Below are 101252 nucleotides of genomic sequence, written 5' to 3'. Positions count from 1 at the left end.
GGGGCGAGGGCTCCTACAGCGGCCCCGGGGCGCCCAGCTCCTGCCACGGGGATGGGGCTGCCCCCAGAAAGCGAGGGGGGAGCAGGGCCAGAGCCACCCCCTCCCCTGGCCAGCTCCCGGCCCCAGGGTGCGGGAAGCAGGGGGGGGGGAGAGGCCGGGGAGGGGACGAGCACCGCTGCTGCTGCTGCTGCTGCTGCTGCTGCTGCTGCTGCTGCTGCTCGAGGGTTGGCTCTGTATTGGAGGCTGCCGCCGCGCCGCCGGGGCTAGGTGCGGGGCAGGCTGCACATCTCACAGTGGTCCGTGCCCGGCTGGTTCATGAAGGTGCAGTGCTGGCAGGCCCACATGGCCGCCGAGACGGCGTGCGTCGAGCCGCCCATGGCACCGTACTCGTGCAGTCCGGGGAGCTGGACGCCGACTGTGCCTGCAGGAGAAAGAACCCGGTCAGAGCAGGGGAGAGGGGCTGGGAGCAGCTCGGGGGCTGCCTTCACCCCCGAGGCTGGCACCGGGGGGCTGCTCCCAGGTGGGCACAGGGCTCACCACCCCGCGCTGAGCACCAAAGACCCCACGCTAAGCCCAGCCCAGGCCCTCAGCCCCACTCGGAGCAGCGCCCTGGCAGAGATGCTGGCCCACGGCCCCTTCCCACCACTCTCCGTGTGGCCAGGCAGCGCGGGCGGCACAGGATCAGCTTTCCTCGTGCCCGAGGCTCCGCAGGCAGCTGGAGAGCAGCACTGAGCCCTCACCGACCTGCTGAGCCCAGCCCCTGGCCCGACGGACGAGGGAGCGCGGCCCCGAGCCCCCCTCTTACTGCAGAGCTGCTCGATGGTGGCCCACTGCTCCGATTTCTTCCAGGTCTGCGCGAGCTCCTCGTTCTTGGTTCTCACGGCTTCCAGCAACAAGCTGATGCTGTCCTGGAAGCCACAAAAGGGGAAAATCAGCACCGGGCACTCCTCCGGCGATCAGATTGGAGCCAGGCAAGAGCCTCCCTGCCCTCCTCCACCACTCACACCAAGCCAGAGCTGCGAGGGAGCCGTCGCCCTTTCCTAAAAGGTCTCTGGAGTTGCACGAGTGATGTTTCTTGGCAGGGAGTAAGATGGAGATTTTCCTCTCTGCTCCCCACAGCGTGCAGACATCCCCCTACAACCCGAATCCTTCACTTCCCTCCGCTGGGAGGCTGCGGGCTGAGCCCAGTCCCCAGCAGGGTGAAAACTTTTCCAAACCAGCCGCCCCGGAGAGCTCCGTGCCCGGCCCCAGCCCCGCTCGCAGCCCCAGCCTGATCTCCAGCCGCCCAGGGTCAGCCCAGCTGCCCCGCACATGCTCGGTCCCCGGCGCCCACGAGGCCTCTGGCAAACACGCGGCCCGTTTCCCTGGCGCGCCGCTCCAAACGGGAAGGTTTGGAGGGTGCAGATGTGAACCAGGGGCCTGGGCAGGCGCCCAGCCACCGGTGCCAGGCCGAGGGAGCAGAGCTGCACGGAGAGGAAGCTGCGGGCCTCGCAGAGATGTGGGGGCTCTGATCTCGTTACCGTTACAACAGGGATTTCTGATTCTGAGATTTTTTTTTTTTAAATTATTATTATTTTTTAAACGTTTCCAGCTCTCTGAGCCGCGGCCAAGTTGGCTCTGTCCAGCCTGTGACCGTGCGAACAGCCACCACCCCCTCGCTGCTCTGAGCGGTGCTCGGAGAGCTCTCGGGCCAGCCGGGGGCTTCGGTTTCACTTTTTAAACACTCCGCTGAAAGGTCACAGCCTGGAAGAACAGGCATCGGGCCAGCTGCACGTCCTGCGTGGCTGCAGGCACCCGGCCTGGGGCTGTGCCCGGGGCTGCAGCGGTGTCCTCAGAGCACTGAGGGACACCGAGGGACACGGAGGGCAGGGACGGCGGCGCTGACACGGCCGTTTCCTCCCATTACGTACCCGCAGAGGCATGACCTCGTTCGTGACCAGGAAGAGGAGCAGATGGAAATCAGAAATGATGTCTAGGAAAACGGAGGAAGTGTTCTGGGACAGGTACGTGGCCAAGCTGTGGAAGTCCTACGGAGACAGGAAAGTAATAAAAAAGTCACTTTCCCCCCACGTCATAACTCTGTTTTCCGATTCAGACCCACCAACAGACACTGCAGCATTCCTCTTCTGAGCACCATCTGCAATGTGCAGACCATCCCCAAGTCACATCCCGGGCTGGCTGGCTGGCTTTCAGCTAAGAGCTTCCAAGGAAGAGGACCTTTGGGTCCGCGCTGCCTCTCCGACCCAAGCACCGAACAACCCCAGCACACGAAGGGCTGACCCCAGCCCCAGGAAGCGCCGGGCAGAGGCTCTCAGCTCAACGCAAAGCCCAGTCCCCGAGGGAAAAAAGAGGCGGATGGGGGCAAAGCAGCCCCTTCTTCCCCAGCCTCCTCCTCTCTGCTGTCGAACACGGGCCACCCTCAAACGAGGGCGATGAACAGCCGACCTCTCCCAGCCTGTCAGCGCCGCGACGGGCAGTGGCCCTCCTTCTGTGATTACTTTCGGAGGAAGTCTTTGACATCTTTGGCACGGGCTCTTAAGAGAAACTAGCTGTTGCTGCTTTAAAGCAACTCAGGCCTTCTGTGCGCTGGCAAAACCTCGCGCACGCCTCGGGCTGTCCAGCAGCTGCCTCTGCTCAACGCTACGGGCCTCCTTCGGAAAAAGGTCGCTGCGTTTTCAGCAGCGGTGCAGGAAGGGAAGACAGCTCTGTCGGAGCTGCAGCAGCAGCCCCTTGTCCCGCTCCTGTCACCAGCGGGTCCTATCCTGCCCGTGGGGCTGGAGCCCAGCCGGATGGCCCCCTACACCTCCCCGGGTTATCTGGCAGAGCACAGGCAGGCCTGGAGCTCGTCACCGGGCAGGCGGGGAGCAGCGCGCCCAGCCCCTCATCTGCACGCAGCCGCTGCGCAGCGCAGGAAGGTGTTTGGCAAGCGCCGGGCTGAGGCATCGAGGGGTGATCTCAGGGCACGACTGCAGCTGTCCTTTTGGAGCCGTTAGGAAGGGAAAGGGGAACAGATGACGCCTCTGCGTGAGACGGCTTTGGCGTCAAGCGCTTACCTGAGTTTCTCCCAGCACATCGCGGTTCTCGATGGGAAATGGGTTTTGAGAAATAGAAAAAGTGTAGACTGGATCCTTGGGGAAGGTCGTGGTAATCTGAAAATCCAAGAAAGGACGATCAGAGCACTGACAGCAGGAGAGGCAAAAGGGACACGGGAAGAAAGGCTGCTGAGAGCTGGGAGCAGCCACGGCTCAGCCGGGAAGGCAATCACAGCACGGATCTTCTGACGGCTTTTAACATGTAAAGCAGTATTCCAACCAGCACAACCCCGGCTCCTGGCAGTCGCTTTTAATGGAGCTGAGGGAAATGCACCGAGCTCCAAACAGCACGAAATGGTGCTGCAGAGAGCGTCCCCTTTGCGAAGGTCCCGGGGACGCAGCAGCTCCCACCGCAGCTCTGCCCCGCGCCAGGGAGCCGCTGCTTGGGGTCACCCCGGGGGTCTCCATAGCACCTGGGGGCGGGCACGGCGTGGCCCCTGCCCTGACCGGGACGGGGAGCCAGGGCTGGGCTCTGCTCTGGGCTGGACTGGGTGCTCAGAGAGCAGCCCTGTGCTTCATTTAACAGGCTGTGCCCCTGCTCAGGGTGCACCGATCCTGCCTCCTGTCAGCACCCTGTGCCCAGCGCTTACACCACCTCGCGCCCTCCTTCCTCCAGAGGTGCCTGGGCGCAGCAGCCAGCGACTGACATTTACACCGGTCCTCATTCTGGGGGCTTCAAAGCTCTGCTGTCAGTTACTCTGCCCTGACAGAGGCTCTCTGTAGGCAGAAATACCTGCCAGTGCAGTATTACCTTGAATAATGCCTTTTTTTTTTTTTTTTTTTTTTTAAAAAAGGACAAAACAAGATGCTTCAGAAATGCAGCTTTCCAGACTGCTCCTAACTGCATGTTCCGTCAATCTGTTTTCGTCTTAATTACACCCCAGGTAGCCCGGAAGCAGATGCCTTTACTACTTGAGCAATATACACGTTCCAGCGCTGCCGACTGGCACGGGGCGCTGGGGGGCCCCGCACAACGGGCCCCTTGTCCTGAACACGGCGTTTCCCCAAGCGAGGGGCACATCGCCGTGCCAGCCCGAGGGCCGATAAGCGGCTCGCACACCGGGCACTTTGTGTGCTCGAAGCAAGGGCAAGAGGAAGCCTCTGGGCTGCCAGCTTCCCCGTGCCGCGGGGCAGCTGGACCAGACCAGTTGCTTCGGGAGGATTTAATCGTTATTGGCACCGCCTCCAGCTCCGGCAGTATCATCTGTCATCTGAATTATTTGCTTTCCTGCCTTCCACACACCGTAACAGTTCCCTTTCAAGCCAAAGGGCAGAGCCGTGCCGCAGTGCCTGGCAGGGCTTGCCCGCGGGCAGGCGGTGGCCCTGCTCCAGCCAAGCCCCGTGCTCTGTCTTGTCCTCCCTCCCCCAGGAAAAGGCATTTTTGGAGCACCAACCCAGTCTGCTGAGTCACTACAAGGAGCTGGATTCTTAATTGCTGCTAAGACAGACAATGGGAGCTTTCTAATGAGCTCCCCGTCAGGTGGTGCCCAGCACACGTATCCGTGGGGCTGGCTGCTTCCCCTGCCGTATGGCTCCGTGCCACCTCCGCGCGGCGATAAGACACCAGGCAGGGCCTTCCCAGGAAGCAAACGTGTGCCCTGGCACCGCCGCACGCTGCTCCCCCCCCACCGGGAGCACTGCAATCACCCCGGGGCACACCGCCTCCTGCGCCTCTGTGCTAGGAATGCCTGCGCGCAGAGGCGAAAGAGGAGAGGAACAGAGCCCGTCCCACGAATCGGCTCCGGTGTGAATTCCAGAGGCGGGTTAGGATCCTCACTTTGCCCCGACCACCTCTGCTGGCTGCCATCGAAGTGCAACAACCACTTACATCTATGATCAGGTACTCGACTGGGAGCGGGCGAGCCAGCTGGGTGATCTCGTTGCCGAACTTGTCTATGTCCTGGAAGGAGAAGAAGATCGTTAACCCCTGGTGCAGAACGGTGTGAAACAGGAGGACGCTGCCCTGGGACACTCGTGTTGGAGCTCGGGGATTTCTCCGCTCTGGCAGATTGCTCAGGGTGCAGGGAAGAACCCGCTGGCACGACACCGGGTGCTGGGGCCAGGGCAGAGCTGCCCAAATCCCCGCAGCTCCCCGAGGTTCGAGCCCTCTGCAGCTCTAAGCCACCCACCCGTTCCCTTGCGAGCCAAGGGAGTGTTTTGCGACAATCACAGCACCTTGGTCTTGTTTGCCTCTGTCATCACCACCAGAGAGATGGCCAGCATTATCTGAGCAGAGTAAAGGCCGCTTAAGACGCAGAGTTGTCTTAAAAGGGAGGGATAGCTCCACATCTGCGTTCTCAGCCAAGGCAAGCCCGACTTTGTGCAGGTCTGGCCACGAGTCCCTGCTCTGACCACTCGTTTCTGCTCAGGAACTGGAAACCCAGGCGTTCCCTCATACGCAGACCTGAAGAGCCAGCATATCACAGCGCGTAAACTTGTTTTGCTTTGCCAGGCGAACTGAACATAAAGTTTAATTATGGAGAAAAATGGCCAGCATATGTTCATTAATCATAAAATGACAATTAGACGTGATTTATGTCAAACATGCCGAGTTCAAACACAGCTTCAGAAATAAATTCATAAGAAGTGACACTTTTCATTAAAGATTCTGTAAGAGGGGGTTGTATTTTCTCCCTAAATCATCACTTAACATGTTATAAATCATTCATTGAGCCCCATGTAAATTACACGCCCATAATTCCCAATCGGAGACCCTACATAAAAGTTTGCGTTGAGCGAGCGGAGTCCCAGCGGCCGGAGGCAGACCCGAGGCTGCTGCACACGGACACCCCGGCACCCCGACGCCTCGGGGGCTTTTGGGGAGCCCTGCGAGAGGCCGCGAGCTGCGGATTTCGGGCAGTGCTCCTCGGGCTGAGCCGGCGAGCCACGGAGCCGCGCGCTTTGGGACGAGCTGCCCGTGGCTGACAGCCCCCCCCCCCCCCGCGAGCCGTGTTTTTCCCCGTGAGCGCGCCACTCCCCCGCTACCAGCATCTCTCAGCTCCGCTGGTATTTACGCGGCTCAAGCGTGCACTGCAGCAGCCAGCGCCCCGCTCTCACGCCCCGCTCTCCCGGTGCACCCGGACAGACATCGCCCGAGCAGGCTCCGGCTCGCTGCCCTGCCCCAGGCGACAGCCCCCCTTCCGCGAGCCCCCTCCCCACCTCCACCCCGAGCACCCCCTGTCCCCAGGAACGGCTCCCTTTGTAAGAATCTACCTTCCAGTCTTTGAAGCTCCTTTTAAAAGCAATCCCGATAAGGATCTCTTCTCCTTGAACATGACAGGTTGTTGGCCCCGTGGTTATTTCAGCAACAAGCCTGGTGGCTTGTGGCCTCAGATCTCTCTGGCTCTGACAGGAGCAGCAGGAGACGTGGAGCCTTTTCAGAGAGATCACAGGGCCTGAAAGCTAACCTGCCTCTAGATCGCAGCGATACCGCAAGAGTCAGGAATCAAATCCAATCAAACCAAATCAGCTTCCCCAACACAATCCTGCCCCTGCAAGAAAGAACCTGCAACAACTCACACATAATTAGCCCATCTGGAATTCATTTTCAAATCTAATTAAGTTCTAATATGCAGAAACATTTTTCCAGCACCTGTTCTCTTTAATCTCCGCCTCTGGGGATTTCCATGTTAAATGCCTCCTTTTTAATGTCACGCTGCCGAGGCCTTCACGACATGCATGGCACAGTCAGCACCACGCTGGAACCTCGCTGCACCCGGGTCAGAGGACGTGTCCAGACCCTGCAGCTCCCCAGCCACAAACCGCCCCCCCTGCCCACGCCGGCACTCTCCTGCAGCCCCCATGCACCGTTTTATTAGGCAATTACATTTTAGAAGCCCTAACAAATGTCAAGCTGGGAGAATCGCTCGGAGGAAGACATCCTCATCCCGCACTTGGCCGCGGAGCACGAGGTGCTGTGCTGCCGAGGCCTCGCAGCCCCCGGCCCCCCCAGCCACAAACGTGCTCCGTGCGGCGTCGGCAGCCCCGAGCGGAGGGCAGGAAGCGGTTAACGGAGGCACAGCTATTTGGCACCTGGACAGAAATCAGGCAGCACGGCCCCCGGAGGATCTGGACAATGAATCATCCCGAAGACAGGAGCAAACTGCAGATTGCATCAGGCGCTGCGATGGGAGCCTTCGAAACCACTGTTCGGAGGCAGAAGCTGCGAAGCCGTGAGGTCAAGGAGAAAACGACGGGATCGGGCGGAGGTGGTCCCGGGGGGCTTCTGCATCTCCAAGAGGAGGGCGATGGCAGCCGGCACGGAGACGAGCAGCCCTGGCTCTGGGTGCTAAGGGAGCCCGGAGCCACCTTTCCCTCTGCTGCTGTCCGGGAGCTGCACCGGGCTCACCCTCACCCAGACAGGCAGCCGACGTACAGAAACAAAGCGACTTTTCCACGAGTAAGCAACAGGTCAGGGAGAGTTGAAGCCCTTCTCAGGAGACTCCCCGTGAGCTAATCGAGCATCCTCCTCCCCGGAGCAGCTGGGACGTTTAAGGCTAGGGAGGTTTTTCCAGCCCAGCACAAGCGCTGGGCCGAGGCCAGGCAGGGGAAGTCCATTGCTGCTGGTGAGAGCTCCCTGCAGAAGTCTCCGCACAGCCTGGCTATCGAGTCCTGCCTGGGAAGAGGATTTCAAAGTGCAGGGGCAGAAGCAACGCGTGCCACGGGGGGAACAGCGTGGCTGAGAGCAGCTGGGCGTCCGTGTCCCAGCCGGTCTCTGCCCGGGCCAGACGGGAGCACATTTGTTCAAGAAGATGTCTCGTCGGACACAGGCTCAACTGTTGTAAAGCAAAATGCTCTTGCCGGACCCTGTGGGGGCAAAGGGCTCTTTCACAACACTGGTGCCATTGTGAAGGGTTCCTGTCTTACACCATCCCGAAGAAACGCTGGGGAATAGCGAGGCAGCTGTAAAATGCAACTCACTGCATGGATGTCATCTTCGTGTTTGCACTACTAAGCTGAGGTAAACAGCTGCGGGAAGAGCCAAAGCCACCCAGTCCCCAAATCCGATTGTTGAGACGTTTCAAAGGGTCTGTAAAACACAGCAATCCTCCCCCCTGCGCTGCTTGGGCTGTGGGGAGCAGAGTTTGGCCCTGCTGCAGCTGTGGACCCGGCAGAGTGGGAGCTGGGAGCACGCGGGCAGCGTGCTGCTGGGCGCAGGCTGCCTGAGGGGAAGGATCAGACCCGACTGAGGCACTGAGCAACCAATTTCAGCTCTGGATAATCATCCCTCAGTTTGGAAGTTACATTCCTAGCAAAATCGAAATCAATATGGCTATTTTTTAGAAGCAGGTAGACGAAGGAGGTAACTGCTCAAGGGCAGAAGGCACAGAAAACATCCGTCTGTCACATTCAGCTGGGCTCTCCCTCACCCAGCTGGGGAACAAGGTGAAGTGGTCACTGCAACATCGTCGTCTTCGCCTGCAAGCAGAGGGCTGCCCCAGCTTCTGCGCCTGTGTCTTGACAACAGCGGCTCCTTCGTGAGTCTCCTCGCGCTGAGCTCGCCCGACAGCACGTGCTGCTTGTGCAACGTTCAGACTGGGAACAGCGCTGCACCGTGACGCTTCGCAGACAACCTGGGAGGCGAGGGGGATGTTTTCTTCCTTCTGGCTAATCTTACCTGGAGAGGCATCTCAGAGGGAAGCAACTTGTACTCGCGGCCCCCAAAGCCCTCGACTTTCACGCTAGAGCAGAGCTCCAGCCTTCACAAGCCAGGAAAGCAAAGGCTGCGTGCAGAAAGCACACGCTGCCAGTTCCACTGGGGTGGTTCCTCCGAGCAGCAGGGCTAGTGGCCAACGTAAAGAGAATGGTAAAGACATACAGAAATCACAAGGCTAGAGGCTCAGGAAAAATGCCTCATCCTGGCAGGACAAAGCTGGTGCCATCAGTTTTCCCGTTTCCATGGGAGAAAAGCCCACCTCTGCTACCAGGCCGCCGAGTCACATTCAGCAGGAACGGCTGCAGCCCCGGGGTCGTGGAAGCCCCCGCTTCCACTCCACCCACAGAAAGTGGTGCAAAACATGCAAGAATGGCTTTCTGCCTGAAGATCGATGTCCTTCTCTTTCCAGGCAGCTGTGTGCGTGCACTGAAGTGGGTCCTCACCCCCTTCCTGCGCCCGCAGCATTACCCATCGGGGTGCGTTTCCTAGCACTCATTGCTCGAGTAACAACACCTACTGCAAGCGGAGGCACGAGACATCTCTGAGCAGCGTGACCGAGGCACTGTTGTTAGCGTGCACTTCACTGTACAGACATCAGCACCTCTGCTATCTGCAGGAGTGGAGGTGAATCTACTCCCTTACCCTGCTGTACACGAGTTCAATAGATTTTTCTTCTTGCATCTGGATGCAAAGTTGTTCTATAAATACACCCGTGCTAGACCAGCGCTGACCTTCTGGTTTGCATCCAATTATAATAAATTTGTACAGCCCCTTTCATCCTAAAAGGCTTTTCAAATGAATACTTGCACGTTACATAGAAATGTATCTGTGGATTTTTCTCTCTACCAGCGGTAGCTTCTCAGCCCGAGACAAAACGCAGCAACTAAGCAAAAGCGCAGCTTTCTGCCCAAAGCCAGATGTGGGGAGACAGCACAAGGGGGAACCCCCACATCAAGGACTGGGGAGAAAGCTGCTCAGCTCCTGCAGTTTTGACAGAGAAAAGGGAAGAAAGGTGCTGCACCACGAACCAGATCTCCGTAACCTCGCGGCCAAGCACTGGACTCGGGCTCCTCGTCCTGTATTTAACCAGTGCTTTGACACCATCGCTGTCACCAACCCAGTAACTATGAGGTAGTGTCTCTGACCTCAAGCCTTGTACATTTAATGAGACCCCAAAGGTTTTCAAAGCCAGGAGTGACTAAGCTTTCCATTGATTTAAGAACATTCCAAAAAAAAAAAAAAAAATTAAGAGATCCTACAGCCAAACACGTTTAAGGCTGGAGGACAATCCCACCCGCCAGAGCAGTCCTCAGGCCTTCCTCGAGCACATCATGAAAGAGGCAATTACGGAGAGAAGTTATAAAACACATGAAATAAGCTGCAGCCCGACCCAGTGAATCAGTGGTTCATGGAAATTTCCAGAGAAGGCTGGAGCCATCAGTTAGCGTTTTGTTTATCTCCCTGCTTCAGATTACGAATCGGAGGGAAGACCTTGCGGGAACACCCACCGGCTTCCTGCTGCTCCCAACACCCGGGGTGGCCCACATGTGGGACCCAGACCTACGGGACCTCCTGCGGGGCTGCACCCCGATGTGGCACGGCGCGGGCTCCTGCAGAGCGGGACCACGGCACGCCAGGAGGTGAAGTCATCTCCGTGCTCGAGGCCAACCATTGCACAACCGAGCTCCGCTGTATCTCAAACGGACCTGGCTTATCAGCTCCTAATAGCAAGCTGTCTGCGTGCTAAGGGAAAAGGTGAGGATTTTAGCTGCTTTTCCCCAGAGTACAGATTGCTCTCCAACGCTGAATTTAGCCAAAAGGTCTCCCTCGTTTTCAGGCGGAGTTAAAACAACCCAACAGCACAGCATCGAGGGGTAGAGGGGGTAGAGTCTCATGGGCTAATTCACCCAGGCTGGCATTTATCAGTCTCGGGTTCGGGCAGTGCAAGAGCATCCTGACAAGCTCCTTTTCTGTTGCTGGCGTACAGCGTGCTCGTTTCAGTTGTCTCGAACAATGGTAGCTCTGCATATCCTGTACTCCTCAGCAGACAGCTTTAATACAGATGGCAGGAGTGCTGCAGGCTGAGCAGGCTTTGAATATCAGACACAGACAAGAATGAGATAACTAACTGGGGTGATGGATGGCTAATTAGCTGGCAAGCAGTGCCATTAATTAATTCCCCTGTCCTTGCTCACAGGGCACCAACATACACAAGTTTGAGAAGCGGTGCCATTAGCCTCCACAGAGATCCTGTCCCCAAGTTTCTAACTCAGCCCCGCAGATACTGGAGGTCTGAAGATCTGCAGAAGCAACTGCCAAGTGAATAATGACAGTCCATTCATCACGAAAACTGTACTGAGAACTGCAGCAGGCCAGATACCAGCAGGGCTCTAGCATGACACTTCAATAAGAGCGTTCTGGATCCACACTGGATGCAGGTATCCCTCCCTGCTCCTCGGGACCACTTCTTGGAGTTTGTGGTCTGACTCGAGCACAAGACCCGGGCGCAGGCAGGAGCCCCAGTGCTAGGGAGGAATACCAGGGACGCCCTCCTGCCCTGCCACTGCTCTGAAAGCCTTCGAACCCTCCTTTTGTTGCAGAGAAGCACGCACAAGGCTCTCTCTCCTCTTGCTGCATGAGCTACACTAACTTTTGTTGCATCTGTTACCCAGTCGGTGCCTGTCAGCGTGTCACACACGAGCAAATCCCCAGCACTGCATAAGGAACCCGCTGCTTTCACTGCACCGTTTGTGCTAGCGCACATCACACAACTGTGGAGGAAGGTGAACTCAGCTGGGGATTAAAATCAGAGAGCCATGGCAGATTCAGCCAACAAATACAGAAGAGGTGAATTCAGAGCACTTGCTGTGGGCTCTCAGCGGATCGCTGCAGACCTTATTTAGAAGCTGGATAGCCAATGGCCACTGCAGCACTGGAAACCCTAACAGCACTTTTACGAGGGGGAAATGGAGCTTATGCAATTACTTTGCAGACATGTGGTGAACGGTTACTACTGAAAATAGTTCAGACCTCAAAGACATCCTTTCCTGAGCTGGCCACGCCGATTTCCAGGCACGCAGCAGAGCTGTTTTCGCAGCTCCCCCACCCACAAGCACGCAGTGCTTACCTTATAGAACACATCAGGCACATACTGCTCGCTGCTGGACTCCTTAGCGTAGCCCAGCTCCGGTGCATCTCGGCAGGGCAGCAGACACTCATCCCGAACCAGCGCCATGCACTGGTTGGAGACCTGGTACCCCTCGAAGTGAACCTGGTTGTCGGGACCACCTGCAAGAGAAGAGCCCGGGTCAGAGCTACACAGGAGAGAGATTCACCTGCCGCAGCTCAGAGAGGCACGGCTCAAAGGGCACTGTAAGACACAGAGGTCCTTCCAGCAGTGAAGAATGGTGAGAAGACAGTGCCTGTGCCGCAGCACAGGGAGCATTTCTAGTCAAGAGTCCCCCTCCAAGGTCTCCATTTAGTTAGCAACGTGCACTTCTCAGCACTATTTTCACACCTAGCCTAACGGGACAGAGTCCTGGAGTGACAGCGAGAGCACTTTGCCAGGAGCTTAAACGAAGCCAAGCTGCCCTTTTGGAAGGCTCCCGACAGCGTCCACCCCAGCACCCCGCAGGTATCCTCTCTCTTCCAAAACATAAACCAGGCACAAATCTCCTGCAAGTCTGTTTTATTTCCAGTGTACCGCGAGCTGCGGATTCGGGGTTTGTCACCTAGTAATGTCAGGCATAAGAAGAAAAAGTGTTTTCTCAGCCCATAATGGATGGCTCGGTGGAAATCTGACATGGAAAGTGGAAATTAAGACCCTGGCTCACTGATAGATCACATGTTTGGCGCTTTAATTTGGATAATGTAAGCAACATCGGGTCGTATGTCATTAGAATACAACTGGAAAGAGAAGATACAGACAGATGGTAGGAAAACATTACTATTTCCAAACCTAGGAATTCAGGAGGGGAGAGGAATTAATCCATGTAGAGGATTTAAAGGCAAAGTTGATGCAAACTATCCAATTATATTTATACTGCACAAAAGGAAGGAATCAAGTGTTTAAATAGAAACCTGATGGGCTGATATAACAGAAGAGAATGAAATTATCTGGAACAGAAAAGAGGAAATATTCGTTTTCTTCCCTTTGATCTCTAACCTCAATCACTCACTGCTCCAGAACAAACACTCCTAGAAATTAAACATAGACCAAGACATGGGGGAAGGCCTAAACAAAGCTAGCCATCATTTTCTCAGTAAAACACCCTTGTTTAAAATTTAAAAAAATAAAATTAAATTAAAAAGAGTGAGCGAGACGCACATTTATTTATAATGAAAGATTGATGTGTTTAGCACTCTGGAATGCAGGGGCAGCTGTCTGATTGCACGAGCTTGTTAACTGAAAGAGAGCGTTTTCGCTGAAAAACGCTCCAAGAACACTTACAAAACCTGGGCTCAGAAAGGCAACACAATATCACACTTTCAGTTTTTATATTGGATGCTATTTGGAAGTCATGGTTGTTTTTTTTTTATTGTGCTAAATAGACCCAGAACCCAGCGTATCTGCTCCAGGGAAATTTTAAATGAATACACGTGTCATCCCATGAAGAACAGCAGATTGAACTCCTAATGCTACAACTCTCCCAGCATGTGCCAGCATCGCCCCTCGCGGCCCAGGCAGCACAAACTATTCCACAGTGCCTCTGGAGACTTGCTGTGAAAATGGCTAAAATCAGAGGTGACAAAGCAAAGCATTGTGCAGGCTTCTCTGTTTTATTCAGGCAAACAAAAAAGGCTTCCATGCACGGCAGAGCAGAGGATCCTCCGTGAGGGTTTCCCTGACAGCAGCACAAGGCAGATAAAGGACCCTCCTTTATGCTGAACCAGCCAGAGTAACTTTCAGGATCTGGATCGCCGTGGTTCTGCGCTGCCACTTTCAGGAAACAGAATTTGGAACTTAAAGATTTGAAACAGAAAAGCAATCTACAGCTATTCCCCTGGCTGCAGGCAAAAAATACTTTCTGTATCAGAGAGGTGGGTGCTCCAGGTATGAACGTCAACTAAATTTCCTGCAGGGGACAGGGTAAATAGTTGAAGAGGAGACTTCACAAGGAACGGAACAAAAAAAAAGTATTTTACTTGATGGAACAAGGCAAAACCCTCATTAAATAGGACAGATGGGGACCAGGACGTTCAACTTCCTCTAGCAGAGCTGCGTATTCTCCTTCTATTAACAAAAGATAATTCGAGTGTAATCAAGAGACCCGGGCGAGCTGAGGCCAGTTTATACCTGTAGCCACAACTGTGACAAACTTGGATCCAAAATGACCATCTGGAGAAAGGCGACAGATGTTGGGCTGCTGGTTCTGAAAGTTTCCAGCTGTGATGCACTCTTCTGCACTCAGATAATACGTGTCCTGAGGGAAGAGCAGAAATGTCAATAGAAAGGACAACACGATGTAGCCGAGACCTATTTCCCTGGTCTGCGGCCAAAGAAAACTACCAACACCCCAGTAAAACATGCTTTCGTAGAAAGCTGCTGCAGAGACCGGGAAAAGAATGTGACTTATCAGTCCTCCAGCCCCGAGCGTGGCTTTCGCCAGAAGGACTGTCCCGCTTTCAGTTCCACCCACCTTCACACACTCGCTTTGTTACAGGGTTTCGTCTTCTAAAGGGACGCCACCAATTTTAGAATTACAGGAAACTGCGAGGAGGTCAAAGCCTGAGCACCCAAACCACGCACCTCGCAAAACCCAGCCCACAGGAACATCCTCTTACTGAATCACTTTTGCTCGCTGAATTTGCATCTCACACAAACCCATTCTCACCACTCTACTAACTTTTCTTAAACCTTGAGCACAATTTTCTTAAAAGCAGAGTGGGTGAAGGGCTGCAGGCAGCTTTGCCTGCTATCCAAACAGCTTCAAGCCCCCTAACAGTGCTCTTGGAGCTCCAGCTCCTTTTCCTTCGACAGCTTCTAAAATTCACATTTCACAAAAATTCCGGTCCCAGTGTCACCTCCAGCCCTGTGCTGCCCTGGCTCGCTCAGTGCCCCGTTTGGTAGAATCAGCATTTAGGTGATTACACAAACCCTCAGTATCAGCAGCAGCAACTGGGGACACACTTGAGTCTCACCTTGTTCCTGCTGTATCGAACAGTCCCTTTCCGTGTGTCTTCAGAGACCAGATCAGTAAATATCCAGCCAACCTATAAAGCAGTGTTATGGAGAAAGTTGCTTTAAGAAAAAAAAAAAAAAAAAAAGAAAAAAAAAAAGAAAAACCCCAAACCCACAGAAGAGAGCTTATACATTTTCTCCTAGCAGGACAAGATGTTCTTGGCTCCTCGCACAGCCCTGCGAGGGCCTGCTGCATGCTGCCTGAAGGAAATGGCTCTCCCAGCTGTGCCGGGCTCATTTGAATACGATTTCCAGGAGCAGCATGCCAGCTGGCCGGCCGGGGGCACCTGCAGCTTTATGTTTCACTATGGAATATTTTTTCATGGAAAGATCTGGAGGCTGCAAGAGGCCTCTCAGCCGCTACTCCTCCCACCCACAGCAAAAAGCATTTCCTATTGAGCATTCAGAGCAAAGCGGCATCCGAAGCGCCAGCAGATGACAAAGCACCTCACATGATCTCATTTTGAAGCTCGCAGTCACTAGCTAAGATAAAGCTCGTGTGCTCCCACTGGAGTATGATTCATTCCAAATCAGTCTGCTCCGTTCCAAAAAACACATTCCTGCTTTTTGCATTGTTTGCACATATGAGCAGAGATGTGTACTCACACATACACACACACCGCTGCATGAACCCTTCTCCACACACGTGCTAAAAACAGCTCTCATCAGCCTCCTCGTGACCAGCTCCCGGAGCATTAACCCTTCAGAGGGAGAACTGCTGATTCAGGTTCCTAGTGGAGCCCAGAAAGACAAAAATCTGCAACCAGCAGTCAGCTGCACGTTAAATCACTCTGATGAAAAATGTCTGATGTGAGAAGCAAAGGGAAAGCGTGGAAATAAATAACACACACAGAAGCTTTGCTCCAGACACTGGCAAAAGGCTGAAGATCTTATCTTCAGAGAACAAAAGATCTCACCACAGATGTTTATAGTCTACTGTACCAAGTCTTTTCTGATTTGTGTTTTCTCTAGCAAGTCAATTCTTGTTTGTGTACGTCTCATTCCTGGCATTCACATGATACCAGAAGATTTCCCAAACCAGAAAACATCAGTACAGGTTTGAGAGACGTCAGCAAACCGAGATCCCAGTGCCCATACATCCTGATTGGGCTACTGACAGGCTGCGGGCACAAGGAGAACGGAGGAATGAAGCTCAGCTGCTGGGGGACCTGCACCTCTAATCGAGGTACAAATCACTCCCCACCGCCTGCCTGAGCAGCAACACGAGGCGGGACCCACAGACGGGAATAAAAATCAAGCAGGAGCCTCTGCTCCTGGAAGTGGAGCACAGATTCTGTCAAAAGGAAGAACAAACTCAGAAGGCAACTTCAGCTACATCTGTGCCCAATTAGCACTCCCTGGGAAGATGCTACCAGGAATGGCTCCTATCAGAGGAGAAATAAAGGGAAAATTGTGTTTCTATTTCTTTGCTATTCCCTTTGATGTCATTCATGACAGAGGACTGCTGACTGCAGCTGAACAGCTCTGCTGTATGCTCATGCTCAGTAAAATGCTCTTTTATTTTTTTTAATACCCGAAAGCATACGAGCTACTGACACTTATGCTAGATTTCAAATGTGCCCAAACGATCTCGAATAACCCTGTGGAGCTGAAGAGAACTGCCAGTGACTTTCTTCATATGCAAAAACGTGTGACACCCAACAGCATCCTAACCTTTCTCAGTCCAAGCTTGGCAGCAATCTCATCCACAACCTCTGCTTTTGGATCTTCCAGGATCTCCAGGCTGTTCTGTGTACCAATCTGCAGAAAAAAAAATAAAATCTTGCTAGTAAAACAGAACAGGAAAAGCCACAGCACCCTTAGCCATCATCAGGAGTGAGGCAGAGGATGGAAGCAGGGTTACGGGTTTTCCCTTCAGCACTAGCACTGACTTTCACCCCAGAGACCTCCTTTATTCACAGACCCATCCTGCAGGAGCTCTTCAGATAAGTCTGCAAACGGTGCTGGGGTTTATGAATGAAAGACCCTTGCTCAGCACTTACAAACAGGCTAGCGCTGTTTCTGAGCACTTTGGAAAAGGCGAGAGATTATATAATGTTCCAAAGCTCTGTTCAACCTGCCAGCTCTGTACTCCTGCTTCGTTTGTTTGAGTCTTTGAGCCGCACCGAGGCAGAAGTCCAGTGAATCCGAGAGCCCACACCCAGGCCTTCCCCCCACGTTCTGGAAAACACGACTCCATCTGGGTGCGTTTCAGAGGCAAGCTTTCTTGTGTGGGGAGATGCTCTGCCAAGAAGCACAGCAGAGACTGCTTGCCAGGAGAGCAAAAGCTTCCTTGCTTTTACTGTGCGCAACGAAAACATACAAACTTCCAAAGCACGGGCTTAACAGAGATACTGAAACACAGAGGGCATGGCTGTGCTGATATTTGAAATAAATGGAAGAGTCTATAAAAGGTTTGCAGTTCTGCTCTCAAAGACACAGCCCTGTGGATCCACGTATTGTTTCTATGGACAAATTTTTGCGATTTACTCTAGCAACCTTGCAGAAACCAAGAGGAAGGAAACACATAATCCACAGAATCCCCCCCACCACAATACATTCACATACCGAGGGTCTGCACTTCCTAAAGTGACTCTGCTCAGCAGAGAAGCCAATAGGCAAACTCAGACTCAAACCAAGCCCTGAGTTATGGGCAGAGCAGCTTTTCACGTTTCCCAGCTCCATTTTCAGCTCCGTAACTCTGAGTTCAGCTTTTGGGCTTGCTGCGAGGCCAGGCACCAGGGGACCAGCTCTCGCTGGAGCCCACGGGACGGGCTTGGCAGAGCCTGAGCGCGGCGCCGAGCGGTGCCTTGCACCATCTAGCGGGGACTCGAGGCCGCTCCTGCCCGCCCTGGAGCCAGGAGCAGACAGCTCTGAGGTCTCCGATCCTATCCTCCACCCCTCAATCAAGGTGGCAGACTTTATTTGTCTAATTAAGCCGCTTTAAGTATTCCCGGACAGCTGATAAGAAATCAAAGCAAGGGCCAACAATTTTTTTTTTCCTATTGTAGAATTTGTTTTAAGGACTGTTCTGTACCATAACCTTGGAAACCCAGTAATCAAGGAAAACATAACAAGTGAAACCCACTGTTTTCAAGTCTCCCGAGCTTTAAATCATCTGACCACAGAGTAACGTAAAAGAAAATATAAGAGTAATAAAAAGCTAATCTGGGTTTTAAAACTCTTTCAGAGGCAATAACCAACAGTGACGACAGCGCACAGCAAGACGTAAATCACAACGTCTTTTTCATGGGACTGTTTTCCTTACGGAGCTGCAGTTGGAAATAACTCAAGAGGTTTCCCAAACAGAAAAGTGTTTCTGTGTTCCCTGATTATGAGTCGACAGTGAGGCCAGGGCACACGGCTTGTATTACCTGCGGGGGTTCGTAGATGGCAGCAACCTCCGCCCGGATCCCCAGAGGGATGTCTTTGTGCTCTGTGTACCGGCCATACAAATACCCAAGATGTTGGTTTCCTGTCTTCCTCCAGAAGTCTAGGAAGCGATCTGCAATTGTGTGGTTCTCAAACATGATGTTGTCAACATGCCTGTATTTCTGTTTGACAAAGTTCAAGCGTCAGGCCATCCTCAACTAGGTCGGGTTCCTTTGCCTACCAGCAAACCCTTCCCCCAAGGCCCCCAGCAGCATAGGATGCTCGCCACCCCTCACAGCTGAACCCTGCCACCGCAGGAACAGGGAACGCTGGCTCCCTCCCTGTCCCGCACCACTCTGCTTCAGCTTCCCCGTCCAGCACCAGCCCCTGCCCAACAGGCAGAACTCAGCGCAGGCTGGGCTGTGGGGAAGCGCTGCGCATCCCCAGAACCCCCTGAGCTTGGCGTCCTTACTAGGGCCCTTATCCCACGAGCTTTTGCAGCTAGAAGGGACAGGGAAATTTGAGAGGAAACAAGAAGAAACAGCGGGTGGGCCTTTGGATCCCATGAGGAACGAGAGTGGAGGTTCTTTGCTAGTGGTGCCAGCTCAGATGTCCTCCCCATTAAGAGGAAACTGCTGAACCAGATAGATTCTGGAGTCCTTTTCTGCAAGGACTGAAGACCTTAACAGCCATTTCCCCAACAACTGCCAATACGCAAAGGCTTCCCGCTCCAAGTTGGCTGTTCTTGAAGTCATCTCTCCAAAAATTAAAGTCAAGACTCTTCCCAGCTTTAAGCTCAAGGGCCCCTGCGAGCACTGTCTCACCTGTCTATTGAGAGTGATGGCACTTGGCTGACACTTCGTACAAATGCCTTCTGGCCAAGGAGGGTGCCCTTCACAGCCCGATTTGATCTTGCAGCTGATGTTTTCCAGGGCAACAAATTTCCCCCTGCAAGAAGGAAAAGAGAAGGCTGCTGTTACTATGGTAAATGCTTCTGGGTCTCAAAAAAAGAAAATAAAGAGGCTAGTGGCCAGAAAAATCATTGAGGAAGCCGGGCAGAGGAGACACAGTGACACCGATGCTTTGCGTCTTTAGAGGATCTCAGAGTGCCCCTGCAAACTCCTTGGGGATGCAGGAATTCTGCAAGTCCCCAGGTAACCTCTGCTGCCCACTTAGTGAGGCAGGTCAAGAGGCCGACACGTGCTCCCCAGCCCACCTCCTAATCAGGTACTCAAGCAAGAGAAGACAAAGAAAACTCATGGGATCCAGCTTAAATAATTGATGCAGCGCATGGCAAGTAATAGATTATATCGCTAGGGCAAATTAAAGCTCCTTTCATGTGCACAAAGCTTCCTGTAAAGGGAAGTTCCTTTCAAATCAAAGTATTATGGGCTTGAGCTACATCTCATGAAAACATTAAAAAATTCCCAACAGCATTTAGGAATGGGAGGGAGAAGGTTACATCCCCACATAATTTATTTAAAGGAGCTGCATTTCAGAAAAGGGTGGGTTCACCAATATCACCAAAGGAGACTTCAGATCCTTCACAGAACACGTGTGCCACATTGAGGCGTCAGAGGCTGAAACAAATACTTGTTTCTGTGCCTCCTCTTTGTTCAGTGCTTCACCACAGCATCCTCAACCCCATTAAGAGGCAGGGATGCCTTCTTTTCCCATTAGGAGGTGGTGATCCATGGCACCACAAGAAAGGGTTTCTGAGAGCACGTGGAGCATGGTACAGAACAGAATCAGGCCCTGAGGAACGTTAGGCTCGTCCTGCTGCCCTACTCGTATTTGAAGATATGAAAAGTGGTTGGTGAATAAAAGCTGCCCAGCTCCAGCAGTCTCAATGCCTCTCCACAAGGTTGAGACCCAGGCTTGGAGCTTGGTGTAATTAGGGAACCTCTTACCTTCCATCTGGCCTTCCCTCCCCATCTGTAGTGTTCCTGGAAACAATTAGTTTGCCACACACACAAACAATATCCACAACCAAAAAACTTATTTAAAAAAAGAAAAAAAAAGTGTTTTCTCTTCAGTTTGACATTCATAAGCTGTGTCCAACATTACTCCAGTGAGAACTGTGTGGGATTTATTTTTTTAGCAAACAAACAAAAAAACCCTACAACTAGATTCCCTTAAACACTGAGATTTTCTTACTTGTCTGCCCCTCCGGTCAGCTTCCTGATGTAGGCATGGAACGACATATGCTTCACAGGAGGTTCCAGATGGTTTAAATAATCCTCATCAAAAGGCTGCCAAAAACACCACACAAAGAAAAGCCAGGTCAGACACCTGTCTGATAATACATTGATCGCTAAACAAATGGATGTTCTAGATTCAACCCCACCGGCTCTCAATGTGGAAACAATCAAGAAAATTTAGGCTCTTTTTCAAGGCAGCTACTACTGTGACAGGAACAGTGGGACTTTACAACAGCGAGTTTTATTATCGCCTCCTACTTCTGTAACAGATTGGCTCCACAAATCAGAGTGAGCCTCAAAGGCAAAACGTTTTTTCCTTTCAATATGTAACAACAAACAAAAAGCCCAGCTGCTCAAATAAGGCCAAAGAACTTCCAGAGCACACGGCAGGGAAGCAGGGGAACAGCCATCCTGACTCGCAGAGGCTTTTCAGGGATCACTGCTTCATGCCATAAATTACACAGCTTAGCACGTTTGTAGGCGTCGCTGAAGCTGCCTTCAGCCTGAATAATGTGTGGTTAAACTGGGAAGTGCTGGGCTGCGTGAAGAGAGGGGCTGAAACAAGAAGACCCAGGCAAGAGCGAAGAGGGAGGAAAATTGGAGCTCTGCGAAAGCACCTTCTGTTAAAACCATTACCGCAGAAAAACAGAGCGTTAGCCAGGACAGACCCAGGGTCACGAAGGCCTGGAGCTTCAGCTGTCCTGGACGTGAGCCGGCACCTTTGCCTGCACACGGCAGGACTCTGACTCAGAGCTGCCACCTCCGTGTGGGCAGCGCCATGAGGAAAAGCGTTCAGAGTGAGAGCTTCGGGTGACACGCTCCCGCACGCCTTTCTGGGGGACCTTCTCGGGGCTCTTACCTCTAGCGGTACACAATGCACGCATTTACCCAGGGGGCCGTGGCGACACCTACGCAAAGAGAAACAGAATTAGCACAAGTCTCATCTGAGAATGGAAAAGTTAGTCTGCGTGACCTCTACAGTTTAACAGTTTTGGCGTAGAAGCTCTGTAAAATCACATTACCCTGAACAACCCCCCCACCTATTAGGGGACATCACCGAGCGGTCATCACAAAATAATTTCGTGCAAGGAGACAGCAATGGCTTGAGTTTAAATGTGAGAGTCCCAGGTCAAGATCAAACCCTCCCGAGGTCTGTGCCACTGGCAAACAACTCTGCTCTGAACAGCCACGTGAACCAGGGGCAGATCACAGCTTCTCAAGTTTTACAACCCCACGTTGAGGTTGTATTTCAATTCAAAGCATTTTAAAGGCGTGTCACAGGGCCGGCCTGTGTAAATTCAACAAAAAGGCAACCAAAACATTCATCCTTTATCAGTCACTGAGGATGGTCTGGAACAAACAGGGGAGCATGTGCTTATCAGACAGATAAAGACCTGCTGGGTGAAGTTACAAAACAGCGGGGAAAACATCTCCTCCTGAGGCAATCAATTTAAAACCAAAAAAAAAACAAACCAAACAGCCACCATGAAACCGTGCACCTCTGCCCCAGCGCTAGGAACAGGTCAGTGCTAGTTTTCCAAAGAAGGCCTCTAGAGAGCAGTATGGATGTTGGCTCTTCTGAAGACGAAATGGATGGGATCCAGTTGCAGCGTTGCTTTTAACAAAGTACTGTGGCAGATAATGTACATAAAGGACCACTAAAGGCTGCTAATGCACTGCGCCGAACGCCAGCATCCCTTCACGTTTAGATTGATATGCACTCACAAATACAGGAACAAGCCCAGACACACACTTTTTATCATAAATATCCGCCACTGGGCTTTGGCTCCCTGCTAAGAACAATACCTTCACTTATTCTTTTGAAAAATGTGGTCAAGTTAAAGACGATGTTTTTGCCACGGAGTGGTGGGTTTCGCCTTTATTGTTTCAATAACGTGACGTTTCCCTCATTTATCATCAGCCTGAAAAGGTTAGATAGGATTTTCCCCGTAAAGGCTACGTCCCTCCAAACTTCCTTGCTGCTGCAGCACCAAAGATAAACCATATGGAAGACGACACAATGGGGAAGGGTGAGCTCTTCTGTCTTAGAAAGAATTCCTGGTTGCCTTTAAAATTTTTACGCAAGCCCTTTCAGGAGCTACTTTGCAGAGGGGCCTAGCCCCAAGCCAACAACCAGCACAGCCGTCAGGCCAGGAGCCAACTGGGACGTTGTTAACAATGAGCCACAAAAAGCAACCATCCAGACAGAGGACATTTTAGCAGCATCGGTGCAGATTTATGGGGGTATTAAGTCACCATTGTATTATTGCTTGCACAAAAATACAAGCTGCTTTGTTTATCTAAGCCTCTCGCAGCGAAGTTTTGGCAAAGTTAAACTTTGCTGCGTTTCTGCGAGCAAAATGGACTCCCCGGTTTCACGGAAAGGTTAAGAAAGGCACGTGACGGAGAGGAAGCCAAAAACCAAGCGGAGGCAGGGACCCGAGTCCAAATTCCACATCTCTGACACTGGATGAGGCTTCCACTCATTCCCCTCACTTCTTTAGTTTTTCCTTTATAGGGAGTGGCTGGGTCTGAAGACACAGAAGGGCCCCCGCTCCGGACACCCTCGGCGACGTGCCTCACGCACAGCTCAGCGCTGCGCGGGGCCGCGTCGGCTGCCCCAGCAGGGAGAGGTGCAGGGCAGCCGGGGAAGGCACGAGAGCTCCGAGCCCTGCTCTGGCAGAGGAGCTGCCGGCGATTCACAAACCAAACCCAGCCTCGATGCTTTATCACCTCTCATGCGAGGCGGGGACCTGGCCCTGCTGCTCCACACGCCTGCCACCTCGGGACCAGCTAGCGGGGAGCCGCATGTTGGGACCAGATGGGACAGAAGCTACCAGGGCCTTGCGAAGCAGCGTGCCACACACACAGCACGAGCCAGCACTTCCCCACGGCACCAGCTGCCAGGACATCCCGGGGAAGAATTCAAAGTATTCCTTTTAATCTGGAGCTCCAAATGTTTCAAGAGCACAAAATGCACGATCGCAAGTCCCCTAACAGGGGCCACCTTGATCAAAACAATAGATGCTCTGAATGAGTCCTTCCTGGCAAAGACCCTGGAATTTCGGTATCTGCTTCCTTCCTCAGCTCGCCAGAGCCTCAGTTTAACCTTGCAGGACAATGGCGAGAGCTGTTTTCCCTTGTGAACGTTTCAAAGGCAGCGAGGGATAAAGCAATGGCTCGGGCGGCAGTTCCCAGAGCGCGCTTCCTGGTGAGATGTCACCGCCTGGGGAGGCGCAGATGCGCCGGCAGAAAAACAGCCCGCAGTACTTACAGCTGCTGGTCTCGATTTCGGTAAATCTTCCCGTCCTGTTTGATCAGATACTGGTCGATGTCATCTTCCACCACCTGGGGGGCCCCCACAGGCCGCAGGCTTTGCGAGACAGAGGTGTCCATGGTCTCTGAGGAAGAGCCCGCTGGGCTCGAGGGGTAGAGAAACAGCATATCGCCATGCCTGTGGGTGCGCAAGAACAACACGCGGGCGTCAGTTGAGCACAAGCCTTGCCCCCAGCCAGGCTGGGGTGGGAACCCAGGCGAGAAGCCACGCGCTGTGCTCTGGCAGCTGGAAAGGCTCACGCTCCGCCCTCTCCACCATCCCCTTTCACCAGGGACTGAGCTACGCCAGATCTTCACCCTGACCACCTGAAGGAATCGGCTCCTTTGCGCTACGCAGCGCAGGAAACGCTGTGTGCTTGGCTTGCTGCACGTTACAAACCACATCCGTGTCCACGCGCGCCCTCAGCGCCTGCTTCTGGGCAGCAAACCCCCCGAACCATGGAGCAGCGCGTGATTTATTGCGGGCTGCAGGCTAGCAAATGTGGCTCTCCTAAGCCCTTCCATTAGCTACCTCTTTCTCCCGCTTCAGGCATTTGCACGACGACAACTTTTCATCAGCAAAGGCCAAGAGAAAAGGATGAAGGAAAAAGTGGAAGGAGCCCACGGAGAGAGGCAACAGCTCCACCAGGGAAAGGGGCTAACGCGGATCCTGCGCACGTCGTCGCGGCCCTCCCAGGGCAGCTGCCAGTGCCGACACACTCAAGTGAGAAGCTGCACACAGCAGTAACAGCTCTGATATTTTAAGTCGGTTTGACATCTTTCTTGGTATTAACAGAACAAAGGCATTCCCAACCAAACACAAGGGGCGTGCACCATGTGGCCCCTCTGACCTCCCTAGGGACCTGGCTACGACAGGAACAGGAGAACGGGAACCCTGGCTTCTGCGCAGGGGGTTATCAGACTGGCACTGAGGCAGGAAAAACACCCCAAAGCGTAGCGTGAGCGAGGGCAGGGATGAGGGAGCTCGCTGCAGGCTGCGAAAGAGCAAACAGGAGGCCTGGTGCTGCCTCCCCACCGGCAAACAGAAGGCAAGAAGAGAGCTAAGAAACGGCTGCCACAGCCCAACGCCTCGTCAGTTTGCTCACCCCCCGTTTCCGCACGTCAGCCAAGCTCGCCTCTTCGAGTAGCTGCTGGGTGACTTCTGAAAGCTGAGGCCTGCTGTAACGTGATAGCGCCTGCTGCTGCCCAGCTCGGGGCGGGGGAGTTGAGCCAGGCTTAGAGCAGAGGCACCCTGTTGCACAAAGCTCCCCCTTCACCCCCAGCACTCCCTGTCAGGACTCACTTGATTTTCAGTAAGTTGAGGGATTTGTTTTGTGATGCTGTGATCTCTCCTGTCCTGTTTCTATTGGTGTAGACAGAAAACCCGTTATTCCTGAAACCAAATTCTTTTGCAACCTGAAAGAGAAAGAATGGCAAATTTAAGATACCTCACACCCCAGGTCAGATGCTGAAAGCTGCTCAGAGCAAGCGCTAAGTCCGGGGAACTTCTATTGCAAAAGCTTAGCTGAATTCATCCTCATTTCTGAAGAGCACAGGGAAACGGAGAAAAACAGAAACACTTAGTAACACAAGCGACTCGTTAAAAAAGCAACTTAAACAGAAAGTCCATCTCGCTCCTACGACGCGAATACAGTGTAATACCTAAATCTGGGCAAGCGCTGTAACGACCTGGGGGGGAACCATCCTCTCTGTTACCCCAGTGCTCTCGCTCCAGCCTTGCCAGCACGCACCGCACTCTGCTCTCATCTTCCTACGACCAGGATTTCTTGGCCCAGACCTTTGTCTCCGACGAGATGACAGACTTCACCGATGCTTTTGGAGGAGACGAATCTCACAGTGCTTTAACAAAAGGCTCCAGCTCCCAGCTCGACACTAACCATGGTGTACCTGAGAGTTTACACTTTTATTATCCAATAGGACGTGCTCCAAAAGACAAAGAACCACGATCAAGGAGCCCCTTAGTTTGAAATGTGCCTTTCTGCACACTTCAACAACATCAGGAAAGCTGTACAGCAAGAGGACAGCGGGCTCCAGGACTAAAGCTCTGCCAAAGATTAGCAAATGTCGCACTGCGAGGAAAGCTGCACTCGCAGAAGGACCCACCCGAGCCACCCTCCCACCACCGGAATGTGTCTGTGAGTTTCCCTGCAGTCATCCAGGAGGAGATCCGAGCCGACTGCAAGCACAGAAGCAGCAATGTAATGCCTCTTTAATTGCAGCTATCCAGCTAAAAGTGAAATCCACCGTATCGATTCATATTTCAGCGTTAAAATCCACGGCTATTCATGTGCACAGACCTTATGGGATGAAAGAGAAAAGCTGCAAACCCTGTATCAGGAAAGAAACCCAAGCGTTTCTTTTATTCAGCTCTGCACGAGGACGCACTTCTCCCCGGATCAGCAGACAATTTTAGTGAGGGCCGATGCTTTTGTTCCAACGGTCGCTGCAAGCACAACTGTTCCCTGCTCCCTCCGGTAACAGGAGCCCCTGAAACCGAGCAGCGTGTTCTGTGCGGGTTCCAGAGGATTTGAAAGCAAAAAAACTTTCTCCTGGGGTGGGACTGTTGAGAGAGTGCAGCGGGTATCGCTGACCCAGCCCCAAAATCCGTCAGGATTTTGCTTGGTGAGGACGGGATGGCTGCTGTGGTCTGGGCCCAAGCGTCAAACAAATCAAGCGACCCAAAAACAGAACGTCTCAGTCTGCTCCCCTTCCTCCTTGCAGGGGGAAAGGAAACCCAGCTGACCAGAGCGGCCCTTCTCTTACGAAGGAAAGAAATCCCCACCTGGATTTCCCAGGAGGGGAGGAAACGGAGAGCTGCTCACTCCCAAACAGCAAACCTTACGCAGCGAGCAGCCGCATCGAACCAAAGAGCGAGCTGCGGCCACCTCCCAGTCCGACAGCCCCAACACTCGCCGTGCTCCTCGCTCCTCGGGGTGGAAACCTTCCCCAGAAGGTCCCGGAGGCCCTCAGATCGCTTTACAAACTCGCCTTAATCACCTGCCTGCTCTCTCCAGATCGATAATGGAACCCCAGCGGCACGCAGAACACACCCGGATGGCACTCAAAGCACAAACGACGCAGCTGAATTGCAACTGGATCACGCTGAAGAGGCCGACCCCTCGCAGCAGGCTTTGGTTATCAAATAGCTTCCCTGTGCTGCTCTCAGCCTGGGCTCCCCCAGCCGTCGTGCCTCTGGGGGAACGCGAAACGCCCGTCCTGCCCCAGGGAAGCTCCTACCCCAAGGGTCCCAACTGAAAAGCTGAACATGCTTCCTTCTTTAAATTGGTTATTTATCCCTCTGGATACGCTCCGAGGAATCCAGTTTCAGCTGTATCAATAAAAACAGCTTTTTTTCCCCCAGCCTGGCCGGAACGCGGCGAGGGCTCGGCTACCTTCTTGAGGAACGTGGCCACGGTCTCGCGCTTGGTGGCCGTGATGCGCTTCACCCCGTCTGGCGACTGCACGCGGATGATCTGCGGGGAGAAGAGGACAGCCCCCGTTAGCTGCGGGGACACGGAGCCCGCCCCGTGCTCGCAGCTCGCTCCAGCGCGATGAATTCCCCCCCCCGCGCGGGCTTCTAACGCCGCTCCTCATCAGAGCGCAACCGCACAGGGACGTAATTCCTTCCTGGGTGGCACTGCACGGCCGGTGTCTGCACGCCGAAGGATTAATTACCCTAATGGACGAGGTCCAGCGAGAAGCTGGCAGGGAAAAAAAAAAACGCTAACGCTGCTTTTTTTTTTGGTCAAAGCTCTGCCCTCAGACGCGGAACTGAACTTTCAGAACAAAGGTGAATCAGAGCTTCCCCGGGAGGGACTTATCCAGCGCCACACACACCGGCCGGACCGGTGCTGACGGGCGCCTGCGAGGTCGTTACGCCTCAGCCCTCGTTACTGGTGTGCAAATTGCACGGCTAACGAAGGGACGCAGAGAGTAGCATCTTATATTGTCTTTTAACGAAGAGACACAAAGCCAGGGAACATTCTGCGTTGCTTTTGGTGAAGCGTTAAGTCGGAAGTGGGGAAAAACGGCAACTTTGGGGGGTAAAAAATAGAAATATAAACAAAAATCGGGCACGGGAATGGTAAAAAGGGCCGGGGAAGCAGCGAACGTAAACACCGCTGTCCTCACGCTCCCTCCTGCAGTCTTAAGTCAGAAGTGGGGGGAAACTGGCAACTTGGGAGGGGAGAAATATAAAAACATAAACAAAAACTGGGCATGGAAGGTGGTTAAAAAAAAAAAAAAAAAAAAAAAAGCCCGGGGAAGCAGCGAACGTAAACGCCGTCTCCCTGGGACCGGGCGAGGGCCCGAAGGAGCAGCGAGGCGTGCCGACGTCCTGCCAAAAGCCCCCACCCCGGGGGTGCTGACAGGAGGCAGAGGAAGGCCTGAGGTGCCGGGGGGGGGGGAGGGGGGGGGGCTGACAAACCAACACCCAACACTTTGGGGGGGGGGGGGGGAAGCAGGGGGAAGGCGTCCAAAGCACCGCTCCGCGGTGCTTTGGACGCCTTCCCCCTGCTTCCCCCCCCCCCCCAGCAGACCGTGTGCTGCCCCCCCCCCCCCCCCACCCCATCCCGGGCCTTCCCCGCCGCCCCCCCCCCCCGGATTCTGCTGCCTCATCGCCCCTCCCCCGCCGCCGCCGGGCCCCACTCACGATCGTCTCCGCCATCTCGCCGCCCTCCGGGCCCCTTCAGCGCTGCCCGGTGCTGCCCAAACGTCCCCTCCCCCCCCCTCCCCCCTCGTTGAGGCCCAGCTCGGTTCCGTTCCCCCTCCCCTTCCCCCTCCGGTGCCGCCGCCGCCGCCGCCCCCAGGCCCCGGTCCCGGCCCCGCCGCCGCTGCCCGAGCGCTTCAAGCCGCCGGGTGGGCCCCGGAACCCGGCCCTCGCGTTCCTGTGCACAAAGGTTCCTAGGCGGGGCGGTCCGCCGCGGCACCGTTCCCCCAGGGAGGTGCGGTGCAACGGCGTAACCCGCCCCCCCTCAACCGCAGCGCTTGTTTTTTTGTTCCGGATACAAACAGTCCCCCCTTCCTCCTCCTCTTCTTCCTCCTCCTCCTCCTCCTCCTCCTCCTCCTCCTCCTCCTCCTCCTCCTCTTCCCTCTTCCTCCCCCCACACGTGGGGGGAGCCCCCACGAGGCTCAGAAAACCATGGGGTGGGCTCAGCTGGGGCGTGGGTCCTTGTCCCCTGCTCACCCCCACTGCCCCTCTAATGGTGGCTCCGGATCCATCCTGCCAAGCCTTCATCACCCGTCACTGTGGGGGCTGCATGGGGGGGGTCTTGAGTGGGCCCAGCTGTGGTGCTGGGAGCCGCGGCCCTATTTAAGGCCCGGCTGCAGCCTCTCACATGATGGGAGTGTGACTGCAGCAGCCCCGGGGAGCAGGATGGCGCCGCTCAGGGAACGGCTGTCCCGGCTCCTCGGCCCCCGCGGGGCGGTGGGCAGCGGGGAGAGCAGCCGGCTGCTGCCCCAGGTAACCTGCGGGACCCCCCTGCTGACCCCTGTAGGGTCCTTGGGGTGGCTCCGTGTCCTGGCCCTGGGCGGGGCTGGATGCTTTCTGGGCACCTCTGGGTCTCCATAGGGATGAGCTGGGGGTCCCTATAAGAGGTAGGGTCTCTGGCAGAGCTCCCCCCATGGCTCCCCATATGCACAGACCCCAGGGGGGTGGACGCAGGGTGCCCCATGCCCAGCTCACTCACATCACATTGGGGCATGGAGTGGCTCTGGGAGCCCCCAGCTGCCTTGTGCTGGTGTACATGGGGGGTGTGAGGGCTGGGGGCCATTAGGGGGGTGTTTCTGGGGGTCCGCAGGCCATGCAGCTGCCATGGGGGCTGTGGCTTCTCTGTCCCACACAGGCATCCAAGCTGGCGGAGCTGCCCTACCCCTCTGATGATGACGATGACGAAGGCTTGCTGGTGGAGGACACGCACCTTCCTGTGGCCGAGCAGCATCCCGAGGAGTGGTGCCCCGTGCCTCACAAGCTGGGCGCCTTCAGCCACTGCGTGCGGTACCTGGCCTTCCTCTGGAACCTCCTCTTCCTCCTGCTGGGCCTGCTGGCCCTAGGAGTCGGGGTGTGGGGGCTGCTGGCCAAGGGCTCGCTGCAGGACGAGCGCCTGGCCCTCCTGGGCTCCGACCCCATGCTGCTCTTCGTGCTGGTGGGGCTGGGGGCCAGCGCCGTGTCCCTGGCCGGCTGCCTGGGGGCCCTCCGCTCCAGCGCCTGCCTCCTGCGCTTCTTCGTGGGGGCCGTGCTGGCCTTCGTGGGGCTGGAGGTGCTGGGGGGGCTGCTGCTGTTCGCGGCGCGGCGCCGGCTGCGCGACGCCCTGCGTGCCGCCCTGCTGCTCTGCCTGCTGCGCTACCAGCAGGAGCCCGACCTGCGGCTCCTGGTGGACGAGGTGCAGCGCGCCCTGAGCTGCTGCGGGCTCGGCTCCTACCGAGACTGGGAGAGCAACCCGTGAGTCGGGGCTTGGGGGGGCACGCGGGGGTGTCCCCGCTGCAGGAGGGCGGCGGGGACTCAGTGATTTCTCCTGGTTCCTCCCGCAGGTACTTCAACTGCAGCGCCCCGGGGGTGCAAGCCTGCAGCGTGCCTGCCTCCTGCTGCCTGGACCCGCTGCAGAACGGCTCCGTCACCAATGACCAGTGCGCCCTGGGGGTCCTGCGCCTCGGGGACATGGAGGCGGCCGGTGTTGTGCACCTGGGGGGCTGCGTGGTGCAGCTCGGAGCCTGGCTCCGCGGCCAGGCCGGCAGCATCGCGACCGGCGCGGCCGTGCTGGTGCTGCTGGAGGCTGCTGGGCTGCTCATGGCGCTGAAGGTGCTCGCGGACATCGCGCCCGGTGGGGTGCGGGGCTGAGGGGGGGCTGGCTGCCACCGCGGGTGGGGGACACTGTGGGGTTGGGGGTGATGCTGAGCATGGCTGGGGCGCCCTGTGCTCTCCATCCTTTGTTGCAGGCCAGGCTGACGCTGCCCAGAATAAACCTCCGCAGAAGCTGAGCCCCAACTGTGTCTGTATCCCATCACTACATCCCCTCCCGCTGGCTCCCTGCACCCGTGGCATGAGGAGACGCCTTCCAGCCCCGTCCCTGCCAACCCCAGACCATGACACCAGGCTCCTGCACTCATTTTGGGTTTTAATGAGTATTTTTCCGGGCTGTGCCCTGCTACGCAAATAGGGCAGCTCCTAAACAAGCAGCGCTACGGGGCGGGTGGGCTGCGGTGGCCGTGGCCGGCCTAGATGATGCCGTACTGAGCCAGCTCGTGCAGCTCCAGGTGGCTGAAGGCTTCCCAAGGGCAGATCACGGTGATATCTGTGGAGAAGAGAGGCTGCGTCAGCACAACCCCCAGCCCGGCTGCGGCGGCTGTCCCCACAGGGCACCCTGCTGCCGCAGCAGATTTGGGATAGGGACCCCGTACCTGTTCCCAGCCCTTCCATTCCCGGGATGTCATCGCCAAACCTGCAAGGAAAGCGAGGGTCTGTCCTCACCGCACGGCAGCCTGACCTGTGCCACGCTGGCACCCCCGTCTGTGTCCCCGCATGGGATCCAGCTGCTCGGCCCCACTCACCCCTGCACCCCCTTCTTGGGTGGCTTGCTCTTGAACTGCCTCGTCTGCCTCTGCTTGAATTTCGGTGGCCCTTTCCGGGGGGTGGCGGGTCCCCCGGTCACCCTCGTGGCCGACTTGATCTCCGGTTTGTGGGGCTCCAGGCTCATGGCTGTGCCGGGGCCAGCAGCCTGCCCCGGGTGGCGGCTGTCCCTGCGGCTCCGGCGCGGGGCGGCTCCTCGGACCTGCCGGAGGGGAGATGTGGGGTATGGGGGGACTCCGGCTGCAGCCCCCTTACCCAGCCCAACCAGCGTGGGGACGGGCCGTGCCCACCTGGTGCTGGGTGCCCCCACTCCCACCCTGCCCTGAGCCCCCCAGCCGCTGCTGATCGGCTTTCAGTGCTGCCCTGGGGGAGAGCCCCCTCCGTCCCCGCAACCTGGAATTAGCCCAGCTCAGAGCCCGCTAATCCCCTTACCCCAAAGGCAACGAAGGGCAGGCCGAGCCCCTCTGCTCGCTGGGCAGTGCCCGCGGTCCCTGCCCTCACCCCAGGGTGGATGTGGCACCCCGGGACCCCTCGCTGCCACCACCCCTGGGGTCTGTGCCAAGCCAGGTGTTTAAGGTGCCACCGAGAGCTGACGATGGCGCAGCCACCCACAGGGACCGAGGTGTCCCTCGGGGCTTGCGTGCAGCAGGCCGGCGTTCAAGGACGGCACAGACCCTGGAATGGCCATGGGGCGTTGGGCAGCCGTGGTTGCGGGGCGGGGGGCTGCAGCCGAGCCAGAAATCCCAGGGCAGCTCCGTCCCACGCCGTGCCTCCTGCGGGCACGGCAACCCCGAGACGTGCCGAGTGCCGGAGATTTTCAGCACCACGACCGCTCCAGCTGCGGGCTTGATGGGACCCAGCACGGAGCTGCGGGGTTTGGCTGCAAATTCCGAGCACGGGAGGCAAATGCAGGCTCTGTCTGAGCACCGAGCGATGCAGCCCGAGTGCCAGCACGTCCGGGTGCCCCAGGCAGCAGAGCCGTCACTTACGCAGGGGTTGAAGTCCCCAAGGCCAGCGCTGCTCCGCAGGACTCCCTCCGCCCGCTGCCGCGCGTCCTACGGGTGCTCTGCGTGGCGGCTGGGGGCCGGCAGATTTTATCCTGCCCTGGGGTAATAGGATTAAGTCCCTTCTCCTCAAAGGGGTAATCTGCTGTCCTCCCCCCTGCTCTGTGCCGGGGGGGCTGGCAGCGTGCGTGTGGGGAGGGGGTGCCGGGATTACCGGTGTGGGGACGGGCCGTGTGTCGGCACGGCTGCTCCGGCACGACCCCGGCCCCGCGGTTTGGGGCAGGGAATGGCAGCAAAGAGCCCACGGCGGGGGGGTCCTGCCTCTGCCTTGTGAGCCACCCACGCCTTGAGCCATGGGGACGGTGGCTCAGTCCTGCAGAGCATGCTTGGGATGGCACTTGGGGACATGGGCACCAAATGCAAGGCCACGGTGCAGCTGCAGAACCCTGTGGCCAAAACCCATCCAGCACGGTGCTGGCACCGAGCACAGCGTGCCCACGACAGCAGGGGCTGCGGGGTGCTGCTGGGAGGCTCCCGCCATCCCCATGCCATCCCCGTCCCCATCCCGTCAGCTGCACGAAACGCGAGGGCCACCAGCTAATCCCAGGTGTCGCCGCGGACGTCTTGAGCGTGGGGACAGCCCGAGCACCGCCCGGCCGCGGGCACCCCAGGACAACCGCTCTGTTCCTGAGCCCAAAACCCAGGGGGAAGAGGGGCCGGGAGCCCCTGCCCACCCGGCCCTGCAGCTGGGGAGTATCACTCCAAAGCCTGCCGTAATCCCAGCACTAAAGCAATTACAAAAAGGTATAATCTCAGCACACTTTAATTGAACGCCAGCCCCTTCCACCGCTGGCAATTAGCTAGACTTCACCAAATAGGATTACACGGATCCAGGAGCGTTTCACACGGAGCCGGCGGAACCAGCTACCTCTCCAGCAAAGGCCAGGGCCCTGCTGGTAATTACCGCTTCCAGACCGAGCTTCGTTAGCGCTGAGCCGCTCTCGGGGGCAGGCAGTGCCCTTGGCGAGCTCGTCCGGGCGGGACGGGGCCAGATCCTGCCCGGCTCCTGCCGAGGCCCACGCGTCAGCGGGCTGAGTCCCTGCTCATCCCGGTGGGATTTAGGGAGGTGACGCCTCAAGGTGAAGTTTAAGGGGTTTTAAGGCAGGGACGAGCGAGGAGGAAGAGGCACCGATACGCACCACGGAGCCGGGCGCGCTGCCCTTGCGGGGCCCACGTGCCCGGGCCGCACGCTGCAAAATCCCACGGCGGGGGGGAGACGGGCACGGAGAGGCCCCCGGGGGGGGAACGCCTGCCCCCAGCCCTCGGTGCCGAGAAGCCCCTAAGAGGCTTAGCGGGGCGGTGTGACACCGCGCCATGGCCATCACCGCGCTCCTCTCACGCCACCCGAGGCGCTTACGGTTCCTTCCGCCGCAAGGACGAGGCAAGGGGAAAATCCCTGCCCTCGGCGTGGGGGAAGTGAAGTCCGGTGGCTTTTTTTTTTTTATTTTTTTAAATAAATTTGGTTGGAAACAGAAGTGCTGAGCTGCTAACGGGTCATCTTCTGTTCCTACCCCTGCCGTCAGGGCGGTTCCAGAGTGTTTTATCAATATGGTGACAGGCGCTTTATATATAAATATAAATGCACACACACACATATACATATAAATATATATATAAGTATATATAAGTGTGTACGTATATATATATTTATATATATATATAAAAGGCTTGAGGGAGCAAAAGCAGCTGGCCCCAGGGGGCACCACGCAGCGTCCCCCCCCCTGCCTCAGCCCCCACAAGTGAGCACCCCGAAGAAACCGGGCCCCGACCCCACAAACCGGGCACCCCAAAGCGGCTCCCGGAGCACAGCGGGGAGGTTCCGCCGGGCGACCGTTGAGGCAGGGCTCAGTCCTTCTTCGCGCGCAGCCTGATCTCCGTCCGCAGGATCATTTTGATGCTCTCGTCCTGCACGTGCCTCTCGACGGCCGCCAGCGCCCGCTCGCCCCCGTCCCCGTAGTGCTGCAGCAGCCGCTCCACGTGCTCGATCCAGACGCAGTTGGCGCAGCCGCTCATGCAGCAGTTCGTGGGCGGTTCGAGGTCGGGGGGGTGGGAAAAGGGGGGCTCTGCCCCCTCGTCCCCTGGGGTCTCTGCCCGGTGGTCGCTTTCCGGGGGGTCCGAGCCCCCCCTGCTGCCACTGTCCGTTCCCGGGGTGTCCGAGCGCTTCCGACGGCTGCAGGCGGTGGCGGTGCCCGGGTCGGGGGCTCCGGGGTGCTCCTGTGGGGGGCAGCCCCATGGTGGTGGTGGCAGAGGCCGGGGGCTGCCCCCCAAAATCCCCCCAGCACCCCCTGACTCAACCAGTAAGCCCTCCTTGGTGCCCCCAGCCCCACCACCAAACCCCCCTCACCCCCAGACCATCACTGCCTTCACACATGGGGTCCTCCTCAGAGCCCCCAGACCCCTGGTGTAGGCGCAGCAACCCCAGTGCAACCCCCAGACCTCCACGTACAGCCCCCAGAGCCCCCAGCGCCCCATGTGCAGCCCTCAGGGGCCTCTGATGCAGCCCCGCGACCCCATGTACAGCCCCCAGACCCTCTTGTGGTACCCCCTGAACCCCATGCGCAGCCCCCAGACCCCATGTGCTGCACCCAGGCCCCATGTGCAGCCCCCAGAGCCCCCAATGAGGCTACTAATGCCCCCAGAGCCCCCAGACCTGCGTATGCAGCCCCCAGACCCCCGTGTACAACCCTCAGGGGCCTCTGATACAGCCCCCAGACCCCATGTGCAGCCCCCTGACCCCCACATGCAACCCCCAGACCTCATGTGGAGCCCCCAGACCTCCCCTGTACAGCCCCCAGACCCTCATGTACAGCCCCAAGCTCCCCCTATGGAGCCCCCAGACCCCACGTGGAGCCCCCAGACCCCCCAGTGCAGCTCCCAAAGCCCCCATTGCTCCCCCAGACCCCCCGGTGCAGCGCCCTGACCCCCATATGCAACCCCCAGACCCCCATATGGAGCCCCCTGACCCTGTATAGAACCCTCAGACCCCCACGTACAGCCCCCAGAGCCCCCAATGCAGCTCCCAAGCCCCTCGTTGCTCCCCCAGACCGCCATATGCAGCCCCCAGACCCCATACAGAGCCCCCAGACCCCCCCGTTCAGCCCCCAGACCCCCCAGTACAGCCCCCAGACCCCCATATGCAGCCCCCTGACCCCCATATGCAGCCCCCAGAGCCCCACATGCAGCCCCCAGAGCCCATACAGAGCCCCAAGCCCCCCATATGCAGCCCCATATGCAGCCCCCAGAGCCCCCGTTGCTCCCCCCCGCAGTCCCCTTATGCCCCCCCGGCGCAGCCTCCGCCCAAGCCCCGCCCCTTTAAACATCGCCCTCTTAAGCCCCGCCCCCTTTAAGCCCCGCCCCCGCTCACCCCCCGGCGTCCCCCCGCCAGGCCGCGCGCCCCCCGCGCCCCCCGCAGCCACATCCCGCCGCCGCTCCCCGGCAACGGCCCCGCCCCCTCCCGGAGCGGCAGCTCTCGCGCCCAATGGCAGCTCGGCCTCCAAGAGCGGCCGGCCAATGGGATGCGCGGCGGCTGGGCGCGGCCAATGGGGAGCGGGGGGCGGGACCGGGGCGGGAGGGCACCGGGAAGTGGCGGCGGGGCCCGGCCGCGTGCGGGCCGCCATGGGACGGCGACCGGGAGCGGGACCGGGAGCGGGACGGGGGCGCGGAACGGAGAGCGGGGCCGGGACCGGGACCGGGGCCGGGGCCGGGACCCGGACCGGGACCGGGACCGGGAAGGGACGGGGACACAGACCGGCACCGGCCCCGGTCCCGGCCGCCGGCCCGCCCCGCGGCAGGTCAGTGCGGGCGGGGCTGGATGGATGCGGGGCGGGGCCCGGGGCCGGCCAGGGTCTGGATGTGGCCGCGCGTCCCGGTGTCCCCGTGTCCCCATGTCTCGGTGTGCCGGTGCCCTGCCGTCCCGGTGTCCCCTTGTCCCGGTGTCCCGGCGTGCCGGTGTCCCCTTGTCCCGGTGCCCTGCCATCCCGGTGTCCCCACGTCCCGGTGTCCCAGCGCCCTCTTGTCCCAGTGTCCCTGTGTCCCGGTGCCCCCCCAAGTCCCGGTGTCCCGGGGTGACAGTGTCCCCATGTCCCGGTGACCCCGTGTCCCAGTGCCCACATGTCCCGGTGCGACAGGGTGTGCCGGTGCCCTGCCATCCCAGTGTCCCCATGTCCCGGGGTGCCGGTGCCCTGGTGTACCTGCGTGTGCCGGTGTCCCCATGTCCCGGTGTCCCTGTGCCCACATGTCCTGGTGCGACAGGGTGTGCCACCGTCCCGGTGTGCCGGTGTCCTGCCGTCTGGGTGTCCCCACGTCCCGGGGTGCCGGTGCCCCGATGTCCCGGTGTCCCAGTGTGCCGGTGTCCCCCTACCCCCGTGTCCCGGGGTGCCGGTGACCCCATGTCCCAGTGTCCCCATATCCTGGTGCGCCGGTGTCCCCCTCTCCCAGGGTGCTGGTGCCCCCCCATGTCCCGGGGTGCCAGTGCCCAGACGTCCCCGTGTCCTGCCGTCCCGGTATCCCCATGTCCTGGTGCCCCCCCGTGCCCACCTCTCCGCCCACCCCACGGTGCCCCCTGCCCTGGTTTCGCTGCTCCCCCACGCCCCACCATCACGGGGCTCCGTTGCCCCGGGGCCGTTCTCTCCCAGGAAGCAGAAGGCGGGGGCCGACATGAAGCCCAAGCACCCCGACGAGCAGGAGATCCCCTTCCGCCTGCGGGAGCTCATCCGGAGCCGCGAGGCCATGAAGCACCCCAAAGCCAGGAAGAGGCGGGCGGCAGGTGGGGCGCGGGGAGCTCCAGGCCACGGAACGGCGCAGGGTCTGCCCCCCCGGGGTCCCCCATCCCCGTCCCGGCCTGCCCTAACCCCCCCGCCCGTCTCTCGCAGGGAAGCAGCAGCAGCGCAAGGCGCAGGCGCGCGGAGACATCGCGGTGCCCAAGTTCAGGCGGGGGAAGGGGGAGTCGGAGCACTCCTACATCTGCCGCATGGAGCAGGAGGTGCAGCGCATCCTCTTCCTCACCAAGAACCAGGTGCAGCGGGAGCCCGAGAAGGAGGCGGCGGCGCCGCAGAAGTCCAGGAGAAAGAAAGAGTGAGAGCACGGCCACACGGCACGGCGGGGGCAGCGGGGACGAGCCCCGGCCCGGTGCATTGCCAGGGCCGTGCCGAGTGCCTGGGGGTGGTGCTGCGGGAGGGTGTGGAGGGCTCTGAGGTCTCGGCTCCGCGGGCTGAGCCTCTGAAAGCAGCCCTCGGGCCTGCTTCACCCTCCTGCTGCTGGGCTGCGGGGAGCCTGGTGCCAGGGCAGGGAGGGGAGAGCTGCGGGGCCCCGGCTTTTGGGGAGATCCGGTGGGGTACGAGGTCCCTTACCTGCTCCGCTGTCCGCTCGCGAGCCCGGGTCGTAACGCGGCTCTCCAGGTTTCAGAACAAGAAGCTGGACAAAGCCCGCAAGAAGAAGGAGGAGAAGAAAGAGGCTTTGCTGGAGAAGAGCCTGTTCCGAGGTGGGGCTGGGGGTGGCACTGGAGGCACGGGGGGAGGTGGGAGCGGGCGGCAGCGGCGTTCCCCCTGCCTGACGCCGGGCCCTGCTTCTCCCTCAGACACGGTGGCGTTCGGCGAGGTGGTGACGGAGCCGCCCACCCTCACCTCGCGGCCCCGGCGCGGGGGCCCCGCAGAGCAGGTGAGCTGCGGGCTGTGGCGCCGAATGCGGCCGGGGCTCCTGCCCCGCGGCCGTGCCCTCGCACCGCTCCGTTCCCTTCGGCCTCCCTGACCTGCCCCGTCTCTGCCCGCAGGCTGGACGCAAGCGGCTCCTGCTGACGCCTCGCCTGGGCCGGGTGCCCCCGGCAGCGCCGGTGTCGTTGGCTCGCCAGCGCATCGTGCAGGAGGAGAGGGCACGCGTCGTCCAGGCCTATCGCGACATCCAGAGGCGCAAACAGCAGCGGAGGGAGGCCCAGGCAGCCCGTGGGGTGCCCGGCTGAGCCCTCCCTGTCCTCCTCCGTCCCGGCGAGGGGGCACGAGAGCCCCCTGGACCCTCGTGTGGAGCAGCGGTGGGGTGACAGCCAGCTGGGTGTGCAGCACGGGGGACACGGAAGCCCAGGACTTGAGGGGGGCGGTTGTCTCAACCCCGTGCTGCTGCCCCGACAGCACCCTGGGGCTCACAAGAGCCGTGCAACCTTTCTGGCACCTGGTGCCACGGACCTGTTTGTAGTAAAATGCCATTTTCTGATGGTGCGAGCACGCCTCTGCTTCCCAAACCTTCCTGGCACCGGGGTCCCAGCTGCGCTTCCTTCCTGCGCGGTGGCCGGGAAGGGACGGCGCTGTGCCTGCTGCGTGCCGTGCCGGCAGATGGCAGTCCCAGTGTGTGTCACTGCCGTCACCGCGGGCTGGCAGCGCTGGCACCGTGCGCCCTCTGCTTGGGGCAGGGCCCTCGGCTGGGGCCGTTGTGCCTGGACGTTGCCCATCTGCCTCCCTCCCTGGTGCCAGGGAGCGAGCCGAGCCCGGGGACGTGAAGCATCCCGTAGGCCGAGGCCAGGCTCACCTGCACGGTGTCACCGTCCCCCGCTGTCACCCCCCGGGGACACAGCTGAGCCCTCAGTCCTCAGCCACGCTCCCCCTGCCCTCGGCATCACCACCCCACCCCACATCCCCGCCGTTCCCTGGGCAGGATCGCTTCCACAGCCCCGGCTCCGCACCCAAACCGACCCCACACCGGGGCTGACGGCCCCCCCCCCGGTGCCCCCCGCTCCCACCCTGAGGACCGGGGACGGCTCCCGGCACGGCGCAGCCCACGTGCGCCTGCGGCCGCTTCACCTGCGCGACACAAAGGCAGCGCTGTTCGGCCGCCCCGCGCCGCAGCCCAGGCACAAAGCGCTGCCTGTTGCAGCGGGGCCGCCCTGGGCCCTGCGGCTGGCGGCGGCCGGGGGCTCCCGTGGTGCCAGAGGGGCCGGGGGCACCGGTGGCACCGGGGACAGCACGGCTCAAACCAGCCCCGGTGTCCTTGCGCAGGGCTGAATGGGGGCAGCGTCCGTGCGCCCTGGTTTTGGGGTGGCTGCTGCCCCCAGGGCTGTCTCCTCTGCGTCCCCCTAGCAAGGCGGTGCTGTACCACTGCTGGGTGCGTGCTGGGGACGCCGGTGTCCCGTGTGGGTGACCCAGGGGAGGGCTGCTGCGTGCCCAGCCTGGCTCCAAGCCCTGCTTGCAGGTGGCCGTGCCCCACGGGGGACACGCCGCGTGCCGCGCGGTGCCGGCGGCAGGGAGGAGGGCACGCTGCGGCGGTGACGGCCCTGGGGACCTTGAGCGCCTGGCGCTGCCTGGAGACGTCCCCGCTGCCTGCTGGCGCCAGGTAAACACGGGTGACGCAGCACGGCCCCGGGGGCGCCGGCAGCTCCCGCAGCAGGGCTGGGCGCCTGCTCCGGCTGCGCACCCCGGTAGCGCCCATGGATGTCCCCAGCCTTTGGGTCCCGACCCCTGCCGGGGCTGTGCCACGTCCCCGCAGCTGGTGGCGTTCCCAGTAGCAGGAGGGAAGGCGCTGGCAGGGCCGGGACACGGCGTGTGTGCGCCAAACTCCCGCGCGGGGCACGGTGCTCTCAAGGAGAGCGGGTCACCCGCCTCCCCCAGCCACCGCCACGGAGCCATTTGAGGCCCTGAATAATTCATGGCGCTGCCGCTTGCTCGGCCACAGGCTTCCTGCCTGGCAGGAGAAATTGCTGCGGAGGGGAAAGGCAATCTGAGCAGGAGAAACCGCCCCCGACCTTGGCACGTCCTCCGCGCCGTGCCGCTTCCCGCCGGGCAGCCCATCTGCCCGCGGGCTGCCGGTCCGTGCCGCCCGCCCCGCGCGGTGCCGAGCCTGCCAGCTCCTGGCACGGCCGCCCCGTCTGCAGCCTGGCCCCGGCGCAGGCTCCTGGGGGTGCCTGGGGAACACGATCCTGGCTGGGGCCTTGCCTTATCCCCCTGGGGGCCGCGGGGCTGAGCGCGATGGCACAAAGGTGGAAGCCCTTGGCCGTGGCGCAGCCGGTGATGGAGCAGCGCAGCCGGGCACCCCTCGTCCCCATCGTGTGCCACCTGCTACAGCACCGCGTAGGAAAACTCAACTTTAATGGGTCTGACCTGAAAAAAGGGGAGAGGAAGAACCAACGAGGGAGCCAGGAGAAGGGAGGGGGCCCAGCTCCATCGATGCCCCCCCGAGGGTGATCCCCGAGCCCGGCGCGGGGAGAGGGGCGGAGGGGGAAGGCACCGAGAAGGCGGCCGGAGCCGCGGGGGGAGGCCACCGGGTGCCGGGACCCAGAGCGTCCCCCCCATCCCCTGGTGAAGGGGAAACTGAGGCACAGCGGGGTCAGCACTGGGAGAGCTCGGGGACGGCTCGAGGTCCAGCACGAAGGGGCGCAGCGCCCAGTCCGTGCCGTGGGCTCGCCCGCACTTGGCTCAGCGCCTGGCGAGGCTCGTGGGGGGCAGCGAGAAACCAGGGCTCAGCGCCGGGGCAGCCGCCCCGTGCCCCTGGCTGTCCGGCAGCAGTGTCCCTGGCCCCGAGGGGACGGGTGTCTCGTGAAGGCAGCAGTGGGGTGGCTCGGGGTGGCCCTGCAGGAGCCGGTCCTCGCGGCGGGGTGGGCGGCGGGGACGAGGGGAGCCGGGCAGAGCAGGCAGCTTGCGGGTGCCACGGCCGGGCGGCAGGGCGCTGGCTCCGGGGCCACATCCAGGCGTCCCCAGCTCAGGAACCAGCTCTGACGGGGGACGGATGTACGAGGCGGGGAGGGACGAGACCTCAGAGGATCGGGACGGCGGGGCCGTGGCTGTGCTGGCGTTGTGGGACCCGGGCTTCACCACCGGTTCCTGCTGTACGGGGACTGCACCTACGGGCAGAACAGGATGGCGCCGGGCAGGCGTGACGGCACGGCACGCAGCGGCATCACCCTGGTGCCTGTCATCCCCACCCCTGCCCTCCCACGGGAGACGTCAAGGCGCGGAAAGACTTTGTACCTGGGCAGGAGCCCAACCCTGCTGCCCCCTCCCCGGCTCTCGTTGCTCATTAACCCACCTGGCCGCTCCTCCCGTCCCGCTGCACCGCGGCGTGCCGGGCCTGCACGGCAAAGGCGTCCTCGGCTCGCAGCGTGGAGCTGGCGCTGCCCGCGGCCGGGCTGGTGGCGGTGGCACGGGGCAGGATCATGTCGTAGGGACCTTCACTCTGCGGGGGAAAATGGGTCCGTGGGGACACCGGGAGCACCCCCAGCCCACGAGCGCACTCCCTGTGGGGTCCTGGGGAGCAGCATGGCACGGGGGGGACCCTCCCCGGCGCCCCATTACCAGCACCTGGAGGGGACCCTCCCCAGCACCCCATTACAGCACCCCTGGGCAGCCCATCCCGGCACAGTGCTCAGGTTCCCCCTGTGCCCCGCATCCTGGCCCCATCCCAGCCGCCCGTTATCGACCGGCCCGGTAAAAGCCATCGACTACGGGGAAGCGGCCGCCTCCGGAGAGGCGAGGGCTCTTACCGGCCCCTTGTGCATCAGAGCCATCTCCGTGGGCTGGTAGACGCTGGTCAGCAGCTGCCCGTTGTAGCCGCTGTACGGGGACACCGGCTTCTTGGCTGCAAAGAGACAGGGACGGTGAAAACGGGGGGCTCACGTCCCTGCCACCGCCCCCACCCCACCCGGGGCCTCGTTAGCAGGTTTAATGAGCAGCCAGCTGCTCTGCACCCTTCCCGGGGGGCGGGAGGGACGTCCCCGGGGTTTGCATCACTGCGGGGTGGGGGGCACCGCCCCGTGTTATTGTAGGGTCTCCCAAGCGCCGCCGGCTCGGCGACACGTCCTCCTTTAGGAAGAAGCGCGGCGCAGCGCCCGCCCCGGGGCGGAGGGCCGGGAGCCGCGGGCACCCCACGCCGGGGAGGGGAGCACCCCCGGAGCGGGTGAGCTCAGCCTAAACTGGTAAACCCAGCCCGGCGTGTTTTTGGGAGCCACAACAATCGCAGGCATCGTTCCCAGCTGCCCGGGCGCGTCGCAGCAGACGTCTCGCAGCCCCGCGTCTCGCAGCCCCGCGTCGCGCCCGGTGCCTACCGAAGGAGGGCTCGTCCATGGAGAAGGCTTTGTTCTCCACGAACATGCTCTGCGACTTCTGCTCCTTCAGGATGGTCTCGTAGCCCACCCCGCGCGTGGGGTAGCCGTCGTCCTCGTAGGCTTGCTCGGGGCCCCGCCGCGTCACGTGCGTCACCTCGGGGATGACGTAGAGGAGGATGAAGGCGCAGGCGTTGGCCACCAGCGCGATGGCCAGCGTGGGGTCGTCCCAGCCGGGCTTCTCGCCCGCACGCTGGTTCCCGTAGAGGTACATGGCCGTCCACGCCACCCAGATGGCCATGGAGAGGCCGGTGGTGGCCAGGATGAAGGCGCCGTGCTTCCTCCAGCGCGTGTAGCGGCCGCAGAGCGCCGGCCAGGCGGTGCCGAAGGCGGCCACCAGCAGGACCATGACGTAGATGAGCGCCAGGACGAAGTCGGCGTCCGCCAGCACGCAGGGGTCCGCGGGGCCGCCCTCCCGCCGCGCCACGGTGATGGTGAGCCACTCGGCGTTGATGATGACCTCCACCAGGGCGAGGAGCAGGGCCACCGCCAGCGTCACCCAGCCCCGCGGGCCCCGGTTCCTCCGCGCCAGGAAGTTGAGGGCGACGGCGTGCGCCAGCAGGCAGGAGAAGCAGATGCCGAAGAGGACGCCGAAGAGGAAGCGGCGGGAAGCGCAGGTGGAGAAGTTCGGCCCCACGATGAAGTCAAACGTCAGGCAGAACAGCCCGAACGTGCCCAGCATGAAGAAGACCTGCGTGGCCACCAGGCTCTTCTTCTGAGGGTCCTGCACGAAGGGCAGGCTGGCCACCAGCACGATGGTGAGCACGAAGCTGGTCACCACGCCGAGGCTGGCCACGGCCTCCACCGCGATGCCCCAGGCCGCCGAGAGGTCGCAGAGGTTGTAGTAGAGGGAGGAGAGGTCCTTGCCGCAGCCTGCCGGGGGGGTGCTCTGGGCACGACCCGCGGGCAGCAGGGCCAGCAGGACGCAGGCGGCCGCGGGCAGCACTGCCGCAGCACCCATCCTGCACCGCGGGGCGGGCGCTGAGCGGGGCGTCCACGGACCCTGCGGGAAAGAGGAGGCGTTATGGGGCGCTGCCTGTGCCATCTCCGGGAGTTGGAGCTCCCTGCCCACAGTCCCTGGTCAGGTATCTCCTGCTGGACCACGGCTGGCGATGGGGTCCCGCTGAGCCCGGTCCGTGCCAGCACCACGCCGCAGCCCCGAGCAGCTCCAGGTGCCCCCAGATGGACACACATCTCCCAGCCCTCCTTGCCTGGACGCAGCACCGTGCCCGCTGGCTTCCCACGAGCACCGAGCGCGGGCCGGGGCCGGCCGCAGAGGTACCACTTGGGGACGGGTCGGTCCCCTTGGCACGGCACTGCGTGCCGCACGTTCCCCTTTCCACTTCTCCTGTCCCTCTTCCCTCCTGTGGCTCCGGGCACTGACCCAGCACAGGTCCCGTGTTTGGCCCCACTCAGCAGAGCTCCCCGCCGCACGCAGCTGCAGCCTGGCACGGCCCGGCACGGTGCGGCACGGCACGGCACGGCATGGCATGGCACAGCCCCCTGGGCGCGGGGGTCCCTGGCCCCGCTGCCAGCCCCAAGGAGCGTGGGGTGCCCATGGGAAGGAGGAAGGCAAGGGGAAAGCTGCAGCCCCCTGCGCTCTCCCCGGCCAGAGGGAGGAAACCGGGCAGGAAACCTGCGACAAGGTCACCTCGGGGCTGGGCCGGGGGCGGCCGGGGGCCCCACATCGCTGCCCCCATCTCTGCGCCCCCCAAAGGCCCCCTCCGCTCCCCTCCCGGGGCCAGGCACCCCCCGGTGTCCGGGCTCTGCTCAGCCCCACCAAGCCGAAGCCACCCCGTGAGATGGGGACGGGGCACCGGTACCGGGGGGGGGGTAGGAAACAGCCCCTGCCGCCCCCGGCCCGGCCGGTGCCCCCCACCCCTCGCAGTGCCCCCGCGCCCCCGAGCGGTGCCGGCCCCAAACTCGCCCGGAGCCTCCCCAACTTTGCGGCCAGGAGAGCCCCCGAGTGGACGGGTCCCGGTGCCGGTCCCGGTCCCATTTTCGCTCCCGGTGCCGGTCCCGGTCCCATTTGTGCTCCCGGTGCCGGTGCCGGTCCCAGTGCCGGTCCCATTTGCTCTCCTGGTCCCGGTGCCGGTGCCGGTGCCGGTGCCGGTCCCATTTCCCCTCCCGGCGCCGGTCCCGGTGCCGGTCCCGGTTGCGCTCCCGGTCCCGTTTACGCCCCCGGTGCCGGTTCCCGTCCCGTTCGGGTCCATCCCGGTGCCGGTGCTGCCCAGCCCCGCAGGTTTCACCCCCTCCCTGCCCCTCTCACCGGCTCCAGCGCCCGGTGTCCCGGCCGCTCCGCTCCGCTCCGTGCCGAGCCGTGCCGAGCCCCGAGCCCGCAGCCCCGTGCGCGCCTGCCCGGCCCGGCCCGGCCCCTCCCCGAGGTGCGCCGCTGCCGGGGGGGCGCGCCCGGGACCTGCTTCAGCGCACCGGGCTGGGGGGGGGGGGAGGGCACCCACCGGGGGCAGGGGTGGGGGCACCCACCGGGGGCTGTCTCCAAACGGAGGGGACAGAACCGGGGCGAGGGGGCAGAGCTGGGTGGGAGCCCCCCCGAGCACCGGTGCGATGAGCGTGTGGGGGCTCAGCCCCCGGGGGCTCCTTGGGGCGACGGGGCCAGAACCGGGGTGGCCTCAGCGACCGGGGGGCTCTGCACCGGGTGCTCGCTGCGGTGCTGGGCCCCATAACCGAAGGCGAGCAGCCCCGCGGCGGGGGCCCGAGGGGCCTCCCGGAGGAATGTCAGCTGGCGGCTGAGGCCTTGGCAGGGCTCGGCGGCCACGAGAGAGGCCTGCAGCCGGCGAGGGGCTGGGGGCCGGGGCAGCCCCATCCCGGGGGGTCGGTGGTCCCGGGAGCGGAGCTGGGAGCGGGGCTGACCCAGCACCCACGGCTCGGCCAGGGCACCCCGCAGCCACCGTATCCCCTGGGGCTCGGAGGTGGGGAAGAGCCGCGGGAGGCTCGGGGCACCCCGGGGACCTGCGGCCCTGCTGGCCCCGGAGGAGGTTTCCAGGCAGGCGCTGCTATTTTGGGAGGGTGAAGCAAGAGGGTGAAGGATGCAGCCCAAAGTTCAGCGCGCCGCTGCCGGGTCCTCCCCCAGCCCGGGCTGGGACGAAAACAATCCGAGCAGACGGGGAGGCAGAGCCGGGGCTGGCAGCACCGTGGCACGAGGGGTGGCACCACGGGGAAGGGGTAGCACATCGGGGATGGGTGCTGCACCCACAGCCACCGTCCCTCCTGCCCTCTTTTTCCCTAAAGAGCGCTTGGCTGCAGTGCCACACCGGGGGAGGCTCGTCCCTGCCTGCGGGGGGCACGCACCTCCTGTGTGCCCTCGCACGGGCACTGGAGCAGGGCTGCGGGGCCGCACTACGGGGCTCCGCTGCCTCCCCGCCTCCCCCCGTGGCCTCTTTGTGCCTCAGTTTCCCCAGGGAGTCGGGTTCAGCCTTGGCTCAGCGGTGCCAAGAGCGGGGGCCGGCTTCCCCAGCGCCCCCGCTGCCCCCGGCCCGTGCTGCAGAGAGGCCAGGCTGCACGCAGCTTCCTGCCGCGCTTCCTTCCGCTCACGGCGCGTTCCCAGCGGCTGCCTGGCCCGAGCCCCCGCTCCCCCCCTCTCCTCTGAGGCCGCCGGCCAGCGTCCATCCTGCCGAGGCCACCCCGTGGTGCCCGGTGCTGGCCCACGTGTGCCCACCACGTCGGGTTGTTGCCCCCCCCCGTCCCCAAGCTTTCCACCCCCGGTTTCTCAGGAAGGGTTTTTGTAGGTCCTACAGGAACACCCCGCTGGGGAGGCGGCCGGGGGGTAAGTTGGGTGCGATGCTGCCATGTGCCGGCGGCATCGCAGGGCCGGTCCCGTGGCTGCGTGCCGGGGCGTTGGGCACCCGGCACAACCCTTTCGGTGCCCTGGCCGGGCTGGGGACGACGTCCCCGGTGGCAGGGCTGGCAGAGCCAGACCCTGGCGGCACAGCAGCCGCGGCGAGGGGCTGGGGGGCAGCTCGGCACAGCCAGGGAGCCGCGCCAGGCTTCCTCGCGGGGAGAGCTTCCGAAAACGTCGCCACGCCGGGCGCATTTTTTCCAGGCTTACCTCTCCTCCAGAGCCACGGGGCCAGGCGGCGGCACGGCGAGCCCAGGCCCAGCTCGGCGGCGGCTCCCGCTCGGCCTCACCTTGGCGAAGGTGAGGACCCTACCTGGGGGGCTGGGGGGCGGGGGGGGGGGGGGGGGCCGCGTGCTCGCCCTCCCCGGCTGCCTCCCTGCCGCTGCTGTTTACGCCGGGGCTGGGGAGCTGTTTTCCATCTGAGCCGGTTCTGTCCAGCAGCGAGCCCCTCTCCGCAGGCGGACGCGGTTAGCACGTTTCCACCTCCCTCTCCAAGTAAATAAGCGCCGACGAGGGGGGGGCTGGCGGCCGCCCTGGCCTCCGCACGCGGGGCTGGAGCCGGGGCCCAACGCTGCCCTTCCCAAGCAAGCCCCCCCCGCCCCGTGCCCCCCAGCAGCCCCCGGGTGGGCTGTGGGGTGGGAAATCCTGCGGGAGGCCGCGGGGCGGGTGGGAGGCGCTTGCTGCTCGAGTTAATGTCTAATCTGGTCCCGGTCCTGAAATGCCAGAATTAATGGAGCGAGCACCTCCCAGGTACCACCCGCCCCGGCGAGGTTGGGGTTTAACCCTGTCGGCAGGACCGGGGCAGCGGGGGCCGGATCCCCCCCGGTGTAACCGGGTCGGTCTGCCTGGGGGGGCTGGAAGGTGCTGGGGGCTGATCCTGCCACAGGGTGCTGGGTGCACGGCCCTGGGTGTGCGGTGGTGCCCGTGTGGGTCAGCCCCACGTCACGGAGCCGCTTTGGGCTCATTTTATGAGCAATGAGGGCCAAGGCAGGCAGGGACCCCGCTGCCCCCCGTCCCACCCCGCTCCTGGGCTCAGCCGGGTGGGCACGGGGCAGCCCAAATCCCCCCGGGGCCGGCTGAGCCCCTGCCACCGGGACAGCCCCACGGGTGCCAGTTTATGAGGAATTACAGCGGAAAGGCCAGGATTTTGGGGGGATTACGCTAAGGACCTTATGGGGGAATTAGGGAGGAATGTGGGGCTGCAGGGCTGGCGCTCCGAACCCGGCCGTGCCGGCTGAGCCCGCGGGGTGCTGGGTGCCAGGGCGCTGGGTGCCAGCTCCGCGGGGCGTCCTGTCCCTGCCCTCTGGTGGCAGCTGGGGACAGGCAGGCTGGCACGGTCACCCCGGGAGGGTGGCACCTCGTGGGGGGTGCCCCATGTGGGTCTGGGGGGGATCACAGGGTGGGACCCGGCCCCACAGAGCACCCGGGGTGCACCGGGCTGGGCAGGGGGACCCCACGCTCAGGGGGTGCTGTGCCCCCATCCCAGGCAGCCACACGGAGCTGGACTCAGGCAGATTTTGGTGTGAGCACAGACGTTTATGGGGGCAGGAGCAGCCCCACTACGCCTCGGCGGGGCTGCAGAGCTCGCCGGCACCCGGCCCCCCGGGGCAGCTGCGGTTCCTGGGGGCTTCGGTGGAGCCGCAGCTTGGGAGCAGCCCCGAGCCCCCCCCAACCCCACCAGCACCGCACGGGGTGGGCGCAGCCGGGCGGCGTCGCACGGGCAGGGTCTCACAGGGTGCTGGGGGCAATGCCAGGGGCTGGGCGAGCTCCAGGGATCCCCGGCCGGTGGCAGCCCCCAGCTCAGAGCGCCGTGCCGGCCAGCAGCTCCAGGGGTTTCAGGGCTGGGGGTGGGATGCGGGGGTTTGCGGGGCGGGGGCCGTGCCGGGGGTGGGCCCGGAGCACCTCGCCCACCGCGCGGCGGAAGGTCTGGCTGACGAAGCAGTAGAGGAAGAAGTTGAGGGTGGTGCTGAGCATGGCCACCATGTTGGCCACGTCCAAGGCCAGGTGCACGCGCCAGTCCCTCCTGACCGAGGCCACGTAGAGGTGGCACATCATGACGACGGCGCGGGGCGCCCAGAGCACCACGAAGACGGCGGTGACGGCCAGCAGGAGCGCCGTGCTCTTGCTCAGGAGGGGCCGGCGGCCCCCCGGGCGCCCCCGCCGCTTCAGCTTGCGGATGACGACCGAGTTGGTGGCCAGGAAGATGCCGCAGGGCAAGAAGTAGCTGGTGACGCAGTGCGCCCACTTGAGCACCCTGTCCAGGGCCGTGGGGGGGTCGGCGTCGCGCCACGCGTCCAGCCACCAGTAGAAGGGGATGCCGGTGGCCAGCGCGGCGGTGAAGACGGCGGCGATGATCCTGCGGGTGCGCCGCGGGTAGGAGAGGGCGCGGTAGCGCAGCGGGTGGCACAGGGCCACGTAGCGGTCCACGGTCAGCAGGACGGTGACCCAGGCGGACGCGTGGTTGGCCGCGAACTCCAGCACGGTGACGGCGTGGGTGAAGGCGCTGGGCAGCGCCCGCGCCAGGATGGCCGTCTGCAGGATGAAGCCCACGAAGATGATGAAGACCTGGGTGAGGATGTCGGAGGTGGCCAGGGCCAGAAGGTACCAGTACGACGACTTCTTGGTCCTCGTGGCCAGGCGGGACAGGGCCACGGCGCTCAGCACGTTCACTGGAGGGAGGGGAGCGGCGCCCGGCGGTGAGACCCCCGCGGCTCACGGCGCCCCCGGTGCCGGGCTCAGCCCCGTGGCCCTGGTGGGGGTGCAGCGGGGGGGCCGGGGGCTATAAATATCGCAGCGCGGGGGGGGGGGGGATTTGCTGAGCTGATTAATCTCTTCCGTGTGTCAGCCCCAGCGAGGCAAATGCCATCTGTCCCCGCTGCTGGGGCACCTGCCGTGTGGGGCGGGGGTCTGCAGCTTGGTGCTGGCCCCGAGGCGGGGGGCACCGTGGGGGCAGGTCGGGACCCCCCAACCTCACCTCCCCAAAAAGGGCCGGGAAGGGAGCTGCGATGGGGCTGGAAGCAGAGGGCAGCAGTTGAGCTGCGGGCGCACGGCTCAGCGCCGTTTGCGGGTGAGGCAGGATGGGTGCTGTGCCCCCCCCCCCGCCCCCCGGCAGCCCCCAGCCCCTCACCTGGCAGCCCCAGGCCCAGCAGGACGCTGTAGTACACCACGGGGAAGATGCCGACCATGCAGGGTGACCGCTCCGGCTCTGGCCGCGCCGATTCACCGGCCCACGTCACCGCCGTGCTGTTGGGCACCGGGACCATCGCCCCCCGGCACGCACCGGCTGCGAGGGGACACGGGGGGCGTCGGGGGGACGAGGGCACCGCGGCGGGGGCTCAGCCCGGGGGGGATCCCGGGGGGCTCGGCTCACCCCATGTCCAATGGGGCGTTTTGGAGCTGCCCGCTGCAGGACGTGGGGACCCAGGATCCCCGCAGGGACACGGGGGTGACTGCCCCCTGTCCCCAGCCCCACGGCGGAGGGTGCCCCCTCGTTATTTGCCCCCCTGACCCCTTTTTATGGACTTGACAAAAATTGGCTGAAACCAAGATGTTCTTGGCAGGTGCTGAGGGGCTGGGGCTGGGGCTGGCGGCCACGGCATGGGGCCAGCGGCTGGGAGGTGGAGGGGACTGGGGGGTCCTGGGGGGTCCTGGGGGGCCCTGGGTGCCCGGTTGTGCCCCCGCGCAGGATGCGGCCCCGCGCCCCGGCCCATTCACAAATCCCTGCCCCACGCCCTGCGCTCCTATTGGCTGGGGGGGGGGGGGGGGGGCAGGCTGCAGCCAATCAGAGAGGCGCCCTCCAAGTGTGTGTTGGGGGGGGGAAACCCGAGCGCTGCGTTCTGATTGGTCAGAATCCCCCCAAATTAGCATCCCCTGAGTGAGCCGCGGGGGGGGGAATCCCTGTCCCTGTCCCTGTCCCTGTCCCTGTCCCTGTCCCTGTCCCTGTCCCTGTCCCTGTCCCTGTCCCTGTCCCTGTCCCTGTCCCTGTCCCTGTCCCTGTCCCAACACAACCCCCGCTGCCCCCCGCCCCTGTCCCACTGCCCCCTACCGGGGGTTTGGGGGGGGTCCCAGCCCCGCCGCCCCCCCCCCAGGCCCAGCTCAGCCGAACCCCGAGGCCAGCGGAGGATCCGCGCCCCTGCCCCGGGACTGTCCCCAGCCCCCCCCCGCCATGCCCGGGGCAGGGGGGTCCCCGTGTGTCCCTCCCTGCGAGCTGGGGGGGGGGGAGGGGGTTTGGCCCCTTGTCCCAGGGGATGGAAGCACCGAGCCGGGCAGCCCCCCCGCCCCCAGCTGGCAGGGTGGGAGAGGGGAGAGATGTCAATTAACTGCAAATTAGATCTGGGTAATCAGCAGGCCCGGGTCTTTTGTATCCCCAGGGGACTTGGGCATCGATTGGTGGCAGCTGTGGCACGATCGCGTTAACCCTTCCCCAGCCCTGACCCCGTTTGTTCTGCGGAGGGGGCCCCCCCCCCCCCCCACCCGAGGGGGGGGCTCTCACCTCCGTGGCCCCTCTGCCACCCGCCGGGTGTGCGGTGGCACCGTCAGGGGGTGCCTGTCCCCACCGGTGGCTGTGTCCCCAGGGTCGGTGCCCGCGGCACGGCGCAGCCTCCCGATGGGTGGGGGGACGCGGGGTGGGGGTGGGGGACATCCCCGGGGACAGGGGTGGGGGCCCTGGGGAGGCTGAGCCAGCCCCGAGTGCGGGTGACAGAGCTCGTCCCCATGCCAGCACTGAGGGGATGGTGGCCTGGGGCCCCCGGGGTACCCCAAGGGCCGCGTCACCACGGGGGCGCACGGGGCTTTGCTCACCCACTCGACCCCCCCCCCCCGGAGGGTGGAGGGGATCCGGGGGGGCTCAGGGCAGCCCGCGGCTGACACTTTGCTGTCCCCTCCCCAGCACGGGTTCCCAGGGCCTTACCTCCGGGACAGACGGACACGGCCTCACCCCTGCGCCGGGGCCAAGTTTGTCTGGGCGCACGTGAGCGTGTGCACGAGTGTGCACGCGTGTGTGCCTGCATCCACGTCTGCCTCGGCGCGCAGGGGGCAGGCTGGAGGGAAAAGCCTGCCCGTGCCTCAGTTTCCCCAGCAGCGCAGGGATGTGGGGGCTGACTCCCACCCTCCCCGGCGCCCCCCCCCCCTCCCCGACCGTGAGCACCCCCGTGGGGCTTGCAGGAGCCGCCTGGCACGGGTCGCTATGGTGAGCCAACCCTCCCCGCAATTAACGGGGCCGGCGCAGCTGCTTTCCGCAGCTCACCGGGGTTTGGGGGGGCGAAGGCAGCACCCCCAGCACCAGCCCCTTGGCACCCCATGTCCCTGACCCCCCAGCACCCTGCCCCGTGGCCAGCTGACGGGGGACAGCCCCCTGGGGCGGGGGGGGGGTGGGACGTGGAGGGTCCCTGGCCCTGCAGGACGGAGCCCGGGCTGGCACGGTGCCGGCGGCCGCTGGGCGCACGCCTTCGGCAGGCTGTTGCTGTGCAGGCGGTGGTTAAATGAGGCGTCGGTGGATGTGGTGAGCCATTAACCCGCTGTGCCGCCGCGGGGGCCCCGAGCCCCCCGCTGGTCCAAGCCCCGTGGGAGGACAGGAGCGCTCTCCCAGGGTGTTTGCTCTCTCTGCACCGTGCGCTTTGGGTCCCCTGCCCCATAGGCTGCAGAGCTGCTGGCCGGGCACATCCGAGGGGCTGGGTGCTCTGCACCCCCTGACCCCCTCCTGGAGCTCTCCCTGTCCCCACCAGCCCCCGCGAGGAGCTGGGCAGCGTCTTCCCTCCCCACCTCCTCCGAGCGGGGCCAGATGGGCGCCCCCCCGGAGCTGCGGCCGCATCTGCCCACGCCCAGCGTCTGGAGACCCCGGCTAAGCCCCTGCTCCTCTCTCATCCCCTTGGACCACGGCACGGCCAGGCTGTGCTGGGGGATGGCGCTCCTCACCCCCACGTCCCCGTCCTCCTCCAGACGCTCCGGATCCGGCCCCTGTCCTCGAGTCCCCTCGCTGGCACGGGAACACCCCCAGCCGCGGCGGCACGGTGCCAGGACCCGGCAGCCTGACGCAGAGGGGCAGACGGGCTGAGCCCCCCCCCCTGCTCGGATGGAGCCCCCCCTTCCCCTCCACGGCCATCCTGCCCCACCACACACCCCCGCGGCCCCCCCCTAGCACCCCCTGTCCCTCCGACAGCATCCCTCCTGCTGCTGGGTGTCCGCCGCCGGTGCTGGCACGAGCGTGAACGGCGCGGCCGCCTCGCCGGGTTTGCGCCTCGCTCAGCGGCTTAGCACCGGCGCTGCAATAACGCGGGTGCCGGCGCTAATCCCATCAGCTCGGAGCCACTCGGTGACCGGGAGCTGGCTGATGCGCGGCTCCAGCCCGAGCGGGGCACGCCGCTGTCACACGCTGAAGGTCACGGCATCGCGCGGCAGCGTCCCCGGGAGGGGGGGGTGAGGGGGGGGTGGCCCTCAAAGCCCCCGCCTAACGAAGGTGTTAACGTCCCGCAGGGGTCCTGCTGCACCCGGGGGGACCTTGTGTAGAGGTCTCGGGGAGCAGCGTGAAGGAGCTGAGCTATGGGGCAGGGGAGGCTCCTGCCTGTGCCCAGCGTGGCAGCCCCCCCCTCTGCCTCCACGGGGAGCCCCACGGGGGTTCACAGGGGATGCCGTGCCCGTGTCTGTGGGGTCTGTCCCCCGCTGTGTCCCATGTGGGGGCTCCAGACCCCGCTCCCCACCCCAGGGGGGGGTCACTGGGGCCACAAACAAAAGTGGGGTTTGCTCAGGCTGCACCAGCAGATGTTCCCACGCAGAGGGGTGCCCACCGCCCGCGGTGCCCAGCTGCTGCAGGGAGAAGGGCGATGGCCCCCCATCCCGCCCCCATATCCCCATCGCCGTTCCCCGCATACGGCACAAGGGCTGCGGGGACAAACGCGCCCCCCCACCCCCACCCCCAGCCCCACTGCAAAGCCCCGCAAGAGCCATGGGGGCGGGCGAGGGGCCAACGGAGGCCGTCCCCGGGCAGCCGCGCAGCACACGCAGCGCCTTGGCTGCAAAGGCTGGGAAAAGGGCAGGCAGTTCCTGCCGGCGGCCCGGATGCCATGGTGATGGGAGGGCGAGGGCCGCATGAATACCCATGAGCAGGGGGAGCGGGGAGGCCGCTCTGCGCTGTGCCCTGAATGCAAAGACCCCGCACAAAGGGCTGTGGCCGCGCACGGGGCCATCGCGGTGCGGTGGTGCCGTGGGCGAGCGGTGACGGCCCCGCACGGTGCCCGGGGCTCACCGGGGCACCCCGGCACAACGCCCTGGGGATGCAGGACCGGGGGCCGGGGTGGGATGGATTGGGGCTGGGAGCCGTTCCCGTGGTAACGGCGGGTCCCAGTTTCCACCAATCGATGTGGCGGCGCGGGCTGGGAGGGCTGGGAGGGCTCGTGGCCTACATAAGCCCCGGCGGGCACCGCGCGCCCGCGCCGCGCCGAGCCGCCGGCAGATGCACTTGCGAAGCCATGGTGAGGCTGACGGGCGCACGGCCCGCGGCCGCCCGCCGCTGGGGCTACACTGCCGCTGCCTTCCTCCTCCTCCTCCTCACCGTGCAAGCTGGTAAGGGTGGTCACAGCGGGGGGGGAGGCGTGGAAGGGTCCCGGGGTCCCAGCCACGCTGTCCTCGCCGTGTGCCGGGGTGGGGTTGGACATGGTGCGGGTGTCCGGTGATGGTTGCGGGAGGTTGGGCACGGCTCTCCAGCAGCCGTGGTGTCACGGGGAGGGCTGGATGTGGCTCCTGGACGTGCCCCGTGGTGCCTGGGGGCGAGGGCTGGGCTCCCCGCTGCCCAGGGCAGGCTCGGTGCTGTGGGCAGAGGTCAGGGGCTGCGATCGCCTCCCTGATCCCCGCTCAGCCGGGCTTAAGCCGGCGCTGGGATGGGAAATCTGCGGGATCGCCGGCCGGCAAGAAGCAGATTTGAGAGACGGAGCCAAATTCCCCAAGGGGAAGATGCTCCGAGGGGGAAGGTGGGAGACCTGCCAGGCGTGCGGGAGGGAGAGGAGCGGGAGGAAGGCTCCCCGTGCCCGCTGGAGCTCCAAGCCCGCTGCTGTGCATTCCCAGCCCCTCTCCCTGCTGGTGGGGGCTCACAGCACCAGCGGCGAGGCAGTGACCGTGCCAGGAGCGGGCGCAGCACCGTGTCTGCCCGCCCAGCAGCACCCACCTGTAGCAGTGCCGGGGCCGTCGGCACCCTCAGCCTGCCTGGCCCGCAGGGAGCCCCCCAAAGCCACCAGCCCTCGTGTGCCCCCTGTGTCAGCCTGCCCGGGATGCTGGGGGTCTGGGGCAGTGCCCAGGGCAGGCTCTGCTCGCGCCGGGGACAGGACGGGGGCCGGCAGCCCGGGCTGTGAGCCAGCCCTGCCTGGCACGGGGCCATTTCCCAGCATGGCCCAGCCTGGGACATGGTGGTCCCAGCCCTGCTGCTGCGGAAAGGCAGCTTGTTGGCTCCCGACGACACGACTGTCCCCACGTCCCCTCGCCCTCCCCACACCCCCCCTTGGCACCAGCCAGCCTTTTGGCACGGGGAGGAGCGGAGGGAGGACGTGCACAAAGCGAGGCTTCCCCAGCCCCACCGTTAACCACGCATCGCCCCGCAGTCGGGCTCAGCTCCCCCACGTCCCGCTCGGCTCTGCCCCAGCTCCCCGTGCCCGGGGCGCGGCGCTGTGACTGTCCCATCTCCCCGCAGCCCAGAGAGCCGACCTCGGCGGCGACGCCACGGCTGCCACCATCAACCACTCGCTGACGCTGCTGCAGCGGCTGCAGGAGCTGCTGCAGAACGGCAACAGCAGCGACTCGGTGCTGCGGGTGCGCACGGCTGCCTCCGACGAGGCCAAGGTCTTCCACACCCACCAGCTGCTGCTCAGCCTCCAGAGCGAGGTCTTTGAGGGCCTCCTGCGCAACCAGAGCGTCGTCACCCTGCACGAGCCCCCCGAGACCGCCGCGCTCTTCGAGAAGTTCATCAGGTGTGCGGGGACGCCGCGGGATGGGGATGCCCAGGGGGATGCCGAGGAGGGAGATGTTCCCCTGGGGCCGACTGGGACTTGGTGGGATGGGGATGCCCAGGGGGATGAGCTGAGGAGGGAGATGTTCCCCTGGGGACAGCGGGGACTTGGTGGGATGGGGATGCCTGGAGGGATGCAGCTGAGGAGGGGGGGACGCTCCCTTGGGAACCACAGGGGCCTCACGGCATGGGGACAGCAGGAGGGGTGCAGCCAAGTGGGGACAATGCCACTGGGGACCGTGGGGACCCTGCAGGGCGGGGATGCTCCAGGGTGCAGCCAAGGAGGGAGGGTGCTCCCCCGGGGACCTGCTGGAGCCCGGGGCTGCGCAGCGGGGTGAGAGGGGGCTCAGGGGACAGCAGTGTCACCGCGCCACGCTCCGCCCCAGGTACCTGTACTGCGGGGGGGTCTCCATCCTGCTGCACCAGGCCATCCCCATGCACCAGCTGGCCAGCAAGTACCGGGTGTGGGGGCTGCAGCGCGGCGTGGCCGACTACATGAAGAGCCACCTGGCCAGCGAGTCGAGCCAGGGCCACGTGGTGGGCTGGTACCACTACGCCGTGCGCGTCGGGGACGCGGCGCTGCAGGAGAGCTGCCTCCAGTTCCTGGCCTGGAACCTGTCGGCCGTGCTGGGCAGCGCCGAGTGGGCTTCGGTCAGCGTGGAGCTGCTGCTGCTGCTGCTGGAGCGCTCCGACCTGGTGCTGCACAGCGAGCTGGAGCTCTACACCGCCGTGGAGAGCTGGCTGAGCCGGCGGCAGCCCGAGGACGCGGTGGCCGAGCGGGTGCTGCGCGCCATCCGCTACCCCATGATCGCGCCCAGCCAGCTGTTCCGGCTGCAGGCGCAGTCGGCGGTGCTGGCGCGGCACCACGGCGCGGTGCGGGACCTGCTCTTCCAGGCCTTCCAGTTCCACGCCGCCTCCCCCCTGCACTTCGCCAAGTACTTCGACGTCAACTGCAGCATGTTCCTGCCCCGCAACTACCTCGCGCCCAGCTGGGGCTCCCAGTGGGTCATCAACAACCCGGCGCGGGACGACCGCAGCACCAGCTTCCAGACCCAGCTGGGGCCCAGCAGCCACGACGCCGGCAAGAGGCTGACCTGGAACGCGCTCTTCTCGCCGCGCTGGCTGCCCGTCAGCCTGCGCCCCGTCTACTCGGACTCGGTGTCGGGCGCCGTCCAGGCGGCGCGCATCGAGGACGGCCGCCCGCGCCTCGTCGTCACCCCGGCCATGAGCAGCCCCGACTTCGCCGGCGTCAGCTTCCAGAAGACGGTGCTGGTGGGCGTGCGGCAGCAGGGCCGCGTCTTGGTCAAGCACGCCTACAGCTTCCACCAGAGCTCGGACGAGGCGGCCGACTTCCTCGCCCACGCCGACCTGCAGAAGCGCACCTCCGAGTACCTCATCGACAACTCCCTGCACCTACACATCATCATCAAGCCCGTCTACCACTCCCTCATCAAGGCCAAGAAGTAGCGGGGACGAGCCCTGCCCCGCTGCCGCCGGACTGGGTGCGCGGGGCTCTGCCTCTCCAGCCGTCCCCTTTTGTAGGTAGACAGAGGTCCCCGTGCCGGGGGTGCCCTGGGGCTGTGCCCCCCGCTGCCCACCCCTGCCCGGCCGTCCCACTGCAACCCCATGTCCTCATCGCTGTCCCTGGGTGCCTGCGGGGAGCTGGGGATGGGGAGCTCTGGAAACACGCAGCCGGGGGCTCAGCCTGTGCTGGGCTCACAAACCCAAGGGGCACCAGGGTGGGGACAGGGACAGCCCCCGTGGTGCCACCCCGCAGCCCCCGCGGCCGCAGCTCGGAGCGTGGCAGGGCAGGGGGGGCCCAGCTGCCTCTCCCGGCAGAGGACACTTGTGGGGTGCAGCCCCCACTCGCAGCCAGCAGCCGCCTCACCCCTGCCCGGGCACCCCTTACCCCTTCCTAATAAAAGCAGAAAACAAGCACGGGGATTGCGGGGGCGTCTTTGGGGTGTCCTCCACCCCTGGGGACGGGGGCTGTCACACCGCTCCCAGGCTCAGCACGTCTCATTTAATGCCACCCAGCAGGACCAAAACCCAGCCTCATGTCCACTTCTGCTGGTCCACAGCAGTGCCGGGCAGCCGGCTGCCTCCCATGCCGGGATGGGACCACCGCATGCCCCCACGGGGCTCGGGGCCCTGCTTCAGTAGAGGTTTGGCACGGGGAGAGCGGCGTGGCCGGCCCCAGCAGGGGCTGTGCCAGGGGCTGGTGCTGGCAGCTCTCAGCCCCCTGCCTTGGCTCGGGGACGGCCGCTTGGCTCAGCACCGGCAGCTCCGTGCACCCTTGCCGGAGGCTCCGGTGCCGCTCGCCACGACGCAGCCGAGCCGCGGGTGCTGGCCCTTCCTGGTGCTGGTGGGGATGGGCAGGGACGGGTCCCCAGCACCTGGGGGAAGGATGATGCTTCAGCTGCAGCCCCGGGGCTGCCCCAAGCCCGTGGTGCTGTCTCCGTGCTGAGGGGGGGCTGCGTGGTGGGCGCAGGAGGGGGTGGTGGCTCACCTGGCTGCTGGTTCTGCGGGGGCCTGGCTCTGGGCAGAGTTTTGGGGGGCCCCCGGGTGCCAGCTGCCCATGTCCCCACCGGCATCGTGGGCTTGGAGAGGTTCTGCAGCATTTGGGAGCCTGGGGAGGCCACGAGCTGTGGGACGGAGCAGGGACCGTGGACACAGCGGTGTGGGGAGGAACCAGGCTGAGCACAAGGTGCGCATGCACAGGGTGCTGACAGCTGGGTATGGGTAAAGGGGTGACAGAGGGAGCTTGTGGTGGCCCCCCCAGCCTGCCCTGCACCCTCGGGGCATGGTGCTGCGGCTGGGGGCACGGCCACCCTGTGCCTGCACCTACCCTGTGGCCGGTGGCCTCGAAGGACCGCGACCTCCTGCCCTTCCTCCTTTTGGCATCCAGCGACCCTTCCCTCGTCTCCAGCTTCTTGCGTGCCCACGGCCGGGTGCCCAGGGAGGGGCTGGGCTGGGTGGCCCCCAGGACGGCGGCTGTCCCCTCCAGGATGTCCCCACCCGGGTTGTGGGACCAACGCCGGGTGGCCTTGGCTGAGATTCTCTTGGTGCTGCTCGACGTCTCCCTGCTCTCTGCGGCACAGCAGCAGCATCAGGGGGGCACAGCCGCCCCCCCCGGCCCCACTGCCCACCCCACTCACCTCTGCGTCCCACAGCCACCTCTGAGCCGGTCCCACTGCCCAGGGAGGCGTCGTGCTGGGTGTTTGTGCTGGCCTGCGGCGTGCGCTGCTGGGGCACACAGCACCCATAAACACCCCCACCTTGGGGCTTCGGTGCTGTGGGCAGGGCTGTGCTCACCTCTAGGGCCACCGCGCCACGGCCAGGCAGTGGGATCGGCACCACCGCGCTCCCCTTCCACCGTGCCCGTTGGCTCATCTTGAACACGGGGCTCGGGGCGCTGCTGGAGCGGGGACACCCCTCACCCTCAGCTGCAGTGCCTGTGGGGCACGCACAGCCCCGGTGCACGCAGAGGCAGAGGATTCACACCCCAGCCTGGTCCCACGGCCGTACCTGTCCCCCTTGGGGTGCAGAGGGGGCCACGGTGCCGTGGGGTGCCTGGGGTCCTGCGCCCTCCCTCTGTCCTGCTCCGCGTTCAGCAGGCTCTCTGCTCTGGATGCCCGTGGGATTTGGGGCAGGGACGTGCCCTGGGTGGGGGACAGCGGGTGAGCACCCAGCCTGGGGACAGCGCGGGGTCGGGGCCCCCCTGCCCTACCTCGGGGGGGGCGGTGTCCGTGCGGTCGGGGCCCCCCGGCAGCTCCCGCAGGTGGGTCTGGTACAGCTCCTGCAGCGCCCGCGGCACCGACAGCCGGTGGTCTGCTGGTGAGGGCACGGGGTGAGGGGCAGCGAGGGGGGGCAGCGCTGGAGCTGTGTCACGACCCTGGGGGACCTCGCTTCGTGACAGCCCCGTGACACTGCAGGAGCCCCAGCAAGCACCAGACCCCTTATCACGGCACAGGCACGGAGCACCCACCCCCACGGGAACCCTGGAGGGGGCCCCTCATGCTGCAACACGGCCACGCTGTCCCCCGACAGGAGCATATCGCGACGTGGCCCATCTGTCGTGACAGGGTAAGCCCCAGGAGGGACGCACCGGCGATGAGCTGCCGCTGCTGCTGGATGATGCGGGCGCAGAGGGCGTGGGGCCGGCGGCTGCCCCCGAGCAGGGAGCAGGGGCGCAGCTCCGCGGGCTCCTGCAGCCCTCGTGCATGCTGCTGGCTCCGCTGGAAGCACCGTGCCAGCTCTGCCTGCGGGCACGCAGCGGGGTCACCACCCCTGCAGGGCCAGCAGCCCTGCCATGGGGCCACCACCCCTGCCAGGGGACCACCACCCGTGCCATGGGGCCACCACGGTGCACGGGTGCGGGCAGAGCTGCCGGGGGATGCCCGCAGGGTGAGTCCCAGCCCAGCTCCCTGCTGATGTGGGTTTCATCCACGGGGCTCCCAAACCTTCTGCTCCGGGAGCCTGCCCTGCTCCTCCGCCAGTGCCACGAAGCTCTCACGTGCCACGGCCACGTCGGGCGGTCCTGGTGCATCTGACTTCTCGTCCCCCATGTCCGAGTTCCTCTGGGTCTCGCCGGGACCATCCGGCTCCCTCTGCCCCTCCTTGCCCCACTGCCGTGCCCTCTGCTCCCAGCTGCAGGGAGCACGGGGTGGTCTCAGCACCGCCGCCCGGCTCTCGGGGGATCCTGGCTCTCCGGGGACCCCATCCCCAGAGGGGCTCCGCACCCCCGTACCGGGAGAGGGCGAGGAGGTGCCGGGATGCCTCCAGCTGGGCGCGCAGCACCGAGCCCTCCAGCTGCAGCAGGCGCTGGCGCAGGGCCGCCTGCTCGCGGCAGGCACCGAGCAGCTCCTCCCGCAGGCGGCCCAGCCGGACCTGGGCTGGGGACACGGGGCGTCAGCACCGAGCTTTGTGGGTCTGGGGGAGCACAGCAGGGGCTGGGGGTACCCTGGATGTAGTGGATGTCCCGGCGCTTGCCTGGCGCCGGCTCGGAGTCCTGCTGGCTGTCGGGGTGCAGGATGTCCCTGCACAGGTCGGCCACGGCGCCACCACACTGTGCCACGCAGCACGAGGCGCTGAGCAGGTTGTGTCTCACCTGGGACGGGGACGGTGTGAGCACCCCACGGCCCCTGCACAGCTCCTCCCCACGCAGGGTCCCCAGGTGGGGTCCCTGAGCTGGTCACCCAGTGGGGTCCCCAAACAGGGTCCCCATGCAGGGTCCCCGAGCAGTGGGAGGCTGTGGAGCAGGGACAAGCTCCCCGTGCCCTCCCTGCTGGGGGCACCGGGGCCAGGGCTGCTTGGGGCCAGGGCAGGAGAGGGCTGGCAAGGGCTGGGGGCACAGTGCCTGTGCCCCCCGATCCTACCTTGGTGCGGATGCTCTTGGCACGGTCGGCGTAGGCGAGCGTGCTGCGGGACTCCTCGAAGGCGGTGCTGGCGGGGCTGATGTGGGCGATCATCACCGTGCGGCTCTTGCCCCCCAGCGAGTCCTGGCCGCGGAGAGCAGAGCTGAGAGGGGCTGGGGGGCAGCAGCCCAGGCCCCCCCCAGGCCCCCGCCGCACCTTGAGCAGGCGGGTCAGCTTGCTGTCGCGGTAGTTGATGTACTTGCTGCCCCTCGCGCTGCTCAGCGCCTTGATGCAGTTGCCCAGGGCCAGCAGCGACCTGTTGATGTGGGCTCCCTCCTTCATCCTCTGCCCGCGGTTCTGCGTCTGGGCCGGGGGGGAAGAAGGCAGTGAGAAAAGCCTGGCAAAAAAAAAAAAAAAAAAACGGGGCCGGGGGCTTCCCAGCCTTGCATCCCCCGGGGGGGGGCCGTACCTGTGCTGCCCGCTCGGAGCCGGCCAGGTCGATCATGAGGAGCCGCCCGCGGCGCAGCGCCGTGCCGCGGTGCCGCTGCCGCACGGTGACCTGCAGCACGGCGTGGGAGCGCGACGACGTGCTGTTGGCGGCCGTGGGCTCCTGCGTCCGCCGCCGGTTCCCCCTCGCCAGCAGCCGCACGACCTGGGGCAGACGGGCAGCACCGGTCAAGGGGGGGATCGCCGCCCCTCGGGACCCGCGGGCACCCCCTGCCTCACCTCCTCGGCGCTGGTGGCCGAGACCTCGGTGAGGCCGGCCACCTGGATGGCGCCCCGGGCGTCCTCCCGCAGCTCCAGGTAGCCCAGCGAGGGGTTCAGCAGGTCCCGCAGCGTCTCGTTGTAGATCTGGGGGGGCGGTGGGAGCTGGGCACGTCCCGCGTGGCGGGGGGACGCACAGGGTCCTGCGCCACGGCACGCCGGGGGGTGAAGCCCCCAGCTTGGGGCTGTGCCGCTCGCTGTCCCCTGCCCTCGTTGGAGAGGGGACGTCCCCGCTCTCCCCCCACACCTCGAGGTAGGACATGGAGACCTCGTACTCCGTGTCCCCGCCGGCGTCCTCGATGGCCTGGAAGAGGTCTCCCAGGGCGCGGGCACAGACGCCAGGCTCGCCGTCAGAGCCCAGCATGGTGTGGGTCTTCCCGCAGCCTAGTGGGGGGGACACAGCTCACCAGGGGCTGGGGCCCCCCCTGCAGCCCCTGCCGTGGGGCTGGCTCACTCTCGGGCCCCCCATCCCCGTGCCCCTCACCGGTGGGGCCGTAGGCGAAGACGGTGGCGTTGGAGCCGGAGAGGACGCCCGCAACGAGGCCGCGGGTGCTGGCACGGTACACGGTCTCCTGTGGGAGGGTGAGTGGCCCCGGGGCACGTCCTGCTGCCCCACACCGTGCCCCCAGCCCCACGTCCCCGTGCCCTGCAAGCCCCGAGGGACGCACCTGGGTGGCCGAGGCGTCGAAGGCTGCGTCAAAGATGTAGCGCTGCTCCCGGGGGCGGCTGGCGCGCAGGACGTCATCGGGGGCTCGCGTGGGGTCTCGCAGCACCACGACCTGTTGGGGGACCCGAGCGGGACTCGTGTTTCAGAGCCCAAACGACATCGCCTGGGGGCTGTCAAAGGGCTGGGTAACGCAGCCCCTGCACCAAGCACCCTGCCCTGACACCGCCTGCATCTCCCACGGGGCCACGGCCCGCGCTGAGCCCGGCTCCGCTGCTGACTGCCCTGGGTGCAGGGCGCAGGGCTTGGGCTGCAGCTCCCCGTCCTGGCAATGTGCACCCCACATCGCCCACCACAAACACACTTTGAGGGGCTCTCCGTGTGCCTGCCAGGCTGGGGAGTGGGGCACGGAGCCCTGGGGGCACCCCGGTGCGGGGACGCGCTCCCCAACGGGTCTGAGCCCTCCTAGGACTCGGTGCCATCCCCTCTGCTTTGCAGCTGCCCCCTCGGTGCCGGGGAGCAGAAGGTGCAGGGCCGGTCCCGGTGCTGCCGGCGCAGGGCCCTTTGTGCTCCTCAATGTCCCTTTGTCCCCGGGCCGGGGCTCAAAGCCAGCTTTGTGCACGCTGCCAGGGGGCACAAAGGCATCTCTGTGAGCGCAGCGCCCAAGGTGCCCTCTGCCCGCGCACCTCGAGCCGGTTCTTGATGCTGGCACACCACAGGGACCCTGTTTGTCCCTTTTTGGGCCCTCCCCCGCACCGTCCCCAGCCCCCCCCAGCTTGCAGGTGATGCCAGGGCAGGGGGGGCCCAACGCCGCCCCCACCACAGCTGCCAGCATCCCTGCTGCCTCCCGTTGCAATGCAGATTTTGACCTTTCTGGTAACGCAAACCTCAAAAAAAAAAGCTGCCCTGCTTCCACCGAGCCCCCCTTGCACAGCCACCGAGCCCCCACTAGCACCCCGGGCTGGGGACAGGGGGTCCCGTGGGGGTTCTATGGCCCTGCAGGAAGGGGGTCTCCTGGCCCAGAGCCCCCCAGAGGTTTTATCTTGCTGCTTTGTCATTGCAGGGTCCCCGCAGGGGCCGCAGGTGCCCCCCCCAGCCTGCCCTGCGTGGGCATCACACGTGGCAGTGGGCGCAGCGGGGTACCTCCTGGGGCGTGCCGTGTTTTGGGGGTCCCACCACACACCCCGGGCACCCACGGACCCCCCCGTATCCTGCACGGGGTCCCGCCGTACCTGCTCGTCCACGCGGTGGGCGATGGGCTTGGCCCCCTCCTGCAGCTCGGCTGCACTCATGGGACGGATGCGAAGAGCCACCTGCGAGAGGCGGGCGGTGAGCGCGGGGACAGGGGGACACGGGGACACGGGGACAGGGGGACACGGGGACACGGGGACAGGGGGACACGGGGACAGGGACCTGCACGCGGGCCATCGCCTGCAGGACTGCGCGGCGCAGTCTGGCTGGGGGCTGGCATGGCAGGCGGCTGATGCAGCCCCCGGGACCCCCCCATGCTGCAATTAGAGGTTCGTTTTCCTGGGAAGAAAGCGAACACCGCTGGGACCGGCCTTAAAGGGGCAGCAAGCCCTCCTGCTGGCACCGGCCCCTCGTTGACGTGGCGCGGGGACGGGCGACACCGGGAGCGTGGGGGCCGTGGGAGCAGGCGCCGTGCCTGATGCACCCGGGGACCCCCAGGTCCCCACCAAAGCACCCCGCAGTGCTGGGGTCGGCCGCCCCGTCCCCCTCCACGGACATGTCCCCGAGCCGCCTCCGTGCTGCTGTTGCCGTGCCCCAGCCCCATGGGACCCCAGATCCTGGTGTCCCAGTGCTGCTCCCCTTGGGGACACCGTGCCGCCCCCCTCCACCAGCCCCCACCATCAGCCCCCGGTCCTGGCTGTCCCCTGGTGCCGTCGTGTCCTCGCCGGGGCGTGGGGGCCAAGGGGAGCCCAAAACAAGTGAAGCCCTGTGTGGGGTGCATGGGGTACACACTGGTCCCCGCTCTGCATCTGTCCCTCGATGTCCCCCCGCTGCCCAGCCCGGCTCAGCTCCTTCCCCAGCCCCCCGTCTGTCCCCCTGCTCTGGTCGGTCCCCTGGGGCTGTGCCATAAGCACCACGGCAGCGCGGCCACCCTTGGGGACACAGCGGCGTGGGCAGCTCCGGCCCCGCTCCGCGCCCTCTCCTGGCTGCACGGGTGGCCCAGCAGCGAGAGCTGGGTGACAATTCACTGTCCTGTACAGGTCACGGCCGGTGCATGCCCTGTGGAAGCACCTTTCCACCTCTCGCCGCTGGTACAATTAGCACTGGCCCTTAACGAGGTGCTCGGCTGAGCTGGTGCCAGGCTCCCTCCACGCAGGGAGACCCCAAGGAGCTGCTCAGGGGCTGGGACACTGCACAACGGGGCAGCAGCGGTGCTCGGCTGGGGTCTGGGGACCACAAACCCTGTCCCCCCACACATTCAGGGTGGCTCTGACAGCCCGTGCCTGCCCCCCATGCCCGGAGCAGTGCTTCGGAAGGGTCCTGCCGCAGGGCTCACCCCCAGCCCCATTGCAGGGATGCTTCCCCCCCCGGCAGCCCCATCCCCTGCCACCAGCCGTGCCGTGGGGCGAGCACTGCGGGCAGCTCATTAATAATTGACCGGTGGATAAGCCGCCAGCTCGGCGGCTCCGTGATAACAGCTGGGCTGTGTTTACCCAGCGCTGATAACCCCGGCCCCCGGCACCGCAGGCGGCTCTTACGAGGAGGGGGTGAAGCAGCTGGCGGGGTGAGAGGGGCTTCGTCTGCACCGGGACCCCGCTGCTCCTTGTGCTGGGGACGCACCACAGGGCACCCCGCTGCTGCTCCATCACGGTGGGCTTTGCTCCGTCGCCTGGCCAAAGGAGGGGAGGTGGAAGGGAGAAAGGACGCCACCTTCCCACCCTCTGCTCAACCCTGCCGTGACAAAACAGGAAGCGTGACGTGGGAAGCTGCTGTTTATTCACGCTACAGGAAAAAAAGAATCGGGAGGGCAATGGGCCAAGGAGCATCTGTGAACAGCTCCACGGTTTCTGTGCGATCCACCGGTCCTGGCTCCGCTGCTACTCCTGTGGGGAGAGCAGGCGGAGGGTCCGGGAGCTGCCCCACGGAGGCAGAGACCCCCAGGAGCCCTGCCTGGCGTGAAGCTGCAGGGAGCTCACCTTGGGAGCAACCTTTTCCTCGCCCTCTTCCTCGTACTTGGGCAGCTCGCTCTCCTCCCCCTGCACCACTGCCTCCTCTTCCGCGTGTTTTTTAACCTGGAAGGCAGAGGCTGACCACGTCTCCCCTGCCCAACTCCACCACTCCCCGTCCCGTGGCACCGGGCAGCCAGGCAGGGCCGGGGGGGCTCCCCCAGGGATTTCAGAGCCTGCTGCAGCTGCCGGGCCGTGCTGCTCCCAGTACCTTGCCGTGTAGGTGCTGGGCCTCTGCCCGTGCCCTCCTCTGCAGCTCCGCTTCAATAACCTCAAAGAACTCCTTCTGGGCTCGGTCGAGTGCCTCTTGGGGACTCTCCTCCAGAACTTCCTCTGCTTCTGCGTCCTGACCTTCCGACCTGGCGCGCTCCTTCAGCCGCATCTCCCGGTGCCGGGCCTCCAGGATTTTCTCCCTCTTCGTCTCCCTCTCGAACATCTGGGGCACAGAGAGGGGCTGAGGGGTGCAGGGGACCCCATGGGGACACGGCTGGCCCCGGTGCTGTGCGAGCAGGGCAGGGCCCAAGGGCAGCACCGGCCGAGCAGGCAGCCACACGCTGGCAGCACTGAGGGCTCTGCTGTGCGTGCATCCAGCTGCTCCACCCGGCACGGCGGCTCGCAACCCGCGGCGTACGTACGGCGTTGGCCAGGTTCTTCTCATTCCTCTGCAGGGTGCAGAGCCCGGAGGAGATTTCCAGCAGGGTGACGGTGCCCAGTTTCGAGCCGCAGCCCACGATGCACCCGTTGTCCTGCAAGCGCAGGCTGGAGAGGGGCTCGTCGCAGATCTGGGGAGGGAGGACGGGCGGATGTCAGCGCTTAGCCCTTACCTGGTGCCTCGAGGCAGGAAGAGCTGGCCGAGACAAACCCACATGCTTCCCAGTAACAGGAGCCTGCGTGCAAAATTTTGGGCTCCAAGGCTCATGGGGGCCAGCTGCTGCTTGATGGAGCACACCCAGAGCCCTGCATGCCCCCCATCTCCTCACCCCACCCGCGGGCGATGCCCACTCCGTGCCCCACGGCGGTGCCAGCGCTGACCGGGGCAGCCCCTGCTCCCCCCCCAAGGAGGGAAGAGGATCCGTGGGGACCGACCTTCAGGCTGAGGGAGGGGTCGTTCTGCTTGAAGAGGAAGTCCCAGACGTCCAGGGTGCCGTCCATCTTGGTCGTGAAGAAGACGGCCGGCCTCACGGTGCTCCAGCACCCGGCCGTCAGGTAGGAGAGGTGGTACCTGACGGGGACCCCGTGCTGCTGGGTGCCACGGGACGGGCTCACGGCCCCGACTCCCCTGGTCCCAGCACTTCTGCTGTTACGCACAGCCTCCAGCATATGATTTTAGCCCGGGCCGTCTCTGTTCCAGCACCCGCAGCCACGTTAGCACCTCTGGCTCAGTCCCACCACCTCCACCTGGGCACAGACCCTGCTGGTCACCTGCCCCAGACACGCTCTTCCACAAAGCAGGAGGGTTTTTTACGGGACAAACACGCACGCTGCCACCTACTTGGTCCACATAATTGACGACTCCTTGGCCTCCTCTGACCAGATCCGAGCAGTCCAGTCGCCAACCGTCAGGAAGATTTTGGGGTACAAAGGGTTCCTGGTCAGGGCGTAGACGGGCCCGTGATGGCTGCTGTAGGTGCCGGCGATTTTTTCGGGGGGTGTCTTGGCCTTGCGGTTGCAGGTGATGACGATGCCCTGCTCTGTGCCCACCATGAACTTGGTGGGCTGAGGGTGGGAGCAGGAGAGAGCAGCCATCAGCAGGCTGGGGACCCGGGGACCCTGCTCGTCAGGGGACAGTTGGGCAGCGAAGGGCTCTGCTGCCCGAGCAGGGGAGCCAGCTGCAGACAGCGACGGAGAGAACGGAGCCCTGGGACCCATCGTGATCCGGGGGCTTTAGAGACCAGCTGCCAGCAAGGCCCCCGTGCTTTGGGAGCACACTGACTCCCAAAGGGGGGTGAGAACCTGCTGCAAGCTGCAGCACCGTGCTCCAGGGCTCCCTCTGTGCATCACTCTTGTGCTGCTCCCCTGGAGCCCTGCCCCTGGGGGTGAGCTGGCACTGCCCGCCCTGCTCGGGTCGGGTTGGCCCACGCTCCTGCCACGTTAGGACATTATTTGTGTACAGGGAGGATGATGCCAGTGGCAGGTCAGGGATCTCACCATGGTGGGCTCGAACTCCAGCGTGACGGCGCCCAGAGCGTTCTCCAGCAGCCCCTGGCGCGTGATGTCCAAGACCAGCGTCTCGGTGGGCTCGGAGAGCTTGCGGATGTCCCACCACAGCACCTGCAGGGGACGGGCACCGGGAGAGATGCTGCGGGGCAGGGGCTGATCCTGCTCGGCCGTGGGTGCTGTGGGAGCCAGGCAGCTGCTGTGTGTGTGAGTGCCCGGCCTTTTCCCTGCCCTTGCCCTGTACCTGCCCGTCGGTGGAGGCCGAGAAGCACTCGGTGCCCGTTTTGGACTGCAGCCAGATCGCGCCGTACACGGGGTCCCTGTGGCTGGCCTCCACGGTGGACACCTCCACGGGCAGCCCCCCTTTCCTGGTGTCCCAGTAAGCTGCGAAAGAAAAGGAGCTGTCAAGATCTGCACCAGCTGCCTTGCCTGGCTCCCTGGAACCAAACAAGTGCCCCCCAGGCTGGGACCCTGCTGCTGCGATCACTCACAGGGGTGCCCACTCCGAAGGGAAGCACAATTTGCACTTTCTGCAAATGCCAAGCTAGGCAGCGGCAACGTATTAAATAGCCGCAGCATTTCTTTGGTGATCATCTCTGCGGCAGATGCACTACAACCCCAGAGGCAATTAATCCTCCCAGCCCCCGCCCCGCTCTGCACAAGGGGTTGCAGCAGGACCAGACGTGGTCTAAGCAGCGCCCCAAAGAGCAGCTCTTATGCTCAGTGCTGCTCAGAACCATCCCGTGTGACCTGACCCTGGCTGCGCTCCCCTCCTGCGTGCCCTAGGGGCAGTGGCTAACGAAGGCAGGTCCACAGGGACGGCAGCAGACATCCATCCCTCTCTCTGCCTCTGACAGGCAGCAGAGGACAGGTCAGGGTGCAGGGCTGTCCTCGATTCAGCGAAGGTTGGGCAGCTGGGCCGTGGTGGCAGCGAGCCGTGCACGCTCCCCCTCGCTCATTTTTAATTAGGCAATGGGATGCGACGGCGTGCGCTCCGCTGGGCCAGTGCCACACGCCTGGGGAGGCCGGGGTGAAATCCCCTCCCCTCCATCACCTGCGGAGCGTGCAGTAACAGCCCTGTGATGCATGCCCTGTCAGATCTGATCGCTGCTGCAAATGGCAAGGAAAACATCAAAATGAGAGCAATTAAATCAAAGGGCTTGCGTGGCCAAGTAAATAACAGAGCCATAAAATGAAGCTGGCAAACAGGGGCTCTTTTCCAGGCGCATGAAACAGCAGCACAAGAACAATGCAGTGAACAAAGTGACGGCAGCTCTTCTGGGCTTTTGCCACACAGATACGGGGCAGCGGGTGATGCGGGAGCACGGTGCCTGTGCTGCTTGGAGGCCTGATCCTGCCGAGCTCTGGCTGTCCTGAGTGCCTGAGCACCCCTGGGGAGGTGTGGGCCTGCGGACATGGGTGTCCCACGCCATCCTTCAGATGTGTGTGTGTGTGCCAGCAGCCCCAGGCGTCACGCACCAGCCCCTCTGGAGCTTCCTGGGTAAATCCCCCAACAAATTGTGTCCCCCTGGGCACTCTGCCCTGCCCTCCCTTCCATTCCACATGCTGCTCGGGTCAGCACGCGCCCCTCTCTGCACACCAAGCCCCAGGGCTTCAAGCCATCCTTAAGTTATTCCCAGCTGCAGCATTACTGCCATTATGTCATTTGTGACGTGGCGGTGCTGGAGCCAGGCTCCTGCTGAATTAAAATGAAGCCGGAGCCTCGTTACCACGGCCTCACACCCAACCCTTCTTCCTCACCCATCTGCCCGTTGTAGCAGCCTCCCACCAGGATGTGCGCGTCCTTGGGGTTGTATTCCAGGCTCACGAGAGGGGACGACGGCTTGAGGACCAGCTCCGGCTTGTTGGGGTTTTCTGCCGAGAGGGAATGAGTAAAGAGCAGGGCACAAAGACAGCCCAGAGGTACAGCACCCCACCTCCAAACCAGCCTCTCGGCGCCACATGCCAGGGAAGAGAAGTGACCTGTGCTTGCCCACCAGCCTGAGGGCAGACCCCTGGTACACAGCCCCCTCTTCTTTGCATTTTTCACTCCTAAACACAACAAGTTTGAGAGAGGCTTTGGCAGAACGGGACAATTCTCAGCCTGGGCTTGTGCTGCCTCTTCCTTTCTTAATCAAGCACAAGCAAACCACAGAAACACAAGAACCACATAAGAGACGTGTGGCTCAGCTGCCTGTTGTGGTGGCAGGCGCTCTAGCTCATGAAGTCATGTAGTGGGATTTTAGTGGTTATTTTCCACCTGTTGGCCAGCTTTCAGGTCCCATTTCTGCCCTTCTTTACATTGATCTGTGGGCAAAACAGAAACCGAACCCCTGTTCCTCCCCCTCTGGAGCATCGTGAGGCTTCGTTACATCCGTGAGATGCTTTGAAGGCACAAAGTGCTTCCGCAGCAGCACCATTACCGACTGGTGAGTTCTCTCATTCCCTTACCCAGATCCCAGATGTACGAGTCCAAGCTCATGTCTTCTGTGTTTTGCTGGAACTCCAGGCTGGAATAAGCCACTGCCAGCTTCTTGCATCTGTCAGGGTGCCAGGAGAGATGTGTGGCTGTTCTCTTCGTGACGTTTGGATCCCTTTTTGGTAACAGGACATCAAAAAAAGATGTTAGTTTGTTAACAGTTTCAACATGCCCTGGGAATGCTGTCTCCCAAAGGAAGCTGTGGGAATCACAATCAAAACAAGCTACAGCTCTCGAGCATTGAGTGCAGGAAACGATTCTCCTGGGGGCTTGGTGGGGGAAGAAGAGTTGATGATTTAATAAAATCTTTCCAGTTACACATTTCTAAGAATCCAATTACGTTACTGGATCTGACTTCTAGAAATGACCTAGCAGCCCCTGACATTTAAAAACAATCTTTGAGGCACTAAAAAAAAAAAAAAGGTTCCTGTCTAAAGTGCTGTTAGAGGATGCTCAGAGCTGCATCCATCCCCGGACTGTGGCATCTGTCTCCAAAGTGCCTGGGCAGGGCAGAGAGGGGAGGAACAGACGGAGCGTACGGAGGTACTGAAAGAGCAGTCAGGCGTTGGGACGGGTTGCCCAGGGAGGTGGTGGTGTCACCGTCCCTGAGGTTTTCAAGGAAAGGTTGGACGTGGTGCTTGGGGACATGGTTTGGTGGGTGATATTGGTAGTAGGGGGGCGGTTGGACCAGATGATCTTGAGGGTCTTTTCCAACCTTAAGGATTCTCTGTGGGGCTGTACCAGGTCTCCCCATCCATAAACCGATCCTAATGCCGCTGGGTTTCCCCTCCCTTCCCTCCAGGGCAGTTTAACAGAGGGCTCAGCTCACGCAGCCGCCCGCCGTGTGGCTGCAGAGCCCGGCAAGCACCACGGCCCAGCGCAGCCAGCGGCACTACCTGATGACATTGATGGTTTTGGCGGAGGGGGACTCGTCCTCCAACTCTGCCTCCTCCTCCTCGCCGAAGTACTCCTCGTAGATGTCGATGGCGTTGTTCTGCCTGACGCAGTGCTCCATCAGCTGTGGGCACAGCGCCGCTGAGGCCGTGCTGCCGCGCAGGGGGCAGCGGGCGGCCACGGAGGGCTGGGGGACGGGCAGGGCCTCACGGTGCCGAGGTGCACGACGGTGTTGATGTAGTTCTCCTCCTTCTCCACCTTCTTCCGAAAGCGGGCCGTCTGCTCCAGCTCCTGGGGGTTGATGTCTTTGGGCCAGCCGCCCTCCACGTGGTTCACGCCGCGGGTTTCCACCTCCACCCGCTCCGTGTTGACCTGTGGGGAGAGGAAGAGTGTGGGACTGGGATGACGGAGGAATGAGGTGATGGAGGAACGAGGCGATGGAGGAACGAGGCGATGGAGGAACGAAGCGATGGAGGAATGAGGCGATGGAGGTACAAAGCGATGGAGAAATGAGGTGATGGAGGAACGAGGCGATGGAGGAACGAGGCGATGGAGGAACGAAGCGATGGAGGAATGAGGCGATGGAGGAACAAAGTGATGGAGGAATGAGGCGATGGAGGTACAAAGCGATGGAGGAACGAGGCGATGGAGGAACGAGGCGCCCCCCTCCCGGCCGCGCACCTCGTGCTCCGACATGTCGCTGCTGTGCTGCACCGGGGCGTCCACGGGGCTGCGCAGCACGAAGGCCTCGGCCAGGCTGGGGTCGGGCTGGATGTCCACGCACACCTCGGCCGGCCGGTCGGAGAAGCAGCAGGGCCGCCCGAAGTCGCTGCGCCGCCTCGTGTAGACGTGGACGATCTCCATGGCCCGGCTCGGCCCGGCCCGGCCCGGCTCGGCCTTGCCCGGTCCGCGTCCGCCGCCGCCCGGCAACGGGAGCCCGGGGCTCACGTGCCGCCGCCGCCGCCATCTTGGGAAGGGCAAGGCGGGGGGTGTCCGCTGCCCGCCGCCATCTTGGGAGGGTAGAGAGCGGTTAACGAGGCTCGGTGATTAGCACATTAGCAGCAGCTTCCTAAGGGAAAGCAGCTTCCTAATCTGTGTAAGGGTGCAACTAACTGGGCCAGGAAGTGGTGCCTGCAGCCCTGCTGGTCCCTACGTGGAGCAGGGGGACACTGCCAACGCCCCCTTGGCAGGGGAGCAGCCATGGCCCCGTCCCCGCTGGCACCCAGCCCCGGCCTTCTCCTGGCCCCGGAGCTGCCGGAGGTGCCAGGGACGGCTGCAGCTCACGGTCAGATGTGGTAGAGCCGTGCCCAATGGCCTCAGCACCCAGCCACAGGGCCCCGTGCAAGAGCTGAGGTTGTGGAGTCGGCACCGTGGGGACCCTGCGTCCCCAGGGTCTGTTGAGCGCTCGACCTGTCCCCAAGTGTGCCAAGGCCATCTCCGGGAGGAGAGCGGCCACAGAAACTGCACAAGCTGCGACCCAACGCGCTGCCCAGGTTTAACAGAGCGCTGGGCACCGTTATTCCCATCAACCATGGTGCCTGTCCCACCGAGGGCACCTCCGTGCACCCCTCGCACACCCACAGCCTCTGTCACGCCCCCCGTCACTGCCGGAGCTGACACCAGTGCAAGCTGCAGAGATGCAGCCACGCGATTTGAGCCCCATTAAAAACTGCTTCAGCTGTGGGGAAGAAATGCACGGCCCGGCGTCTGCAGCGGGCTGCTTGTCCCGGCCATAAAGAGCCCCCAGCCCTGCAGAACCAGGCACGCTGGGGTGGGCGCAGTGACCTGACTGGGGACACTGGGGGGACGGGGACAGATGCATGTCAGCTCCGAGAAAGCAAAAAGAAGGAGATGAGTTTAGTACAAGTGTTTATTGTCTTTTCCCCTCAAGGGCACATACAAATCAGGCAGGACTCCCGCTCCTCCGAGAAGGAGTCCTCATGAGGTTAGTTCACATGCGCTGAAAAACAGCTCTGCTACCAGTACCGTTACATCAAAACATTAAAAGCAAAAAAATAAAAATAAAAAAAACGGGAAGTTCCAACAGCACGTAATGCTAGTCACATGTAACACGGACAGACGACGTTAGGGGACAGAAGGGTATGTACAAGTTATCTTTAAAAGACACAGTGAGTCACTGCCATCAAGTAATAACCCCAGCAGGGCTCCGCTTGCCCCACGGACAGCCCGTGCTCCCCGTCTGTGGTGCTGTCAGCTCAATGTGAAGCTGGCAGAGCAGGGAGCAGGGAGGGATGAACGACCAACACCAGCAGCACAGGGGCCCGGAGGTTCCCAGGACAGTCCACCCCAAAATGAGCAGCCACAAAGGCCCTGGTTCAGCTCACGCTGGTTCTCCCTGGCTCCGTCCCAAGAGCTGTGCCCTTGCTTAGCCCGAAGCCCTGGCAATGCCAGGCAGGACAGCAGGGACGTGCCCTCCCCTCTTGGCACAGCCAGCCGCAGGGCTGCATCCTGCTCTGGGGATGCCCGAGTAGTCCCTAAACCTCTCCAGGGAGTTTGTGGTTACCCCGGAGCCATCCTGAACAAAAGAGGGGAGCCTGCCCCAGGGAGCAGAACTGCCAGGAAGAGCCTACAGACCAGCCGAACACCTCCGACCGCCGTGCACTGCAGTAAAACCGAGCTGGAGCAGAGGCAGTGAGCCGCACGGCACCTCTGCCCTGCAGGTAATTCATAAAACCCAGACGCAAAGCAAAGGAAAAACAGCAAGGCCAAAACATCCCCACCCTACACCCCCGTACCCAGGGCCAGGGGGCAGCACGGGGATGCGGGGACGGCGCCGGGATCACTAGTGGTTGGGTCTGCATTGCTACGGGGGTGAAGGAGCCACCGGCCGGGCCCCCACACGTGGGGCAGGCAGCCCACGGTCCTGGTCTTTGCCCTCCAGAAAAAGGAAGCCAGACACGGCCCCCATCCGTGGCATGAAAACCCCGAGCTGGCGTGGGTGGGAAGGGGGAGAAGGCGGTGGGCATGAACCATCCCCAGCCCTGGCGGTGCAGTGGCAGCCCCGCTGCCGGCCGGAGACCTGCTGTTAGTGCCGGGAAGCATCCCGTAAGGCAGGCAGGAAGACGTGAGAGCCAGCAGAAGCTGCCGAGGGAAGAGAGCGGGGTGTGAGGGGCTCCAGCAGCCAGGGCTCGTCCGCCTCTCCTGGGGGGGCTGCCCCGGACCTGCGCCGCGGGGAGCCGGGGGTCTTTGGTTTCCATCACGGGAGCGCCGGGGGCTTCTTCTCCTCCCACGAGCTGCTCGGGGCCAGCACGCTAGGCTGGGAACTCGGTGTTGAAGGGCCTGACGTGCTCATCGGTGACGGATAGGTAGGTGGCTCGCATGCTCGGGGAGTACTGCGGGGAGAGGGCACGCAGTTAGCATGGCCTGAGCCCCCCCCCCCGGCCCCCAGCCACATCCCACCCAGCCCCACATCACCGGTGGGCTCGGAGAAAGCCTGAGGATGGAGAGGGAAGGTTGCTTCCCATTTGTACTAATCCCCAATTAATTTGCTGTGCTCATGGCTGGGGGGACAGGCTGGGTCTCGCCAGCCTCTCCCCCAGCTGGAATTTCTGCAAGACCCCAAAAAAAAACCTCCCTGCCCTGCCCGCGGCGCACAATGACACTTCTCCAGCACTGGGCCACAGGGAGGGGCGTCCCCGGCCAGGCATTAAGGAAGATTATTTCAAGTTTGTTATTTTGGACCGCTAAAGTCCTTCCTCAGGGATCTGAATCCCGGTTAAATTAGACCATTCAGGGCAGGGAGAAGCGCTCAAATTAATCCCCGCGTCCGTCCCCCCTGGGAACAGCCCTGCCAGCTGCAAGGTCTGCGCAATCGGATTAGAGCCTCCCGCAGTGGCGCGGCTCTGCGCGTTCACCTGATGGCAAAAAATGGTCCCTGGCAGGGGGGAGCACGGGGACCTCGAGCACCCCGTCCCTGCAGCAGCCCCCGAGCCACGTCCCCGGCACCATCGTGATGCCACCACCGTGCCCGCAAGGGATGAGCTGGCACGGAGAGGAGTTAGTGCCTCGGATGCAGGCATCGAAGCAGATTAAATGCTGCCAGAATGGGAGGGAGGAGAGCCAGGCTGAGACAGGAGGGGGATGGAGATGGGGAGCGTTTCCAGCCCCTGGGCACAGAGGAGCTGCAAACCAAATGTCTCCAGCCCCTGGGGACAAAACGCAGCCCCCGGGGACAAAACGCAGCCCCCTCGCTGCCCCCAGCAGCAGGGATGGGATCTAATCGGGAAGCTGAGGACGGGAACCCAGCTGCTGCCCCAGGACCACGAGGGGGAACGAAGCGACTGGACTTACTCTTGATGGGCAACTTAGCTCCAAAATAATTGATGCGAAACAAAACAAAACAAAAGAAACAAAAATAAAGCAGGTGTTATAACAGACAGGGTGGGTTAAATGAACGGTGGGGAAACGTAAACATGCACGGACTAGTGCAGAAAGTGTCCTTTAAAAGTCTGGGGATAAATAAAAAAAATAAAGCAGACAGCGAGGGAAGGCTATTTTGGTCTCCTCCGAGCACGTGGTGGGTAACCTCTCCCTGCAGCCCCCCCGGGATGGTGAGGAACTGGGTTAGCAGGGCGGGCAGGAGAGATTCGCTCCCAGATCCCACACGTCCCCTGCACGGGCAGGAGGGGAGGGGGCGCAGCTCACCCGTCCCCTTCCCCAAAACAGAGCCCCGCAGGGATGCTGGCTGCTCTTGTCTGCCACGGGGGGCTCCTGGGCACTTGGCCACCCCCCCACCGCCCCCTCACAAGAAGGATTTGGCCTCGGCCGCCCGCCGTACCGTGGGGGGGGGGAGAGCCCCTGCCGATCAGGGGCACGTTCTCGTAGCGCGGGTTCCCACCGAAGAGCACGGCTTGGTTCCTGCAGGAGCCGGGGGAGAAACCTCAGAGGGGGGCGCAGGGCGAGCCCTGCGGGCCCCGGGGACCCCCAAGGGGACCTTGGTCTCACATGTACTCGGAGACGGGGGCGTTGGAGATGGTCTGCGCGGGGGGGTGCAGGCTGCTCTGGCTGCCCAGGCTGCTGCTGTAGCTGCAGAAGCTGCGGAGCTGCCCCCGCGCCGGGTTGTGGGCGGCGATGCGGCGCGCCTGCGGGTTGAAGGGGTCTTCCTCGTCCATGTCGTCGTAGTCCCGGTCCCTGCGGGGGTGGGGGGCGGGGGGCGAGGACACCGCCATCAACCCCCGGGGGGGGGGGGGGGGGGGGGGGACAAAGGCAGGGGTGGCCACGCGGGGAGGGGGGCTCGCCAGGCTCACCTGCCCGCTAAGTGCTTCCAGGCGCGCGGCGTGGCGCAGATGATGGTGGAGAAGGAGGCGGCCACCAGCAGGGAGAAGAGGACCAGGTAGAGCAGCCCTTCCACCCCGTCGTAGCAGATGCCGATCAGGGCGTCCAGGTAGTCCTGCAGCGGGACACACGGCGGGGCTGGGGGCTGGGGGGGGGGGGCGGGGGGAGCCCTGGGAGCCGCACGCACCCGTCCCGGCCCCCTGCTCACCTTGTGCAGACCCCGGCAGTCCAGCATGGCCGTGAGCTGGTGCAGGCTGGTCTCCGAGGCGTTGAGGAGCTGCTGGACCCCCAGGAGGTCTTTCTGCAGGGAATGGGGATGGGGTGAGAACAGCTTTGGAGCAGGGGGGGCGAGCCCTGGGGGGCACGGGATGCCCCCCTGCACCTCGCCCCATACCTCAGCCGTTGGGAAGAGGGGCAGCGCGAACTGTATCAGGCCCTGGGTCTGGATCTGCATGGTGGTGAGCGAGCGCTGGAAGACGGTGAGAGCCTGCGAGGGGCGGCAGGGCGACCGTCAGAGCCCACCGCCCAGCCAGCCCCCACCCCGAGGGGCTCTGCGCCCCCCGTACCTGCTGGAAGGGGTTGCTCAGGCTCTGCTCGCAGTACAGGTAGTAGTGAACCACCTCTGCAAAGCAAAGGGAGACATCAGCGTGAGCCCCCCGCGGGGCTGAGAGCAACGTGGCGGGGGGGCTCGGCGCGGAGCACGGCCCCCTTGAGACCCCAGGAACATTTTGGGGAGCAGTGGGGTGCCCCGTGGCTGGTCCTTACCCGCGCTGATCTCGCTCTCCGTCTGGTTCATGATGAACTTGTCCGGGGCCACGCAGAAGTCGCTGGTGCCCTGTAGGGACGAGACGGAGCGCGGTGGGGGCCGGCAGGGCGCTGGGCTGCCCCCCCCCTCACGCTGCCACCCCGCGGCGCCCACTCACCACCGCCGCCGCCGTGTCCAGGGCCATGGAAGCCCAGCTGAGGACGAGGGTCAGGAGCCCGCAGCACAGCATCCTGCGGGGAGAGGGGTGAGCACCGCGGCACGGCGCCGCGGGGGGAGCCCAGAGCCCGTCCCCGGGCACTCACATGGTGAGGAGGCAGCGGGAGCGCTTGGCCAGCCCCAGGCAGGCCAGCAGGCAGATGGTGAGGACGAGGATGAAGAAGAGGAGGTAGGCCAGCCACCTGGGCGCAGAGGAAGGGCACCGTCAGCTCGTGCCCCCTCCCCAGCCCCGGGGGACGGGGTGCTCGGGGTGGGGGCTCACCGGTAGTACTCCACGTAGGCGGCGCGGGCGGCCAGCGCGGTCAGGTCGGCGCTGACCCCGCGCCACACGGGCAGCCCCGAGAGCTGCAGCACGACGCTGCCGGCCAGCTGCTGCAGGAACTTGAGGGTCTGCAGGTAGTCGGCCCGCGGGGCCAGCACCTCGCTCAGCCGCCCCAGGTGCTGCTCCAGCCCCACCTGCAGCTGCAGCGTGGTGCCCGCCACCTGCGGATGGGGCGCACGGGGGGGGTGAGCACGGCTGGGAAGGGGCTGGGGGGTCCCCTGGGGCACGGACAGCGGGTGACACCTGGCCAAGGACAAGCTTAGGGGCAACCCTGCCGCCCCTGTGGTCACCCCATAGGTGAGAGCTGGGGGGGAGGAGGGGGCTGACACCCTCCAGAGGTGGGTATCTGCGTCCCCAAACCAACGGCGGCGCCGAGGGGTGCAGCAGGGAAGGGGAAGGGTGGCAGAAGCCCAGCGGGGACAGCCCCGGCGCGGATAACAAGGCACAAAGGCCCCATTCTGCGGGGCTGACGTCAGCCTCCCGCGCTCGGCCACGGGGGCTCAGCCCAGCCCTGCTGCGGGGCTGGGGAGGGTCCCCGGCAGCCCCCCGCCGGCAGCGGGAGCGCCAGCCCCGTTCCACGGCAGGTTTCCCCCGCGCCTTCTGCCCCAGGAGACGGTGGGGAGAAGCTGCAGGAAGGCAGAGCAGCGCCCGGGGGCACCGAGGGGGTCGGGGGTCCCTGCCCCGCAGCCCTACCAGCGAGTCGATGCCGGTCAGGGTGTGGTTGGCGTTGTCCAGGGCGTAGAGCAGCTGGTAGACCCCGTCGTTGGTCTCGCTGTTCCCATAGAAGCCGATGCCGACGGCCGTGCTGCGGACAGAACGGGGACCCCGGGTTAGAGAGGGGGAAACGCTCACCCCAACGCCTTGGGGTCAGGGAGTGCTGGGGACAAGGGTTGGGTAAGGGGCGCTCCCCGGAGCATCCTGGTGTCGGCAGACCCCACTCCAGGGAGGGCAGAGCCCGGGCAGATGGGGACGGGACCGCAATGGGGACACGCTGCGACGTGGTGACCGCAGCGCCTGGGGATACCCGAGCCCGGAGGTGCTCCGTGGGCTGGGCACGGGGAGATCAAGGCAAGGCAAATTAGGGGAATCCGCTGGAGGAAACCCACTCGTGAGGGGCAGCATCGTGGGCAGAGGTCGGAGCCTCTCCCTGCCTCCCTCCCTGCAGGGGATGCCCGTAAAAACACCGCACACGGGGCCGTTCTCCCCGATTAGGTCTCTAAAGGCTCTCGCAGCTGCAAACAGACCCCGCTGGGCTCTCCTGTTTTGGGGCTGGGGGGTCACAGCTCGCGGAGCTGGGGGGCAGCGAGCACCTTGCACACGCGCGTGCCCCCGGGGCTGGGGGGAAGCGATCACGGGATGAGCGCGCCGAGCTCATTAGTGACATTTGCCTGCTCTGGGAAGCGTTCAGAGCCGGACACTGCCCGGGCAAAAAGAAAGCCTTTGTCTGGCGCAGGACGAAAGGCGGCCGCGTGCTGTCCCAGCCCGGCCCCGGCGCGGGACGGGGGGGTTCCTGGGGGTGGGCTGGGCAAAGCAACCGAGAGCTGCCGGGTGCAGGAGAGCCCCCCGCCTAATTGCTCCGGCCACAATTAAGGGCAGCCGCGCAGGGGGGCTGCCAGCTGGGTCACGCTGCCGCCCGCCATCTGCTCCGCGCAGGGATTAGCGACCCGGCCCCGCTGCCGGCCGGGATTAACCGGGAGGGCGGCACGGCCACGGGGGGACGGGGACGGGTCCCCGGGGCCGCCCCAGGGGGACGGGGCCAGGCGGTTTTTAAGCCTCCAGCACCCAAATCTGAACAAAGCGACGTGCGGTGGGGGGGTGGGGGGGGGGGGGGGGGTGGACACGGTGCCGGGACCCCTCTCCCCGGTCTCACCAGCAGATGAGCCCGGCGGTGACGGCCATCCAGGTGACACAGCAGGAGTGGGGCCGCTTGGTCTCGGGCTCCTCGTCCCTCTTGCAGCAGCACAGGCAGATCAGGTAGGCGGTGAGGAAGAGGAGGTTGAGGCCGAGGCAGACGGCGGCCACCAAGCCCAGGAAAAGCAGCGACTGGGGAGGAAAAGGGGGGGGGAGATGCTCAGCGCCCCGTGTGGGGGGCGGCCGCTGGGGAAGGAGCCGGGTCCTGCTCCCCGGGGGGGGGGGGCACTTCCACCGTGTCCCGGGGCTTCCCACGGGATGGTCACGGGGAGGAAAGAGGAAGCGGCGCCGTCACCGTCCCTGCTGCCCCCCCCTTGTCCCTGCTGCCCCCCCCCTTGTGCCTGCTGCCCCCCCCCTCGTGCAGGACACGGCGATGGTGCGGGGGGTGCCCGGGGATGCTGGGGGGCTGCAGCGGGTGCTCAGCGCTGGGCCCCCCCCCAGTGCCCCCCAGTGCCCCCAGTACGGCCGGGGGCTCACACGGCCCCTTCCCCACGGCGGGACCCGCTGCAGCCCCGGCTGGGGATGGGGATTTGGCGGGGGGGGGGGGGGGGGGGGAAGCATCGCCGGGAGAGATGCAGCCCCCCCGAAGCCCCGTTATCACGGGGAGGTGCATGCGGGGGGGGGTGCATGCGTCCCCCCCCTCCTCCCTGCACGGCGGGGGGGGGGAGAAGGGACCGAGCCCCGGGCGGGGTCCTACGGGGGGGGGGGGTGCACGAACCAACCAGGGGATAACGAAGCGGGGAGGGGGGCACGAACCGGGGGGAGTGCACCGGGGGGGGGGGGAGGGGGGGGGGGTCGGTACCTGCTGGTATTCGGGGTCCCGCGGGCGGAAGGCGGCGGGCACGGGCTGCAGGCGCAGGTCGCGGTGCGGCACCCCGTGCAGCCAGGCCGCCCACCAGGGCGCCAGGTACTCGGCGCGGGCGGGGGGCATGGCGGGGCCGCGATGGGGACGGGGCCGGGCACCGGGCCGGGGCCACCGATGGCGGGGAGGGGGGGGGTGTGTGTGTGTGGGGGGGGGGGGGGGGGCGCGCCGCGCCGCCACGCCGCGGGCTCCGCCCCCTCCCGCGAAGCCACGCCCCCCTCCCGCGAAGCCGCGCCCCCCTCCCGCCAGGCCACGCCCTCCTGGTGGCCCCGCCCCCGCTCCCCCCTCCCCCGGGAATGGGGAGCCCGCGGTGGGTGCCCCCCGATCCCCTATAGGGCACCGAAACCCCCCGCCCGCCCGCTCTGGGGGCATCGAACCCCATAACCTCCGTTACAGGGGCACCGCCCCCCCCCGTAACTGCCCCCGAATGACACAAGGGCCCTGCTCCCCATCGCCCCCCCCCCGCTATGGGGTATTGAACCCTATAACCCCCCCGCTATGGGGCACTGAACCCCATAACCTCCCTGTTATAGGGGCGCTGCCCCCCCTTGAGAGAACTGCACCCTCACGACACAAGGGCCCTGCACCCCATCACCCCCTGCTATGGGGGCGTCAAACCCTATAAGCCCCCTGCTGTGGGGTATCAAACCCCATAACCTCCCCGCTACAGGGGAACTGCTCCCCCAGCCCCCCCCCCCCTTAAGGGAACTGCACCCTCATGCTACGAGGTCAGCACACCCCATCATCTTGCCGCTACGGGGCATCAAACCCCACAATCTCGTCATTATAGGGGAACTGCTTCCCCCCGTAAGGGAACTGCACCCTAATACTACCAGGGCCCTGCCCCCCATTAACCCCCCGCTATGGGGCCACTGAACCCCATAACTGCCCCGCTATAGGGGAACTGCTCCCCCCCCATAAGATAACTGTACCCTGATACTACAAGGGCCCTGCTCCCCATCACCTCCCTGCTATGGGGCCACTGAACCCCACAACCTCCGTTTTAGGGGCGCTGCTCCCCCCCTTGAGAGAACAGCACCCCAATGACACAAGGGCCCTGCACCCCGTCACCCCCTGCTATAGGGCCACAGCCCCCCCCCCAGTGCCTGCAGCAGGGGCTGAGCACAACCAGGCGGGGCTGCCCCAGCCCCCCCGGGAGCCTCCTGCCCCCCGAGCACCCAGGAAGCAGCCGAGGACATCACGGGCGTCCCCAAAATTGGCACCAGGGAGACAGCGCTGCCGGCGCCTCGCCTTGCGGGGTTGTGCTGATGAACACCTCACTTCCCCCCCCAGCTCACAAACATCCTAAATCCTCGGCAAAAAAAAAAAAGTAATAAAAAAAAAAATCCTCCCTGCCGGGCGCGCTCTTTACGGCTCCTCTCTCCCACGTGGGTTATCAACACCCGCTGCTCGGGGTCCAGGCACAGCCACCTGCACCTAAATCACGAAGGGGCGGGGGGGGAAAAAGGGATTTTAAGCGGGGAGCGAGTTTCCCATTGCGCAAAATCTTACCCCAGAGCCCAGGCAGGGCGCGGGGTCCCCAGCCCTTCCCCCTTGGGCATTTGTGGGTGCTCCCTGCACACCCACCTCCGCCCAGCGCCACGGAGCGGGGCCGCTCGGTGTCCCAGCGCTCGCCGGTTCCCCCCACTTCCCCACCAGCAGCGGCACTGGGGGCACCAGTACCCAGCCGCTTTCCCCCTTTGCCAGCCCCGAGACCCCCGAGCAGCCCCGCGGGCCCCCCCGGGGGGCTCACGGGGCTCTAACTTCAGCCAAGCCGCAACCGAGCGGCTGCGCTCAGAGGTGAGGTGGGACCCTACGGCCGCTGACAAAACCTCCTTTCCCGCAGGCGGAGCAGCTGTCCCAGCCCCCCCCCGGGTGCCCCCCGCTGGGGCGCGGACCCAATCCAGCTGCCGAGCCGCCAGACGGCGAGCTGGCGCGCTGGGGAAGCCGCTCCCGGCCACGCGTGGAGGAAACCGTCCCTCCCGGAGCGGCCGGAGGAACAGGAACGGCTCCGGCACGGCTTTTCGGAAAGGACAAGCCTGACACCCGCAAACAGTTTAATTTTTATTGTAACAAACGTGGAGAAATCTGGACAGGAACGGTTCATTTCAGCTCCTTCACGGCCAAACCTAGGGAGGAGAGAAAGAGGATTTAACGGGGTTGAAAGACCCGCTCGTCACCCTGCCTGGCGGGGAGAGAGGCACCTGCACTTGTCAGGGGACGGCTGGGGCTGCACAGCGCCTGGGGCAGCTCTCCCTGCCTGCCTGCACGGGCTGCGGTGGTGGGAGGGGTGCTCAGAGCCCTGTGGCTCCCCCGGCACCAATTGCATCGACACCAGAAGTTAGAGCAGCACCAGCAGCGCTTGCTCGGGCCCGTAACAGACCGCGGCACCAGCTCTGAGCACAAAATCAGCGCCTCCTCTCCACGCACGGAAGCGCCCAGGATTTGTCTGGCCCCGGGAAGCCCCCGTCAGACCCCCCCCACACACACCGGTGGGTACCTGGGGGCAGGGACTGCTTCAGCTTCTCGGCCTTCTCCTTGTCCGTGATGACCAGCGTGTACAGGTACCGGCTGCAGCGCACCTTGAACTTCACATTGTCCTTGTTCTTCTTGATCTTGACGGCTGCAGGATTGGGGAACGGGTTAGCGGGACAGCGGCAACCCCCACCTGCTCCCGAGATCTTTCTTTATTCCGTTTTACGAACCACGCCTGGAGAGAAGCGTTCCCTGTAGATCAAACCCTACGCATCCCACTCCAACTTCTCCCCCATTCCCCCCCCCGGCAGGGAACCCAACGGCAGCCCCACCCGCACGGAGCAAAACCCACCCCGAGGAACTTCCCCGCACCATGACAGCTGACTGCAGTCATGAGCAGCCCCAGGGCTCAGCCCACCGCCGCAGCCACCCCAGGGGCTTCCCGAGGCAAACGGCTTTATTGCCGAGCCCTTTCTGCTTCGCGGGGGAAGTTTACGACCAGCAGCGTCAAAAATTTATCGTGTCACAAATTTCCGGCGGAGCATGACAGCGCACGCCGGGCTTATTTACTCCTGTAATCTTTCGTGCCTGAGGAGCAGCACCGGCTCCTGCAACGCATCTTCTGGACTCCGCGAGGCTGCAGCCGGCGCTTTCCATCTCCTTTATGGCTGTCCAGGGCCGGTTCATCCGAGCAGCCTGCTCAGAGCTACGGGCTGCGCCTCTCCCTTCCCGCTGCAGAGCTCAGCGTTACAGAGAGCAGAGCTGCAGCAGGATCCGGAGCACGCCGAGGAGCGCTGAAACGCTTTGTCAGCGGCTGTCACCAGCCACAATAGCGCCTCGGCACTGAGCTGTCCCCTCCTCGCCCACACCGCCGAGCTAACAAAACATTTCCAGAATTAAAGCGCCACTTCCCCCTGACAGCTAAATCCAAACAGGGAAAACTCTTCACACCTTGCTAAATACCCAGACAAGACGCTTCAAGTTTTTTCCAATTATAATGGTCTTTGTGTTCGCAACAAAAGAAAACTCAAGTTTAAGCACGATTCGCTCGTCATTGTTAAAACTCCGCGGCATCTGACACCTCGTAGCTTTTCAAACGCTACAGTGAGCCACAGACAGGGTAATATTTGCAAATAGTTTCCCACCAGCTGCAGCGGGGTTCGGCAGAAGCACCCACGGTGAGGAGCAGTGGAAGAAATGCGGCTGAGCGAGCAGCAAGCCCAGTGACACACCTCACCTGCGGGGTTACATCACAGCCCCCTGGGGCCACCAGGACGGTTCTGCTCGGCATAAGCTGCTCCAATCGTCACTGGCAACGCACCCGGACAAACCCCGGCACCGGGAGCCCCTCGGCACTTCCACGCCCAGGAGCACCCCAGGCTCGGGGGGCACAACCCGCCCCGCTCCCCCCCCCCCCCCCAAGAGCCACTCACACTTGGCGTCCTTCCTCCTGGCTGTCAGCAGGAAGTCCTTGATCTCCTCAATTTTGCGAGGCTGAAATGCGAAGCACAAACTCAGTGCACGGAGGACAGCTCGTGCCCTGACCACAGCACACCCCCCCCCCCCCCCCCCAGCTCACTGGGGGTCAGGGCCCATCCAAACCCCCCAAAGGAGCTCCCCCAGAGCCCAGGACACCCGTCTGGAGGGGGCTGTGGCTGTGCCCCCACCCCAGAGCAGCACCACCCCCTCACTGCAGGCCTCCCCCCGCACCCAGGGACTCCCCCCCCCCCATCCTCCCGCACCCCCGGTTCGCCCCCCAGAACAGCGCAGCCCCAGCGGGAGAAGGCGCCCCTCGACCCCCACCCTGCGCCCCCCCTGCCCCCCCACGGACCGAGAGAAGCCCCCGGAGGAAGAGGACGAAGCCCCCCTCGCCCCCTCACCATGGCTCCGGGCCGGGTCCGGTGGCTCCAACCTACGGCAGACACAAACCAAGATGGCGGCCCCGCATCCAACCCCCCCCCCCCCCCCCCCCCCCCAGCTCCCAACCGCCGCCCCTATCGCCCGCCCCCACCGCCCGCCCCGCGCCCCCGGCCCGCCATCGGACCACCCGCACCCCCCCCTTCCACCCTGCAGCGCCCCGGCGCCCCCCGGCCCCGCGCTGCCGCGGATGGCGGCGGATCCCGCAGCGCCCCCCCCCCCCTCCACCGCCACTCACTGCTGCGGCCTGTGGGCAGACAGAAGCGAGCACTTCCGCATCCGGGCCTTCACCCCCCGGCTGGCCCCGCCCCTCGCAGGACCGCTACGGAGCGGGCCGAGGGACAAAAAGCGTCGGGGACGCGCGGGGCCGTGAGCGCGAGGGGGGGCCCGGCCCGGCCCGGCCCGGCCCGGCCCGGCCCGGTACCGGGGGGTCGAGGTTTGGGGTCGGGGTTTGGGGGGGCTCCTTGACCCCCCCGCCTCCCCCCGAGACCTCCGGTGCTCCGCCGTGGCCCCGCTGTCCGTGGGCTGGGTGCAGTGCAGCCGCTTGGCCACCAGAGAGAGCCGGAGCCACGCTGAAAAAAAAAACACCCCCCAAAAAAAAAAACCCAAAACGCCCCAAAACGCCCCAAACCGCACCCCAGTTAAAAAAAAAAACCCAAACCGCCCCAAATCCCTGCTGTGCTTTAGGGCCCGGCGGGTTGCTTTGCCCCCGGGGTTGCGGCCCCGTAGCTGTGGGCACCCCCAGGGTGCAGCGAGCACGTGTGAGCTCACACGAGTGTGCACGAGCACTGGGGGGGGGGCACCCGTGGGTGCCCAGAGGGACGGGATAAGGGGGGGGGGGGTGTCTCCAAAACACCCCCTTTAACCAGGAGGGAATCCCCCGTCTGCAGCCCGATGGGGGGCTCAGTGGCTGCTTTATCCCTGTCCCTTGCACACCCCATCCGTTGCACACCTCGTTCCTTGCACGTCCCCATCCGTTACATCTGTCCCTGCCCGTTGCACACCCCTGTCCATTGCACGTCCCTGCCCATTGCACGTCCCTGTCCGTTGCACGCCCCCATCCACTGCGCATCCCTGTCTGTTGCACACCCTGTCCATTGCACACACCCCATCCCTTGCACATCCCTGCCCGCTGCACATCCCTGCCCCTTGCACATCCCCATCCCTTGCACACCCCATCCCTTGCACATCCCCACCCATTGCATCCGTCCCTGCCCATTGCACACACCCCATCCCTTGCACATCCCTGCCCATTGCACATCCTTGTCCCTTGCACACCCCATCCATTGCACAACCCCATCCCTTGCACACCCCATCCCTTTCACACCCCTCTCCATCGCACACCCCCACCCATTGCACATCCTCATCCATTGCACACCCCAAGCAGCACATACTTGCACACCCACACAACATCCCATGCGCACACACGTGCGCACACGTGTCTGCAGCCCCGTGTGTGTGTGTGCTGAGCCTCCTGCCCTGCCCCAGCCCCACTGCCCCACCCCCCCCTGCCCCAATCAACGCCAGCACCACAATTAGGAAAACCCTTCCCGGCACCGGGGAGCAGCTGTGCCCCCCCGTAGCCCCCTGGTCCCTCCAGGATGGGGACGAGGTTTTTTGGGGGCTCCCGTGGGTGCCCTCCGGGTGGGACGCCCCCAGCCCAAACGAGTTTTTTAATTGTTTGATTTACTTATCTCATCTCCGACCGGCTGATCTACTCTGCTGCTCCTTAATTGCTTCAAAAGTTGGGCAGTTTTTCATGTTTTAAGGAGTGCTGAGTTGTGTAATTAAAACACTGGCGGCGTAAATCAACAGCGTGGAAGAAAGACAGCAGAGAATTAAGCCAGCTCCTCGGCATGGCAATAAAACCAAAACGGCTCAGAAGGCGCCCGTACGGCCGCAATGCTGAGTGCTGGCACTGTGACTGGGGCAGGATCTGGTCCTGCCCCCGCCTCCAAAATCGCCAGGTTTTGGCCCAAAACGCAGCGTGGCCTCGCTGCCACAATCTCCCTCGTCCCATAGTCCCTGTGCCTGCCCAGCAAGGCGTTCCCGCTCCCGCCTGGGAATGGGTTTGCTTTTACTTTATTAATATTATTTAAAGGCAGAGTGGGCGTATAAATCAACAGAAATAATTCATGAGAGTCGTTAGCTCCTCAAAGATGGGATCTTTTCATGACTGCCTTAAATTAAAAAAATAAAAAAATAAAAAAATAAAAAAGAACCGCCACATTCTGAAACTGCAGCTTTTAAAACACATCAAATGCGCTTCCTCCCCGTCTCCCACCGGCCTCGGCTCCTCCACGTAATGAAATTCAATTAGCATCCTTAATTCACCCTCTGGCTACCGGTTTTATATTAAAAACTCGTTCTGGTTCTGCTGGGGAGGAGTGGTGCTGAGAGCACGGCGCGTTTAACCCAGCACTCGCGAGCTGCCACAGCCCGGGGGCACCGTGTGGTGCGGGGTTCGGGGAGCAGCTCTCCCAGCAGCCTTCCTCCTCCTCCTCCTCCTCCTCCTCCTCCTCCTCCACCAGCTCCAGGACGCTCTGGCGATGCGGGCGTAGGAAGCCCAGGGTGCAGGATCAGGCCCCCAGCCCCCTGCTGACACCCAGTGCCCCCCGTCTCCCCCTCCCCAAACGCTGCCTGCCCACGGGTGCTGCGGGGGAAATCGTCCCCAGCACCGTGTCCCCGTGCCCTTGGGGACAGCGGGGACGTGGCGGCCACCCCGCCGCCGATCACACGGCGTTTGATGTGCAGCAGGCGGCTGCAGCGCGGCGCTGGCAGCCGGCGAGCCGCGTGTGCCACCCGGCGATTAGATCCTATCGCCTTATCAGCGGCAGCAGCGAGGAGGGCTTGGGGCGAGGGAGGGGAAATAACAACCAAAAACTAAAAAAAAAAAAAAAAAACCACCAAAAAAAACCCCACAAAAAAACGAACGGCAGAAGTGATTTGTCTCTCCCCCCTCCTTTTCAGAGGGCTGATTCGAAGTCAAGCAGCCGCCGAGGATCCTCTGCCGCGGGCTCCCTCCGGCAGTGCCGGAGCCGTCGCCGCTCCTTGGGCGCCCGCCAGCTCGCTGCGCGTGCCGGGGAGCTGCTTGTGGCAGGGTGCTCCGTCAAAGCCGTGTTTACTCACACAAGGGCGGCCGTATTTTTATTAGGCATAATTACGCTATCCTTAATGTAGCTGCAAACCATTTTTCCTGGAGCTGCTGTGCGGGCAGGGAGGCTGCCGCTTGGCGAGCCCCGAGCCGTGGGGCCGTCCTGCCTGTGCCGGTGCTCGCTGTGGTCCCGGGTGTCCCTGCAGCCACTCTTGGTGTCACTGCTGGTCCCCAGGGCCTGATCCTGTGCCCCCAGCTCCAAGCATCCTGCTGGGAGCAGAGCACCTCCTCCTCTTCCATCCCTGCTGCGTGTAGGCGGTGGGGTGCACCTTGCCAGGGGGAGCCTGCTTTGCATCCAAATCCGTATCCACATCCACATCCGCACCCGCATCCACATCCACACCCACACCTGCATCTTGCAGCTGCTGAGCCCCAGGGCACGGTGCCCCCGGCTGCAGTTGGTCCAAGGGGAGCGTGCCGGAGGTGAGCATGGCTGAAATGTGCAAGCCTGAGATGTGCTGTGCTGAGATGCGTGTGGCCGAGACGTGCATGGCCAAGACGTGCATGGTGAGATGTGCAAGCTCGAGGTGTGCACAGCTGAGACGTGCAAGGCTGGGATGTGCCTGGCTGGGGTCTGCAAGCTCCAGCCACGGAGCTGGGGCCGGATCCAGCATCGAGCAGCCTGGCTGCTGTGCCCCCCGTGCCCCCCATGCTCCCATGCAGCCGGGTGCGGAGACGCTGCCCCAGCACAGACACCTCCCATGCAGCCCTGGTTTTGTTCTTCGCAGTCCTGGGCTCTGCTTTGCTGTGCAAATGTGTTTCTCCTGCAAGGCAGCGCCATGGCTGAGGTGGGAGCCTGGCAGAGCTAATAGGAGACGCGAAAGGAGAGGTTGGAGGGAGATTCCCCCATTCAGGGAACAAACTGCGGCAGAAATTGATTTTTTCCCCCTGTTTACTCGAGTTTCCTCCCCCCGGTGCGGAGGAGAAAGGCCTTGCATCACGATTACCTGCTCCGAAGTGAGAGTGCAATTTGCTGAATGCGTTTATTATTATCAGGGACTGAAAACTATTCCCAATCACCCGGTATTTTCTTTCTTTTTTTACCCGTCATTCTCATTCTTTCTTCCTTTCTTGTTTCTTGAAGCGCAGGGCCCTGGCAGCACGCTGCTGAGAGCCGATCAATTCTGTCCTAATGGCAGCTCCCATGCCCCATCATTCATCAGCCGGGTTCTTAAAGAGCATCTGAAGCTTCATGGACGACTTGGGGAAAAAAAAAGCCCATTTGGAGGCGAGATCATATTTTCGCTGTCTCTTCCCCTTTTGTTCTTTATTTGCCGAGGACAAAGGCAGGCTCAGGCTCTAGGTGGGGAAGAGGCAGCAGAGGCAGATGAAAATCCTAAGAAACAAAAGAGCCCGTTTTCATGCAAATGACCTGAAAGAGAGAGAAAATTTGGGGGGGGGGGGGGGGGTGCGGGGAGGACAAAAACTGCCCTGGCTTGTATTCTGCAGCGGAACCGCAAGTGTCACCGGAGCGGGAGCCTTTCCTCCGCACGATGAAAGGAGAACGAAGGCGGCTGAAAGTTTTCCCGCAGGCATCGGGAGCCGTTTGAAGCGCCAGAATATTTTTCTGAATTAGGGCCAGGCGGGGGGCCGGATCCTGCCTGTGGCAGGCGATGCTCGGCCGGCGATGCTCAGCCCGTGCTGCGCCCTGGGCCGGCTGGTGCGGGGCCTGGCCACCGGTGTCACGAGCTGCTCTGGTCCCAGTGGGGCTGGGGGGGGGGGAGCACGGAGCCTGGGGGTCCGCAGGGGTCCCTTGGAGGGAGGTGGGGGTGAGATTTGGCCATGGTGGTGACGCAGGGACCGGTCCTGGTGCGAGCACAGAGGGGCAGGCGGCATCCTGGGGGCGACGCTGGGATTAGGGGGGGGGTCTCCATCGTCCCCCTGCAGCACCGTGCCCCGAGTTTTGGCCACGCCGGTGCAGGAGGCGGCGTTGCTGGTGCCCGGCGAGGGGTGACGTGCGCCCACAGCCCGCTGCGTGCGCCTGGAGGCCTGCTCGGGGAGGCTGGCCTCGCTCCGAGCCGCGGGGAGGCTGGGCAAGGGAACACTGGGCAAGGGGAAATTGGGCAAGGGGAGACAGCAGCAGGCAGGGAGCGCCCCCCCCTTTTCCATCTGACGCCCCTGAAGTTCAGCCGCTCGCCGGGCTGTGATGGCTCTGCTGTGCCATTTCCCGCAGAGGCTGCTTGGAGACGGGGCTGACAGAGCTGGAGCAGCCTTGCTCGCTTGCCAGCACCCCCGCGAGTCCCAGGAGAAGCCGGCGGTGCCGGTGTGAGTGGGGCCAGGGCTGCGTGGAGCCCTGCTGCTGCCCGGCATCGCCCCCGGTGCAGGAGGTGGCATTGCCTGGTGGCCTTGTACCAGCGTGTGGTGACACACGTGGAGTCACAGCTCGGTGTCCCAGCTGTGCACACGCCAGCCCCGCTCACCTGGGGGTCCCACGGCGCTGCGGGGGTGCCCCCATCCCATCGGCACTGCCTGGGGTGGTGGCAGCCCCACAAGTCCCAGGCTGGGACCTCGGGGCGGGCTGGCAGCCAGGGGACACGGGCAGGTGGCACCGGTGGTGGCACCGTTGGGGCAAGGGCAGAGCAGCTGCGGTGCCTGCCTGGCTCCCCGCCACCCCGCGCAGCTCAAGTCAAATTTGGTGTCATCCTGCAGAGGAAGATTATGGTAATTTTCCTCCCCCCCCCCCCCCCCCCCCTGCATAATTTTCAGACTCGGCTGCAGCAGAGGCTGTGCGGAGAGATTGGGTGATGGGAATGTCATCTGCGATTCGATTATCTCCTCCTGCCTTCCCCTTTTTTTTTTTTTCTTGTGAAACCTTCATCACAACATGTAGATCTAATTAGGACAATTACAGCGCGAGGACAGCTGAGAACCCGCCCAGCCCCACGCTGCGGCCCCGGCTCAGCCGAGCTTTGGCTGCATGGCAAGCAAAAACTGGGAGCTTCTTGTGGGGCTGCGGTGGGTGGCAGGGTCCTGGGGTCCTGCAGAGGATGGAGGTGGCCCCAGGTTTGTCCCCAAGGCCACGCCAGCATCACCGGAGGGGGTCCTGCTGGGGGAACCTGGGGCTGCAGCTGCTGGTGACAGCTCCGTGTCACCTCGCCGGCTGTGACGAGCCGTGGGGGTCCCAGCACCTTGGTGACGTGGTGCAGGGGGAGCTGTGCTCCAGGTCCCGGCACGGGGTGCACGTTGTCCCTGTCCCTGGGGGTGCTGCTGTGTAGCTCCACAAGAAGGGGCCACCCGCGAGCCTCCCTCCACGTCCCTCATTGTTATTCTGTCCCCGCTCGGTGGCAGCTGGCTGGGTGGGAGCGGAGTGACAGCGGTGACAGGTAACACCGCCACGGGGACGGCGGCGAGGGGCCCCAACCAGCACCCGGGGCTGCACCCAACAGCCGGGGCTGCAGCAGGATTGGACCCCTCCGTGCTGGATTGTGCATCGCTGCTGATGCACACGAGCGTGCAGGGCCCTCGTGTCAGCCGCTCGCTGCGCAATCCTGTCCCCGCAGCGTTGCACACACGTGTGCAGGACGGGGCTGAGCGCTCTGCTGCCCTGCCCTGCGTGGGGCACCCCCGGTGACACATCCTCCTGCTGCCTGCCGTGACCGGGCAACAACCAGCACTGCCTGGGGACCTTGCACACACGTCCCCGAGCGTGGCAGGGACAAGGGCTGGCAACCGGGCAGAGCTGCTGCATGGACAATTAAGGGAAGTGCAAATTGTCAGACCCCGTGATTAACACTGCCTCCAAATCCACATGAATATTAAAAGCCGACATTGCCCAGGCTCCCTGCACAATGAATTCTGTATGAATCTTAAGATAAATCGTTTGGATAACTTAGCGGCAGCTGTACTCCCTCGCCACCAACTGCCTCCAAAAATCATTTCAAGTCAGGCGAGAGGAGTGAGAGCAGAGGCCAGACGAGCGCGGGTAATTACGATTCCAGGCTCGGTGGTGGCGGGATCAAGGCCAGGGAGCGCAGGGCGCCCGGGGCTCTCCGGAGGGGAACGCGGAGCCTCCTCGTGTTCGGTTTGTTCCCGGGAAGCGGTGACAAGTCCCCGCGCTTGCCGTGGGTGTCTCCTTGCTGCCGCGTTCGGCCGGCGGGGATGGTGGCTTTGCATCCGGATGGCTCCAGCCTGGAGGGGAGCAAGTTTCCCCCTCGGGCAGGACCCCGTGGGCGCACCTGGGGGCGGAGGGGAAGCAGCGTGGGGACCTGGGGCGGGTGTGCAGACCCATCCCAGCCCCATCACCACCAGTGCAAGGTGCGGTGCCCCAGCCCCAGCCCCTTCCCCTCTCCCAGACCGGCTTCTGCCCTGCCCGTGCTGAGCCAATTGCTCTTGCAGAGCTTGTCCTCAGCATTTCAGCCCTGAACCCTTGTTCCCATCCCAGCCCCACAACCACCCCCATTTATCAGCTGGGGCTGAGGGTGCCCACGCAGCCCCATAGCAGCTCGGGGACGGATGGGCTCCCTCCGGGAGGGACAGCACTTGTCACGGCCCCGTTATGGTTACGTGCCGCTCCGCGCGTCCTCCAAACGGGCACCACGTCCCCATTAGCAGGAGCACAGCCTGCAGCGGAGCAGAGCAGAGCGGAGACCCGGTGTCCATCCTCCCTGCCTGGACCCCTCCGTGCCCCCCGCAGCGTCCCCATGTCCCCGTGTCCTCATGTCCCCATGTCACCATCCCGCATTGGCATGCGGCCGCGCGCTCCCGGTCAGGATGCAGCGGAGGAGACGCGGCGTCATCCTCGGAGGAGGCCGGGGCCTTGATTGCCTCCGCGCAGGGCCATAAATCAGCCCGGCCGCCGGGAAGGGGGAGGTCTGGCGGCAGGGGAGGAATGGCAATGTCACGGCGGGCGCCTCTCGGCCGGGACGAGCAGCACCCGGCACCGTGCTGCTGCTGCTGCCAAGGGGAGGGGGACACCGGCCCCTGCGCCCCTCGCCCAGGGCTGTCGGCGGAGGCGCGGGGCTCTGCAGGAGAGGTTTCTGTCCCTGCTGTGCCCCCACCTCCTTCCTTCCCTCAGGGGGTCCCCAGCCCTGCTCAGCACTGGGCTCCCCACCTCTGAGAGCTCGGGGAAGGAATCCCCCACCCGACGCTGGGGGAACTGAGAGGATCACAAAGATTTCCAGTCCCAACTCCACCGCCCCCGGCAGGCTGCACTCGCGGCGTAATCCACGTTACGAAATGGAAATCAGAGGTGACACAAACCACCCAGAGAGCCCAGCGAGCCCTGTCTGGGCACGAGGGGGCTGCTGTCCCTGCTGCTCTCCCTGCTGCCGGGACGTGGCCTCGTGCACCCCTCCAGGCCCTCGTCCCAGGGCACGGCTCTGTCCCACGGCCGGTGGCACCGCGGTGCCCTGCGGTCAGGGGGTGACGGGGTTGGGACCTGCCCAATTTGTGCACCCTGTCCCCGTTCTTCTCCATGTCCCCAGGCTGGGGCAGCCCCAGGGCTTTCCGCCAGGCAAGGACCCGGCTCCAGGCTGCTGCGTGCTCCCTGCTGCCTCCTCCTCCTCACCGTCACCCATCCACGGCCCCAGCGCCGTGCCCAGGGCCGTGAACCCGACCCTGAGCTACCAAAAGGCACGCGGATAAATCAGCAGATTGGGTGCAAACAGCAAAGGGATATCAAGCCAGAGAGGAGCAGATCCAATCAGGGGCCATTAACAGATTAAATCATCGCGCTGAATCAGATTAACGCACAAATAATATGAAGCTAATGTGGATCAGAAACACTGGCTCGTGCTCCCAATTTATTTGAACCGGGAGGTGACGGCTGGGGGCTGCCACCACCCGGGGACGGAGCTGCGCGGGGCCATGCAGGCAGTGTGCACAGAGGAGCTCCATGCCTGGGGACAGCCACACGGCCTGGGACGTCCCCACAAGCCACCGGCCTTCAGGGAGCGTGCCACGTCCCCGGAGCAGCGTGCCAGCACAGCCCAGCCCCTCTGCCTGGGTCCTGGGCCGTGCACCAGCACCCTGCCTGCTCCTTGCCCCAGCAGCCAGCCCCAGCCCTTTGGAGCTCATGTCCCCGAGCCACAGCACCTGGGCCAGCCTTTCTTAATTGGGAGCTGTAATTAGCAGGAACGCTTGGCCTGGGCAGAGCCAGCTACCGGCAGCAGCATCGCCCTTCGCAGTCGCGTTTTCTCCTTGGCTGCGCCGTTTCTGCTCCCAGAGCAGGCAGCAGCCCCGCAGCCCTGCTCTGCCTGGCTGCCGCAGCTCCAGGGCCACACAAGGCAGTGAAGCTGTGGCAATACATGGCTGCAAACAAAGGGAAAATGTCTTTTCTCCCCCCGACTTATTGCCATACCTCCCCCCAAAGCCCCCAAGCCCTGGCAGTGGAGCAGCACCGGCTCTGAGCCCTCCTTGCCCACGCGTTTCCCACCAGCTCCGGAGGGCCCAAGGGGGTTAACTCGCACCCTGGTGCCTCCCCGCGCTCTTTCTGCCAGCAAAGCTTTTCTTCCCTAAATTCCTGCTCGCCCAGGAAGGCAGGACAAAGCCTGAGCTGCTGCAACAACACCCGGGAACAAGTATTATTATGTGGTGTGACAATGTTTGATGAATTCATATGTGCCTAGGGGAAGGGACTAAGTAGGTGAATAAAGTGAGAATATTCTCTGTGACAATCAATACCCCTTCAATTGAACCGTCTCCACAGATGTGACATTTTGATTTTTCTCCTTTGGACGTACTAACCGGATTTATGTCCTCTTAAAGTGGAAACAGCAGGGAGCGAAGTGCCGGCAGCGGGCTGGCGCGGCGTGGGCACGGCTGTAGGGCGGGGAGGGCAGGGAAGGGTGATGGGGCTGGGGTGATGGGGCTGGGGTTATAGGGTCAGGGTGATGGGGTTGGGGTTATGGGGCTGGGGTTATGGATGGGATCAAGGTGGTGGGGTTGGGGTTATGGGGCTGGGGTTATCGGGCTGGGATTATGGATGGAGTCAGGGTGATGGGGATGGGGTTATGGGGCTGGGGTTATGGGGTCAGGGTGATGGGGCTGGGGTTATGGATGGGGTCAGGGTGATGGGGTTGGGGTTATGGGGTTGGGGTGATGGATGGGGTCAGGGTGATGGGGCTGGGATGATGGCGTGGATGGGCTGGGGAGATGGCTCCAGGGCAATGAGCTGGGATGATGGGGCTGGGGTGATGCACTCGGGCCATGGGGCTGGGGTGATGTCTGGGAGCAGTGTGTCGGGGTGGCAGAGCCGATGCCACCGGGCACGCAGGCAGGTCCATACCAAGGAGAGGAGGCAGCTGGGCACACCTCAGGGGTGCCCCACGGCTGGGACCTCGGGGGAGAGGAGTCAGCAGCAGCAGCAGCAAAAAGGGGGGTACGTGGAGGAGGCGCCTCCTGCTCCCCGGTGCGCCGAGCCGCGGCACCCACCGGTGGCACCCGCGCGGCTCCGGGATTCCCGTCACATCCCGGGCCCCGGAGCTAATGACTCATCCCCGGCACGGCCATTTGTTTGTGCTGGTTTCAGACAGACTAATGTTTTTAATGGCACATAATCATTTTTCAGAAGTCATTTGATGCTACTAATCATCGCTGTGATATGCCACGACGGGATGCGTAATGACATGCTGAACAGGAAAAATGGCACTTGGATCCCCGGTTCTTCCCGGTGTAATCTATATTTTACCACATCTCTCTGCCTAATGATACTTACAGCTGTTAATAAAAGAGTACTTAGGCACTTTCTTTTTTTTTTTTTTTTTTTTTTTTTTTTTAATTCAGTGGGTGATAAAATAATTTTGGGTTAAAACATAGGACTGGGAAAGGCAAGTGGTGGCTCAAGCATGGTGTGGGTTTCCCCGCAGCTGGAGGGAACACGGGCAGCGAGCGGTGCGGGGCTCACCAGGCGGGAAATTCATAGAAGATTACTTTCGCTGCTCATAACTTTTTAGTCTCTTTGTTAAATTAACAAGTGTTAAAAAAAAAAATTTAAACATTTTTTAATGAAATTTTATCACTGCAGTAAGAGGATCCTCCTGGCCCAGTGCCCAAAGTCTTCAGGATGAATTAGCGCGCAGTTCCTCACGCTCTAACTCATTTTATCGCTTAATTAAAGGGATGCTGGCAATTCTGGTAAAATATACTTTTTCTTAAACAACTCTTCTCCTTCCCCCGGCTCCTAACAGCCAGGAAAGGGAACGAACTCAGAGCACCGAGCATGCCTTTTGCACCAGGACTTTGCTTCTTTGGCTGCTCTCTGAAGCCTGCTCAGTGCCACCATGGGGGGAGAGGGTCCGGTGGCTCTGAGCGGCAGAGGAAGAGGAGGCTGAGGATGGAGGCGTGCAGCCCCAGCACCGCTCCATGGATGCCGGGGTGCAGGGCTGTGGGGTGCAGCCTGCACGCAGCACCCAACGCTTTCCACTCTGCGTGCCAGCTGCAAGCTTGGCTCCGTCGTCTCCGTAAGCACCGGGTCACACGTCTCTGCCCAGACTTGTGAGGAAGAAAAATTGCTTTTGCTTACATTTTTAATTTCTCTGTAATTACCCGCTGGGCTCCTCGGGAGAATGCTAACCAGCAGTGCAGCTCCCTGCTGGGCAGCTCGGCGGCTGCAGCCCTCTGGCACAGCACAGCATGGCACGGCACGATACTGCACGGCTCGGCGAGGCACGGCGAGGTACGGCATGGTGAGATATGGCATGGTGAGGTACGGCACGGTGAGGCATGGCATGGCATGGCACAGGACACCAGCTCTGCTAGGCAGGTCCAACATATCACCTCCGAGCAGCAGCAAGTTTGGGAGTGCAGCCTTGCATCTTCTGATAGGAGCCAGTTCAGAAAGGTCTCGTTAGCGTCTCCATCATTACCCAATGCGCACGCAGGTGGTTTGCTCTCCTCTGGAATTTCAGAGTTAAATGACTCATCATTATCTTATTAATGAAGCCAGGGCTTCATTAATAAGCCCAGCCCACAGCCCTGTGGTTATTGCCTTCCCAAGGGCACTGGTTTGGAGGCAAGACATGGAGATGGGTGTCTGCTGGTGAGGAGCAGGAGGTTGCGAGAAAAATCTGTGAGACAATCTGTGAGTTCCCAGCGGAACGGAGCACTTTTAGTTAATTTTGTTAACGTGCTTGTGTCTGAAGCTTAGCGGGACGTGGCTGATGCGGGGGCGTGTCATTGCATTAGCACCCAACAGCAAAGCGGGGGGCGAAGAAAGCGGCTCCATGTCATCTGCCGCCGCCGCTGCCCCTTCCTTTTGTCCCTCACCTTATTATCGTCTGCTTTTCTGCACGGTCCTACTTAATGCGTGAGTCAGGGTTTGCAGAGCTATTGTACACAATGACTTCTAATGTCCTGTGAAAGTAAATGGAGGACGAGACCTAGAGAAAGCTGCCAATTACTTTAAGAATATAGACACGGCAACGCCATTAACGTAATGGCGAGGAGCGATGCCGGAGCCCCTCGTGCCGTGCCGCTCGATACCACAATTAATGTTGCAGAGTTGACTTGAGCTCCAGCTTCCTCGAGACAGGCTCGTGCCATTAACCTTCCCCGAGTCAAGGTGTTCCAGCTCTCATATTCGGCTTAATTAGTCTCCAAGGCGATGTAACAATAGCTACTTCCCGAGGACGCCGTGCCGGCACCGCCGCTGCCTTGGGATGGAGCAGCTCGGGAGCGGGATGAGCGGCGGGGAGGAGAGCGGGGCAGGCAGGGAAGAGCACGTGTGCGTGTGTTTGCACGTGTGTGCATGTGTTTGTGCGTGTGTACATGTGTTTGCACGTGTCTGCTTGCACGCCCGTGCACACTTTGCAACATGCAGAGCAAGGAGGGTCAAGGCTGCTGACCCCGGAGCAGGGCAGAGCCATGGCTGGCAGCACACCGACCTCTGCACGGGGCCCCCGCAGAACGAGTCACGTCGCCTCCCATCAGGAGCAGCGTGCAGGACCGAGTAGATAAAGGTGCTAATAAGACGGAGCACTAATTAATTGCAGCCCCGGCTCGCAGAAGAGCCCTCAGCCGAGCGCCGGCTGTCACGCTGAGCAGCAGCCGTGACGCTGGCAGCTCCGCGAGGCGCCGTGCCGGAGTCCAGATCATTAGGAGCTCGTGCGTGAGCTCGCAAACGAACCAGGGGGCTGAGGTTTGCAAAGCCAAATCCCTCTGCCCCCAAAGCAGCCGCGGCTGCGCGGCCACCCTGGCTCGGTGCCACCACGCACCCCAGCCCCTGCTGGGTGCTGGTGCAGGGCAGGGGTAAGCGCCCAGCCGGGACATCCCCATCAGCAGGGGACCTGCAGCGGCGTGGTGGCACTTCCAGGGCTGCAAATGTTATAACGTTAAGCTCCTTTTCTCCTTCTTTCCCTTTTTCCTCCAAACCAGCAAATCAATTTGATGGTGGCAGGAGCACGGCCCTTTACAGCTTGTGCGATTTGCGTGGAGTCACCCGCTCCCCTCTATCCATCATCCTTAATTAATTAGAATGTAATTGCTTATGGATTCCTCTTCCATTATTCGCAGCCCCCAGCACCAGGATCACGCTTGCCTGTCCCTCGGTGCTCGCGCTCTGCAGCAGGTTGCTCAGGAGCGCTGAGCTGGCCCCGGGGCACGTTTGTCCCCGGCGCTGGGGAGGCTGCGGCTGGGCAGAGAAGGAAATAAACCCCGCTGCTCCGGCTGCTGCCACTGCTGCTCGCTGCTGCCTGGTGCTGGGACTTTGCACCGGGTGTGATTTGGCCAACAGGATGGGGACAGGGCTGGGGACAAGGATGGGGCGGCTTGGTGAGGACACAGAGCTCACATGCCTGGGTCTGGCTTGGCAGCCTGCAGCAGCCTCACCGATGGTGGAGGTGGAGGCAGGGAAACCAAATTAGAAATTAGCTGAGACCTCAAAACGCGGTGAGAACGGCGGGTGCAGGAGGTCAATGCCTGGGGGGCCGGCACACAGCAGTGTGCGTGATGGGGATGCAGCAGCGCAGCCCCGGTGCCACCCGCAGGCACCGTGGGGCCGCTTGGCTCCGCGTCCCTGCCTTGCCCCGTGCTTGCCATCAGTGTCCACCGAGGGGTCCACTTTGCCCTGGCTCCCTGCCCGCCCTGACACCGTTGCTCCCTGCTCTTTCTTCTTCCTATGGACAGCAGAAGGAAAAGGACAGCGTTTGCTCGGGGTTCTCTCTGCGGGTCACTGGGGTTTGAGTTGTGCCATCAATCACAGGGCAGGCTGAGAAGGGAAGGGAGGAATCCTGCCTCGCTCTGCTGCTGGGGGAGGGCAGGATCCGGCCCCAGCCTCCCCGGCAGCACCCCACACGTGGGCACACTGCGGCTGAGAGCTCTCATCTCAGGGGCTGAGCTGCAGCCAAGCGCAAGGCACCGCCGGCCCCATTTCCCTGGGGGCCCCAGCCCTTGCTGTTGGCTTACAGAAGGTTTGGGGGTTACAGAAATCTGGGGGCTCTGTTATGGGCCATGGGCTGGCCCCAAAATGGAGCTGCACCTGCTGCACCCCCCCCGTGTCGCCCACCCCACGCCACCTTGGTTTTTCTTTTCTCCCGCCTTGTCCCCTGTCCTGTCCCCATCACCAGCCCCAGCCCGTGGTGGCCAAGAGGAGCACAGCACCATCCTGTGCAGCCCCGTGCGAAGGCTGGGAGCTGGGAAGAGCAAAGGGGTCGGGGTCCTGCTGCCCCTCCTCTGTCTCCCGCTGCCACGCAGGGGGATGTAATCACGCCTCTGCAGCTCGGCGCCCGCCTCTCCGCAGGGAAAACACCGATTCTCGAGGCTTTGTTCAAAAATGTATTCCCCATTGTTAAAAATTTAGAGACAAAATCAATTCAGGTCTGTTTTTTTTTTTTTTTCTCCCCTTTTATGAAACTGTTTGTAGCAGTGTTGTGATTGCCAGCAGAGGGGCGTCCACGGTCACCTGGGGAGGGGGCTCTCCTGCGGGGGCTGCGCCGCAGCGGGGTGGGGGCTGGCAGGAGGGGGACCCCAAGGCACTGCAGGGATGGGGATGGAATGGGATGGGATGGATGGGGATGGGGTGGGGACAGGGATGAGGACTGGGATGCCCTCGCTTCCTGCTGTGCTCCCCCAGGAGGCACGGGTGACCCAAACCGAACCCAGCGATGCCGAGGGTGGAGGGAGCAGGCAGTAACTCCGTTGAAGGGCCCTAATAAATCACAGTGATGTGATTACACGGGGCCGTGCCACATCTCAGCAGCCACCTAATTAAAAACTGGACTAAAACAAGGGAAGAAAATAACTTAATTTGGGTGCTATTTGCCTTGCTAATGTGGTGGCAGTTTTCTGCGCCGGGTGAATGTTTATAAAATCTTAATTAGGTTTCCTGTTTGAAGCAGAGACCGATACAAGTCTCTGCCTTAATGGACCGGCACCTTGGGGATGCAGTGGCTCTGCCCGTGCCCTGCGGCTGGATGAGGTTAGAGGTGGGGAAAAGGGATGGGGAATCGGGATGGGGGAGAGGGATGGGAAGAGGGATGGGGGAGAGGGATGGGAAGCAGCTGCAGGAGGATGGCTGCTGGCTTCCCATTGGCTTTTATTTTCCCCTTCTTATTTTTTTTCTTCTCTGTTCTTTTTAATCAAAACTTCAAATTGGACTCAAAGCAGCTATTTATAAACCTGTCAGGGGAGGCTGGCATTTCTCTATCAGGTTGCTATTGAATGGTTGCTAACGGCTCTTCAATGGAGGCAATGAGCGGGCGGAGGAGCTGGGGCTGCTGAATCCCCCCTGAGCCCCACGAACACGAGGGGCCGTGGCTGTGGGACCCCCAGGTCCTGCGGGAGCCCCGTGTTTGCCCGTTGGGGCTGACACCCAGCTGTTACTGCTAGCCCACCCCATCGGTATCGGCTTTGGTGCAGGAGGGCTGCGGGTTGGACCTGGCTCTTCTTCCCCACCGAGGTTTACACCTGGGAAATGCACAAGAGGGAAGGGAACGGCTCAGCCTGGGCATGGGGCGAGCACCGGCCGTGACCAGGGCACCCCGGGGGTGCAGCAGGGGGACCCCAACCCTCTCCCCTCGCCCCACCCGGCCACCACCCCGCGCAGCAGAAATGGCTGAAGTGTCCTGTCCGGCCCTACGTGGGGAAATGATTTAGACAGTTGTATTAAAATGCAAATTTCTGCCTGGCTTGCTAGTTTATCATCTGACTTGTTATACAATTTGCCAGTTATAGAAGAAAAATTACCATAATGGGCCCCCGGGGAACGGTTGTAAAAAGGATACCAAACATTACTTATCATCCCATTCCGCTACAATTATCTGGTGCTTTTCTTCTTCCCCCCAACCCCAAGGAAAATTAAACCATCAATAGGAGCCAGGGAGACGCGGGGAGCGAGCGTGGCAGCCAGGCAGACGGCTGCGTGGTGCTGTGCCTGCCCCGGAGCCTGCCCGCCACCTCTCGCTGTGTGCCCCAAATAAACCTTGTTAATTGTCCAGGTAAAACGGAGGTTAAACGCTCCCAGACCTCCTCAAAGCGATATCGCAGAGAGAAGGGCGAGAGC

At 63.1% G+C, this 101252-nt stretch overlaps 13 protein-coding genes across 18 annotated transcripts; 3 read left to right on the top strand and 10 right to left on the bottom strand.

The window, feature by feature from the left end:
* Positions 1-215: 215 nt before the first annotated feature.
* Positions 216-28647, bottom strand: NPLOC4 (NPL4 homolog, ubiquitin recognition factor). 2 transcript variants are annotated; one of them, XM_040530475.1, is made up of 17 exons: positions 28490-28647; positions 27231-27311; positions 25121-25233; positions 23777-23956; positions 21362-21410; positions 20459-20553; positions 19126-19249; positions 18304-18483; positions 16604-16690; positions 14890-14961; positions 14045-14171; positions 11876-12036; positions 4921-4992; positions 3054-3149; positions 1911-2027; positions 806-908; positions 216-421 (listed from the first exon to the last, which is right to left on the bottom strand). In XM_040530475.1, exons 1-17 carry the CDS (start codon positions 28502-28504, stop codon positions 264-266), a joined length of 1830 nt encoding a protein of 609 aa, XP_040386409.1. In that variant the 5' UTR covers positions 28505-28647; the 3' UTR covers positions 216-263. The 2 variants fall into 2 exon arrangements, with proteins under 2 accessions (XP_040386409.1, XP_040386410.1); XM_040530476.1 differs by lacking the exons at positions 25121-25233; positions 27231-27311; positions 28490-28647 and adding an exon at positions 25266-25370 and having other exon boundaries at positions 221-421.
* A 388-nt stretch (positions 28648-29035) lies between these two features.
* Positions 29036-30944, top strand: TSPAN10 (tetraspanin 10). Its single transcript, XM_040530465.1, has 3 exons — positions 29036-29299; positions 29682-30277; positions 30367-30944. The coding sequence occupies exons 1-3, from the start codon at positions 29213-29215 to the stop codon at positions 30671-30673; spliced, it is 990 nt and encodes a 329-aa protein (XP_040386399.1). The 5' UTR covers positions 29036-29212; the 3' UTR covers positions 30674-30944.
* On the bottom strand, positions 30718-31598 carry PDE6G (phosphodiesterase 6G). The gene is made up of 3 exons (XM_040530466.1): positions 31384-31598; positions 31234-31274; positions 30718-31127 (listed from the first exon to the last, which is right to left on the bottom strand). Exons 1-3 carry the CDS (start codon positions 31527-31529, stop codon positions 31051-31053), a joined length of 264 nt encoding a protein of 87 aa, XP_040386400.1. The 5' UTR covers positions 31530-31598; the 3' UTR covers positions 30718-31050.
* A 1618-nt stretch (positions 31599-33216) lies between these two features.
* Positions 33217-36025, bottom strand: OXLD1 (oxidoreductase like domain containing 1). Of its 2 annotated transcripts, none has more exons than XM_040530464.1 (2): positions 35831-36025; positions 33217-34680 (listed from the first exon to the last, which is right to left on the bottom strand). In XM_040530464.1, exons 1-2 carry the CDS (start codon positions 35882-35884, stop codon positions 34312-34314), a joined length of 423 nt encoding a protein of 140 aa, XP_040386398.1. In that variant the 5' UTR covers positions 35885-36025; the 3' UTR covers positions 33217-34311. The 2 variants fall into 2 exon arrangements, with proteins under 2 accessions (XP_040386398.1, XP_040386396.1); XM_040530462.1 differs by lacking the exon at positions 35831-36025 and adding an exon at positions 35460-35564.
* A 41-nt stretch (positions 36026-36066) lies between these two features.
* Positions 36067-40586, top strand: CCDC137 (coiled-coil domain containing 137). Of its 2 annotated transcripts, XM_040530459.1 has the most exons (8): positions 36067-36257; positions 37101-37231; positions 37338-37539; positions 37863-37945; positions 38042-38121; positions 38234-38628; positions 39271-39274; positions 40576-40586. In XM_040530459.1, exons 1-6 carry the CDS (start codon positions 36082-36084, stop codon positions 38417-38419), a joined length of 858 nt encoding a protein of 285 aa, XP_040386393.1. In that variant the 5' UTR covers positions 36067-36081; the 3' UTR covers positions 38420-38628; positions 39271-39274; positions 40576-40586. The 2 variants fall into 2 exon arrangements, with proteins under 2 accessions (XP_040386393.1, XP_040386392.1); XM_040530458.1 differs by lacking the exon at positions 36067-36257 and having other exon boundaries at positions 36284-37231.
* Positions 40516-47073, bottom strand: GPRC5C (G protein-coupled receptor class C group 5 member C). Its single transcript, XM_040530457.1, has 5 exons — positions 46608-47073; positions 42485-43544; positions 41924-42018; positions 41470-41616; positions 40516-41284 (listed from the first exon to the last, which is right to left on the bottom strand). The coding sequence occupies exons 2-5, from the start codon at positions 43500-43502 to the stop codon at positions 41252-41254; spliced, it is 1293 nt and encodes a 430-aa protein (XP_040386391.1). The 5' UTR covers positions 43503-43544; positions 46608-47073; the 3' UTR covers positions 40516-41251.
* Positions 47074-47251: 178 nt separating this feature from the next.
* GPR142 (G protein-coupled receptor 142) lies at positions 47252-50213 on the bottom strand. The gene is made up of 2 exons (XM_040530460.1): positions 49525-50213; positions 47252-49066 (listed from the first exon to the last, which is right to left on the bottom strand). The coding sequence occupies exons 1-2, from the start codon at positions 49658-49660 to the stop codon at positions 48198-48200; spliced, it is 1005 nt and encodes a 334-aa protein (XP_040386394.1). The 5' UTR covers positions 49661-50213; the 3' UTR covers positions 47252-48197.
* A 2295-nt stretch (positions 50214-52508) lies between these two features.
* BTBD17 (BTB domain containing 17) lies at positions 52509-57313 on the top strand. Its single transcript, XM_040530454.1, has 3 exons — positions 52509-53954; positions 55072-55348; positions 55773-57313. Exons 1-3 carry the CDS (start codon positions 53534-53536, stop codon positions 56851-56853), a joined length of 1779 nt encoding a protein of 592 aa, XP_040386388.1. The 5' UTR covers positions 52509-53533; the 3' UTR covers positions 56854-57313.
* Positions 57314-57541: 228 nt separating this feature from the next.
* On the bottom strand, positions 57542-59760 carry LOC121056926. The gene is made up of 7 exons (XM_040530461.1): positions 59495-59760; positions 59117-59217; positions 58915-59048; positions 58545-58801; positions 58235-58476; positions 57896-58031; positions 57542-57782 (listed from the first exon to the last, which is right to left on the bottom strand). Exons 4-7 carry the CDS (start codon positions 58777-58779, stop codon positions 57658-57660), a joined length of 738 nt encoding a protein of 245 aa, XP_040386395.1. The 5' UTR covers positions 58780-58801; positions 58915-59048; positions 59117-59217; positions 59495-59760; the 3' UTR covers positions 57542-57657.
* Positions 59761-59898: 138 nt separating this feature from the next.
* Positions 59899-65189, bottom strand: KIF19 (kinesin family member 19). The gene is made up of 12 exons (XM_040530945.1): positions 65173-65189; positions 64984-65032; positions 63405-63485; positions 62177-62287; positions 61993-62080; positions 61756-61892; positions 61470-61595; positions 61213-61395; positions 60960-61106; positions 60765-60887; positions 60137-60496; positions 59899-60036 (listed from the first exon to the last, which is right to left on the bottom strand). Exons 1-12 carry the CDS (start codon positions 65187-65189, stop codon positions 59899-59901), a joined length of 1560 nt encoding a protein of 519 aa, XP_040386879.1.
* On the bottom strand, positions 65123-71833 carry DNAI2 (dynein axonemal intermediate chain 2). 2 transcript variants are annotated; one of them, XM_040530452.1, is made up of 13 exons: positions 71581-71833; positions 71110-71271; positions 70902-71023; positions 69978-70120; positions 69288-69401; positions 67771-67910; positions 67518-67640; positions 66862-67085; positions 66456-66591; positions 65990-66151; positions 65581-65805; positions 65340-65435; positions 65123-65246 (listed from the first exon to the last, which is right to left on the bottom strand). In XM_040530452.1, the coding sequence occupies exons 1-13, from the start codon at positions 71761-71763 to the stop codon at positions 65241-65243; spliced, it is 1836 nt and encodes a 611-aa protein (XP_040386386.1). In that variant the 5' UTR covers positions 71764-71833; the 3' UTR covers positions 65123-65240. The 2 variants fall into 2 exon arrangements, with proteins under 2 accessions (XP_040386386.1, XP_040386387.1); XM_040530453.1 differs by having other exon boundaries at positions 66005-66151; positions 71581-71832.
* Positions 71834-72751: 918 nt separating this feature from the next.
* On the bottom strand, positions 72752-80398 carry TTYH2 (tweety family member 2). 2 transcript variants are annotated; one of them, XM_040530456.1, is made up of 14 exons: positions 80212-80398; positions 79369-79541; positions 78192-78303; positions 77439-77659; positions 77263-77358; positions 77118-77190; positions 76960-77029; positions 76761-76816; positions 76589-76681; positions 76403-76495; positions 76167-76309; positions 75865-76050; positions 75693-75777; positions 72752-74252 (listed from the first exon to the last, which is right to left on the bottom strand). In XM_040530456.1, the coding sequence occupies exons 1-14, from the start codon at positions 80338-80340 to the stop codon at positions 74172-74174; spliced, it is 1611 nt and encodes a 536-aa protein (XP_040386390.1). In that variant the 5' UTR covers positions 80341-80398; the 3' UTR covers positions 72752-74171. The 2 variants fall into 2 exon arrangements, with proteins under 2 accessions (XP_040386390.1, XP_040386389.1); XM_040530455.1 differs by having other exon boundaries at positions 75698-75777.
* Positions 80399-82322: 1924 nt separating this feature from the next.
* Positions 82323-85003, bottom strand: RPL38 (ribosomal protein L38). Its single transcript, XM_040530450.1, has 5 exons — positions 84902-85003; positions 84627-84658; positions 84180-84240; positions 82772-82894; positions 82323-82400 (listed from the first exon to the last, which is right to left on the bottom strand). Exons 2-5 carry the CDS (start codon positions 84627-84629, stop codon positions 82375-82377), a joined length of 213 nt encoding a protein of 70 aa, XP_040386384.1. The 5' UTR covers positions 84630-84658; positions 84902-85003; the 3' UTR covers positions 82323-82374.
* Positions 85004-101252: the final 16249 nt, after the last annotated feature.

The sequence above is a fragment of the Cygnus olor genome, chromosome 18 (assembly GCF_009769625.2).
Source record: "Cygnus olor isolate bCygOlo1 chromosome 18, bCygOlo1.pri.v2, whole genome shotgun sequence".
Lineage (NCBI taxonomy): Eukaryota > Metazoa > Chordata > Aves > Anseriformes > Anatidae > Cygnus > Cygnus olor.
Note: the sequence above shows the minus strand (reverse complement) of the source record. Positions and strands in the feature narration are given on the sequence as shown.

Bases quoted from the DNA above. Each gene is read 5' to 3' on its own strand.
- NPLOC4 (XM_040530475.1), bottom strand. The intron at 14,172-14,889 runs GTGAGACTCAAG...CTCTTCCCTCAG, and splicing joins TTCGATACAGCAGGAACAAG to GACACGTATTATCTGAGTGC. The intron at 4,993-11,875 runs GTAAGCACTGCG...TTCTCCTTCCAG, and splicing joins TGCCTGATGTGTTCTATAAG to GACATAGACAAGTTCGGCAA.
- TSPAN10 (XM_040530465.1), top strand. From the start codon at position 29,213: ATGGCGCCGCTCAGGGAACGGCTGTCCCGGCTCCTCGGCCCCCGCGGG. The intron at 29,300-29,681 runs GTAACCTGCGGG...TGTCCCACACAG, and splicing joins GCAGCCGGCTGCTGCCCCAG to GCATCCAAGCTGGCGGAGCT. The intron at 30,278-30,366 runs GTGAGTCGGGGC...TTCCTCCCGCAG, and splicing joins CGAGACTGGGAGAGCAACCC to GTACTTCAACTGCAGCGCCC.
- PDE6G (XM_040530466.1), bottom strand. From the start codon at position 31,529: ATGAGCCTGGAGCCCCACAAACCGGAGATCAAGTCGGCCACGAGGGTG. The intron at 31,275-31,383 runs GTGAGTGGGGCC...CTTTCCTTGCAG, and splicing joins CCCAAGAAGGGGGTGCAGGG to GTTTGGCGATGACATCCCGG. The intron at 31,128-31,233 runs GTACGGGGTCCC...TCTTCTCCACAG, and splicing joins AATGGAAGGGCTGGGAACAG to ATATCACCGTGATCTGCCCT.
- OXLD1 (XM_040530462.1), bottom strand. From the start codon at position 35,537: ATGGGGTCTGGGGGCTGCATATGGCGGTCTGGGGGAGCAACGAGGGGC. The intron at 34,681-35,459 runs GTACGTGGGGGT...TGCCCCCCACAG, and splicing joins CATTGGGGGCTCTGGGGGCT to GAGCACCCCGGAGCCCCCGA.
- CCDC137 (XM_040530458.1), top strand. From the start codon at position 36,577: ATGTCCCGGTGCGACAGGGTGTGCCGGTGCCCTGCCATCCCAGTGTCC. The intron at 37,540-37,862 runs GTGAGAGCACGG...GCGGCTCTCCAG, and splicing joins AAGTCCAGGAGAAAGAAAGA to GTTTCAGAACAAGAAGCTGG. The intron at 38,122-38,233 runs GTGAGCTGCGGG...CTCTGCCCGCAG, and splicing joins GCGGGGGCCCCGCAGAGCAG to GCTGGACGCAAGCGGCTCCT.
- GPRC5C (XM_040530457.1), bottom strand. From the start codon at position 43,502: ATGGGTGCTGCGGCAGTGCTGCCCGCGGCCGCCTGCGTCCTGCTGGCC. The intron at 42,019-42,484 runs GTAGGCACCGGG...GTCTCTTTGCAG, and splicing joins CATGGACGAGCCCTCCTTCG to CCAAGAAGCCGGTGTCCCCG. The intron at 41,285-41,469 runs GTGGGTTAATGA...TTCTGCCCGTAG, and splicing joins GGGACGGGAGGAGCGGCCAG to GTGCAGTCCCCGTACAGCAG.
- GPR142 (XM_040530460.1), bottom strand. From the start codon at position 49,660: ATGGTCCCGGTGCCCAACAGCACGGCGGTGACGTGGGCCGGTGAATCG. The intron at 49,067-49,524 runs GTGAGGGGCTGG...CCCTCCCTCCAG, and splicing joins GCTGGGCCTGGGGCTGCCAG to TGAACGTGCTGAGCGCCGTG.
- BTBD17 (XM_040530454.1), top strand. From the start codon at position 53,534: ATGCAAAGACCCCGCACAAAGGGCTGTGGCCGCGCACGGGGCCATCGC. The intron at 53,955-55,071 runs GTAAGGGTGGTC...ATCTCCCCGCAG, and splicing joins CCTCCTCACCGTGCAAGCTG to CCCAGAGAGCCGACCTCGGC. The intron at 55,349-55,772 runs GTGTGCGGGGAC...GCTCCGCCCCAG, and splicing joins CTCTTCGAGAAGTTCATCAG to GTACCTGTACTGCGGGGGGG.
- LOC121056926 (XM_040530461.1), bottom strand. From the start codon at position 58,779: ATGAGCCAACGGGCACGGTGGAAGGGGAGCGCGGTGGTGCCGATCCCA. The intron at 58,032-58,234 runs GTAGGTGCAGGC...TCCGTCCCACAG, and splicing joins TCGAGGCCACCGGCCACAGG to CTCGTGGCCTCCCCAGGCTC. The intron at 57,783-57,895 runs GTGAGCCACCAC...TCCTTCCCCCAG, and splicing joins CCCGCAGAACCAGCAGCCAG to GTGCTGGGGACCCGTCCCTG.
- KIF19 (XM_040530945.1), bottom strand. The intron at 61,596-61,755 runs GTGTGGGGGGAG...CCGCCCCCCCAG, and splicing joins TCTCCATGTCCTACCTCGAG to ATCTACAACGAGACGCTGCG. The intron at 60,888-60,959 runs GTGCGGCGGGGG...CTCCGCGGCCAG, and splicing joins AGCTGACCCGCCTGCTCAAG to GACTCGCTGGGGGGCAAGAG.
- DNAI2 (XM_040530452.1), bottom strand. From the start codon at position 71,763: ATGGAGATCGTCCACGTCTACACGAGGCGGCGCAGCGACTTCGGGCGG. The intron at 67,086-67,517 runs GTGAGATCCCTG...TCCCACCCTCAG, and splicing joins TGGAGTTCGAGCCCACCATG to CCCACCAAGTTCATGGTGGG. The intron at 66,152-66,455 runs GTCGGTCCCCAC...CTCCCTCCCCAG, and splicing joins ACCCCTCCCTCAGCCTGAAG to ATCTGCGACGAGCCCCTCTC.
- TTYH2 (XM_040530456.1), bottom strand. From the start codon at position 80,340: ATGCCCCCCGCCCGCGCCGAGTACCTGGCGCCCTGGTGGGCGGCCTGG. The intron at 77,359-77,438 runs GTGAGCCCCCAC...CTCTGCGCCCAG, and splicing joins GCCTACGTGGAGTACTACCG to GTGGCTGGCCTACCTCCTCT. The intron at 76,817-76,959 runs GTAAGGACCAGC...TTTGCTTTGCAG, and splicing joins GGAGAGCGAGATCAGCGCGG to AGGTGGTTCACTACTACCTG.
- RPL38 (XM_040530450.1), bottom strand. The intron at 82,895-84,179 runs GTGAGTGGCTCT...CCAATCCTGCAG, and splicing joins CAGGAGGAAGGACGCCAAGT to CCGTCAAGATCAAGAAGAAC. The intron at 82,401-82,771 runs GTACCCACCGGT...TCTCCTCCCTAG, and splicing joins GAAGCAGTCCCTGCCCCCAG to GTTTGGCCGTGAAGGAGCTG.